Source organism: Rhinolophus sinicus, linkage group LG05, assembly GCF_036562045.2.
Source record: "Rhinolophus sinicus isolate RSC01 linkage group LG05, ASM3656204v1, whole genome shotgun sequence".
NCBI lineage: Eukaryota > Metazoa > Chordata > Mammalia > Chiroptera > Rhinolophidae > Rhinolophus > Rhinolophus sinicus.
The window spans coordinates 161,452,512-161,596,690 of record NC_133755.1 but is presented as its reverse complement, the minus strand read 5'-3'; the positions used below and the strand labels follow the sequence as shown (position 1 = coordinate 161,596,690).

The 144,179-nt window shown below is 40.0% G+C and overlaps 2 protein-coding genes across 2 annotated transcripts; one reads left to right on the top strand and one right to left on the bottom strand.

Annotated features, from left to right (window-relative positions):
- Positions 1-16,873: 16,873 nt before the first annotated feature.
- TXLNB (taxilin beta) lies at positions 16,874-59,107 on the top strand. The gene is made up of 10 exons (XM_019732783.2): positions 16,874-17,028; positions 19,310-19,762; positions 28,360-28,451; positions 34,201-34,371; positions 40,774-40,968; positions 42,743-42,862; positions 46,844-46,918; positions 51,982-52,074; positions 54,443-54,538; positions 55,779-59,107. Exons 2-10 carry the CDS (start codon positions 19,324-19,326, stop codon positions 56,565-56,567), a joined length of 2,070 nt encoding a protein of 689 aa, XP_019588342.2. The 5' UTR covers positions 16,874-17,028; positions 19,310-19,323; the 3' UTR covers positions 56,568-59,107.
- Positions 59,108-93,373: 34,266 nt separating this feature from the next.
- HECA (hdc homolog, cell cycle regulator) lies at positions 93,374-137,591 on the bottom strand. Its single transcript, XM_074333640.1, has 4 exons — positions 137,188-137,591; positions 106,122-107,162; positions 99,676-99,830; positions 93,374-96,945 (listed from the first exon to the last, which is right to left on the bottom strand). The coding sequence occupies exons 1-4, from the start codon at positions 137,456-137,458 to the stop codon at positions 96,781-96,783; spliced, it is 1,632 nt and encodes a 543-aa protein (XP_074189741.1). The 5' UTR covers positions 137,459-137,591; the 3' UTR covers positions 93,374-96,780.
- Positions 137,592-144,179: the final 6,588 nt, after the last annotated feature.

Here is a 144,179-nt window from a genome sequence, read left to right as displayed (position 1 = left end):
TAAAAAATTGTATGGCTCAAAGATAAGCTGAGCTTCTATTTTAGCAAGCAGAAATTGTTGTTACTTTTTACCGTGTTTCTCTAGCTTCCACTGATGAAGATTTCAAAAAGCATTAGGGCCACATTGTCAACCAGGAGGAAAAGAAATCACTATTTAATGTGCATCTACAAAGCCCTGTGATGTGCACTTTATGTGTTGTACTCTTCAGAGATCATGTTGCATACAATAGAAACTGATTCTGGCATACTTGAACAGAAAGGAAATTGACAGCTAGCCTACTGAATCCAAACAATATGGAGAACCAGGTTTGGGAAATGGTAAGGAATCAATGATATCTAAGCAGAAAAGTTTTGGCTCAGAAATACTCTGATTAAGATTATGCTGCTAAAACACATGCAGTAGTACTGGGACTGCTGGAAACTTTCCATCCCACTGGAAACTTATCACCTCCCCAGGAAATAACCTTTGCTCCCTGCATCACTGCATGACTCCCCAGATTCAAAGTTTCAGGTGGGAGTGTGTTTGGACAAGGCTAGGTCATGTGCTCCTAGCTGTTGAGTAAGAAATGGAATATATGCCCCCTTTACCTTAAGGGATAGGCAGAAACCCCAAAAGATAGATTCATTTGTGAATAAGGTTTGAAATGGAAAGAAGATTCAAATACTGGGCAGCCAACAAAATGAAAGCATGTACTGCAATTCATTACACACACACACACACACACACACACACACACACACACACAAACACACATACCAGGAGTGCCCAAAAAATGTATACAAGTGGAAACTTTGGTCAACGTTGCTCAAGCAGTAGTTCGCCATAATCAGAAGTGTCTGGATGCTGATGGTAACCACTTTGAGCACCTCTTGTAATTGCAGAAGTCAAACGTGACTTGTATTCATCTTTTGTTATTGGTATATATTCAGTATTACAATTTTAATACAGTTTTCCTTTCTGAAAATGTGTATACATTTTTTTGGCACCTTCCTTTATGTTAAAATAAACACTTACATGTTAAATGCTCCTGCCTAATATAATACAATGACCCATTACAGAGTAGAAAATGTACTCATCTTCCCAAAAGGGAATGATCCAAAGTCTCAATAGTTTCTGCATTCGGCTCCAAAGATCTCTTGGTGATAATTATTCCTCCTCTAGTGATGATATAACCCCATCTTTATATAATGTAACTATGGACTAAATTGTAAAGTAAACCACCAACATAATTCATACACAAAAGTGTGGTGGGAGAGAGAAAAAAATTATTAGGTTGGATACAAAAGTAATTGTGGTTTTGCAGTTTTTAACCTTTTAAACCACAATTACTTTTGCACCAAACTAATAGTTGAAATACATGGCAAAACAAAGAAGTAAATATAAATAGAGGCTACAGTAGTCATATTTGTAACTTTTCAGAAGGTCTTTATGATATGTGGTATGTATTCGTACGACTTCCATCTTCCATTACTTCCTTCATCTTCCCTTTGCTTTCAGACAGCACCTTAGTTGGTTGGTGTTAGCTTAGAGGGCCCTTCCAATACAGCAATTCAGTGGTCTTCATTAATTTTTGCAGCTAGGCAGGTGTATAACAGGTTCCATCCAGACTGTCCCCTATCCCCATTACATAATTATAAACTTATGAGCCCGATAGCCAAAATCAGTGACTCCAAACAACTTCTTAACGACCAGCCCACTCCCCCTGCATATTTGTCTCTTGTTCTATAGCATCTAAAGCTCCAAATAGCCAGGTATTGGTCTCAGCTTTAATTTTCATGGAACCATTATAGCCCTATGGTAGCCTTTCTCACTTGGATTCTAAGATCTTGAATGCAACAGAACCCAGGTGTCAATGGGTACCCCCACTTCTACTCTTGGTTCCCAGACCTATATGTTCTGTCTAATTGGGAGTAAGTTTATCTTAGAACACATGTCTGGACAAAATTAATTTATCAAAAATGTTTTTGATACATTTTTTTATACAGTTTTAACTTTATACAGTTAAAATGACATAATTATTTCTTAGGCTTAGCTAATTCCTATATTTTGAAGAATTAAAAATGTTTAAATAAATTTAATATTGCCTCTAAAAAGCCACTTGCTCAGATTCCCAAAGAATAAAAGAAGCATAATCCATTTTATTTAACCCTCTAAGAATAGAGCATGGGCACCACGGGGTGGACATTTTGAGATAGTCATCAAGATAATAAGCTAATGAAAAATATTCTTCAAATATTAGTATATCTGTATAAACTCTAGTTAAGCTAGAAATGTTTAATTTCAGTTTTTTTATACTTATCCAATACTGCTTTTTATAAAAGTTCTCTCATAATGTATACTAAGTCTTACAGCAATAGAGATTCTTGCTAAAGCTAATTATAAGAAACATAAATTACAAGACATGGTATACTAAAAGTGCTGTAAATATTGTTAAGTGCTTATGTGATTGTTACATTAATGTCCCCTAATAAATCTTACTTCCTGGTATCCACCCTTGGGTCCTCCCTTCCTGACTGACTCTGGATGTGATCACATGACTTGTTTTAACCAATGGGACATCAGCAAACATGATGTAAGCAGAGACTTCTTTCAAACTTGCACATAGGGCTTTCTCTGACTGAAATGTGGCCACTGCCATGGCAAGAAGCTTGAACTGGTCTCCCTGAAGATAAAAGATCACATGGAGGGAGAAAGCCAGACATTCAAGTTGTCATTGCTGAGCCTAGCACCCTGGTGATCCATCAGCGGCATGCAACCACATGAGTGAGTCCAACTGACTCCAGTAGGAGGCGAGCCTACCTACAGAACTGTGATAAATTGTTGTTGTCTTAGATTGCAGAGTTTGGGGGTGGTTTCTTATGCAGCATTAGATAATTGATAGAGCATACTACAAATATTGTGTGCTATTATTAAATCCTGTGTTGTACAAGAATGAATGGGAGGGGGAAAGAATGACTAGGAACAATAAGACTTTCCTGGGAAGTTTGAGAAAGACAAGAAAACTATCCCTTGGAAAAATATGCTGCATCCTTTTATGAAGAAAATTAAAAGGGCACACTCTCACCTGAGCATGGTACTAGAGATAACTACACCCTACTCATTAAATTCGTGATTTAATTCATAAATATTTGTTGAACACTAGTGGTGTGTTATGGGCTCTTCACTCAACCTGTCTTATTCAATACATTTATCCGTGACTTGGATGAAGATGTGGCAGTAGGCTTATCAAAAGTATAGGTGGCAAAAGCTTGGAGTTTGAAATATTTAATGGTAGGATCATCATTCCAAAATGTCTAAGTCAGTTGAAATAATGGTCAAACCTATCATCTTAATAGAGATCCAAGTGAAATCCTTAGATTCAAAAATAACAACTTTGTTCAAAACGTGAGTACAGAATTGGAGAATCATATTTAAAACATATCACATTAAAATATATACATATAACAAAACACAGAGACTTGAGTTAGCTGCCAGTGTGGCAGGTCAACAACATGGTAAGGCTGCCAAGCAGATGATATCTTGGCTACAAAGGATGTGCCATGTCCAGAAGAAGGGCAGCAATAATCCCCTGCTCTCTTCTTTGGTCAGACTAAAACCCACCTACTCTGCTCATTTCTGGGTTTCAAGGCAATATGTAGGAGAAACATGGGCAAACTAGCAAAGGAAAACCTGGTGGAGGAAAGATCTGGAGACTGTGTCATATGAGGAACAACTGAAGAAAGCAGGACTCGTTAGATAAAAGGGAAATGGCTTTCAGACATTTGAAGGGTTGTCATAAGGAGTGGTTTGAAACTTATTATCTAGCTCTCCTGATAATGAATGGTTAGGGTCTGAAAGGAAAAATGTCTCCGTGCCTCAGCCATGTGGCATTCAAAGCATAGTTGCTAGCCAGCAGATCCTTGTATAGCACATCTTTTCACAGAAAATGTCAAGGACTGTGTCCCTGGAGCATCCTTGAAATTTGACCCCTCCAATCTGTAAATATGCCCTGGACTAAACATCAAAACGTCAGAGGAATTCTTTCCTGTATTTCTACTACATTCTGAAATGCCTGCAGGAGGGGGCTTTCAAAATGGCAGCTCAGTAGTACTGGACTGAGACAGACTTTCCTCTGATCTCTTTGAAAACAGATAGCGCCGAGAACCAAATCTCACTACAGCCTTTAGGACCTCATTTATTCATTCATGAAAATTTATTGATCACTGACTCTGGACCACTCAGTGTGTTGAGAGTTCTGAGATAAAAGACATCACCATTGTTCCCAAGGAACTCATGGTCTAGTGGGGATATAGGCTAATAGATAATGGTAATAAAACAATGAAATGTTATAATCACAGCTATTTGCCTAGGTAGGTCTTATAGTTCCTTACTTGATACTAACGTTAACAAATCATTTTGACTCTTTTAAATTTTTCTATAGTTAATTCTAAATCTTCTGGGCATTAAAAGACACTTACTTATAAAAAAAAAAAAAAAGATAACTTGCTTCCTAATTAATTGAGGTTACTTTAGAGACAGGTGAAAAACCCGGATCCTTCCCAAGACCTGAGGATACATACAAAACTCTACTTATAGTTATTCTGTTAATAATTCCACAACTCTAATCAAAGTTATCCAGCCCACTTTCCTGGATTTACATCATACACAATATCTAATTCTTCCATCCACCTATAGAAATCTACAGTTCCTATTCACAATAATTCAAGTGATGTGTTTGGGATTTTTAAACTATGTAAATATCAATTTGACTTTAAAGACTTACAAACTGGTAACATCATAATATATATAGATGCCTTTTCTTTTCTTTTCAAAAATTATCATGTTCCATGATCAGTCCACAGATGTTATACAACTGTTTGCAAACAGTTCTTAACACAAATACTGAAAATTTTAAAATTCATGTGTTATAATCCATAGCAATTTTTCCGGTAACTTTCTGTCATAAAATTTGTAGGCAAATTGTTCTTAGAGTATCTCAAATATCAATATTATAAAATATTGATAAGCTGTCAGACCTAATTTCTCTCCAATTCAAAATTTAGTATATACACACTGCATGCTCAAAAATGTCCAATTTTCACAACACATTAATAAAGTAGTAAGGAAACTGGACACCACTACCAAAGCTATCACAGTGCTAATGGAAGAGCTAAGAACAGGAAGCAGGCATTCACGGGAACAATTCTACTTAGAAAATGGGTTTTAAAAGGTAAGTCCTTTAAAATGTTTGTCATGTGGAATGCATGATTATGACTTCAAATTGCTATTTAGTTATCATACTTCAAATTGTAGACTATTAAAACTGCCCTTTGGCAGCCTATAGGTGGCTAAGTTGATACATAAAACAGCATTCACTTTTTAAAAAAGCATTTACACTTGAAAAAAAAGACACCCACCTAAATATGTAAAAGAAGAAAAAAGAAAATGAGGGGTAGGATTTTTTTCCTTTAAAATGTCTTCCCAGAACTACCAAAATTTGAATTTATAACAGATACCTCTGGATTAGCAAGAAGAGACATACGAGAACCACTGGTGAGACTTTGTATATGACACTAATTGGACGACGTAGCTTCTTTCTCCCTTGCTTCATCAGAGGCTGGACTCCCTTCATTTTCAGTTTCTCTGGTTTCTGCAGGGGAGTCTTCTATAATTTCTTAGCTAGCCACCTCAGTTTTTTTTCTCTTTTGTTTGCATTTATTTTTGTCTGAAGCTGTGTCCGGTCATGCTGCCTTTTGTGGCTTTGTTTCAATATGCGAGGGCAGGCTTGGCTGACAGCCTTGCCCTCACCTCTTGAACTCTTGTTTTCCTGCTCCTTCACTTAAGTTGACCTCCTTTTGTGCTTTGTGAAAGTTTTTGCCTTTTCTATTTACCTTTAAAGACATTTACACATGATGCATTATTTCCCATACTTGGCATCATTTAAAAACTGGTACAACTGAATTTTCGGTACTTCCCTTGACTTTTGTCCGACTTGTAGTCACATGTTATGGAGTCTTTCAACTGACATGCCCACCTTGTGTCAGAAAATGCCTCCTAACTGATATTTTTCACATTAGCTAATTTCTGTATTCTTAATAGGCAGAATAAATGTGCCAACAACGCCAAATAAATAACAAGACTCAGCAGTAATAAGTTCCAGTCCCTTCATCTTCTTTTCAAATACTTCACGTAATTTTTTTCTTTTTGTTCATCTTTAGGGAAACACAGCTCTTTAATAGATTAAATGTGTTTCAATTGACTGCAGGGTTTATTATAATTTTTAATGTCACAACTTTGGCCAGTGGTAGCTTCTTCTAGGCAGGTTCCCATGTTTTTTTTCCCATGCTTTATTAATCTTTGAAAGCTTTCTTGCTTTCTGGCACAAAATGATCCAAGCTATCTTATATATTTCGAGGCCAAACATACATAGATTGAGATGTTTCTCTAAGAGTCCTAAATTTCTTTTAGTGAAAAAAATATGGAGACCAAGAACGAGGTAATAGGGTGTAACATCGGGTAATATTGTTCCTAGGTTAATTCAGTATCAATGCTACAAAAGTTTTCTTTTAAAGTTTACATTGATGTTTTTAATTCTGTTCTAAAATTACAATGTTCCTACTTAGTTTGAGGAATCCTATCATCGCAGCAGCACCTTTTCTCTTACACAAGCAAGCATAATTTCTTTTCTTTATTTGACTAAGAGTTCCAAGGCACCCACCCTAATATCAATACAAATAGTAAAGTACTGACCGAAGCTCAATATTTTCTATGCAGTCACTTTTGGTTTGAGAAGGGATCCCAGGAAAGGATGTGGATTCCCGCTACTTGGTTCCAGATTCATTCTTTGTGGCAATGTAAATGCTTGTTTGACAGATGGTTTGTCTCACTTGTTTCCACTGGTTTTTGAGTCTGAGGTCTTGGTCACAGCTGCCAGTTCTGCATTCTCAGAAGTGGAAGCTTTCAGTCACTACTACTTTCTTGTTGCTAATATCCAGTTTTGGAAAAGAGTCCAAGAGCTAGTCAAGTCCACTCTAAGAGAATGGAAAGAGTTTCAGTTCGAGCCCACTATTACTCACTGCACAATTAAAAGTATAAACTCATTTATCCAAGTGGATGCTGGGCAAACTGATTCTTCCCACTCCTCTTTAATTTCTATTTCACACATTCAATTAAATTTTGGCTCTCCTAAATTTTGCCTTTATCTTAAAACTCTTTAAATATATCTTGCCCCCTTTCCTAACCCAGGCACTTTCTTATATGTACCATGCAACATTTTCTCATTACTTTAGCAACCTAATATATCATAAAATGTTTTATTTGCATTTTATAAACCCAAGTAATTCTCCCTGTTAGTACCACTTCCATGCCAGAGCCAGGCCAGTTCAAAGTGTTTAATTTTCTGCAGAAAGACTATGTATGCAAATAACAGTTCATGCAAACTCAGGCTTTTGAGGTTTAGGCTGAAAGTCTTTCCTTTGATTCATGATCCAAAATTCATATATTTCAAATATATCATCTGACAAATTTTCATTTATCAAAAACATATATGTCTTTCATTGAATTACAGATGACAGCAGTATAGAACTCCAATTTTCAGGGGTCTTTGGATACATAAAAATATCCATTACTTAACATTTTATGAATTCAAACTTCCAAAAACGACTTTAGAATATCAGACAATAAACAGAATGTATCAAAATAAGACAGTTCAATAGAAACATTATGTACATTTACAGAAGGTAATTACATATTTTTACTTCAGTTTTTATGTAGAAATCTAAACTTGTGCCACTTATCTGTATAGAGAAAAATCCCATTAAATTTCCCAGTTTCATTATACAATATAGATATGGTTACCCTTTGAAATTTAATAGGTTTTTAATACAACATCATTTAATTTTGGAATACATGTTATAGAAAACCCACCAGATTAATTTTTGGTGCTGTTACTGTACTGTTCAATCCCTGTCTTACTAGAACTGAGGTTTTTGTTATTAGGACAGATTTTAAATGGCCACTTTTTCCCTCTCAGATCTTTATTCAGACCCAAGTTTCCTATCTCTTCCTTGGTCTTACTTTCTTCTTATTCACACAAAGTTAAATTTGTCTTAATGAGCTTAAATCTTTTATATAAAAAATATTCGTTTAAAACAGCTTAATTCATATAACATTTAACTTTATATATATACTTTTATATTGTCATCCTATTTTTTTAGCTAAAATATACAACAATCCATGCCAGCGAAATATTCAAATATAAGTTTTTCATATGTGCGTTTAACCAATAAAACTTCATAGTTTCAATTAAGTGTGGTTTTTAAATTGTTTGCTTGTTGCTACTTCTCCCAAAAAGACACTTATTCTTTGGATTCTAAGATCTCTGATTTTTAAATTTTGAATTTTAAAAACATGTGTTAGTAGTCTGCCAAGGGTTCTTTGTTTTGTTTTGCTTTTTTGTGTTGTTTTAAGGGAAAGGACAACCTTTTTTTGTGAATACACAGTTTTTATGATTATACATATTTAAATATGTACTCTGGGGGAAATGAGCTCATTTTTATCTACATCCAGTAACTTGAAAGTGAAGTTGAGGAAGTGGAAGCGTTCATTTCTGTGAACACAGTTCTCTGGTAAGGGCCTTGTCCCCATTCAGTATGGGACACTGCAGGACAACACTTCCTTGTCTGAGGACCAAACCCATTACCTCTAATCGTGGCGACATAGTGATCACGTCTCATAGGCTTAATTGTATTTCTAGACTATCTATAGAAGACTTCTTGGCATCACTAGAGAAGGAATATGTGGTAGTTTATGGGGACCTCATAGGAAGGTAGATTTTGGACTAAGAGCAAAAGCCAAGGTTGCAGTTACTCAGACACTCATGTCCCCAACAGCTAGGCTATTTCTACTTTCTAATAATAGTGACATTTTCCCACAACGAAGTCCTTGAAGATGTCACCTGTTGCACTTGTTGGTACTCTACAGACACCTGTGTTTTCTTTCATGTTTTTAATGATTTTGCAACCTCTCTTGGGTGTCTTTGAGGATGGCAATTAGGAATTTGTCCTTCGCACAGATGCCATGATTCCAGGTTGAGTGTAGGACCACCAAGCTACACAAAGCCGGGGGCCTCACATGTATTTTGTTTGACTGCTGACCCTTGGCATTAGGCAACAAGGCAGCTCTGCCAAGATCTAACTACAATTTGGGATCATAACTGATTAACAAGATGAACTAACAAGATCAATTTGGTACAATTCCAAACTGATACAGAATGGGGTCCATACGATGGTTGAAAGATGAATAGAAAAGGTGAGGTGCTTCCTTCACAGTCCTTGAACGTGAACTTGAATTAAGGAGAACACATGGTAAATCAATGTAGTCTAGGGACAACCTATAGATATTCAAAGAGATATTCAAAGCAGGAAAGGCTGTTCTTAAAGACCAGACAAATTCAGTTAATGGTCTCTCTTCAAACAACAAAGCCTAGGCTTCTGTGTAGAGAAGGCAGGTAAGGAGGGAACATAAGGAGGATTTAAAAAAAAAAAGATATCAGAGGTCTAAGCACTTACTCACACGATCCTAACCTGCTGACCACTTCTGTGTGCCATTCTCAGGGTCTGTGTTATTCCAGATCCTATGAAACCACATCAAATTATTGTGGAGAAAAAGACCACACATAGACTTTAAAACTAGGTCCATACTTTTTTATAAAAACTGCATTGCAAGGAAGGAAGGAAAAGAGTATTCACCAGATTATAACTAAATGACCGCCACACCCCTGTTTTTTAATACATCAAAGTGACAGGCTTTCCTTTAAATACAAGCTCGACCTTAAACCCCTTCTGAGAACTGCTTTGTGATCAGCAGGGGAAGAAGGGCCTCGTGACACTCAGGTAGGGGAAAGCAGAGCTCATGACCCTTAGGGAGAAGAATCAAAATAACTTCTGATACTAATCAGAGAAGAGAAAGGTGAACCTTGTAGTCACTGCTTAGCAAACCTCAGAAAGTCTATTTGAAAAAGATGTCTTTGTCAAACCTTTGAAAGGAAGCACAGTGCTTGTGCAGTAGAACACATGGATCTATCACTTTGGTAGACTGTCTGTAACTCTTGGCAAGTAGTGCTATCTCATCAGGAAGGGCTGATTTTGTTTTTTTCCATCAAATGTTGTCTAATTGAGGACAGGTCAGTGTGGCTCTGAACAGACCCTCTGAGATGACCTGTGAGTTCCCCCTTCCCTCACCAAGATTCTGCACCGCCCGCAGTAGCCACCAAACCCTACAACAAGGTGGAATGAGAAGAGGGGAAGGAGGGAAGAAATCTACCTGACAGGGGTCCCTGTCCAAAACCCTGGGTAGCTTGGCAACCTCAAAGTTGGGACCACCAACACTTGACATTTTAGTGGATCTGTATCATTGCCTCCTGGTTGTCATTCATTTTATTATCTTGTGACCAGAGTTCTTTCAAATGAGCGTATTTCCCAAGTTTCCTATAGTGAACATGAGCCCAAGGACATGGGACAGACCCCACAAAGGGACTGTGCCACTGCAGTCCAGGAGCTTCTGCCCCCAAGGCTGTGTTATGAGTATTCAGATGTCAGCAGTGTTTTCCTGCCAATCTGCAGCAACAAGCAGACCCTCACCCAAAGGAAAATCCTACAACTCTGCTGAGTACACCACTGATGACACAAGTTTTCGACAGGACTGAGGGAGAAACATCTCCATGCTTCAGCCATGTGGCCCTCAAGCCTAGATGCTGGCACTCAGAGGTTGGAACAGTGAAGGCTGTCCCAGCATAATGTCCCTGTGGTGGCCCATGGCAGCTATTAAAACTCCACTCTATCCTCAGCGGACATGTTCCAGATAAACAAGGCAACACACAGTCCCATGATTCTAGATCTCTGCTACACTTAGCAGTATAGTAGGAAGGGGCTTTTCAAAGATGTGGGGTCTAATATTAATACAATGTGATGCACTTTATTCTGACCTTCCTTGAACAAAATATTGACATGCATGTGGCAAAATCTTGTTAATTCAGATTAAACAGAGAATCAGGGTAAAGGAGCTTACCCTGACATTTACCTGCATTATTTAGAAGAAGAAATTCATGATTCTGTTGTTAACATGCAAAAAGTATTTACATGTAAATAAATAAGGCCACTTAAAAAGCCGAGCTCGTTTCATGCACAAGTATAGTACCCAATATTTATGTACATTTCAAATGATTTCTTGATTCGGGAAAGCTAGTTCACATTGCCCTTTACTAGAGAAAATCCTGTTTGCCCAATTCTTGCTTCAAAGGCATAAAGCCAATTTACTTTCATAGGAATGTGAATCATACTTTTTACTTCTGGAGACCAACTGTACACAACTGGTACACATTACAAAAGGTGCCACCATAGGGATCAAATATTGTAACTTGCTGCCTGGTTTTGTATTTAGACTACATTGAAAATAATCTCTGGTTGGACACAAGCCCACATTTCCTCCTATTCTAGAAACAGAGAGGTGATGTTTCCTGAGTAGGAACAGAGTATACAAAGATTGGTTCCTCACCCCAAGACACATCTAACCCGGATCAAATATATGGATACCACAACCAGGAGACGATACAATGGATTCTCAAAATTGAACTTGGTTCTAGACAGCAACAACTTCAAAAGGCTGTTAAAAAAATTAATTCCCATTTCACAGACCTCACTTAAATGCATCATTATTGGAATTAGTTAACATAGATTACGTGTCCATCATAGAGACCACATTGACTGTTAGTTTCATAACAACCATGGGAAGTAGGTAGTCCCCATTTTACAGAGTAGGAAATTGAAGCTGAAGAAATTTAACATATAGCCTAAGTAAAAGACAGACCTGGAATTCATATGGAAGTTGCCTGATTTTCAGGCATATAATCTTAATTATTATATCATTTCTGTTTCACTTAAGCCATAATAGAAAAGTATAGAATTCATAGACTCTTATATTTGAAAGAGATATTAAATGCAGCATTTAATCTAATTATTTCCCCCCTCCATCTCCCCATGAAGAAATTTCTTCTTCAGTCTCCCTGAAAGAAAGAACAGCCAGGCTCTATTGGATATTTCTGAAACTGGAGCTTCTTACTTTGGGGGGATAGTTCATTTCGTTACTGGACCACCATAGTGGTTAAACAGATCTTCTTGACTTCAAGATAGCATTTTAAAGAGCTTTCAGACCTGTTTCTCTTCTGAAATTCACTAGCAAACAAGAAGAACAGAAACAAAAATAGAAACTCTAACATCAGTGAAACCAGAAGAATTGAATCCATAAACCCCAAACCACAACGAATGAGGATTAGAATGCAAGACGTAATGGTAAATGATCCAACAGAAAAAAAATGTGCTTGACAGAAATGGGGTTGGGTGGCTGCAGGAAAGGCAGCAATTGAGAAGCTAACTAATTTAACTGGTAGCCTCTGAAAACACTAAAGAGCTTGAGGTTAATACTTGGCAAGTAGAGATAATATCAAAAGTAGTAGTAAGGCAGGGGACTCCAGTAGGATCATTTGATGGCTGTTTTTTTTGTGTGTTTTTCTTTCATTTTTTTTATTAGAAGAATGAACAGTCAGACCCAAAAATCCCTAATTCCACTCTCAAAGTCAAGTAACCTGTGTCCATTTTTTCAGGCTACCTGAAGATTGTTCTCTGGAGAAGCTTAACTAGAAAGGCTCTGGACTCAGGATGTGAGGTCCAGAGGAGGACAAGGGTGATAAACAATGATAAAGGGAGAAGGAGGTTAAAGACATGAGTCTCCAGATTAAAAACCCATTAAACATCCAACACAATAAATGAAAAAAGAATGACATCTAATTTTATCATTGTGAAACTTTAGAGTTCAGGGAAGATTCTAAACCATTCCAGCGAGAAAAAAAGAAATAGGTCATACAAAGAATCAGGAATAAGAATGATTTTGTACTTTTAAGAGAAAAAAATTGAAAACTGAAAAGTTAAGGGAATAATGCCTTAACATTTTTGATAGAAATGTTAAAATGTTAATATAAATTCTTTTTTTTTTTTTACATTTTGTAAAAATTTATATTTGGCCAAACTATCAATCAAGTAAATATAAGGACAGCAAAAAGACATTTGAGACATACAAAGTCTCCTATAAACACTCTCTCAGGAAATCAAAGGATAGTGTGTTTCATAAAAAGAAGAAGTAAACCAAGAAAGAGGAAGAATAGGAATCAGGAAACAGGAGAGAGGTAAGGGGAATTCCCAGAATGCCAGCCGAGTAAGTGCTAGGACCACAGCTGTGCAGCAGGCTGAGAAAGCCACCAAACCAGACCGGAGCAGGAAGTCAAGGCTCTGAGGGTGTTTACATGTGGGGGTGATATATTCAAAAATATACTAGAATGTGTAAATTGTCTAACAGATTTGATCTTGGGGAAAAGTGCATAGAGAGGCACTTTACAGAGCTCTTATTACTAAGCAAATGAAAAGATAATTATTAACTCCAGGAAAACCAGAAAGGTTCAAAAGAATGGAACTATAGTCGTAGTGTTCTACCTGATTTAACAGTGAATTTTATTTCAATAATGAAAACATAGAATGTGAATTTAAAAATGAGATGTAATTTCATTGAGAAATGAGGAGAGAAAAAGGGGTGTCGATAGTTTAAATCTTCAACTGTCATTTTGGGAAGACAATAGGTAATGCCAAAATTGACAAGTTGACAAATAGCAAGATGGGTGTTATATTTACAGATGAGAAAGTAAATCACAGGAGAAATACCTGCAGTAGTTTAATATTATTACCTCTGGGGAACATGACAAATTTGGAGGAAGAGGTAGTGGGCAGGACAGGGATTATTGTTTCTTGTGATAAGCTTTTTAGCATCATTTGACTTTTAAATTATTTTCTAGTAATATTTGCATAAAAATTAAAATGTTATTTTCAAAAAAGAAATTTATTCCTTTCAGTAACTCAAAGGTTGATTTTATAATACAAACTGAGCTCTATTAATTTGTGTTATTTACTTACTCCAGCTTTTTGGGCCTCTAGCAGGTCGTGATGGATTCTTGGGAGCCACAAGTTTGTGTGTTTGTATTCGTTCCACTTGTAATTAATAACATATAAGCCTATTGGGGATCATCTGGGTAGCTGTCATTTTGGTGTCATTAAGAGGTCTGACAATTAAGTTCGCAAACGCATCCTAGAAAAAGTGCTACATATCCCATTGCTGAATATCACTATGGTCACCTTTGAAGTACTCCCCTTGGGAAGCTACGCACTGACTCAGCGCCTAGTCCATCCTTCAAAGCAATTGTGGAACTCTTTTTCTGGAATTGCCAGCAGAACTGTCATCGTATTACCTTTGATGTCCTGAATGTCATCAAGATGTCTTTCTTTCCATATTTCCTTTATCTTCAGGTAAAGAAGTCACTGGGGGCCAGATCAGGTGAGTAGGGAGAGTGTTCCAATACAGTGATTTGTTTACTAGCTAAAAACTCCCTCAGAAACAGTGCCGTGTGAGCTAGTGCATTGTCGTGATGCAGTAGGCATGAATTGTTGACGAAAATTTCAGGTCGTCTAACTTTTTCATGCAGTCTTTTCAGCACTTCCAAATAGTAAACTTGGTTAACTATCCAGTTGGTACAAGTTCATAATGAATAATCCTTCTGTTATCAAAAAAGTTTAGCAACAGAGTTGCAACAAGTTCATGAACTTAATTGTCCGACCATGTATGTATATCTGTCATTTTGGTACCTTCACTATCATGTGTATACCTAATCAAGTTAGCTCCAAGTAGCACATTTTAATAATTGCATGAAAATGAGAAAGAGCAGTAAATGATGCATTTGTATCAAAGGAAGTTGAACTTAAATGATGGCAGGTCATATGACTGAAACTTATGTAATAATTTGAATGGACCGAGTGTTGAAGAAATTGAGTCATTTCACAAAGCACTTTGTAGAAGAGTACCATGAACTCAAAAGAACCAACAACAGGCAGTGCCATATTCATGTTGTAAATTGCAGCTTGGGTTCAACAAAAATATTATCTGTCACATAAAAGCAATGTTGTTCATTTGAATTGTATTTATTGCTTTTGTAGGTTTTTTTTAAATAAGATTTTTAAAAGTTTGTATTATATAACAATAAACATCAGAAGTCTATACCTATTTTTATTAGTATATATCAATACAAATAGTAATATTATTTAGTTCAACCATGGAGTGCTTTTTTCTTTAAAATAAAATTTAAGATTAAGTTATTCTGTTAAGAGTCTGTACATTACTTAAATTTGAGAATCATTAATTCATTGTTTACATTTACTGAGAGAGCTGACTGGTTCAGTTTGCTACAATCCAATATGGAATACCACCCACCTGTGGCCCGCACCAAGTACTCATTACCTTAGACAGAAGTACTTTTTCTCTCACCCATTTCATGTCACAAACTTTATTATCAAATGATACAGTACACAGCTTTGTCTACATCACTGGAATTTCTTTATCTTGACCTCTCCATGTTGGGTGTACTCATCTATATATAACTTATGCCCCCTGAACACAGAGAAAGTGGTAGGGAAAAGTTGGGGATTAGAATATTTCAGTTTTCCCTCCCTATGCTAACAATTCACCATAAATCTAGTGGCTTAAAAACAATGTAAATTAATTACAGTGCTGGAAGTCAGAAATCAAAAATGAGTTCAGAGCTAAGCCCAGGTATCAACAGAATCATATTTCTTCTGGGGGGGTCTAGAGAATAATTTGTTTCCTGCTTTTCCCAGCTTCTAAACACTTCTCTCACCCCTTGGTTTGTGGCCTCGCATTACTCTGACCTCTGCTGAGTCATCAAATCTCTTTTTATCACTCTGACTGCCCCTCCCCCCTCCCTCTTTCATTTATAAGGATCTTTGAGATTACATTGGGCCCATCCAGATAATTCTGGATCATCTCCCCATCTCAAAAATCCCTAACTTAATCACATCTGCAAAGTCCCCATTCACTGGATAAAGTAAGTAACACATTCACAGTTTCCTGGGGTTGGAATTAGGACTTCTTGGGGTGGCATTATTCTGCCTATCACAGGGGGTGTCACAATGCCCAGCCAGTAGCCAGAGCAGATGGAGGCTGCTCTGATGGAGGAGACCACTTTGGAAAAGTGTGGGAACACATTCTCCAGAAACAGACAGAAAAGGGGAATGGATGTAGGTTAAGAGAAGCATTTTATGGTGAATGAGGAGGAGGTGCTTTTTCTGAGGGATTAAGGAGCACATTGAGGGTTTGGACAGGATGGTGAAGACCTCGAAATGCTGCTGCAGAAGGTAGGAAAGCCGCCAACTAAGGAAGAAAAGGTGAAGTGCTTCCCCAGGGGCTTATCTGAAATGCGGAGGCGGTTACCCAAGTCAGACCAGGAATCTGAGGTCACGCCGATTACCATGTGCCTGAAGATGATACTAGCCCACTGCCAAGACAGCCGTCTAAATTTCTAATTCAAAATTTATAAATAAACCAAACAATGACATCAGAATTAAAGTAGTTCTCCCACCTCCTTTTTGTTATGCCATTGTTTTCCTTTTTCCATGATTCCTATAAGAAACCTGACACTGATTAAGTTAGCATAAGAAGGGAAAAAAAGCACATGAATCATAGGCCACACTGGAAATAAACCAAGAAATAAGAAAAACCAATTCTCTGCCCAAAAGAACAACAATGGTGAAAAACTGCACTAGCAAAAGGTCTACATACTGAGAGTTTAATTTTTTTTTTAAGGAATCAAGATGGAGTCTGATCCGATCTACCAGCTGCTTCCCTTTTCTAAGACACTGACCCAGGAGACAGCCACTGAAGCTTGGGTGTTATTTCTCTCTGCTGTGTCATATGATGTTCCTCCCCCCACCCCCCCCCTTGTGTGTGTGTGTGTGTGTGTGTGTGTGTGTGTGTATTTGGTTTCTCTGTCCCCTTGTAAGAACACAGCCGCCTGCCTGTCTACTGCTGTTGCTGCTGTTCTGACTAACTTTTTGCTGCCCCTTGCCTCTCCTTTCTTTCTGCTTAGCTCCTTGCCTTCTGGTAAGTTTGACAAACACTCCCCCAAGCCCTGTGAGAAGATGTGGGGTGCGGTTTGTGGTGTTCGAAATTTGCAACTTTAAGATTGCCAGCGAACTGTTGAAGAACTTCGCATTGTTTTATTTATCATTAAAATGTGTTGCTCAGGAAGGGATGTCTGTGTGATAATCCACTGGGACTGCCAGTACAAGTGATAAATTTTCTTTCAGAGGAGAGAAAAGGCAGGCAATAAAATTTATGCAAGATAAAATTTAGAAATAATTTTTGCTGTATAATTAATCTAGAAAGAGATAATTTAAAAGTAACAGAGTTCTTTGACTTTGGTGTGTTTTTTTTTTTTTCCTCTTGCTGATTTATCTTGAGGCTACTTTTAGGAATTGAGTTTTCCTGTGGTTCACAATGACTCAGTTATTCTGTTTTAAAGTAAATGTAGAATATGAGTTTAAAGGCTGTCCATGGGATTAATATAAAAACATCAATGATTATGGCCTCTGAGGAATGAAGAATAAAGCTATTACAAATAAAATGCTTGCATGTAAACTAACCACGCCAAAACTCCTATGGACAGTCAGTTTTTAAATTCATTGCTTTGAAGTTTGGTTTACTTTAGATTTTATTTCATCCTAAGAAGACTTTTTAACACTTTAAAACCCACATATGAATTTATGCCAGCACATATTTACTGTTTTCGATTTGTATTAAAAAGTACTCTCTTCCCTTGATTTTCAAGGATAAAGTGATAAATGCCATGGCTCCTTTTAGAAGAGCTTAAAATAGCTTCTGGCTGGAAGCAGGTGCCATGTGTCTTTCTCCAAGTTCAGAGGAGCATTAGTTATATATAGATGACTGTGCCCAAGAAGTAGGTAGGGGTCAGGATAAAGAAATTCCAGTGATGAAGACATGAAGCTGTTTACTGTATCATTTGATAATAAAGTTGGTGGATTACAATGAGAGGGAAAAAAATACTCCCTTCTAAGTTAATGTGTACTTGGTGAGGACCACAAGTGGGTGGCAGTGTTTCTATGTTGAATTTTCCATTCTTGTTGGTGGCCAAGCATTTGACATCTACTGCCCTGAGAACAGGAGGAGGAAACTGTGCAATGCACAGAGCAGCATGTTTGCGTTTTCGCTTTCATACCTCCACAGCAGCAAAACCTGTGCATTATGAGGAGCCTGTCATATTTTTATTCTGCTAATTAGCACCCTCACCACTAAATATCATTTACAAAGGAAATGTACCATAACTTAAAGGCCTAAGCCAAATCTCTTGCAACCCCAGGAATGGGGATAGCCAGAAATCCTGGAATCCTTGACTCAGCCAATTGCTCACCCCATATTTCCAAAGGACCCATATCACACCTGGGTAATTTCCCTAGTTCATTTCCTCCCTGTGCATTAAACATGGCTATTTCTTTAAAATTGTCAACTTATCCTAGAACTTCTTGACTGAGAAGAAAATGTTGTAATCTGTGTTTTTCCCTGAAAGAATGCCAGTTTTTATACTGGAAAAAAGAAATGTATTACAGAAATTCAAAGAATTATTATTATACGCATCACCATGTTTCCATGCCAGTTTGTATGTTAATTTATACCTTCCCTCATTCTCTGCATTATTCCAGAGAATAAGTTTACCTTAAAAAAAAAAAAAAAAAGTGTTTTCATCATTAATAATTACATGTTGCTCATCTGGGAAAAGGAAAATACCAGAAAAAGCAAGAAAACATTTCCTGTATCCAGCATAATAATTCATTTATATCAATGTACTCATATTAATCAAATCTTCATTTATAGATTAAAATAGAGTTTAGGGACATTATTATGAAGCATTTTAGTAAGTTCAGTGGCTCTTATATTAACTATTTTAACTTTGAAAAAAATAACACCATTTAAAATTTAAATATTTTAAATGCATACATCCATGTACTTCCAGTGATTATAAATCTACATAGAATTATAGAAGAAAACGGTAACACAAATTGGCTATTCTAAGCAAAATGACAGATAGGGCCATAAAAAACAATATCTTGAATTACTCTGCTAATGTCAACAATAGGAGATACTACTGGAATTTAAAGACCAAAACCAAACTATGCTAATAGTATGACTTCATTTGGAAAAATGGCGTCCCACTGTTCCTATCTACCTAATTGCAAGATCAATCGTTTGTAAAAGTACATTCATTCTATGTAAGAAACTGTAATTAGTAGGCGCCCATTTGGAGGTATCCTTACCATTTACACGTAACTAGGTTAACTGCATAAAACCTGACTGTGCTTACCACTAGGTACTGCTCCCAGGATGGAGACTAATCACTCTGCACAGCTCTCGGGAGAACCACCGTCAACACCTCTGGGGGACAGTTCATCATTACTCAGTCAAAATGGGCTGGAGAAGCCACATGATCAGGATTCCTCAACCTCTCTCCAAGCACCACTGAAAGAGGCAGATGTGCAGCCTGCAACAGGAGCTCATGACATCTCTGAAGAGTTGAATCGACAACTGGAAGACATCATTAACACGTATGGGTCTGCTGCTGGCACAGCAGGGAAGGAGAGTCCCAGCAAGGCCAAGGAGCACCCTGAGAACACAGAACCAGCCGATAACGAGGATGGGGATTGTGAGGAGGTCACTGAAGAAACTGAGAGAGAACCGGTAGCTTCCGAAGAGCCACCCACAGCCAAAGAGACTGTCAGCAATAAAGAGCAAAAATTGGAAAAGAAAATCCTAAAAGGATTAGGCAAGTAATTATGTTTTAATATATGACTTTTCTTTGAATTAATCCTAAAAAGGGCATTTCCTCCAACCTTTACTAAAACCCACATCTCATATTTGGATGACTACCAGCTTCCTTCAGGGTTCCCCATATCTTCTCTTGCCGTACGTGTTCCCAGCCCTTTCCCCTCAATAGAGCTAAAGTGAACTTTCAACATGTTACCCACCCACCTCTGTCCTCAATGGCTTCCCCTTGCTCTTAGGGCAAAGACCAGAATTCTATAATAGTTTTTCCAGCCCTAATGGTCTACCCCAAACCTGTCTTTCCAGCTTTATCTCCTATCACTCTACTCTACAACATTCCCTTCCTAGCACCACCATTCTACTACTGTCTAGTAACTAGTCATTCTGATTTTCTCTTTCAGTGTTTTACACCCGCACACTCCATCCTGCACAGGGCCTGTGCCCATCCTATTTTCTCTACCTAAAAATCTCTACCCATACCCCAGTTCAGTCACTTACCTCATCATTTAGCTCACAACTCAATGGCATTTTCTTAGCCCAATCCTAGATGAAGTCTGTTTTTTGTTTCTATTGTACTATGTATCTTATTTGGGTAATGTGTGTCTTCCCCACTAGCTCTTTTATTTCAAGGGCAGGGACTATATATGTATTTTGACATCATCAGATGCCTAGTGTCTAGGACAATGGATGGCATATGCTAGGTGCTCAATAAATATTTGTTGTAAGAATGAATGAATGAGTGAATGAGAAATTATTTAAAGCAAAGCTAATGGAATCTCGATTTAAACAGAACATAAGTGTAGGATGGTTTTGGATATTTAAATTGATTGTCTGTTAGATTACTCAGTAATATGTTCCATTACTACATAAAATGTTTTTCATTTAACAAAACTCTTTAGAAATACATCAATTTTAGAATGCCAACAACTGCAGAAAATATTCTTGCTCTCACGATTTCATTGGCTCAGCAAATATTTATTAATACCTAGATTTATGAGGCACAGTGCTAGGTGCACAAAGATAAATAAGTTGTCATGCCCCTTTAGTCAAGGAGCTTTAGGTATGGAGAGAAAAACAGACATGTAAACTAATTATTTTCTAGGATAGACTAAAACAGGTACAGGAAAATTGTGAAGAGAACATGAGGAATTGGTAACACCAAAAATGGCTGTGAAAGAAGAGTAAGAGAACTAATTTTTTAGCTACCAGGGAAAGTATGTGACTTCACATATGAAAGCCCCTCTTCCTGCCTGTCTTCATGGCTTTCACTGAAACACTCACTACAAACACCACTTCCTATGTGAAACCTTCCCTGACATGCCCAGGTAGAGTTAGCATCATCTTCCTTAGTTCTCCATTAAATTTTCTGCAGCCATCGTGTTGTTTACATAGCTGCCTCCCAAGCTGGATGGAGAATCTATTAAGGGCAGTGATCACACTATTTATTTCTGGAAGTCAATGTGGCAGAGTGAGATTATGGGCACTGGAATCAGAGCTCGGTTCAGACTCCAGTAACCGGTTACCTGTAAACTCAAATGTGTGTCTGTGCTGGCACAGGACATTACTATGCAACTTAAAACCCACTGCTGGCAATGCTTTCAAGGAGGGCTAAGAGACACATTCAAAAAGCATACTTGGGCCACCCAGCAAAAGATAAACCCAGATAATACCAAGTTCCAATGTGCAAGATTGAAATCACTGTAGTGTTTTGGAACTTTGGGAAAGAATAGAAAGTTGCTCTGCGTGACAGAGCTATTGTTCCTTCTCTATCCAAAGCATCTCAAAAAAGTCCCTTTGCAATTAGTCATTGTTAAACTTTCCATAAGACAATACAAAATCACAACTCAGAGGTGAATGACTTCAAGTGTTCCTAACCAGGAAAGTTATTTTGCTTTATTACTTTAAAAACTACTTCTACAGAGGAATGTGTATGTGTTGTATTGAGGGGATGGATATGAAGAAAGTAGGAGAAAAGTTAAAGATGACCAATTTTGGTTTCTATTCTGCCTTCCGTGAGTTATTTAAAAATATGTATTAACTTCATAATTACCAAATAATCAAAAAACATTTGAGAGAAAAAAATTCCATAACTCGAATTCTGCCACTATCTACAAGATACCAAATTTCAATTAAATGGGTTTGATGAGAGCCAGTGTTTGTGAATCAGCACATCCAGGTATGTCCACTCTCATTACATGTGTGTAAGCTGCCTACCCTTCCATTCCACTCCTCTGAACCCCATAAGCGTATTCTTTGAATCACTGTACTGTTTCAGCTACAATATAAGTTAAAACATTTTTAAGCTAATCTAAATATGTGACCACCATTTTAAACATTATTTCAGTTGCCTGCAAGTGATTTTAGCTGGCTTCTTGGCCATTTATCAAGTGGCATTCACTATCATCTAGACCAATGGTTTTCCAACTTAACTGCGCATTAGAATCAAATACAGAATTTGTAAAAATGCTCCTCATGGGCAACAGTGATTCCGAATTGGTAGGTCTGGATTGGGGCCAACGCACCCTGGGTAATTTTGACACAAATAGATTGTGGAAGCAATGGTTGTAGTGTTTCAGAAAAGTGCTTCCTCCACCCTTTGGAGAAAATATAAAGTGCCAGTTTTGGTCTTCTTTTAGAATCTATTTGGACATTTTATAGAATTTTAGTCGTCATTCTTCCTATACCTGAAGATATACCCTTAGATTTTGCTTACATATTTGATAAAAGATGAGTTTTTAATTATTGTATGTTTATCAGATAATATTTGTTTTATTGGGATTTTTGAAACACTGGAATGTTCTCACTTTTCCAACTTTGAGATATTTGAGATTTCAAACCAAGTTAAAGTTTTCCTATTGACAGAATTCTCTGACCTTTAATATATACAATAATGAAAATTTCCAATACTGATGGGCATAGTTGATAATGTTTCCTAAACTTATTAAAGCAAAATACTCTTCTCTCATAGAATACCTCTGAATATTTGGAAAATGTCTCTACAACCCAAGCACTCAGGACCTATTTTTCCTTTAGAGGCTGAGTATCCTCCCACAATCCACACACTGTGCACCAGAGCTTTTGGGGAACATTCTAAAATCTCTTTACTTGGTACACTCACTTTCTCCTTGGCATCTGAACTGAAAGAAACAAAAACAGGTTCACCATTAGAGAGAACATGACACATCCTGTTATCATCTGAAGTCTCTCTCTTACTTTCCCCACCCCATCCTTTAGGCTTAAAAGTGTCTTACTAATCATTTCTCTGTCAACATTATGTGGGCTGCACAAGCATCACAAAGTAATAAGCACAAAACAATGATAACGTACACCTTCGAATATTTAGATTGATAACTGATTGAGTAGGAAATCATAGGTTTGAAGCATAAGCCCAGTAGAGAAACAAAGCTAGCTGATTGACAGGTCCATTCTAAGTTCAGAATCCATCTAGTCAGCCCACTAATTTTATGGACAGGAATATTGAAACCTAGAGAGCTGTAAAGACTGCAAAAAAAAGAAAAAAGAAAAAAGTTACTCAACTAGTCAACTAATTGATGTGATTGTGAAATTAATCATAAAGAAAGCAAGGGGCTGGCTTTAAGTCATTAATATTGCAGAACCAAAGATATATTAAAATAATTGATCTGTTGGTTGAGGAACACCAGTTAATGGGTTTCATCTTTCTAGTTACTAGTGCCCTTCTGAGGGGCAACTTGATCAGGACACTGGTATCCTAAAATGTCATCGGTTATTTACTCACTTTGCCTTACAGTGGTCTTAGATGGTCTGTTTTATCCATTTTAGCTTGATTTCTAGTTTCACTCTGAGAGGGAAATAAACTGATGCTTTAAAACAAATGCTAAATTTGTTTTTTGGAAGAGATGGTAGGAAACTAGAGGAATTCATGAGGAAGAAGAATCAGCAGAGACTGAAAGGTTCATGAGAAGATTCATAGGGAAAATAAAACTTAGGCCAGATCTGGAAAGGAGAGGAGGGTTTAGGTAAGGAGGTAGAAGGAGAGAGAAAAATATGTCTTCAATGAAATGATTAGTGTTGTCTTCTGAACTGCACTGGGAAAGGATTTATTACTGCTCTTTCAGATATGTTTCTTTATTATTATAAGGTTTGCTTTATTTGTTTTCCCTAGAATTGTTTCCTCGTTATTAGACTCTTAAAGTTTTTTCTTAAGGAAGTTTTTTTTTCTTTTTTTAATAGTTATAGCAAAGAAATTGCTAGTAGTTTAAACACGTCATCAACTGACCTAATAAGAATGTGATATACAGATGATGTATTATAGAATTGTACACTTGAAACCTATGTAATTTTACTAACCATTGGCACCCCAATAAATTTAATTAAAAAACAACAGCAACAAAAGTTCAAGTCCATTCTCCAAATGAGTGAGAAGCCAAATTTCCAATTACATATAATAAGTTCACTAAAATACAAGAGAAATAAAATGTGAGCCAAATGGAAAATAATGTGTCTAGAAAATACAGGGAAGGTAGTATTTTTAAAACAGACATAGTCAATAAAACCAAGTAAAACAAATAAAAACCATGACTATGAGAGGTTGACAGTGAGGGTAAGATAATCTTTATAACTTTTGAGTGGACCAAAATATTGAATGAAAACAAATATGCCTTCCAAACAATGTTGTTTTTGTTGCTGTTGTTTAAATCAAGCTAAAAATAATAAAGCTATTTCAGTCATTGAATCGTCAAATCCAAAGAGGTGACAGCTCACCATGGATGCCTCTATGTGGAGGGATCTGGGGAGACACGGGTCACCTACCAATTTTATAGACAAGGGACATTGAGGCCCAGAGAGTTTTAAAGTCTGTAAAAAAGGTTACTCAACTATAGTAGATGCCAGAGTCAGTTCTAGAACCCAGGTCTCCCAACCTTAGCCCAGTGTGAATTTAACTACAGAGGGTTCCCCCAAAAATGTATACACATTTTAAGAGATAAAAACTGTATATACCAATAACAGAAGATGAATACAAGTCACCTTTGACTTCTGCAATTACAAGAGGTGCTCAAAGTGGTTACCATCAGCATCCAGACACTTCTGATTATGGCGAACTACTGATTGAGCAACGTTGACCAAAGTGTCCACTTGTATACATTTTTTGGGCACCCGCGATATACTATCCTTCCTATCTACATACTTGGAAGCTTACACTATTCTTTCTATCTGCATACATACATACATTTCCCTTAAAAGATATCTATAGATGTTCAGGAATTATTTGTATTACCCTCGTTATCTTTAAATTATGTTAGAGAGAAAACAAAATTAACACTGAAACATGATTCTGGGTCTAACATTTGAAAAGGACATTCACAGTCTTTTCCTGCTTTAAGCTTCTGCCACCACACTTGGAAATTGGGAAGGGAGGAGAGTGGTGCACATGTGTATCCAAGACCACATTTTAGCCCCAAAGTTCTAAAAGACAATTTTGGAAGAGAAAAAGTATAGTTTTGAACACTCATTAAATCTACGTAATTTGTCACTGAACTTCATATAAACAGTCATCACTATGCTAAAAGTTTAAGAAAAATCGCAGTCTACATTTTTATAAGCTGACTTCATCAAGGATCTTAGTTTCTTTGATGTGAAAATAATTCCTTCATATTCCAACACTCCCTTCAGTCTACGACGGTGCCAGTGGCCACAGCCATGTGAGACACGGTTGTTCTTGATGCACTGCAGTTCTACTTTCATATAGACTTAACCACCAATCTCAGCATGCTGCGGGATGGTGGCCATATGTCACCTCTAATGGGGACTTCAGGTCTGCCGCTGGTTTTTTTCATTACTAATCTCACAATCATGTTGCTTTACAATGACACACTGGGAGAAGGCAGACCAACCCCTCCCAATAAATTGTCCCTGAAAAAGGTTGATATTTCCTCTTCTGTCTGATACTGTCACCAGATGACCCCATTTCCATGGAACTGTAATCACAGCTTTTCTAGAACAAATCTCTGTCTATTCCTCTCCTCCATGATAAACCCACACACCACTCCAGTCCACCAACACCAATGGAATTTTAAAAACTAAGCTCTCTGATGTCATAAATTTATGAATTCTGCACATACCTGGTTTTGATTTCTTGGATTTTTTTGTTGAAGGAAAGACTAATGCTTCTGACTGTTAATCTTCTATACAAAATAACAGCATGTGAGAAGAGACCTCAATGAATGTGACAATCAAAAACAAACAAATAAACAAAAAAAACCTTCTCACAGTTAAATAAAACAAAAAAGGAGATAAGATACTTAATGATACAAAATCTGAAAAAGAGGGCCATTGGACTCACTTGAGCATCTCTGTTTCCCCAAATGAGACACGTAATGGTTTTACATGTTGGTATTCACACTGCGAGGTACCCTAGCATACACTAAATGACACTGGTGACAGTAAGACCTATCTTTTCTCTAAATCACACAGTATTCATTTGATTGACAGTCTTGTGCGCTGGTTTGCTTTGTTTTGTCCCATTATGACCAATATTTACTGAGCACTTGCCCTGAGCCAAACACTGTGCTGGGTCCTGGACCAAATCTGATCAACAGTACAGTCTCTTGCTTTTAACAGATGACCCTAACTCAGGACAGCAGACTTCATGTGGGCCCCCTCCACACAGATTGAAGACAAGGATGAAGAGATTGCCTGACCTGTACAATACAAATCATCCCAGCTGCTAGACAAATAAGTCAGAGTCTAGTCCTGGTGGGGATGGGGCAGCAGTGGTTTTCAGTTTAAAGGCAGGATGTTATGCCACAGGCCACAACTGGAGAGCTGGTGGGGCACCACGCATACCCACCTTCTCCCCGGTCTTAGGCCATGTCACTAATATGAACTGACTCACTGGGCAAAGATAGACAAAACCAGCTGTTAGGAATGAGGTCATTTCTTTCCCCCCCAAAAAAAGTTTCCTTTTATTTCTCTAGGTTTCCTTGGCATCAGAATTCCACATGGGAGTAGAGCGATTTAGAGCAAGCAGACAAACCTTGGATTCAAGCCTTGGCTCTGCTAGTATTAATCATGTAACTTTGGACTCTCTGGGCCTTGGATTCTTATCTTTAAAATTAACCAGTTGTCTGTGTACTCTTTGAAGTTCCTTCTAGACCTGAAATTCTTTGATGCCATTGGAGTTACCAGATTTAGCAAATAAAACACAGGATGCCCAGGGAAATTTGAATTTCGGATAAACAATACAATACGTAATTTTTTTTTAGAACTATGTCCCATGTTCTATATTTTATCTGGCAACCTTAATTCCATGATTTATCTGCCTGTCCAGGATGAAAGCAAAAGTTCCAGCAAAGGGGAAATGCCTTTTCTTGGGGGAGAGGTTGTCAAAATTGCTAATCTTCTTAAGCAGATTTATATCAGGATATGGGCTCTACTGTATGGCATGACTGCCCTACTCAGATTAGACAGAGTGATTCTCACCCTTTCACCTCGATAGGACTTTTGAGAAGATATGCTCAGTGGTAGAGGTAGGGCTCGGGGTCCCTCTCTTCCCTCCCAATGGCTATTTAATGACAAGATTCCCACGCACCACAGAAAGGCAGGCTGGGCAATTGCAGCAGAATTAGACAAAAGAAGAACAATGAGGAAAGAGAGGAAAAAGAATCCGAGGCTTACTGTCAAATAATCATGAACAGATGAGATTTAAAATATAGCATAAACTCCAACCGGGAACAGAAAATGAAACTGCCAACAGAGATTAAGGTCTGTGAGGGAGAAGGAAACGCACAGGCAAGTGAAACCTGGACCCAGAGAGAGACAGCCCGGCCTGTGCACAAGGCCCTCCAGGTCTTGCGTCCATTTTCTCTGTATATTGATTTCATTCTCTGCTTGATAAGAAATACGATTAGACTTATTCCCACCCAAACCCCATGGAATGGGTTCATGCACAGGAACAAGAGAATGGGGTCCCCCCAAAAAAGAGAGGGAAAGAGGTACTAAAAGAACAACAAAAAATGACAGACTAAACAGTCAAGTTTCTGTGCTTTAGGCAGGACTTCTAGCAACTCCATGTATCATGCTGGCCGTTTCACGGTAGTCAGGAATGGTGACTGCTTCTTCTTCGTCGCCTTCGTCTCCGTCTCCATGTCCTTCTCTGTCTCATTATTACTACTATTATTATTATTGTCATCACCAATTGGGGAAATGGGTAATTTATTCTTTCATGAAGTCGGTGTTTTTGATACTTTTGATATTTTCAAAATTCTTTTGAATGTTTAGAATATGGGCTGGGGGGTAGTAATGAGAATGAATTCTTGGGATGAAAATTTGGGGACTACTGTTATAGCAGACATTTACTGAGATTCTACCATCAACCTAATACTATACCACACGGTTTCACAAAGTTCTCAACTAATTCTCAGTTACTCTGTAAGGTCGGTGCTACCCCTTCTTACAGGAAATGAAATGCGTATCTGAGGCTCAGAGAGGTTAAGTGGCTTGGTCAAGGGTGGATACTACCTAGTGAGTGGACAACCTGAGATTCTAGCTCGTATCATCTGACTTTAAGTTCAACACTTACTTTTAAAAATGTCTTTATACTTTTTGTTTTCTTTTAAGGCAAAGAAGCCAACCTACTAATGCAAAATCTGAACAAGTTGCAAACTCCTGAAGAAAAGCTTGATTTTTTATTCAAGAAGTATGCTGAATTGGTAAGATTTTTGATTAACTGTTTTTCTTAGATCCAGGCTCCGGTTATAGCTGAGGGAAAGGAGGCTGCTAGTTTTCCAGGCACATCATTATAGACCATAACCAGTTACCTCAGATAAGACAAAGCTAGAATTCAAAAAAAAATTTTAAAGGAAAAAGAAACAGAAAAACTGAGGAGAAATAACAGCAGAAGGGGGAAAAGAGGATACAGTTGGAGTCTACTCCACCTTCAAGTATGTGTATAATTTGGGGGATGGAAGAGAGAATTACAGATAATTGAAAATTGTGAATATTTTAAAGTTCTTTTTGGCTTTGCAATAAAACATAAGTACACTCAACATAAAGGCAAACTTTCATTCAGTCTGTGCCACATTTCTTTGAGGGGGTTCTCCTAAAAAAGGCAGAAGTTTGAGTTAATCCCATCCCCTCAGTTTGTGACACATTCTCATTTGGTCTTGACTTTAGTCATTCATTCATTCATTCATTCATTCATTCCCTTTGATCTACATTCCCTCCCCTACAATGGCAAAGCATTTGATGTGGACTGTTTTGTGCCCAGTTCTAGGTCTTTCACATGCAGCCTCCCTCTCAGTAAGTTAGGGATACTGGGAGGAAGAGAAGCCACTCCCTGACATCAGAGAATCCATGATGTGTGTTCTGTACTCACCAGTACTCCTACAATGGGCCAGTTGGGGAAAAAGGGAGTGTTCAGTGAAGCCAATACATCTGGTATCAGTAAACCCCCACAAACACTTGCTGAAGGAGCGACATCCCAGGGGTGTGTACCACCACAGGGTGTGTGAGGCCCACCGCTGAGAAGCGGCAGCCTCTCAAGTGAAGCAAGGTTGGTGCAAAAAGTAGTTGTGGTTTAAAAGACTAAAAATAATTGCAAAAATCACAATTACTTTCTCCCTCATATCTGCTTCTTTTCTTAAAAATTTTTTTTCAGTTACTTATTTCATTTGGAAAAAACAGTGACAGGAAAATGAAACTTACATCCACACACACAGTAAATCAATTCCTCCAACGCAGGAGGTGGACCTGCTCCTGAAAGCAGATTTGCCATGCAGCCAAAGAAGCTTAAGAGTCAGGGCTTCTCACTTGCATGGGCCCCTCTGAGGCCCTGGAAGTAATTCTCTTTTCTGAATTTTGCTTTTTGGTTTTTGTTTTTAAAAAGAGGCCATCCGAAACCAAATACGCTTCAGAGCCACAAACCTCTCGGGTCCCTAGTTACATCTTATCCCTATGGATGGAGTAGAGTTTAATGAGTGACTATTTTTGCTTTTTCCAACCTCCCCCCCCACACACACACTCTAACTTTAGTCCTATAATCTCTGTTTGGTCTTTCTTTTATCTTGGCACTTCCTAATATGTTGAATTATTATGCAATAGACCCAGAGACATTCCGAAACCCTGAAGGACTTGCTGAATGCTTAACTCTGCCAGCCAACAATACTTTTTAATTCTTTTTTAATCACATAAACTACATCATGATGATATAAGAAAAATGCTGAATAGACAATACAAAAATGTTTCTAATCCTGTAATCTAGAAAAATATTTCTAATCTCACATAAGACCCGGTATTATATTATATTATATTATATTATATTATATTATATTTATTATGTTTATTATATTATATTATATACAACCCGGTCTTACATTATGGTAAAATAAGACCAGGTTTTATATTAATTTTTGCTCCAAAAGAGCTGATTGTCTGGCTAGGTCTTATTTTCGGGGCAACACGATAATAGCCTACTGTTGACCAGAACCTTACCAATAACTTAGTTGATTAACACTTATTTTGTATGTTATATGTATTATGTACTGTAGTCTTACAATAATGTAAGCTAGAGAAAAGAAAATTTTATTAAGAAAATTGTAAAGAAATACATTTATAGTATTTATTGAAAAACAACAACCTGCGTATAAGTGGACCCATGCAGTTCAAAACTGTGTTGTTCAAAGATCGGCTATAATTTGGTGTCTGGTTTTTTGGCTCATATGACAGACATTTTCTCCATGTAGTTTATAGACTTCGTAATTATATTTTGTAAAAGCTATGTCATTTTCCATTAAGTGGCCATATCTACTGATTCTCTAATTTGGGGACAGTTAGATTACTTCCACTGTTTCGTTTTACCAGATATGGCTTCAGTGAACATCATTATGCATTAGATTTGTTCTTTCCCTTTCTTATGAGCTTAGGAAAAAGTTCCAGAATTGGGATTAAACAGTATGAAAGTTTGTTTTTGTTTTTTTAATGACCATACTGCTTTCCGAAAGAATGGTAAAAACTTATAAAGCAAGGATCAGTATATCGATTTCATTGTAACTTATTTAACATTAGCTATTAGCCATCTATGAACAATTTCAATGCCACATATAATAAGTTAGGTGTCAAAAACAATCTTTTTTTAAAAAAATAAGACACTCTCATCTGTTCATCCTCTTTCTAGTATTTTCCATGTGATCTTCCTTTTGCGCCTTCAATTTGCCTACTCATCCCAACGCTATTCATGTTTAGTTTCTAGTGCACGTTCTGCACTTGGCTGGACTGGGCAGCAGTCTAGCATAACACAGGAGTCCATGTACAGTGCTGCAGCCCCAGAGCAGTACATTGGAGAAGAATTACTTCTCCGGTCTGCCCAAGAGTTTTTTCAGAAGCCGGGACTATTCCTCGGTCTCAGGGAACTCCCTCCACCTATTCACTCTCCTAGCCAAGCAGTCACCCCCACAGAAGTTATTTTTCCAGAGATCCTACTACATTCAAGTTACTATATTTTGACATTTGTATCTTGTCTTATAATATACTTTAAAAGATAATTCTAGAAAAAATAAATAGGAGATGATTGGCCAAAAAACTGTTACATTTCCTTTTCAGAAAGGAAAAATTATGAGGACTTTCAATCTTTTACTTGGAGACTAAAACCTATTTCCCTGCTCACTGATTTGGATATTACTATAGAAAGTGTCTGAAACATAAGTGTTAAATAGAATAAATAATCATATTCAAAGCTGTGCATCAAACTGCCACTCTAGATCACTCATCCTTAGAGATTCTTGATCCTGTAATATTACTGTACTATTCATTAATAATCTACTGTACTGTCCATTAATAAACAAGGATAAGCTCATTAATAAATAAGGACAGCCCATGACTAAATTAAGAAATGATCTAGGAGGAATATTTTTTGCAGATTTCCTCAATTTTAATGTAGTTACATCAACATCACTAATACTACTTTTATTTATTACTTGGCATTAATTTTACTTGTTTAACTTAATAAAAAGAGAAAGAACAAAAGAAACTGCAGACATAAATCTTACTATATGGCTGTTACAATTGTACAGAAGAACTGTGTCAAGTTATTATTAAATCACAAAGCCAGCATTTGACTGAAGTTGACTCAGTTGCAATATGTTTGTTTTCATTCATTAAGAAACCCCATATGCATTCACATAAGTCTGAAGTATTTAAACAAAATTAGCCACATTCTAAAATAAAAAACTGTCAGAGAGTTAAGCATTTTTATTTAGAACAAAGCAAGACAGACCTAGCTAAATCTCAGATGTGTACGATCTTGCAGTAAAACTGTAACATTAAATACTCAATGAGTAAGCACAGATGATCTCTTCCAACTTGTGAAACTCATGTAGGGTATCCTCCTGATGCTCAGATGAATCACACAGGGCAGTGTTCCCCCAAAAGGGACAGCTTTGCCCACAATGGGACAACAGGCAGTGTCTGTCTGGAGATATTGTGGATATCACAATTGAGGTGGGGGGCGCTACCCGCACCTAGTGGGTAGAGGTCAGGGAAACTGCCAAACAGCCTACAATGCACAGGGCAGTCCCCACAACAAAAATTACCTGGCCCAAAATGTCAATAGTGCTAAGGTTGAGAAACCCTGACATATGTTTTAATCTTCAATAAGTAAAGTCTAAACTATAATGGCAATAACACAATATATGAATTTCAATAAAGGACAATAGGTCATTTAAAGTCCAAAAAAAAGCAGGAGAAGTTTCACCCCTATCTAATAACTATGGTGCAAAATGAAAGGACCTCATCTATCCTATGAACAGAAGGTTAGCATGAGAAATATATAATACAATATCACTGATTTTCCAACTGAACCTCAAGAAGGATATCAATTCTAATCAATATTTATAGTAATATGAGCCTAGTTTTCCTGACGCTAATTCTCTAAGTAAAAATTGCCCATAAGTGTGAAGATAGAATATCATGTATGAATATTATGAATATCCCCGGCTTGATCAGGCAAGGTTTTATAACAGACATTACAGTGTGGCAGGAGGGAGGGAGGAAAGGAGTAAAATGACTTCTGAACTGAAAGAAAGTGATAGTTCTGTTCATCTAGTTCAGAGAAAACAAATGCTTTTTTAAGATGGAGAAACTGAGACATGCATCAGGGTACCATTATGCCAGGCGCCAGAACCACCTGGAGTCCTGAAGCACCCAGGGGCTCCCCAGGGCTTCTCCTCTTGATCAGCCAACAAGGTCATTATTAGGATGAGCACCTGGTTTGCTTCAGCGCACTTCAGGCACTCAGGGAACTGAGTCCAGCAGAGGAAATGGACCAAAGCCTGCTACTTGTGTGTGGCCACACTGATGTCAGTCTGAGATCTACACTTCTAGAGTATGTTAGTCTCTGATGGCTTCACAAGGTGGATCCCCAAATGCCTCCCATCACAACTAGAAGTCCATAAAAATGTTACCAAAGTTAGCAAATAAAAATACAGAATGCCCAGTTAACTTTGCATGTCAGGTAAACAAACAATAAATCTTTTTTAGTAAAAGTATGTCGCATGCATATTTTCACTAAAAAATTATTCCTTATTTATTTGAAACTCAAATTTAACTGGGTGTCCCACATTTTATCTGGCAACCCTACCCTAGAACTTTAGCATCTGAGACGACAAGTCCAAGGATACACTGGTTTCATTTTCCAGGCCATCCCCGACACTTTAGTTATGGCTACTGGAGGAGTGTGAGAAAAGGCCCCACCTGCACTTAGCAAAAACAATTGTCATGACTTATTTGCCGTAAGCACAGTGGGTATGCGGTGGGCATGTTACAGATGGTAGCCATTCATGCTGTTGACTTGAGCAGTGCCTATTTCTGAAACTTGGGTGACAAATCGTTAATACTTAGTCAAAGGTACTTTGTCTTCTCCTCCTTCCTCACAACCCACAGACTTCGTCTTCTATTTCCCAGAAGGCTGCTTTTCTCTTTCCTACTTTAAAAAATAGCTGCTATAAGCTTATTTTGAGAAAGAATATTGAGAACTAACTGTAAACCATGCAGATGCACTGCTGACCATTGCTCCGATGCAAGCCATTAATTACTATGACTTCTGGCAGTTTACAAATTCTGAGACATGCCTTTCTAATATTGACCGGCATCACTGGGGAGACTAGCTAACACTATTTCCGGACCACAAAAAAGAAGATCAAATTAAAAAGAAATCAATAATAATAGTGATGGTAAAGAAAAACCTGTAACTGCTATGCTCTAAAAGCGTATCTACAGTACTAGAAAGGTAATATTGGTGAGGTTCATTTGATTCCAGAGGAAAAGTGATAATAGAAAAAAAAAAAAAAAAAGAATTGTTGTTCCTTACCACAGAGTGATTTTTAGGTATTTCCTCTTTTACTCTTTTTTTATCAACTCAAAAGAGATTCCTGCCATTTTCTTTTATGTTTGCATGGCCATGTCTAGCTGGATGAACATCGCACTGAGCAAAAGACTTTAAAGCTTCTACAAAAGAAACAGGTACAAATCCAAAAAGAAAAGGACCAGTTACAAAGCGAACACAGCAGAGCTGTCCTCGCTCGAAGTAAACTGGAGAGTCTGTGCCGGGAGCTGCAAAGACATAACAAGACCCTGAAGGTACGTGTCACCAAGGCCTGTATAACACACACTTCCTTGCTTGCGGCACAAGCACAGACGTTTGCTCATGAAAGAGCATGAGTTTTAGAATGAGAGAGACTTGGGTTCAAGTATTAACCCTGGCACTTGCTCACGTGTGAGCTTCAATAAATTATGTTACCTCTCCAAGCCTGTTTCCTCATCCATAAAATAGGGCTTATATCAACTTCACTGTGTGGTTGGGGGGGAAATTAAATGAGGGCACATTTGTAAAGTGCCCACAGAGTGCTGACATAGAGCAGGCCCTTAGCAAAATGTGTGCCATTCCCCGTACCTTTTTCTTACGTTCAGGTTGTTCTGCTTTGTTTTTTGAGGTAGGTCTTAGTTCTACTCTTTAAAACACAAACTTGTAAAAATGCAACATTTTTTGTATGAGAATGAAATCTACATGACATGAAATAAATTGACACAAAGCTAATTGACACAGTGAAGCAAAATTGAGAGCCGAAATGCCAGTAGTCATCTGAAAAAAGAAGCTACTTGAAAAAACACTGAAGCTCTTCAGACTTGATTATTCAATCTAAGAATAATAGACTGATCACTTCGTTCAGTCTGCATGGGTTTCATTAATTAGAGCATAAGCCTCTAGCAGTGTGGTTAATTTGATTACACACGCAGACACTAGCTCCATTCAATAAATTAAGATGCAGGGCTCTCCAAGATAATACTGCATGCGTCCACAATCCCCTTTCGAGGCTGAAGATCCAAAAGCTTTTGATGAACAAGAATTAGACACCGATATTCCTATGAGAGAGTTATTATTACATGTGTGTAAGAGGAGATACTTAAAAAAAAAAAAGAGCGATTAAGATCGTTGCTGAGTTCGTACAATGAAGTTAGGGGGAAAAATAGAAGAGGATAATGGTTACTCATATTCTAACATTGTTTTTTGGTATCTGGGAAATGGAAGGCCAGTGTGATGAACTCTAACTCTCAAATTATGAGTTGTATATGGAGATGGGCTTTTGGTATCTCTTCGATCATTGCTCTAGGGACAATTGAACCCCGGATTAGATGGGGGACTGGGAATGGGAGCATCGTCTTCAACTCAAGATACATGTTCAATTAATAGTGCTCTGTGTTAACATAAATCTCCTGGCTTTCAACAGTGTTGTATAGTAAGGAAGTATATCAAATCAGATATAGTGGGAAGATTTATCAACAAGGAGTTTTAAAGAGTGAATGATGTGGCTTGTTCTGTTTGGGTAGCCTTCAAACACAGAATGATGGACGTGGCCAGAGATCCTATAGCTATACTCACATACCCTCAATAATGGCTCCAGGTACAGACAATGAAATTAAGTATCATTATTATTCCAGGACATGTTCTAAGTACTTTACATATATTATTCTATTTAATCTTTGCAACAATGCTATGAAGGTTAATATCTCCATTTTATTGAAGACACTGAGACTCATCAATCCAAATCAGTTGTCCAAGGTCACACATATTTTAAGTGTCAAAATCAAGATTCAAATTCAAAATATTTCCTAATTTCCCTTCTGATTTTTTTTTTTCCTTTCACCCAGGGATTATTTAGAAGTGTTTGTCTTTATGGCCCATCATATGTGGTCTGTCTTGATGAACATATTAAATGCACTTGGAAAGAAGGTCTGTGCAGATGTTAGGTATAATGTTCCATAAGTAACAAGTAGCTCTAGATCAGTTATATCTTTACTGAATTTTCATCTAGCTGTTCTATCAGTTGCTCAGGGATGGATGTTTAAAAATCTCCTAGTATAATTGTGGAATTGTCTACTTCTTTCAATTACGTCAATTTTTGCTTTATGTATTTTGAAGCATTTATATAATGTATATACATCGTTATGGTTGTTAGGTCTCCTTGATGACTTGACTGTTTTATCACTGTGAAATGTCCTTTAGTAATCATCTTTAGCCTGATGTTTACATTATCTGATATCAATATAGCCACTCCAGTTTTCTTACTCTCATTGCTTGTATGGCATAGCTCTTTCAACCTGAGACTTTTTATTTAAAGTGCATCTGTTATAGACAGTACGTAGTTGGACTTTGCTTCTTTTTGGTCTTATGATATCTGCCATTTAATTAGAGCACTAGTCCATTAACATATAATGTAATTGTTGGAGTGACTGGATATACATCTACCATTTTATTACTTCTTTACTGTTTTTCACCTCTGCTTTCTGTTCTTTCCTGACTTCCTTTGGATTATTTGAATATATTTTAAATTCCCTTTTAATTCATCTCTTGGATTTTTTTATTATACTTCTTTCCATTTTTAGTGGTTGCTCTATGATTACTATATACATTTTTAACTTTTCACAGTCCACCTGGAGTTAATACTGTATCACTCTACATAATATGTAGAAACGATGTAACTAAAGTCAATTTACTGGCACCCATCTTTACACTGTAATTGTTATAAGTATTACATTTACATATATTTACAAAGCCCATGACACTACTATAATTTTTACTTTAAACTTTATATATATATATATATATACACACACATATATGAAAAAACTGTATTAATTGACTTCTGCAGTTACAAGAGGTGCTCAAAGTAGTTACCATCAACATATCAATGTCCAGACACTTCTGATTATGGCAAACTACTGCTTGAGCATAGACAACATCTCTTAAAATAAATATGTATACATTTATACATTTTTTGGTACTCCCAGTATATAAATATATTTTTTTAATGTGTATATATATATATATACACACACACACACACACATATACACATATATATGTATATATATATGTGTGTGTGTGTATATATATATGTATATGTATATATATATATACATATATATACATATATATATATCTTTTAAAATTAAAGGCAAAACTATCTCTTTTTACCCAGATATTTATCTATTTATCATTCTGATGCTTTTTGTTCTTTCTGAATCTTTACATTTCTGTCTGGTATCTATTCCCTTCAGGCTGATGAACGTCTTTTAGTATTTCTTATAGTACAGAGCTGCTTGCAGTTAGTGCTCTTATTTGTTTTTTGTTTGTTTGTTTGTTTGTTTATCTTTAAAATTTATTTTGCTTTCATTACTAAAGGCTATATTCATTGGATATAGAATTTTAGGTTGATAAGGGGTTTTTTTTCTTTCTCTCAGCCTTGTATAGAATCTGCATTCTGACCCCCATAGTTTCAATAATGGAAATCAACAGTAATTTGGATTATTATCCCCCTTTATGTGATATGTCATTTACCTCTGGCTACTTCCAGGGTTTTTCTATTGGTCTTTGGTATTTAGAACTTTGACTACCTTATGCCCAGGCGTGCTTTTCTTCATATTTATCCTAGTTTGGATTTGCTGAGCTTCTTTTATCTGTAATTTAGATCGGTGGTGCCAAGAAAATGTATACAAGTGGACACTTTGGTCAACGTTGCTCAAGCAGTAGTTCACCATAATCAGAAGTGTCTGGACACTGACGGTAACAGCTTTGAGCACTTCCTTTAATTGCAGAAGTCAAACATGATTTGTATTCATCTTTCGTTATCAGTATATATTGAGTATTACAATTTTAATATAGTTTTTCCTTTCTTAAAATGTGTATACATTTTTTTGGCACTCTGTATATTTCACCAAATTTGGGGAAGTTTCAGCCATTAGTTCTCCAAACATTTTTTTCTGCCCTATTCTCTCTCTTTGTCTTCTAAGATTCTAATTCTATGTGTGTTAGACCTTTGATATTGTCCCACAGGTCCTTGAGTCACTCTTCGTGTTCTTCACCAATTGTTTTTCTCCTTTATCTTCAGATTAGATCATTTATATTGGTCTACCTTCATATTCACTGACTGTTTCTTCTCTCATGTCTATTCTGCTCTAAGTACACCCAGTGATATTTAAATTTCATATTTTGTAACTTTTCACTTCAGAATTTCCACTTGGTTCTTTCTTTTAGATTATTTTTCTTTCCTGAGATTTTCTATTTTTTCATTCATTGAGACAATATTTTCCTTTATATCAATGAGCATACTCATATGTCTATATGTAAATTAATAATTCATTGATTCATTAAATAAACATGTACAGAACACCAACGGATCACAAGCCAGGCACAGCACCAGTTCTAAGAGGTACATGACGCTTGCAAAGTTTGTTTTCTTAGGTATTTCAGAATATGTCTCTTTATCTTGTTGGCAGTATTAATTTTTACTTTGAATTATGTGCTTGCTAAAGAAAAGAAAATTTTCTCACTACCCAATGATTGCATTTTCTTTATCAATTGACTCAAATTTTGTAAGACTGTGCTAGATTTATTTTTCTCTCATTGAAAAACAACACAATATAAAATGCAAAATGTCATTTTGTGGGCCAAGAATGGGTGCTATGTTGGTTTGACATTTTTTTAACACCATCATAACATCCACCTTCTTTCTGTAGCCAGGTGCCGGTGAAAAACTCAGAGTTGCTGCATAGCATGAGATGGTTCTTTCATTTACTTATTCATTCATGGATGGGATAATCATAAATGCAAATGGCATTCAGATCATGTCTGTAATTTTATGACCAGGAACTTGTTGACTTCTAAGCTAATCAGGAGCTATGAAGAAACAATCACTATCATATGTATATTCAATTGCTCTTAACAAATGGCCATAATCATTTGCAGTGAAATTATGTATAATAAGTGTTAGCACACAATGTTCAGGGAAATAATATCTCTGATAGTTAATTTCTTCAGATTACCAAGTACCAATATCTTCTACAATATCCCTAAGATATTGTCACCCAAGAAATGTTTATACCATGAGTAAATTATGATTCTGGTATCAGGAGTCATGTTAGAGTTAGAAACTCTGTGTAAATATTGTAAAGGAAAGAGGACTCTAAATGATAAATTAAAATATTTCCAGAGCATATATGTTCAGCGTTGGTTTTTATTTTGATCACATTATTCTACTATCATAATAAAGATTTGCACAATTACTTCTGTTTATAGCATTATTCCTCTTTTCAAATCCTGTTATACAATTTGGTCATGGTCAGCAAGCAAATGCAGTATAATTTTACTTGCCAACAATGAAACAAGCTTTCATAGTAACAATTAATCATAACTGAAAGGAATCCTAAAATGTCTGTATCACTTGTCAGCAGTGTATCTTTGGTATGATGTAGCAAGATTAAATCTTTTTATTCTAAAACAATAAGAGAAATAATCACAAAGCAAACAATACTCAATATAGATATGGAGGAAATTTGGATACATTGTTAGTTAGCAATGAAGGGAGAGTTTTGATTTAGGAGAAAAGAGAACAGAAATGATACCAAAGTTAATTTCCAATTCTTGCATGTTAAGGCAAAAGAGGGGAAAATTACATGTTTCATTTTAGATTTAAAGAAGATTTGGAACTTAATATTGCTTTCAGATTCAAAATTTACATTGAACATTTCAATTACCCTACATGACATGTGGAATGATTGGTCTTCAGAAATAAAATATCCAGCATATTTTCTAAGATTTTCTTTTACATTCTTGAATTGCTGTAATTGATCTCTAGCTACTGTGTTTCCCCAAAAATAAGATCTTGCCGGACAATCCACTCTAATGAGTGTTTTGGAGCAAAAATTAAGACCTGGTCTTATTTTACTATAATATACGACCAGGTCTATAATATAATATAATATAATATAATATAATATAATATAATATAATATAATATAATATAATATAATATAATATAATACCGGGTCTTATATTAATTTTTGCTCCAAAAGATACACTAATGCTGACTGTCCAGCTAGGTCTTATTTTGGGGGAAACAGGGTATCTTAGTTTCCTTTTCAAGTTTTTTGATGAAAGATTTTTTCCTACCAAAATAGCTTATGCTGTGATCACTTATATTTACAAAACTTGGATAACACAATTACGTGGCTAATGTGCCATAATTTTTATAGAGGAATGTAGAATCTATTCTTCTTTTTTTGGTACCAAACCAAAGCAATACATGATCTGTCTCATCAATCAGTAAAACCAAGTGCCCTTTCTTCCAGGCCACAGTCAAGAAATCAAAACCGGGCGACTGCATGTTTATTAGAAATCGCTGCAGTTTATTCACTCAGCAGGAGACCCATCATCTTTAAAACAAGCTTATTCATCACCAGCTGTCAAATTCAAGACTCTCACTGCACCTGCTCCGAGTGACTGTGTGTTCACAACTGAAACCTTTGCTCATACATTTATTTTGGGGTTGAGCAAGATTAGCTCTAGAGAACTGAGAAAAAACATCCCACTTTCCCTGCACACTAATCTCCTTTTATTGATGTCACCCTGCGTTCTATAAACCTGGGGTGATATAAACGAGTAAAACGAAAGATTTTGCTTTATTTATTTTTTTGTTTCTGTAGGAAGAAACCCTACAACGGGCACGCGAGGAAGAAGAGAAAAGAAAAGAGATTACAAGTCATTTCCAGAGTACCTTGACAGATATCCAGGCCCAGATTGAGCAGCAGAGTGAGCGAAATATGAAGTTGTGTCAGGAGAACACAGAGCTCGCAGAGAAACTGAAAAGCATCATTGATCAGTATGAGCTCAGAGAGGAGGTGAGAACCACATCAGACAACTTAGAACACTGCATACAGATCCTGACCTGGGTTGAGAAGGTGGGGGATGTGGTTAATCAGAAAGTTATGGCCAGCCTTCTCAATTGATTAATATTTAGGATTGGATTTCTTCTACGAGCCAAGTAGAACCAGATGGTATTACGAAATACCTGGCTGAAAGTCACATGGAATTTCCTCAGAACTGGAATCACTGCAAAGCACAGACAATAAATAGAAAGTGGTAGGTTGTGAGCACAGTTATCCTTAAAAACAGTATTTCTCAGCCTTTTTAATTCTCTGCAGAGCCAAGAAATATCACACACAGTCCCTCTTAAGAATCGCCGTATCATTAAGGGTCTGTATTCTGTATACCCCACAAGCCAATACTAGTATTAGTAATGTAATAAATATAATTATAATGATATTATGTATTCAGAGCTTAGTGTATGCCATGTGCTAAGAACTATGCATACAATATGTCATTTAATTGTCTCAACAATCTTATGCACTGGATAATAAAATATTACCCATATTTTATAGATGGAAGCAGAGGCTACGAGACTAAATCACTTACCCATTGTTACAAAAGCCAAGAGAGCTTTGCGTTCAATAGTTTACATTAGGGAAACTATAAGGATCTTTTATTATTCAAAAATTATATTTTAATATTGGATATGTTTTTAAGACTCCAGATGTTCCTTTAGGATTTTGAGATATCATATTTCTTTCCCCATCGCACCCAAATTTTAAGTCTGTTTTAAAATGTAGCATAACATAGTCAAAGTGGTTCTGTTGGCAACATGCTAAGATTTTGTCAAGAAAACAACTGAGCCAATAGCACATGGTAACAGCACTTAAGTAAATTGAGAAACTTCTCACAGTAAGCCAAAACGCCATGCTACCCTTTCATAAAGATCACCTTGTCACAAAGATCAGCCCCCACTACACAGTGGAGATTTGGGCAAAAGCAAAACATAAGGAGCTACAAAGAAACATTGCCACATTCTTTAGAAAGATCTCAGGTTGGTAGCCTGGTAAACTGGTTGTATATTCCTGGGACTGGTTCTCGGTAACACCCAAGGATAGAATTCCTCATGTCCTCTTGCCGCTGGGAACCCCTAATGACCAAGAAACTCTCCACCCTGAGGTAGAGTTAGATAGAAGCTTCTCTTCACCACACCGGTAGAGAGAACAAAAGGTGTGGTGGCACAAAGAAGCACATTTGCATATCAATGCACCTGTGACCCTCGGCCTTGTCTTATCCACCAGAGTGACAGAGCTGAAGTCAGGGGACTGTGACCTCAGCCCCTAACCTAGGGCCACATGCTGGTATCCCAGAGCTTCCTCCCAACCCTGGAGTCAACAGTATGGAGGAGAATTCACCACGATAAATTAATGTTGCACTTAAATGTGGTTCTATATTCACAGAAAGAGCCCAAATACTGAGTGACAGTGTTGCAGCCCTTGTGAAGTACATCATTTGTAGCACTGTATCTAATAGTTACCAATTTAGAAAAATAATGGGACCTTTTGGAATTGTTTGCTGAATTCTGACACCATCACTTTTTGCCACCACGTTTGCAAAATGCAGGGGACTTCAGCAATTTATGGCTTTTATACAAAGCCATAAGTGATGCTAATGCATTTATTCCCCCCCTTTTTTTAATCTTAAAACCTGGAGAATGTGTGTTTATGTGAATATTACTTTTTAATTTACATTTTTCAGCACCAATAACAAGTCAAGCTTGATACGTGCACTTTATTTTTTCCTTAGCATCTGGACAAAATATTTAAACACAGAGAACTGCAGCAGAAGCTGGTGGACGCAAAACTTGAGCAGGCACAAGAAATGATGAAGGAAGCAGAGGAGCGACACAAACGTGAAAAGGAATATGTACCTATCATTTGCTTGTGTCAATATGCTTGTCTGGTCTGCCGCGGGGGCAGAGAACCCCCGAGGAGGTTGTTTTGGAGAAGGGTCACAGAGCCCTAGACTGCTGGAGAAAGAGCCAGAGCTTCCCTGGAGACTAACTTAGCCAGCCCAGTAGGAGGCACTATATCTAAACTACTTTCTGCATAAAATAATGATGTATCCATTCACAAATCTTTCTCAACTACCTGTCAAGCGCTAAGCACCATTCCAGGTGTTGGGGTATAGCAGTGAACAAGATGGAGAAGGCCATGACCCAGCATGGAGACTAGCATCTAACTGGGAAGAGACAGGCAATTAACAAGCAAACAAACAAGAAAGGGTAATTTTAGATAACAATACGTGCAACTAGGGCAATAGGAGAAGGGACAGAAGGAAGGCCTCCCCTAGAGGAGAGGCTTGAGCTGAGCCCTGCCTGGTGAGGAGGAGTCAGGGAGGTCTCCAGTAGCAGTGTCTGCCCCAGTTCCTGATGCTGGAACCAGCTTGCATCCTCTAGAAACGGGAGAAGGTCAGGGTAGCAAGAGCATGTTGAGCCAGTGGGAGAAAGTTCCAAAATGAAGTTGAAGAGGTAAGCAGGAACCAAGTTGTATAGCTTTGTAAGCTTGGAAAATAGTTCGGATTTTATTATAAATATAATGGGAAAGGACTGGGTAGTTTCAGCAAAGGAAGTGACATGATCTGCTTGGCATCTGTAAAAGATGAGTCTGGATCCTGAATGGAAAATGAACTAAAGAGGGACAAGAAAGCAGGACAGTTAGGAGGCTACTGCAGCAACGTGGATGTGCTATGATGACGGCTTGGATTAGAGAGCGGGCAGTGGTGAAGGAAAGCTGGCCATGGATGAAAGTTATGTGTTCAATGTAAAACCAGCAGGCAATGCTGTGAACTGAAGATGGTGACAGGGAGGAAAGGGAGGAGTCAAAGAAGACTCGTTAGTTTTTGGGTTAACAAACTCAGTGGTGTCTTTTACTGACATCTCATTAACCCCACATACTCCAAGACAGCTATCAGGCCATTCTACAGATGAGAGGCTCAGAGAAGAGGTGCAACTTGTTTAATTAAGGTCACACACCACTGGGTGACCAAGATGTGTTGCACACCCAAGTGTGTCTGCCCCCAAACCCAAACTGTGACAGGACATCACACTCAGAGGTGTGTTTCAGAGGCAAGAGTTGAAGTGTGTGTCTATTGCTGGGGAGAGAGAGAGAGATATAGGACACAGTCAACAGACCAATCATTGGAATTTGGCCATTTAACAATTGATCACAAGCTTTGACTTTGCCTAAAATCAGACCAGAATCACTTCACTTTGTTAGAATAATAATTTAAAAATAACTTTGGTTTTCAAATGTAGCAACCAAAGGATGAATTTTGAAGAACATAACCTAGTAGACATTGAATAATTCCAAATCAGAAGTCCATGTGCTCTTAAAAAAAAGATTAAATTATTAAAGCCGTCTACAACCTAGCTCTCAAATCAAAAAATAAATTTAGTTATTAATCATATCCAAGAAAATGGATGTTCCACTGTTGTCATAATTACCCACTTAGGTAAAATATGCTTCCTACAGGATATTAGTACTTTTGGTATATAATAGATGAGACATGACAGAGGAACGACTAGGCAAAGATTCATGTGAGGGAGGCTGAGGGGCAGAAGTGAGGGTGACCCAGTCTTAGCAAGAAACTACCATGCTATGTATTTTCCTACCCTGGTTCGGCAACACATAGCCAATTTTGAGTCAAAGAAAGATAGGCCCCCATCGTTCATCAAAGATGGCCAGCCACCTACCCAGTTTCTAGCTCTGATGCTTCTTTATGAAAGTGATGAAATATCACATCAGAGCTGGGAGGTTTCCTCACTCCAAGTATAACAAGTAGCCACCTGCCTCCTCTCCGTCAAGGACCACCCATCACAACAGGCCTCCTCAACCTGCTTAGGAAAGCAGGGGCCAAGTACAGGGCCACCATGCTGCTCAGATGGCCAGAGGGGGCACTGTAGGTCTTCTACCACACAGCGAGCCCAGACCTCTCCAATTATTGCACTTCTATAATAATTAATCTGCACTGCATGCTGGGAGGTATAGAGGAATGTATATTACCCATCTTACAAATGGAGAGGTCGAGCCATGGGAAAAAACATACTTGAATGAGACAAAAGATGCCTTCAAGGTTTTAAAAATAATGATTTCATTGTTTTCTTTGTTGTTGTTGTTCTGATTATCAAAGTAATACATGGACCTCATGGACACTTTTATACAGTAAAGATAAACAAAAAGAAGAAAATTGAAATCGGCTATCTTTTTTCTTTTTTAATTTATTTTTTAAATTTATTGGGGTGACAATTGTTAGCAAAATTACATAGATTTCAGGTGTACAATTCTGTATTACATCATCTATAAATCCCATTGTGTGTTCACCACCCAGAGTCAGTTCTCCTTCCATCACCATATATTTGATCCCCCTTACCATCTTCTCCTTACCCCCCACCCCCCTTACCCTCTGAAAATCGGCTATCTTCAAATACATTTGAATCTTCTTAACTGATAGCCACCTGAATGACTAACCAGATTAACCCATGATGTTCACTATTCTCTCTGTAAATGCGCTGACAGATGCCCACAGCATGTCGAATCGTGTGGCTAGTGAGTCACTCTAGACTGCCTATACATGGTTGTCACCATGAAGTAAGATGGTGCAGATCAAGAATCAATCAGCCCTTTGCTCCCAAACCTTTTCTTTCCAGTTATCCTTATTTTTGCATTATGTAAACCAACAGAATCATACATTAACTGAAGCAATACAAGTGTGAAAAGAAAGAGTTATTTCTATGAAAACTACGCTTAATGCTTTGAAAGACTAGGCGTAAGCAAATAGCAAGAAATAGTTGTCAAATGTGAGTAGCTATAAAAACTGGGAGAAAGTAGTAAAATTCTAGAGAATTAAACAATCAAGCGGCTTCACAAGTATCTTTAGGTTCCACCATGTTTGTTCAAAGAATAAACAATATTCTAAATCTTACATGGCACATCATGGATATGATTTTTGTAAAAACAAAACAAACCCCTCTGAATTCCAATCTGAAAGTCCACATCCAAAACAAACACCAGAGCCCTATATCAAAGTGGATAAACAGATGAACAGACATCTTAAAATAACGTGTTTCACGTGTGTGTCATTTTTATGCCTAAAACAATGTTTTTCAGTTTAACCCCTCAGTTCCCAGTTCTGATTAAGCATCATATGAGGGACTTTGGTTGTATTTGAAGGGCTACCTTAAGAAAAGGGATCGTATTTTGCAAACTTATACAGGACTTATTTTGTAAACCTTACACAGGATTTGAGACAATAGGTCAAATTTCTAACCTAATGTTTTTCAAACTGTAACCCATGGACCCCCCCACATCTAAACCATCTTGGGTATTTGCTTTAAGTACAGATTCCAATCACCCACGAAATAATTTCTAACTCATAGTCTCTGAGAGGGATTAGCATTTTAACATGTGCCCTAGGAGATTCTGTTGCATGCTATGGTAAACAGGGGTTTAGGAGACTAATTTTCGGTTTAACCTAAAGGAACAGTTGTCACAACAGTGCCCCAGGTGGGGATGCTCTGGACATGTTCAAGCAGAGGCTAAATGATGGTTGGGCAGAATTTCGAGAGAAGGTTCCAGAATTTGGTGGGAGGTTGAATTTTGTGTGATTAATGCTTCAGTTGAAGATGATTTCTCTTTTCTTCCCCCAATAGAACCACTAATTTTTAGTTGAGAATCTAACTTTTTAGACTAGTTGCTTTTTAGATTTCTTAGATTCTTTACAATGTTCCCCAAAAAATTACTTAAGAGGGTTAATTATTAAGTTTATACAGAGTTTATACAAATGACAGCCAAATGGTAATTTAAAAGACAAAATGACAGTCCTTCCACGCATTCTCTCTCCTCACAGTTGCTGAACCAGGCAGCAGAGTGGAAACTTCAGGCCAAAGTGCTGAAGGAACAAGAGACAGTCCTGCAGGCTCAGGTGAAGTGCGTGTGTTTGGGGTGGGGTGGGGCAGGGGGTGGAAACAATGCTTGGGATATGCTCGCCTTGCTCTACCCAAGAGGCTGTGAACCAAAGGTGGCAGGAGGCGGAGGGAAAGGAGTTAAAAATGAAGAATAACTTTATATTTATTATTTTTAAGTAAGAATAAAAGCACTATGTATGTCTAAGAAAAAGAAATGCCTTTGCACTGACAACATCCAGTCAAAAGGTTTGTTGACATGCACATGAGGGCACTAGAATGGTCACCGAGAATGAGATGGTATCCAGGTTCCCACCTATCTGTTCATATGTCTTCTCTCTCCCCTCACCCATTACCCTAACAAGGTAAGAAGAAAGCCTAAAATGTTCAGATGTGCCATCTATAACTGTCAGTACTGAAAATGTTCTGACTTGTTTGATATTATTTATAATAAAGGGCATTTAGAAAATAGAGTCAGCACCCAAGTTTTTGCACTATCTGAGGTTGGCTTGATCGGTGGCAAATGTCTAGAAATGGTCGAAAGTCAGGAACGATTTTGATTTGGCTTTCTGATGTCATATGTGTGTGTTGACTAGACTGTGGGAATTCAAAAGGCTCATGCAACAGCTGACTCTGGGGGAAAGCCAGATCTAGCCATCTTTTCTGTATCCTGAGGGCTCTGCCTCTCCTGGCAAACATTCCCTGTCAGGTTCCAGGACAGCCATCGTGCCGTAGGTCATTTGCTGGGAGAAATGCCCAAGCGCTGAAGCAACTGTGAAATCACATAAAGTAAATTCACAGAAAGTGCCCTTCCAGGCTGGGCAGCATTAATTTAAGATTTGGGCAATTCACTTGTCAATGTTTATGGGCTGACTGCTGAATACTCATTCATTATAAAGCCAAACCAAAGCAAAAAAAAAAAAAAACCCTGTTGATTGAATGAATGAAAAAGTTTAATGAATAGTTGTTCATTGTAAAATAAAAAACAAGAAAACTAAGAAAGTTAAAATCACAAATCATACCACTACACACACAGAAACACAGATAACATTTGGATCTCTAACCTTCCTAAAGCATGCTTTTCCAATGTGTTTAGCAAATGCAACAATGAATTGTTTTCCCCCAGTAACATATCAAAATCGTTTTAAAATACTAATTACGTAGACATTGGAGCCATAATGTTTTTGACTATCAATAGAATGAAAGGACCCAGAGTTAAACGACCAAACTTTAGAATTACAAACTCAAGGTCATCCTTTAGGCGGTCACGGAACCCATTATATCCTGGTGCAGGGTAGGTGGCAGGTTGTGGCAGCTCTCTAACCACAGGCAGGCAGGGGGAAAGGAGGTGTGACCTCACTGTCGTAGCAGGAGCCCAGAGAAGCAAGCCAAGGCTTCTGGCCCTGTCTCTGCCCTATTCACAGCTGAGCCTTGAGGTGCACAATAGACATACTTGAAGCTATGCTAAATAAAGATAATGAACTTGAGAAGAGTAGATTAATCATTAGACTCTGGACTAGAGAATGACTCATTCAGGATCAATGTTACATTTTTAAAACTTTTAAACCTTGAAAAACAAAGTCTATCACTGATTGTTTTGCATAGTACTCAAACGCTTCCTTTGGTTTTACAATATCTTGAAAGGGATGGGTGGTAGGAGAGGGAGTCCTTAGTCCCATTTCTACCATCTGAGCAAGGGAACTATCAAGGATGAATTATGTTTTCCTAGATGGAAGTCACTTTTCAATCATAAGACAACAGCTTGCCAGTTTGGGGCATGCTTCTCACTTAGGGAAGACATGTCTGGTTTTCAATTATACAAACCAAAGCAATAGAGTAAATGTCAGAGATGATCAATGGGATGCAATTGTCACTACAGATAGAGTGTTCATTGGATCAATAAGGATGAAGATGGTAGTTGATGTGGAAAGTCAGCAATACCTGACAACGCAGACACAAAATACTGCCCAAGGGGAAAGATCAGTGAGTAAGTTGTTAAAGACAGGCCATCATGATCTTTCAACTCAGAAGTCCTCACCTTATCAGTATAGGATGAGAGGAGATTCCTCTGCAACTGCTATCATAATTGACTTGTTCCCAAACCAAATCTCACAAGTTTGCTAAGACCATTCCTGGACACAATTCTGTTTCCTATATGCTATGAATGTTTATAATTAAAATTCGGTGCTCAGTTAAAGGAATATGTCTGTCACTCAGCCCATTTGAAAGTGAAATGTTGAGGCAATTATTATTACCAACGCTAGAATAGTTGCTTTCTATTTCTATCTCTGGCAGGAGAGGTACTGTGGATGTCCCCTCCATGCTTTCCTGAAATACCAAAGTGAGAGTAAGAACATGACACACCAAACCAAACATGCATCACGTCAGCAAACTAGTGAGAGGGAAACTACTACCAAACAAATATCCATTCAGTAAACAGGGAGTGTACATTTTTAGATAGAATAGTGGGAGAGTTAGAGTTGGTTACTTGAGACAGTTATAATCCACACAGATTTTGTGATGTATGGTCAAATAGAAAAAAAAAAGCAGAACATTAAAAACAATCACCAGAAGGGGGAAATGGGGAGCTCTTGTTTAATGGGTACAGAGTTTCAGTTTTGCAAGACAAAAAAAATTCTGGAGAATGATTGCACAACAGTGTGAATATACAATACTGAACTCTAAAATACTGAATACTAAAAATGGTTACGCAAGTCAATTTTATGTTATGTATATTTTACCAAAATTTAATGAAAGAAAAAAAATCATTAGAAAAAGGCCAGAAGAGGTGGTAATGAAGCAAGACACTATTTCTTGGCCCTCTGGGTGTGTCTGTCTTCTCAACCTGCCCAACTGATACAACAAAAAGAACACTTTGCCCGAACAAAGGGAGAGCTGGTTGGGGCGGGTGTAGCTGCTCGGCTAACACTGCCAAGTTTGTCTCTGTGAGAGGGACCGCACATTTGCTCACTCCTGCCCCCTCCTGTCTGCAGCCTGCAACTACAGGACTACAAGAGAGGCTTGGGAGGACCAGTTCAGAAGACCATAGATAGAATCTGTGGCCCTCATGTAACTCTGCTGGAATTACTGAAACGTTGGAAAAAGAAAGGGGAGGAAGTAAGACAACTAAGTTAATAGGAGTGCTTGGCCAAGAATAAAATCATCAGATTTTGTGACAGAAGGTGAAAGGATCAGCTGGGGGTAGCTGCCCCCACCTTAGGTCTCGGGATTGTGTGCAGTATTAGTAGCTAGTCCCACAGGAGCTTACACTAGGGTAGAGCCTCTCAAATTGAGAGGCCTGACCTACCCATGGGCCCTGAAATCAATTCAGTGGATCCCAGCCAGTATTTTGAATGAAACAGAATTAAATATATCGAGAATGCATAGCACATACTAAGAGCAAATAGTGTCTTATACACCATGTGTGTTCATGCACACGCGTGTAAAACCTTCCTGGCCATAAATTCCCTGAAGCCCCTTTCCCCAGTCATCTGTAATCTGTGTGCCAAGGAATCATGAGAAACACATTTTAGATCACCAGAGTTGGTTGCCCCAAACTCTGTCACATGCTCACAGTGCTAATGAATGATTTCACAATGATGGTCAGCTGTTGTCTGACTTTTCTTCGGAAAATTTGTATTTTATGAAAAGGTTTTATGGTGTCCTTTTGTTGTTCTTGTGTGCAGCAAAACCTTTACTATTCTGAATCATTTGAGAATGAACCATTTATGAGCACATTTTCTGGGTTCCAGGGGTTGTTTGATTCCCACACACACCCTCTAACTCCCACCCCAACACTAAGAACTCTCCATTCTGCTGGCTTTCATTTGGTGTGCATTTCTCTGCTTTTGCAAGGACAGGCTCACAGGTACCAGCAGCTAGTCAGCTGGTGCCTGCCTTCTGGCCAATAACCCAAGCATCCCAGCCTACCTACCAAGGGCAGCCTCAAGTTCTTGTTTGTTGCTGGATGCTGCAGGCTTGCTTCTTTACACAAAAGACGTTTCTGTGCCCATCGGAGGACTTGGGGCAGTTCCAGGCACTTATAGGCACCAAAGGCTCATTTGAAAATGCAGGCTTTACTTACCTGAACCATGCATATTAAATGTCCACTCACTCAAAACATGCTATCTTAAAATGATTTTCAAAAGCAAAATTTTATTCTTGTGTTACTGTCGCTAACAATCAAGCATTGACAACTTTCCTTTCCTATCCTACCCAATCCCCAAAGGCAAGCTTTGGAATTAAGGATGTGGAGGTACAAAAGCTCTTCTCTATCCTCCCGTGGTGAGCCGCGCACTGGCCAGTGCTAACCCATACATACGATGTTGTTTTTGTACAAATGAGAAAAAGACATTCCTTCCTCAAGACTCATTATTTCCATCTGTAGAAAATTGGTATAAGAAACTGATTTTGATGAAAAAGGACATTTAACTGCTATTGGCTAGAACACTGGATTCATAAATATACAAAACCACAATGTCTAAAATGGAAATAGTCATTGTTTAGAGTGGCACAACCTGCGTAATGGCAGCAGCCCTATTCCATGTCTTGCCCACATTTCTTGTATCACTTATTTTCATTTGTCTACATCCTCACTTCCTCCAAGACCAAGTTCAAGGCTCACCATCTCTACACAAACATGGCTCTTTCACTGACCAGGCACTGCACTTACCTGCCTTGTCACTTTGTAGTCACAGTCCTGTAGTCAAGTGGTCTTTGGGATTGTCTTCCCATCCAGAGTGCAGGTCCCTTAAAAGCAGGAGCCACACGTTAAATTCTTTTGTACATAAGAGTTCATGCATAAGTTCAGAGCTCAATAAATGTTTGTTGGTAAAAGTTATATCATGCAATGGTGATAACGTGTTTGATTATTTCATTTTTCTTTAAAGGAGTACTTCAATTATAGTCACTGACCTAGGTTGATCTGATAGTCAATAAAAGAACTGAACGTATTACTGACACTGTATTGAGAATTCCCTTAAATCATTTTTCTTCTCAAATAATGAACAATGACATGTTGTTTTGTTCTGGAAGCATTGAGAAAGCAGCCCTAAAATAGATTCACTCTTTCCCCTGCTTACAGCTCACTCTCTACTCTGGAAGGTTTGAAGAGTTCCAGAGCACACTGACAAAAAGCAATGAGGTGTTTGCCACTTTCAAACAGGAAATGGATAAAGTGAGTATTGCTTATCCCACACGAAACGTTGACATTTTCTAATTTGACAGGCAATTCTCCTTTGGGCTCATTTTTCTCTCGCTAACATATTCCAGTGCATTTCATGAAGTAATGAAACATTTATAGGTGCCAATGTGATTTGGGCTGTATTTTTTTTATTGGCAAGTATCTGGTGAATTAATCTTAAGAAGAGTCCAAAAACACTAGGATACATTTTCTTTCCAAGGAAGACTATTTTTTTCCCTAGTCCATGGATAGCTTTAAAATATATATAAAATAAACAAATAAATAAAGGCAAGAACTAGCAGTTTAACATTATGTTGTTTATATTGAAATAAAAAAAATATCTGTTCTGTAGATAAAAAAAATTTAAATGTAATGTCTGTATGCGATGTCAGAGGGGCAGTAGAGGGGGTCAGGGGGTTGTCACTGCGTGAGGGATATAAATAATAAATGTCTAACTATTTCATTGTTCTGTACACCTGAAACTAATAAAAAAAAAAGTTGAAAAAATTTTACACAAATATGCAAGACTGGAATATTAGGGTAGAAAATACCATTTCATAGGACCCTTCTTAGAAGAGAAAATATGTAGTATGATGTAACTTACAGAGCGTTTGAATGAGAATATGGAAGTCTAAATTAAATTTTGGGTGTGTTCTTACTCATCAAGTAGTATTGGACAATTCACTCAACTTCCTTCAATTTTTGTTTTTAAATCTATAAATCAAGGTACTATTTCTCTTGCTTACTTCACAAGAGTGGGAAGTTCAAATAAATGAATATATTTTAAAATGGTTTCAAACATTTTAAAAGTCTTTTACAAATATAAGGTGTTCATAGTATTGTGGGATATAATATTTAAATCCTATTCAATGTACTGTTTTCCCAAAACAAGATCAGCATCAGAATTGTGCTTCTGAACAAGCATTGGCATGAACCATTTTTAAGCACAGAAAGCCTCCTTTTCAAAACATTTTCACAAAATGAGAACTTTCATAATTCAGTGAGCAAATTTAAGTAGACCAACGTTTGTTAACAGTTACAGCTTTCCCACTCCTGGATGGATTTACCCAATTAAAAAAATGTTATTTTAATTATAGAGTTTTAAGATTGAAATAAATATTAGATCAGGAAAAATGTTTATTTAAAAATTACATAGTTTTAAGATTGGAATAAATCTTAAAGAGAAATCTTAACCTTCACGATTAAGAGCACAAGTTTTTAATCTGGAGTTTATAGACTTTCAGTAATAAATCTGAGAATAAGCAAAAAAATTTCATATTCATATTTGCATTTCTCTGAATGTGACCCCACAAATTTCATCAAATTCTGAAAAGGGCTGATGACCTTAAAAAGTTTATCAACTAACAAGTTGGGTAAAAAATAATCAAAATGAAAAACCACTCGAGGCTCACCTAGCTTCTTAGTAGAGCCCAGGAGCTGAGAGCCTGTGCCCAGCATCTGGCCTCCCCCAGCCTCAGGCAGCTTGGCACAAGGCAGCAAGTGCCCAGCTGTGGTTCACCAGGGAAACTGCACCTGATTACGTGCCTTGTCCTTTATCCAAGCAGAGAGCTCTAGCTGATCCTACAACCAGAAATGCGAGTAGTTTCAGGATTGAAAAAGACAGGCTGTGTTTCATTCACTTCTGTATCCCACGTACCCAGTCCCAGCCTGGAGACGACCAGTCATTCCGTTGCATTAAATGGAATGAAATAATTCCAGCCCCAGTCTCTGCTAACTCGCCTGACTATTACTCCACCTCTCTGAGCCTCAGCAGCCCCATTTTAAAGTGGAGGTGAAAAAAAGAACCTCCTTGGGGGACTGTTTCAAGGATGAAATGCTGTGTAACTGCATTCTGTGAACCCTACTGCACTCGACAAACGTAAAGACTGAGAAAGTAGAAAGCTGCCTTGTGTGGCTACTCCTCCGATGTACCCAGATATTATTGACACTGTAATGGCTAAAGAGCCAGGCCAGCTTTCTCACTCATAGTCTTCTACTCAGTAAAGTAAATAATCAAAATCGCAAGCTTATTTGGGGGACTAAATTAAGCTATTTTCATTTTATTGATTGATTGATTTTGCTATTTTTATTTTAAATGAAAGAAAAACCAATGACAAAACAGTGCGGCCCTAAGTTTCCTGAACTGGCTCCAGGGCCAAAAAGGTTTGTTCACCACTGACCTAGATGATTCGGGAATAAATTGTGACTTTCCCTACTCAGTCTTCATTCCTTGACCTTAAACTTGCATTGACTTCAGCGGCTGGTAACAAAAGGATTTTTCTTGATATCACATATGGAACTAATAGCTTCTTTGATATATTAACTCTTCAGGGTTAATATTAAAGCACTCTAATTTCTGTAGACAACTAAGAAAATGAAGAAGCTGGAAAAGGACACGGCCACGTGGAAAGCCCGGTTTGAGAGCTGTAACAAAGCTCTGTTGGACATGATTGAAGAGGTGAGGAAGCTTTTCCCTTAGCTTATTTTCCCCTGGCTCGTCAAAACATTCAGACGTAGAAAATTATAACTTAATAGTATAAGTGATTACCTTTGAAAAAGGCCTGCATTTTTCTGGGATGTGATAGATGAGCATATAATGAAAATAATTAGAGCAAAGTAATTTAGAATCGGGTCCAGGCTCCCAAGGAGCATTGTGACTCCCAACTCCCATGTCTACTTGTGGATCCCGAAGCTGTCCCCAAAGCAGCAGCAGGCCCGCTGGACTGTGAAGTCCTCAAAGGCCTGGCAGGTGTCTTACTTGTCTTTGATTTTCCCCAGTGCCTAGCACACGACAGGTACAGAATGAATTAGTTCACTGATTTGAACATATTGAGAGAAAACCTTAGCCCAAGCACCCAGGATATGTGCTATTTTATAGACAGATGTGGAGATGGATTAATTCCTCCAACGGTCATTTAAACATTGATACTACATCAGGCTCCAAGTAGGTTTTGAGACTATGCAGGCAACGATACTCGAACCTTGACCTGAGAGGCAGGGCTGACAGGTGAAGGTCTCTCCGTGTAAACAAGTAAAAAAAAAAAAAAAAAAAAAGTCTTAAAGGGTACAGAGCAACACAAAGATGGGCCGAAGGAGTAAGAACAATGTCATGCACAAACACATCCGTCATTTCTAGAGAAAAGAAGGAAAAGTGAACAGTTTGAGCAGCCAGCATCATGAATTAGTGTGTGGTGAATTTCTCTGGTTATAATGACTGTTCTAACAATTCATCCCAAATTGCAACCAATTCCAAAGAGATGAGCTTATTATCATCAACATCAATCAGACAGTTACTGGATTAGCATATGGCAGTTTATCTATAGGATAAATAAGGCCCTGCTGATGGCCAAGTGCCCGTCCATCTCATTCATATTGCCACAAGCTTTCACTTACATGCTGTCTCACAAGCAGAAAATTCATCTTTGATTTTAGAGGCCCTGGACTGAAGCAGAGAGAGGCTTTGCCATCTTTCTTTCCTAACCTCTGCCAGAATGACTAAAATTCTACCAGAGTCTAGCATATAATGTGAAAAAAAAGAATTGATGTCTCTGACCAAGGGTCTATCCAGCCACCAGTCTGTGGTCAGACCCGAGAGCCTGGTAGACAAATTCCTGGACCAATGATTTTGTCTCCAAAAAGCATCCTGGCAGCTTTGCTTTTCATGATGTTTTATGCATGTGTATGTTTTCAAATCACAGAAAGCACTGAGAGCAAAAGAATATGAGTGCTTCGTGATGAAAATTGGGAGGCTAGAGAATCTCTGTCGAGCTTTACAAGAAGAGAGAAATGAACTGTACAAAAAAATTAGAGAAGCGAAAATGCCTGAAAAGGATGATGAAACTCAGCACACCTCGGACGAAGAGCCAGAGCCAACTGTTTCAGGGGGTGAAGAGGCTGACACAGAGGACGCCAACAGAGTTCAAGATGCTGTGAAAAGTCTGGCCACAGCCTTAGCGGTAATTCATTATCCTGGGTCACCCCTCGACCTGTCCAAAGAACTCCAGCCAGAATTCGGCAGTCCTCCAGGGGCCAGTGATGCAGCCCTCAAAAAGCCAGAACAACCCCCTCTGAGCCCTCCATGCCATTCAGACAGTCCCCTGCCTCCCCCAATTCCCCAAGCTGAGGCAGAAGGAAGCAATGAGTCACAACAGCCCCCCAGAGCCAGTAATCCCCCTGTAGTGTTGGAAGCAGAGCTCCAAGACCAGGGTCTCCATGTTGAAGCACAGGCTGATCAGCAGCCCTGGAAGCCAGAGGCAGAAGCTTCCAGTCAGGCCCCACATTCCCCCTCCGAGGCCTCCCTGTGGGTAATGGAGGCAAATGGTCCTGCCCCACCACCCCCAGCAGGTGAGCAAGTTCCAGCTGGAGCTCCTGGCTGTGAGCCCAATAGGCAGCCTCCACCAGCAGCAGCAGAGGGCCTGCTACAAGGGGTCTCAGCCAGACCCCAGGTGCCCAAAGTGTCCGACCCCAATCTAGAGGAAGTAGACTAACCCTCATCGCGCCCTTGGAGGCTGACCTTCCTGACTTCACATCTCTGTCATAACAGATTTTCTTCTGAAAGAGGCATTAAGGACTAGGGATGTCTATTGGAAGAGACTTAATTAGAATCAAAACATTTTTAAATGTTATATAGAGCACATTCAGCCTTTGCTATTTGTTCTCAATTTATAACTGATACGGAGCTTTTCTATTTAACACTGGTTGATGGTATAATTTTCCTGGATGGCAACAAAACATACAAATAGAAAATTTATATTATTATAATTTGCCATTAACATTGGACTTAATTCAATTTGTTAATCAACAGTAATATTAGGTATTTAAAGACTTCCACTACAATATATAACTATTGAAAATGTGATGTTGTATTTATTTCCATAGTTTAATAAGTTCCATAGTAAATAACGGACGTCCAGGTTCCATTTAAACATTATATAAATAATATATGCATATGTGTGCATATATACTTATGGATTGATTTTTGAATATATACATATATGTGCTTTTGCACATATATACACATGCTTATATCATACGTATGTATATATTTACATACATTTCTCTCATCCTTTTTTGAATTTCTCTCATGCAAAATATTTAGATGCCAGTCAAAAAGATGCTCTCTTACTTGCACTTGGAACTACAGTAGACTAATGCCCTATGAAATCAGAAGTAGGTTCGGAACACAAGTATTTAGGGCAAAAATAAGTAACTCAATTATCAATCAATAAATTCAACCAATTGATCGAATGACAGAACAACAGTTGGGTTAGATTGCAAATCTGTGTAGAATGCACAGATACAAAGATGACCACAAGAGGCCATAAACAGAACAGGGGAATGCTCGGAGCTGTAAATTGCTCACTTTTTCCAGCTGTTTCTTCTACACAACTCAGACCATGCCTTGCAACTCAACCCACTCATGGCTTCCTGCAAGGAAAGGGTTGGAAGTGGGAAAGGAAGTGGGGTGAAAGTGCTAAGGCATGGAACAATTGGGGTCCTCAGACTGAGAAGAGGCTATGCTCATCCCCTGCCTCTTGTGCTACCAAAGTCTTGAGAATTTCTCAAAGCAGAGAATGAGTTTGTTTGTAAATAATAGTCTTGAGGCAGAATATTTACCTGCCCCTGTCAACTCCTCGGTTCCCTCCCTGTCACCTACCATTGTCTCCAAAGAGTTTCCCACCACCTCTTGCTGTCACTGCCTCAGTCTATATTCTGAGAACAACTGCTCCTTCTTTCTAACCCCCTCTTTTGCAGTAGGAAATTATACCCAGGCCTCATCTCAGATATTGCTAAGTAAAAACTATTATTTTTCCAAAACAGAAATCCACACAGGGTCTTAATAACAATTGGTGAGGCTTACAAACAAACACATTCTCTGCTTTGAGAAATTCTCTATAGCCAGAAGAACAAACAAAGCAAAGGACAAATGGGTCCATACTCAAAATGACTTGGAAAAATAGGTGAGGATTCAGGAGAAGGCAAAAGTTAGAAACACCTGGAGTTGTCTACGAGTACATGAGTATTATATTATCATTTCTCGACAAGAACCTCTAATAATATTGACAGTACAAACTACTCTACTTGGTGTAAAGAGAGACTACACCAAAGAAATAGGAAGGAAGAGAAGAAGGGAAGATGGAGGGAGGAAAGGAAAAAAAGATTTAACCCAGGCCTACCTTAAAAGTTGAACTCAAGTAGAAAAATGGATAAAAGCAACATTTTCTACTACTCATGCAGGAAATCATTCTTCGGTGTCACATGTGGCTGTCTGCCAAGGCACACAAAGTCTTGTAGGCAGCAACCATATGCTACAAGAATTGTAAACTGCATAAAATTTGTTTGAAGTAGACAGTGAGGGTAATAACAAAATGCTAGTCAGGAAAAAAAAAAAGCATATCGCTATTTGAGAACCCATGTATTTCTAAAGGCTTAAAATATTATAACCACAGGGTACCCAGCCAAATTCAACATTACTTGAAATCTTAGAGATTTAAACATTCATTTAATTCAGAGCCAAATATTCACCATAACAATCCAGGAGGGTCTCCTTTTTCACTATTTACAAAGGCTAGACTTCCAAGATGGAGTAAGATTAGATAATCATAGTAAAGTCTCAGTCTAAACGTTTAGCAAGAGAAACGGAAGAGAGAGCCAAAATCCAGTAAATCAAATATTCTCAGACCCAAAGTTCATTTTTTCCTCATCCAAAAAGCTTTCATAGCAACACATTACCCAGTATATATCTTGGGCAGAGTTTCAGATACAAAAATTTTCCTGAAATTTGCAAAGCTTAATAGAGGCTTTGGGAGAATTATTTTAATATTCAAAGAATGTATTTTGTGTTAAAATTGGGCCTTACTCATTGTAACAATAATTCATAAGACCTTAAAGAAGGTCTTTATCAAGTTCATGTAACTATTTCTAGAGATACCAAGTCTACTTACCAGAAACACTAGAATTGTTGGTGTTTTGCAAATGAAATAACTACAATCAATGTATCCATTAAAAAGGTACTTCTCTTCCAAAATGCTCTAGCAGTGGTTTTATTTATTTTTTATTTTCATTTATATTTATGTTTACTTTTTTATGTTTACTTTTGTTACTTCTATGCTTCAACAATGCCTAGGAAAGACTATGGTTTTATTCTATTGTTGGTTGAATTTTTGGTCTCTTGAGTAAGAAGAATGTAATGTGAATACTTTGAAAATTTTGGTGTATGTGTGTGTGTTGAGAGAAAGAGAAGGAAAGAGAAAGGGAGCAAGAGAGTGAACACAACTGCCCAGGCTAACAAGAGAGCAAGATCCATGCCCCTCTGCCTGGCTACCAGCTGATGGCAGACAGTTATCACACGGCCAATGTTTCTCTTCAGTGTCAGTCTCCTACGAGACTATGTTTCCACAAGTTTCTCTGCCATGTGTCCTCTCAGAAATACTCTGAAGTATAAGGGAGGGCGTGTAGAATGTGTCAGCTCATTTTGCCTCTACTCCGTTCTTCTAACTGCTGCAAGAATTTTCTCTAGCAAGACCCAAAGAGGCCCAACCATTCTGCCTTTTGTGTATGCTCTCTCCCCGGACCACACTGATCCAGGAGGGGCTTCTTGAACATGACATTTCCTATCACGCTTGGAGAAGAGGATTGCTTGGCTATAAGGGAAAAAAGATTCAACGCTGCCCTTAAGGCTGTTTTTGCTCCTTTTTGCCTAGTATAGATACACAGTTTTAAAATAGATCCCCCCCTTTTTTGTTTTCTTTTTGAGATAATAAAAGTATTATGTGTTCATTGCAAAACTGAGGCTACAATGAACTAAGAGATCGTTAGAGAAATTTCAGGAAAATTCCCTCAGCCCTTCCAACTCTAACCAATAGTTAAATCCAGTATTTAAGAAAAAGAAAAATAATTTGAAACATAAAGAATTTGCTAAAAGAAGATATGAAATAAAAATGATGCCTTTGGTCTCTGAAATTTGTTCCCATCATAAACTGGCAAGTAGAATTTAGGAAGCAAGTTGGGTATATGGGTTAAATTTGCACAAGATTTAATTTATTTTCTTTTTCATAATTTAGAATCAAAAATCAGTTATTAGATCAACCAGGAGGACACTCCATTAGAATAGAAACATTCATAAATGATAATAACAACAATTTTTTCTCAACCCCGGTAAATTGTGTCTTTAGTACCTAAAGTTCAGTCTTGTTGGTGCTATCTCCTGATAGAAGTTCTACAAGTGCTGGTTGCTGTTGTATGTTTGTGTGAATATACACACTCCCGCACATACACATAAACTCACATGTATAGAATTTGACCTAATTTTGCTCCTGTAGGTGAGTCTTTTACCTGTATTTTCAATGGATACTTAGTATGATCTTTACTGACAAGAACAAACTACAAAAAGGAATCATTTCCTGTGTGAATAAAGATATTTGATAGAAACACTTAATTAGCAAAACAAACCTACAAATTCATTGATCCGTGGCACAAAAAATTATTCACAGAAGCTGTTTCATTCTACCAGGAAGTAAGAAACTAGATAAATCACTTCAACAACACAATCGAGCTTGGTTAAACCCAGGTGCACGTCGTACTTCCTGCTGGAGCTTAGAGCCTCAGCTCTCTATTAACACCAATGTCAATCCCATTTTAACTTTGACTTGTTAAAAAAGTAATATATATTATAATGTTCTATTACCTCGTATCATAATTAAAACATACCTAGGTGTAAAATTCATTGTTTCAGAACTGGCAGTCAATTAATGACATGTTATGTCAAACAACACAAAACTACCATAAAAGCCAAGCAAGAAGACGTTATGTTAGGCAAGGGAAAGTAAGAAGAAAAAAGGCTTTAAATCTGATAGCTATTATACAAAAGAAAAATAAAACTTTAAGACTATTAAGAACAGTAAAAGGAAGAGACACATAAATTGGTTGACCCTAAAGTAAAAGCAGGATGGCAGCAGAAGGCAAGAGCTGTAAAATGACATTAATACACTCCATATCACAGCTTCAACCTGAGGAATTTTTAGACATGTTTATCCACATTGTTGCTGTATTGTCTTTCTTCTTGTTTGCATTTCTTTTAAAATAATAACTGCATTTTTTCAGTATAAAAACAATTAAACTACATTATAGAACATTTAGAAAATAGAGAGCAGCCCAATGGGAGATCTAATATGATGGAGTAGATAAACACTGTGCTTGCCTCATCCCATGAACACATCAAAATTACAACTAAACTATAGAGCAATCAACCTGGAGAACCATCTGAAGTCTAGGTGAACAGAGGTTTTATAACTAAGGCTACAAAGAAGCCACGTCGAGACTGGTAGGATGAGCAGAGACACAAAATGGGCTGGTCCCACACCCACATTTGGCAGTTGAAAATCAGGAGAGCTATCTCAAGCCACAGAGTTTCCTCACAAAGCAGAGAGAGACCCCAATCCCTATACGAGGCTCCCTAACCTGAAGTACTGGTGCCAGGAAGAGGAGCCCCTACAACTTGTGGCTGTGAAAAACAATGGCGATTCCAAACATTCAGGTGGGACAGAAGGCTGTGGGAAACCCAGACGTCCTCTTACAGGGCCTGTGCAGGCACTCACCCTGGACTCCAGTGGAGGGATGGTGACTCTCTGGGCATCGGAGACATATGGGGAGAGACTGAGTTGTGTAACTTCTGGGTGAGAACTGGAGGGACAGCCCCCATTTTCTCTGTATGGAGCGCTCCTCCCATACAGCTGGCAGGCGGGCACCATTTCCCCTGTTGAGCCCACACCCACAGGCCAAATCTGAATCTGATTGGCTTGGTGAGCTCTGCTCCTCCGCCCTGCTGACTCAGCTGGGACTCTGCCTCACCTAACTTGCAAACTGCAGGAGGCATTATCAGCAGCTGAACCTTATGGGAGCCGGCAGGTGGCAGCAGGCCACAGAGTGTCCTGGCTTTTGGGAGAGCTACCCCAGACCCAGTACTGGTGGCAACCCTCCTCGGTTCACAGTGTGGCCTCTCCCACACACCTCCAGGTTTAGCACAGGCAGCGACCATCTATGAATTACTTTGTAGCATCTACCGGGCACTCCCCAGCTGGTCACAGGCAGTGGCTAACTGGGGCCTGCACTAGAGCGTCTCCCAAGAGGCCCCAGAACCAACATACTTGGGGGTTGACTTTAGACCACAGCAGAACAGCACCCAATAAGCCCCACAAGCAGCACACACAAAGGGTGGTCTCAACAGTTACCAGAGCCCACTGGGGCAGATTCTGCTCTGTGGGGTAAGCCCCCTGCAAAGCAGCCTAAAAGCTGTGGACATGGCCAAACTCCACAGCCAATCAGCCTGAGGGTCAATACCACCCACTGACATGCCAACAGTAATCAAATGTGAACTATAACATGAGGACACACACAACCCATACAAGGGACACTCCTGGAGCACCCAGCCCAGGTGACTAGCAACACTGAACCACAAGGCAAGACTGGGAGACATAGTAGCCCTACTTAACACGTAGAAACAAACACAAGGAGGCAGTCAAAATGAAGAAACAAAGAAATTCATCCCAAATGAAAGAACAGAAGAAATCTCCAGAAAAAGAAGTAAACAAAATGATGGCAAGCAACCTACCAGATATAGAGTTCAAAACGATGGTTATAAGGATACTCAAGGAACTTAGTGAAAATTTCAACAAAGAGAAAGCAAGCATAAAAAACGGATATAGAAACCATAAAAAGGAACCAGTCAGAAGTGACAAATGCAATAACTGAAGTGAAGAATGCACTAGAAGGAATCACCAGCAGACTATAGGATTGAATCAGTGATTTGGAAGAGAAGATAGCAGAAAAAAAAGAAGAAAAAAAAAACAATCAGAACAGCAAAAAGAAAAAAAGAATCTATAAAAATGAGGAGAGTTTGAGACCTCTGGGACAACATCCAGAATAACAACATTTGCATCATAGGGGTGCCAGAAGGAGAAGAGAGAACGCAAGGGATTGAGAAACTATTTGAAGAAATAATGACTGAAAACTTTCCTAACCTGGTGAAAGAAATAGATATACAAGCCCAGGAAGCACAGAGTCCCAAACAAGATGAGCCCAAACAGGCCCACACCAAGACACATTATAATTAAAATGCTAAAGCTTAAAGACAAAGAGAGAATCTTAAAAGCAGCAAAAGAAAAGCAGTTTGTTACCTACAAAAGCTCTCCCATAAGACTATCTGCTGATTTGTCAACAGAAACTTTGCAGGTGAGAGGGATTGGCACAAAATATTCAAAGTGATAAAAAGCAAGGACCTACAACAAAGACTACTCTATCCAGTAAAGCTATCATTTAGAAATGAAGGACAGATAAAGAGCTTTCCAGACAAGAAAAAGCTAATGGAGTTCATCACCACCAAACCAGTATTACAAGGAATGTTAAAGGGACTTCTTCAAGATGGAAAAAAAAAAAATCAAAATTACGAATAATAAAATGGCAACAGCCACATATCTATCAACAATTACTTTCAATGTAAATGGATTAAATGCTACAATCAAAAGACACAGGAGGACTGAATGGATAAGAAAACAAAACCCTTATATACGCTGCCTATAAGAAACTCACTTCATATTGAAAGACACACACAGACTGAAAGTAAAGGGATGGGAAAAGTTGTTTCATGAAAATGGAAAAAACAAACAAAAGCTGTGGTAGCAATACTTATACCAGACAAAATAGACTTTAAAACAAAGGCTATAACAAGAGACAAAGGACCCAGTAATCCCACTTCTGGGTATTTATCCGAAGAAACCCAAAACGCTACATCGAGGGGAAGTATATATCCGTATGTTCATTGCAGCATTGTTTACAATGGCCAAGATGTGGAGGCAGCCTGGGTGGGTATCTGTCAATAGAAGAATGGATAAAAAGGAGGTGGTACATATATACAATGGGATATTGCTTGGTCATGGAAGGAATGGGTTCTTGCCATCTGTGACAGCAAGAATGGATGGACCTGGAGGGTACTGTGCTCAGCGGAGTATGTCAGACCGTGAAAGACAGATGCAATGTGATTTCACTTATATGTGGAATCTAAAAAAACAGAATAAACAAAACAGAAACAGACTCATAGATACAGAGAACATTTTGATGGCTGCCAGATGGGATGGTGGTCAGGGTGGTGTGTGAAAAGGGGGAAGGGATTAAGAAGCACAAATTGATAGCTGCAAAATAGTCATGAGGATGTAAAGTACAGCATAGGGAATATAGTCAGTAATATGGTAATAACTATGTATGTGTCAGATGGTTACCAGATTTATTGGGATGTACCTCTTAAGTTATATAAATATCTAATCACTATGTTGTACACCTGAAACTAAAATATTATATGTCAACTCTAAATGAAAAATAAAACAATTATATAAAAAGAACATGATTATGTGAATAAATTTATCACTTTTTAAAAAAAGAAAATTTGAAAGTCAGAGTTCAGATTGATAGACATAATAGTACCACAGAGATGATTTTCATTCCACCCAAAGGCATGAGGTGAAACGTGTAAGATGGAGGACTACCAGTGAGATATCGTGGACTAGATTTATTAGAATATTGCAATTGCTCTACCCAACCCAGTATGAGTCCTCACCGACTATTGTAATGCCCTGGGTAAAGAAATTCATGTTCAATGCACTTGTTTTCTTAACATTCTTACCAAGGAATTATTCCCTGGAATAAAATCAGTTAAGTCTAATCAAGGTGAAAAGTGTTGGATAGCAGTAGTCTAGCAATCAAGCTATTGAGTCCCCAGTCTCTGTTCTGCTGTCAAGCAGCTGGGTGGCTTTGGAGAAATGACTTAACATCTCTGGGCCTCAGTTTACTCATCTATAAAGTAAGAGCCTTGGACTAGATGATGTCTGAGGGTTTTGGCATCTCTGGTGAAAGCCTCAAGAGACTTACAAAATTATGTAGGGCTTTCCACTCTCTGGGGAGGATCTTCTTCTAAGAGATCTACACATTCCCTTTGGCACCACTATTAAAAAACAGGCAAGGAGAAGGAGACAGGAAATTACTCGAAAGTATTTTTTAATTGTTTTTATTTCTAAAACTTAGATAAAGGAAGCATTAAGGGAAAAATCACAAATTCTTCGATTTATTCAACAAACAATGAAGGCCTTCTCTGTGAGGTTGTGTGCTAGTCCCTGGGATGGCAGTGGTTACAAGGCTAAACACAGGATTCCAGACCACCCAGGATCAGAGCACCTGGTCATCTGACTCTGGCCTAAGGTTCCTTCCACTACCTGCACTAGGGACTCATTACCAAGGAAAGGGGCTGCGAGAGACACCGAGAGGTCCCACTTAACCACAATGTTCAGTAATTAGAAAAGCAGGAAGGTAACCTCTATAAGCATTTCATTACAAATGATACCCAGATCTCTAAGTGGAAAAGTCTGTGTTCCTAGAAGAGAAGGAGGGTTTTATGAAATGTGTGTGTGGTTATTTGTGCGTGAATATGTGTGTCAGTGCATACTGGTGTGGGAGGGTATGTATGAGTGCCAGTTTACTTGTGTAGCTTTGTGAGAGTGTGTGTATGTATGGAGCTCTATGTGAATGCTTATCATTGCATGTGACTGTATTTATGCATAATAAATTGATGCGAGCCTATGTACATGTGTGTAGTTGTGTGCGAATTCATGGCATATGCGTGATGGGGCTGGGAACTGAAAAGCTGACACACTGCAGATGTGGTTTTAGTCATGTGACTAGATTGTTTTTTAATAGGATCATGTCCTGTTGCAGACTTTTGTTTGCACAACTAATCCTCTTTTCCTTAGGGTCACAGGGCTCATTCTTTTTTGGCTGATAATCTGCCTTCTAAGCAAACAAACAGGCAGGTGGATGAGGCTGCAAGTATAGTGGCAGCTATTCATGAACTAATTGTACCTACCACCAGCCGAAGCAGACAGCCACCACTGACTCACAACTCCCATCCTCAGGCAATGGTAGGTCTTGATAAATTCTCAGTGTGATTCTTCTTCACATAGACCAGCCACAGCTTGAGCAGGGAACGCACGAAATGTTGTAAACAGTTTACCTTGATTCTGGTCTTTCTAAACGAGAGAGGAGCTCTTTACATGGCCACTATTTCTAACAAACTTGGCATCCTTGGAAGCAAAGTTATAGTCTCCTTTATCTCTGCGAAACTATCATCCCGCCGAAACCAAGCCCCTGAGTATTAATGTTTCCCTGTATTAAAAGAGAACGTGTCCAATCCATTTATGCTTGAATCAGTGATTCAGAAGATAGCAAACCAGAGTTGATTGCAGATGCGACCAGCCAATCAGTCAGGCCCACGATTCATCCTTTGCGTAGAGAGACCGTTTTTTGCTGTGATACAATTCATCGCTCCAAAATACCTACTAATGACTGTGCTGTCATAGCTGGACCATCTGGCTGCCCCTTTGCCTGTTATCAGCTAACTGATCCAGAAGTCTTCTGAGTCAGCCTGGGAGTACTTTAAAGCAATACCCAAAGGAAGGAGAGTGAGAGCTTTTTATAACAAATGAATTGTCTGCCATACAAGTTAACTGATGAGCTTCAAAAGTTAAAGGGACAGAAACAACTGAGCATCAGTAACATTAAAAGACAACAACAGAACGGAAGATGGTCACAATAAACACAACAAAGCATTCAGGTCCAGAATACAAACAGAAATCATGCAAAGCACGAAGGAAAGACAACTCAAAAGAAAGTGGGGAAGGCGGTGGCAGCAGCCCACTCACGGGCAGGCAATGGTGGGCAGAGGGCACTGTCTACAGGGAATTTAAAAACAGTAACAAAATGACTACACTACAAGCCAGTCTGCTTTTTACTCCCGCCATGCACAGCAATCCTGACTAATGTCAGTGGCAAAGCTGTCCTCCCTGCCAGACATGACCACTCTCAGTGTGTCCCATCTCCCCACTGGCACCCGATAGGATGGGCAGTCCATAGACGTTTAGCAAAGAACCAAACATATCAGGCAAATGAGAAAAACAAAACAATGAGATAATATCACTTTTGCCCATTAGACTGACCAAACTTAAATATTGATAATATCCCCTATTAGCAAGGATGAAGGCAAATGCATAACTCATAAACTGTTGGTCCATTACTGGGTGTCTGTCTTTTTCTTGTTCATTTGTAGGAATTCTTTCAAAGGGCAATTTGACAGTATTTAGTACATTTTTCTAATGTGCAAAAATACAAATGATGTAGCAAAGAGTGGATGCATGGCTTTTGCCTGCTTGCATCCTTCCTTAGAGCAAGCACTGTGCCTGAGCACATGTAGTCTGGGATGGGACTGTCAGTCACAGAGCCCGAGCCTCCTCACGCAGTCCTAGCCTCAGGGTGGGGCCTGAAGCCGCGTGAGGACACAATATCTAGTTCAGACAGTGGCAGCTCCGAGACTTCCATCGTGAAGGGGCTTCTGGACTGCAATCCGCTTCAGAGAGGGGCGAGAGGGTATTTGACTTGTCGTGGAGTTCATTTGCTTCATGGCAACCAGACTGTTTTTACTCATGTTATCTTGGGGTTTGCGGGCACTGAACCCCTCCTACCCAGTGTGCTTAAATTTACCAAGAATGGTCCAGTCTAATCTAGCTATTGGGTCTTTCTGCTGGAATTCTGCCTACCACGTGGAGATAACCCCAGTGCAGAATATAGTCAAGAGGAAGTAAAAGGAGTTGCAGAAGGAAAGGAGAAAGATAATTCGATAACCATGTTTGAGCCCCTAGATCCAGTTGGTCGTTTTAGATGAAATAGTTTCCCTTTTCGTTTGAGGGTGTAAATTGGGTTGCTGTCATTTGCATCCAAAGAGTTCTGCATAACAGAGATGGGAAGCTCAAATGACTAACGTGGGACACACCAAAGAGTTTAAAAGTATAATAACTTATATCAAAATGTTTAAGAAATCTCGTTCTCACATCATTTCTCAACTTATCTCTAAAAACTCTTTATTGAAAAAACAATGAATTAATACAAAGTGAATTCTTTCATGTAACCCACGACCCAGGTCAAGAACTAGAACATAGCCAAGCATCCTAGAAGATCCCTCATCCCTTCCCCTGCTCTCCAGAGGGAACCACTCTTCTGATGTATAACAACATGAATTTGCTCTATGTGCATGTGTGTGCATGCCAGCATACGTGTGTAGTTTCTTTGTATCCACTTAAATTTTTAAAAGACACAGCTGTTGCTCCTCTGTTGAAGGTAGACAAAAATGTGCTAACATGGCAGATATTCATCCCATAAAGTAAAACACTAGTAAAGCCCAAATCCCAATGGCTCAAGGTTCCCCCCTTATAAGGGTTTATGAGTTTGAATTAGAGAGAGGAGGCACGTTGTTTATTGTCTTAGTCCACTTGGGCTGCTGTAACAAATGTCACAGATTAGACAGATTATAAACAACAGCTATTTCTTTCTCACAGTTCTGGAGGCTGGGAAGTCCAAAATCAAAGTGCCTACAGACTCAGCAGTTGAATAAGAACCTGCTTCCTGGTTCCCACCTGGCCATCTTATTATTACTGTTGCTCACGTGGGAGAAGTGAGAAAGCTCTTGGGGGGCCTCTTTTATAAGGGCACCAACCTCAGTCATGGGAGTTCTGTCCTCATAACCTAATCACCTCCCCAAAGCCCCACCTCCTAATACCATCACATTTGGAGATTAGGGTTTCAACATAGGACTTTTGGGAGGACCAAACATTCAGTCCATAACATTGGTTGAGGCTCAGCTGTCAGGCGATGGACTGTAATTGTAATGACCCTATTTTCTGAACCCCAAGGAGTGGCACTATCTGACAAGAGCTCATGCTCTTATACCAGCGATCAGACAGAACATTAGAAATCAAGACTGACCAGGAGAAGCCAGCATATACATATGAAAAATACAATTCTGTCACCAACCCAACATAGCCTAGATTTTTCACTAACTTGGTTCCAAGATGTGGCTTTAGAGAGTTAGCTTTTTTGATGAGATTTTTCCAAACCAGAGTTCCAGGAGGGAGGGGCCGGCCTGCGGTCTGGTCCCAGCCTCCATGCTGCTGGCTCACTCCCGGATGTGTCTGCAGGGAACCAGATAACTGATTCCTAACCTGCTTGTTTTAGACCAGTGGCTTCAGTCCTTAACATCTACACTCTCGCAGTCTGATTCCAAAGGCCTTCACTCTGCAACTGCCTGCAAGGAGGGACAGCTGCCACCACACTGATAATGAGTCTGCGCTGCCGCTTGCCCCAAAAAAGCTGCTTGGAATTGATGATTTGCATTTCTGCCTGCCCAAACCCACAGCTTCCGCGCGGCCGCCAGCTTCAGCACACAGAGAACAGGAGTGCCACCTACTGAAGCACGAGAGATGTGGCCAGCCTGTCGGCCAGCCCAGGCTGCTTGTCACCCAGCAACGGGACTGAAAAGCACTTTTGTACAGCGATTAAGTAGGCCTCGGTTTCTGCCAACGTTCGTGATTGTTTATCAAGGTTAGGCTGAAAACGTCTCAAGGAAGTTTATTCTGCTCTGAACAAACGAAACCAAATTGCAGTTGAGATCCAGGCTGTATTCCACTTAAGTGAGAAGAGGGCAAGCGGGAAACACAGAGTTTAACACAAAACACAATTAAGGACTTATCCTGTACCAGACACTGGGTAAACTCTAGGGACAGAATAATGAGGGATAAACCAGAGAAACAATAGAGAAATGATAAATCTATGTCTGTGCTCCACAGTTGACAAAATACACTCGATGAACCCAGCCACAAATTATTCCACAGGAAGCATGTCTCAAAGTATAGAATTTGGGGCTCTGGAGTTTCCATCTTTCCCTCGGTTCTATCACCGCTGTCAGTAACCCTAGATGAAGCAGTCACAATGACTTTTCTTTTTTTTATTGTTCTCTTTCTTATTCTTTTTTTTTAAATTACAGTTGACATTCAGTATTATTTTATATTATTTTCAGGAGTACAGCATAGTGGTTAGACATTTCTATAATATCACATGATGACTTCTTTAATTTTTTTTTTTTTTTGCGTCGCCAATTAACAAACACCATATTTGGAATTTTGTTCTAAAAATAGGTGCTTTGCGGGTACTCTGCATCCTCTTGGTCTGCCGCTCAAAAAATAATGCCAGGACAACTCTCAGATCCTTTCCCTGCATCCACAGACTCTTCTGCACGTGCTAATAGCACATTCCTGACAGTGACCGATAAAATACATTTTTGAATATTTTTAAAATGACACCAGAAAAACCTTACAATGCGTAAATATATACTTACTACTTAGTGAGTAAACATCCTACTAAGTCAAGAACCCAACACACAGTGATTTGGTCACACATTTGCAGAACCTGGGTAGCAGAACCTGAACACCCCAGGGGGCTCCTTCCCTACAGAGAAACCCTGGTGTGCAGCCGCTGTGCTCAGCCACCAGCCCAGTATATCCTCATGAGCTGCGCAGGTGTGCTCCTCCTCCAAGAGGAGACCAGGCGAATACAGATGACAGGAAATAGGCAAAGCAGGGGCACATTGGATGCAAGATTCATAAGTTTAAGGCAGAATACAATATTCACAAACTAAACTAAAATTTCTTCAGCTACTACTACATCTGAGTAGTATTACATTTGGAGAATTACATTTGAGCCCCTGCTAATTTCTGGTATTTTCCTATGATTTTACACTTGAATACTGTCCAGGTGGGCAATAACTTAACTATCGGGTATGAAGTATTTACGTTAGCTCATATTGTCACACATAAACATACACTCATCATGTTTCCCATCCATGCCTATCTCCTTCTTTTTGCAAGAAGTAGTTTTGAAAATATATTTCCATCCAATTGTTCAGCTACTGACCTGATAGACTTTTCTTATATGCCGTATTCCCTAATTCCCTTAATTCTGTTCAAAGGGGGCGCTTAGAGCTGCTGTCAGCCGCTACAAATCCACATTTAGCCACTAGGTGAACTGCTGCGAGAACAGGCACACACCATCCGGGACATCACTCAGAACTCCTTCCACAAACTCTAAGGATACCCCAGCTCTCATTCTTGCCAGGATATCTACTCTATTTTGAGGAAAGGTCTCAGAGATTCTCTAGTCCCTTTTGGAGGTATACAAACTGGAAGTACTGGGCAGGACACAGAGGCCGAGCCTCAACTATCATTCCCCTCTCCTTCTCTCATTTCCTCTCCTTCCTGTTCCATCCTACAAGGTCAGCAACGCACTATTAACTGCTACCTGACCATGGAAAAAATGCTCAAGGCTTGGGGATAGCCTTGGTAAAAATAAACTTGAAATGAACAAAATAACCATAGATGCATATATAGGGAGGCATCTTAAAACCCCCATTCAACCTCTTACTCAAAGCTTCAGTGCCCTCTACACTCCCTGCCAAAAAGTCATCAACACATTAAACATTTCTTGTGATGGGAACCTACTAAGTCCCAAGCTGCTCATTCAATGTTTCAATGATTCTTCCTTGTATCAGCCAGAATATGACATAATAATAATGGCTAACATTTGTACATTATGTGTATATATTATATGTGTATATATAACATATGTGTATATGTTATGTTGTTTATTCTCTTCAACAATGCTGTGAGGAAGATACTAAGATTATCCTCTTCTACCGATGAGGGAACTGAGGCTGAGAGAGTTTAAGGGGCCTGCCAGGGCCCCTCAACAAGGAAGAGACCGTATGGGATGGACACAAACTCTCTAACTCCAGAACCCCTCTAAATTATTGGGTTTATGTAGCATAATGATTCCTGCTTCCTCTAGCTTCTATTAGTTGGTCCTTGGTTTATTCCTTGTGCCATGAGGACATCCAATTCCTCACCCACTGGATAGCCTTGGTACTTAGCATAGAGGAAGCGTTATCTCTTCCCCTAGCTAATCACCCAGGTCCTTCAACACTCATCATATGACATGATTTTTATTTATCTTGCTCTCCAGGCCCTCTGATCTAACATGCTCCATTTGGTCTGAAGAGGGTTACCCAGATTCTGACAAAACCATACCCTTGATGTGGGTTTACCAAGGGCAGTGTAGAAACACATGACCACTGCCTGCATTCTAGACCACTACTGTCCAATGCAACTTTCTGTGATGGTGGAATGTTCTATACTTCTGCTGTCCTACTCAGTAGCCACAAGCCACTCTTGGCTATTATTGAGTGCTTGAAATGTGGTTATGAAACTGAGGAGCTCGATTTTGATTTTAGTTAACTAATTTCATTTTGCATAGCCACATGTGTTAAATGGCTACATAACCAAGAGTATTGTTCTAGATTCTACTTTTCTACATCACATCCTGATCCACGTTGGATGGAATGTTCTCAGTAAGTATGTCACCCCATCCTATAACATGCGGTTGGCTTTCGGGAGATCTGAGCAGATTTTACATTTTTATCTTTGACAAATATCACCTGATGATCATTCCAGTCTATTAAGAGCATTCCCAATCTTGTCATTCAAAGCATTTAGGATCTCTCCCTCTTAATATGTCACCTGTAAGTTGGCTAAGTAGACTTGCTACATCTTTACCAAATACAGCTAATTATGTAATAGCAATAAACGTAGATAACATTTATGAGGGCTGACTAAATTTCAGGAGCTGTGCTACATACTCCAGTAGTCTATAGATGTCTCCTCATCTAAACCCAGGATGGTCTGGCTCCACTACCCACAATCTTGACTTCTGACTAGACTGTCTTCCACACTGAGGCAACATACATGCATATCCATGTTCACACACACACACACACACTATGAACTTTCTTCCACTTAGACATCAATTATTTAATCTACATTTTGCACACCATCACTCGGTCATAATTGCCTTGAACCCAAGACAATATTATCATGTTCACAAGAATTTCATGAGACCTTGTCAAATGTTTTGTAGAAGCACATATTCATAATGCCTGGACACACTTCCCTGAACTACCTAACAGCCTCTTCAGAAATATAATGAGATCACTGCACCCTGATTTGTTCTTGAACTCATCTTGACTCTTGGAAATATTTAATACTTATTCCTTGCTTAGTAATTCACTTGGTCAAGGGCACAGTCTCATGGCCATCAAGAAGAATGTAAAAACTAAGACATTAATGAAAGTTTTATTTCAGCAAGCTGTCTGGCTTGTCAAACAGGCTAGAGAGATGCATTTAATGTTAAGAACAAAGAACAGTTTGGAATGAAAAACAAGACTTCAAATGAGAACATTAAAAAAAGATACATATTTCTAACAGATCGTTAAATGAGATTTTTTTTCTCAGCTGCAACGACAGTCCCAAGATGGAGTATAAAGTACTCCACCCCCACATTCTAAGGAGTAAAGCTGGATGATCTTTGCAGAACTTGCTTAAAAGGTGGTCTGAGGGCCGGCCCAGTGGCTCAGGCGGTTGGAGCTCCGTGCTCCTAACTCCGAAGGCTGCCGGTTCGATTCCCACATGGGCCAGTGAGCTCTCAACCACAAGGTTGCCAGTTCGATTCTCGAGTCCCATAAGGGATGGTGGGCAACGCCCCCTGAAACTAAGATTGAACATGGCACCTTGATCTGAGCTGCCACTGAGCTCCCAGATGGCTCAGTTGATTGGAGCGCATCCTCTCAACCACAAGGTTGCTGGTTCGACTCCTGCAAGGGATGGTGGGCTGCGCCCCCTGCAACTGGCAGTGGCGACTGGACCTGGAGCTGAGCTGCGCCCTCCACAAATAAGACTGAAAGGACAACACCTTGAAGCTGAACAGCACCCTCCACAACTGGGATTGAAATGACAACAACTTGACTTGGAAAAAAAAAAAAGTCCTGGAAGTGCACACTGTACCCCAATAAAGTCCTGTTCCCCTTCCCCAATAAAATAAAATCTTTAAAAAAAAAAAAAAAAAAGGTGGCCTTAAACCACCGTCAGCAGTCTGGCAACTACCTGCAGTCTGCATTTCAGAAAATTAGAATGCTAAAGAAATGGCACACTGGTAGGTGCGGATGTCTTTGTAGCACTGTCAGACGGCTGTACAATTTCTCTCTCCTCTCCATCTGAGAGTGTGTAGTAAGAGAAGACTTAAGAGATGGGTAGAGAATGACTACAAAGCATCCAGAGAGGTAGAAAGAAAAACAGGAGAATGCATTGTCATGGAAACCAAGGAAAGGAAGTGCTTCAAGAAAAAGGGAGTGGGCAGCTTTCCCAAGTGCTGTTGAGAGGTGAAGCTAAGGGAAAAAGCGTTTATTGTATTTAGCAATAAGGGGGCATTGGCTTCATTGATTTGAGCAATTTCCTCAAAGTGGTAAGAGTAGAAATGAGATTGTATGTAGCAGGTAAGTATAATACTAAGGACAGAAAATCCAGACAATTCTTTGAATTAGTCTGTGAAAGGGGAGAAAGCCTGGTAACTGAAGGTAAATGTAAATTCCAGAGAAGCAAGTTTAAGATTTTAAATTAATAGATTAAGTGCTCAAGGAAAATCAGCCTGCAGCTTTATACGTACTACACAGAGACCATATCCTGGAGTGTAGTGAAACTCTGGGTCTTGAAGAGCTACATGTATATACACCTAAATTTTTAATAGCCTTTAAAACAAAGATCAAAGTTCAATTCTTTAAGTCCTGCTTAACCAAAATAAAAATAAAATAGAAAAGGAACCAAACGATCACTTAAAGTTTGAAATTCCTAAACTATCTACCTTATGCAATTGTGGAAGACTTCATCAAGGTTTCTGAGAAGTCCAGGACTGTTTCAGCTAAACCAGAGGTCACACAATTTGCATGACTTAAATTATCCTAAGTGAGTCCAACAAATATAGCCACATACACAAGGATCTGATCTGTGCCAGTTCAATTATTGACAAAGTCAGTGTCAAACAGGTTTCTAAACCGTGCTAATGCAACTAGATGTAACTGAGAAACTTTGAAATGGAAATTTTATATAGTGTCATTTCAATCCAGAGAAAATAATGAAGGCTCTGTATCACTGTTGGGAGAGCAATACGGTGTGGATACTACAGGAGGTGGTGGGCCATTGCACACGGAAAAGGTTGGTTTGTACCAAACTTGATTTTCTCTGGGGCTTTAAGCTCTGGGACCAGTTTTAGCCTCTCTCTAGTGTGGCTGTCCAGTGTTTATCAGTGTTTGAGTTAGCCAGTTTGAGATGGGGGTCATGCTTTCTGTTTTCTATTTCTTCTTTCACATGGTCCCCCAAAATAAATAAACCAAGTTGTGAGGAGTCAATAGAGAGGGCAATGTGGAAGAATCAGAATTCAGAAGGAAAGAGATAAAAGGTATTAACATTAGAGAGGAAAAGAGACAGCTGTTTAAAGATACGAAGGAAGGAATAAAGTTTACAGATACTGTGAAGCTTGGTATTTTGGGGGCAAGGAGTGGAAGGCTCTTTCATTTGTTGGCTTTAATGTCAACATGAAGTAAAAGGCAAGGTTGTCACTGGATAAGGAGGGGTGTGGTGGGACAGGTTTAGAGAATAGAGAGGAGATTTGTTTTCTAAAGAATGAAACCTGTCATGAAAAATGGGGAGGGAAACGGGTTTAAAAAAAAAAAAAAGAGCACAACATTAGAGACTGGTTGAGACTGGACAGAAACCAGGGATGTGAAATGCCCCCAAATACGTGGCTGTTGAGTGTCTCCAGCAGCTGCCCAGGCCACAGGAGGCACAAATAATGTAGCCTACAGTTGGCATTTTATCAACCAGGATACAAGTTATAACCAGGAGAACACTGGCAAGATGGAACTCAAAGAAGTAGGCCATGCTGTGTAGGTTCGATTGGAGGACCAGTCGCTCAATAAATCTTTGTTAACAAAGAAAGAAAACTAGAAACGTAATAGTTGACCCCCTTCCCACCAAACCTAATTACCACACCCTATTGACTTCACATTCTCAGTGTCACATTCTCTCCACTTCCACTCTCTTACCACATGGTCACCAGCGTCCCTTACCTCCTAACTCATCTCCCACATCCCCCATTGATCACAGCAACCACAACTTTTTTCTTAAATACTTCAACTTGCCTTTCAGCCAGAGCCTCCATCTTCCAGGAATTTGCCAAAATGACCAACACAAAGGGAAGGGGCAGAGGAACCGCTGTATGTTCTCTAGGCCTTTTAGAAAATATGAAGTTCCTTTGGCCATATGCAGGCAAATTTAAAAGAGAGGTGATGGAGACATGAAGAGAATAAGAACCATTCAAAAGGAATGTCCCACAAGCGTTCCCATGTCGAGTCCACAGTGTTACCCAGCATGCTGTCGGCATTACAGGCAACAAACAAGGGCGAGATTCTTGCCAAGAGAATCAATGTGCGTATAGAGCGTAGTAAGCTCTCTAAGAGCTGAGATGGCTTCCTGAAACCTGCGAAGGAAAATTATTAGCAGAAGAAGGAGGCTAAAGAGAAAAGTACTTGGATTCAACTGAAGCAGCAGGCGGCTCCACCCACTGAAGCACACTTTGTGAGAACCAATGAAAAGGAGCCTAAGTTGCTAGAAACCATTCTCTATGAATACATGGCATAATAAGTGGGGGGGGGGGGGGGGAAGATCTCTGTATTGTTTAACAAAACAAACAAACAAACTGAACTCACCTTGCTTTTTCCTGCTCAGAATCCTTCAGTCGTGTGTTAGTCAGGATCTTAGCTAAACATCGAGGTACTTCAATCACACTGTGCATATGATATGGTTTTCTATTTCAGCCTAAAAGGCCTGTGTCTGATGTGCTCCAATTAGTAAGCATCCCTCTTAAAATGTGTTGTCCAGCTCCTAAACACCAAGACAGGATAAAACATACGAGGATGTTATTAGGGGAAATGCCTATGAGAGACAATAGAGTTGTCAGACCACCACGCGGTCTGATCCCAAGGGTAGCAGTGAGGGAAGGAAGGTGAGTAAAAGTGCCTGGACCGCCATGCAGTCTAAGGAAAGCATGGCAGGCCGTGGGAAGGGGGTTCTTGAGCTGAAGACACCTTCCAGGAGTCCTGCGTCCCCCAGCAATAAGCCTGCCTTGTGTACCAGCCTGTGGTCAGCCACTGCTGGGAGCAACGTGTGCAAGCATGGCCTCAGAGCTAACACAATGGTGGATTTCGGCACATGGCAGCTGAGCCCTTGGATGATTTTGCTTCCTGTCCTTGAGGCCCTATCTGTCAAGGATCCCAGCATGAAACAGATGGCATGTTCAAAAGGGTTTACGTGGAACATAGTACAAGGCAAGGCAGACACTATTATGAGGTGTGGACAAGGTTAAGGAAACCCACAAGGGGTGGTGAAGCTCTCTAGGGTTAGCAACAGTGGGAAGCCATGCCACCCCTAGGCTGAAGGGACAGTAGAAGCGGTACTGGAGTCCATCGAGAGCTGGCCCCAGGGAGGAGGGGCAATGGGCAGAAGCCACAGCCACGGAGGAACAGTCTGCTAACTCAAGACGATTCAAGCAGGGAGGGCACAGAGAAAACCATGGTTTCCTTCTTCCACACTTCCTGCCAAGTGCTTCAACTGGCCAAACCCAACTGGAAGCAAGAGGGTAAAGGAGACTCCTAGGGCACAGATCATGGAAGAAAGCAGGGAGACTGGATCTTGGGGACAGGAAAACAACCAACACAGCAGATTCATTATAGCAAGTTCTGATATAGGTGCCTGAGGATTGAGATGACAGCTCCATGGTCCTCAGGAACCCAGGCTCCTTCTGTCTTTCTGACCCACCATCTTTAACACCTGGCTTCCTTCCTTACAGTCACGTCATGGTCTAAGATGGTTCCGAAGTTCCTGACACCCCATTCTTCTTCCAAGAAGGAAGAAGGACTATAGTTAATAATACTGTATTGCATATTTGAAAGTTGCTAAGAGAGAAATCTTAAAAGTTATCATCATAAGAAAAATAGATTATAACTATGTATAATGACAGATGTTAACTAGACTTACTGTGGTGATCATTTCAAAATATATGCAAATATCAAATCATGATGTTGTGCACCTGAAGTTAATACAATGTTATTGTCAATTATACCTCAAAAATAAATAAACAAATAAAAAGGGGGAGGGAGGAGAAAGGGGAGAATACCAAAAGGGCACCTTCTAGTTGAGTAGGCCCCCTTTGAAGAGTTCCCAGTGGCCCCACCCAGGACTTCCGCATATATCTCATTAGCCACCTATGACTGCAAGGGAGACTGAAAAACATATGTGGTATTTTGGCTGGGCATGGTGCTTCTGGAATAAAATAATGGGTTTTTAGTAAAGAAAGGGTAGGATGAAAATTAAGTAGGCCTTCCTGAAATAATGACTGAGGAAACACTGCCAGAGATGGACTTACTGAGAGATGGTGTGAGTTTTCTGAGGGGAATTTTTTTGCCTCATATGTTGATTTTATAATCTAACCTCTGTTTAGCTTCCACAGCTTCCTGTGATTTAGAACCTATCTAGACTACAGAGATCATTTGCTTCACATCTTCTTATTCACATAATTCTCAAGGTATATTTGTCAATTAATGACTATTGTCTTTCCCTGAAAGTAAGACCCAGCCAGACAATCAGCTCTAATGCATCTTTTGGAGCAAAAATTAATATAAGACCCAGTCTTATTTTACTATAAGACCAGGTATACTATACTATACTATACTACACTATACTATACTATACTATACTATAATATTATAATACAATACAATGTAATACGTGGGTCTCATATTAATTTTTGCTCCAAAAGACACATTAGAGCTTATTGTCCAGCTAGGTCTTATTTTGGGGAAACACGGTGATTTCCTTAGTTGATTTAATGAATCATCCTTTCAACTGATGAAAAGTGAAAACCCTTTATTCATTCACTCAAAAAATATTTAATGAGTGTTTACTGTGTACCAGGTACTGCTGAGATGCTGCTGGGAACAAAATAGACAAAAATCTCTCTTCATGGAGCTTGCATTCTAGTGAAGAAAACAGACTCTAAATATGATACATAAATACAATATAGAGTATTTTAGTTGGTCTTAAGTGCCCTGGAGAAAAATAAAGCTGGAAAGGGAAAATGGAGTGTTAGATAGGAGTTGTAATTTTCAACAGTCAGAAAAGATCTGAGAAGAAAACATGAGTAAGACCCTACAAGAGGGCATAATGTGCAGATAACTGGGGGTGGTGTGGGTGGGGGGGAATAGTTCAGGCAGAGAACAGCAACAACTAGAAGAGGTAGTCCCTGAAAGGGGTACGGTAAGCAGAGTAATAGCCCCCCACCAAAGATGTCCATGTCCTAATCCCCTGAACCTGAGAGTATGTCATATGGCAAAGGAGAATTAAAGTTGCAGATGGAATCAAGATTGCTAATTAGTTAACCTTAAAATAGGGAGATTATGCTAGAATATTGGGTAGGCCCAGTCTTCTCTCAAATGCTGTTATAAGTGGAAGAAGGGTACGGCATTGTTGGTATAGTGGTGAGAACAGCTGCCTTCCAAAGTGGAAGAGGGAGGCAGAAAATGATGTCAGAGTGATGCAATGTGAGGACTCAACCCACATTGTTGGCTTTGGAAATAGAGGAAGGGGGCCACGAGGAAGGAATATGGATGGCTCCTACAATCTGAAAGGGCAAAGGAAATAGATTCTTCTCCCAGAAAGGAGTGCAGCCCAGCCAAAACCTTGATTTTAGCTCAGTGAGACCTGTGTCAGAGTTAAGACCTACAGAAGTGTAGTATTATAAAGTTGGGTTGTTGAAGCCACCAGTTTGTGGTGATTTGTTAACAGCCATGATAGAAAACTAATACAAGTGATAACATGGCAGGTAAGTTAGAGGAATAGAAGGACACATCACTGAAACAGTGAGTGAGGAAAGGAGTGGTAATACACGAATTTAGAGAAGTGACTGGGAGCCAGATCACATTTTTTCTCATGGCCATTTAAAGAATTTTGACTTTAGCTCAGTTTCAGGCAGGGCTATTGTATTGAAAATACAGAGCAGTCAAGGCAGAAGCAATAAACAGTGATTAGAAGGCTATTGCAATGAGCTGAACAAGATACGGTGACGTACCAAGCAATAGCACTGAGTCGTGTGAAGTGATTGGATGCTAAAACATAGTTTGATGGCTAAGTCGAGAGGATTTTCTAAAACATTGGATATAGAACATGAAAAAGAAGAGTCTGGGATGATTCCCAGGATTTTGGTCCAAGCAACTGGACTTGCCAGTAATTGAAACGGGAGGAATGCAGGAGGAGCAGGTTTGGAGGGAAAGATCAGGAGCTCAGTGTTGGACATGTGAAGGCTGAATGTCTCATCAACATTCTGCTAGACTGTACTGCTGTTCAAAATCATCTCTCCCTTTCCTGTCCCGTTGACTTTGCTCTTGGCCACATGACTTGGTCACATCAACAGCATGTGAGCAGATATGACATATGCCATGCTTGGAGGCATCAAAAATTTCCGCCTGCCCTCTTGTTCCTGCTCTTTGCTACAAGAGAATAGCTCAGACCAGATTGAGGCAGTACATTCAGCCTGGGGTCCAAGATGGGGAAGACAGGCAGAGAAGATCCACCTATGAAACAAAGTGAAGATCTGAACCCAACCCACAGCCTGGAGCTCGGATGAAGCTGAACTGCAAACACATAAACAAGAAGTAAATGTTTGTCAGTGTACACCACTGAAATTTGGGGGTTTTTTTGTTTTGTGTTTGAACAAATACAATCTCGAGTTTAGGGGAGGAATCTAGGAGTCCTCACTGTATGGTTAGCATTTAAAGCCATGAGACAGGATGAAATCAGCAAGGCAATGAGTATAGAGAGAGCAGACAAGGGGGTCAAGAACCGAGCACTAGGATACTCATTGTTAAGCGACTGGGGAGAGGAAGAAGAACCAGTTACGGATGGATTGAGGAGGAGCTAGCCAGTAAGGTAGGAGGAAAAAGTGGAACAGGTGGTGTCCTGGAAGACGGAGCGATCACTGTATTAAATGCTAGTAATAATATAAGTACAATGAAGACTGAGAAAAGATGACGGGTTTTAACATATGAAGGTCACGAGGTGAACTTCACAATATTTTTCATGGCGTGATTAAATGAAAACACTCTGTGATCATACTCACCTATTCATTCATTCATTCATTCATTCAATAACTATTTCTGAGCACTACATGACAAGCACTATTCTAGACATCTGGTATATGTCAGTAAAAGAGACACCCTTCCCTGCCCCCAAAAAACACGAGGCTCATATTTTAGTGGAGACACACACACAATGAACAATAAGCATAATAAATCAGTCAAAAGGTGATACGTGCAATCAAAAATAGTGCAGGAAAAGGGAAATCAGAAATGCCAGAAGGGTTGCAATTTAAATAAGGTGGTCAGCATAGGCTTCATAAAGATGACATTTGATTAATAGTTTTAAAGAGCTAACTTTCTGCTCCAACACTGTACTCCTGGATGTTATTTCCCTCATTGCCTTCAGTTTATAACCCTCAGCTGACATTAAACAATCAAGTATATCTACAAGACCTGTGACTCTAAAGGCTTCCCCAAATGTTAATTAGTTGAATAAATAAACCAGGAGTAAAAACAAAGATTCAGCCTCCACTGATTTCGCTGTTACTCTTTGAGTTACCCAGTTAGCACTGTGATCTGTCAGAACCACTCAACAAAGAAAAATCAGCTTTGATTAAGTCTGATGAAGGTTCGTAAGGCATTAGCAATTCAAAAAAGTCATTAAATTAGATTATTGGTGGGATTGCAAAGTGGTGCAGTCACTATGGAAAACAGTATGGATTTTCCTCAAAAAAATTAAAAACAGAACTACCATATGACCCAGCAATTCCACTTCTGGATATTTATCTGAAGAAACCTAAAACACTAATTCAAAAAGATATATGCATCTCTATGTTCATTGCAGCATTACTTAAAAACTGAATTAAGTGAATGTTTAATACCTCATCTGTATATTGCATTGTGTGTTCACCACCCAAAGTCAAAACTCCTTCTGTCACCATATATTTGACTCCCTTTACTCTTTTCTACCTCCCCCACCCTTTTCCCTCTGGCAACCACCAAACTGTTGTCTGTGTCTATGAGTTTTTGTTTGTCTTGTTTGCTCATTTGTTGCTTTCAGTTTTATATCCCACATGAGTGAAATCACATGGTTCTTGACTTTTTCCATCTATTTTGCTTAGCATGATATTCTCAAGATCCAACAATGTTGTCACAAATGGCAGTATTTCATCTTTTCTTACGGCTGAGTAGTATTCCATTGTGTGTATGTACCATATCTTCTTTATCCAATCTTCTATCGAAGGACACTTTGGTTGTTTCCACATCATGGCCACCATGAATAATGCTGCAATGAACATCAGGGTACATATATATTTATGAATAAATGTTTTTAAATTTTGGGGGTACATACCCAGACGAGGGATTCTGGATATGGTAATTCTATTCTTAAATTTTTGAGGAATCTCCGTAGTGTTTTCCATAGTGGCTGTACCGGTTTACATTCCCATCAGCAGTATATGAGAGTTCCTTTTTCTCCACAGCCTCTCCAACGTTTGTTATTACTGTCTTGTTGATAATAGCCATTTGTGGGGACAGAGCCCCAGAGAGCAGTTTCCAGGCTCTCGGCCTCACGTGGAAAGGTGCTGCCGCGGGTAGTAGATGGCCATCAGCTATAGCTGGTTAGCCAATTGGCCACTGATATAACTGCCGCGGCTGCGCTGGTTGGTGAGTCCAGTCGAGTGGAGTCAGTCAGTTGGCAGAAAAGCGAACAGCAGGTCACACGTTGTGTGAATCCAGACTCCAGTGAGACTATAGTGGTATGACTCCCCTACCTATGGCTCCGTGGGTGCTCCTTTTTGGCCTCACCATGTCCTGTGTTCTTATGTGGGGAGCCGGACCAGAGACCTCGCGTGAGTCCCTGCACGACACCATTCTAACAGGTGTGAGGTGGTAGCTCATTATGGTTTTGATTTGCATTCCCTTTATAGCTAATAGTAAAGTTGAGCATCTTTTCATATATCTGTTGACCATTTGTATATCTTCTTGGAAGAAGTGTCTGTTCAGGTCCTCTGCCCATATTTTAATTGCGTTGTTTTTTGTTAAGATGTATGAGTTCTTTATATATTTTGGATATTAGCCCTTATTGGAGGCATTGTTTGCGAATATCTTCTCCCATTCAGTTGGTTGCCTTTTTGTTTTGTTGATGGTTTCTTTTGCTGTGCAGCTTTTTAGTTTGATACAGTCCCATTCGTTCATTTTTGGTCTTACTTCCTTGCCATTGAGGTCAAATTCATAAAATCCTCTCTAAAGCCAAGGTCCATAAGTTTAGTATGTATGTTTTCTTCTATGTATTTTATTGTTTCAGGTCTTATATTTAGGTCTTTGATCCATGTTTAATTTTTGTGGATGGTTGACAAATATCAGTCTGCTTTCATTCTTTTGCATGTGACTTTCACATTTTCCCAGCACCATTTATTAAAGAGGCTTTCTTTTTTCCACTGCATGTGTTGGGCTCCTTCATCAAAGATTATTTGTCCATAAATATGTAGGTTTATTTCTGGGTTCTCAATTCTAGTACATTGGTCTCTGTGTCTGCCAATACCACGTTGTTTTGATGATTGTTGTTCTGTAGTATAATTTGAAGGAAGGAAGTGTGATACCTCTGGCTTTGTTTTGTTCCCCCCCCCCCCCCCTCAGGATTGCTTTGGCTATTTCAGGTCTTTTGTGGTGCCATAAAAACCTGATATTTTTTTGTTCTATTTTCAAAATGACATTGGGATTTTGATAAGCATTGCATTAAAGGTCTGTATTGCTTGGGGTAATATGGCCATTTTAACTATGTTGATTCTTCCAATCATGAATATGGAATATATTTCCATTTCTTTGTGTCTTCAATTTGTTTTAATAATGTCTTGCAGTTTTCAGTGTAAAGATCCTTCACAACCTTTAAGTTTATTCCTAGGTAGTTTATTCTTTTAGTTGCAGTTGCAAAAGGATTTTTTTTTTTTTTTCATTTCCTTTTCTGAAATTTCATTGTTAGTACATCTAGGAACACAATGGATTTCCATACACTGATTTTGTATCCTCCAACTTTACTGTATTTATTTTTTCTAATAGTTTTTTTGTTGTTGTTTTTGGTAGAGTCTAGGATTTTCTATATAAAGAATCATGTCATCTGCAAAGTGAGTATTACTTCTTCATTCCCAATTCGGATGCCTTTTATTTATTTCTCTTGTCTGATTGCCCTGGCTAGGACTTCTAATACTATGTTGATCAACAAACAAGCCCTTTCCCACTCTATCTCAGGAACATGGCTCTGTGATTGCTCACTTCAAGCTGTTCATCAACATGCACTGAATGAACCCTACACCCTCCATGAGTTTCCTGGGTACACCTCCATCCTAGAATAACCAAAAATAGTAAGCAACAAACTCATTTCACACACTGTTTCCAATTTTAAATCATTTATTGAAACATATGGCACAGTGTTAGGGATCAATCATCAGGCACCCATTCATTAAGGTTTCCACAGGGGAGAGGAAAGAGCTTTGGTGAAAAAGTCTAGTCCAGCACAGTCCAGTAGAACTTTCTCTAATGATGGAATTGTTTTAGAATTGGCACTGTCCTATGTGAGCCACGTGCAGCTATTGAAAACTAGAAATGTGGCTTTTAATTTAAATGTTTAAAAATTTAATTTGAACAGCCGCATGTGGCTAGTGGCTGCTGTACCTGATGGCACAGCTCTAGGTGCCTCAAGGCCCAGCAATCCTTGTATCTGTTTTCTTTCTATACAGTAAGGGGATTAAGAAAGAGGATTTCTAAGGCAACTTCTGTTTCTGACATTTTCTAATTCTAGTTTTTATTCTTAAGCACTTAAATAATCTGAAACACGATCACATTTACTCTAAACATGTGAAAGATAAAGTGATTTTTACCAATGGCCCAGAATAGAGGTCAGTTCTTATAACCCAGGTATTTTCTTTCCGTATTTTGAAAGTTGATTTCCTGAAAGGAATCCCCAAAGGAGCATGCATCAGCAAGCAAACCAGAAAGCACAGTACAATGTGTACTATAGCACAAAAGATGAAAAGATAAATGAACTGAATCCTCCCACAACTAGCTCCTTTGTCTCTCTGGTATGCATAGCTGCCAGCACGTTCACTGAATGGACTGCCAATGGACAAGGTCCTACCAGGTATTACGAACCCAAGATGTCAAAAATATCATCCCTGCCCTCGAGGAGGGAATAAGCAGCATGGTATCTACATGGAGTCCCATCGCATAACCTCCAGAGCACAGCAGCCTAGCAATTTCTCTGTACCTCAAGTCTGGGCAACTTCATGCCCCACAAGTTCACCCTTCCTAAATGCTGACACTGCAATCCTATAAACCTCTGTTTTCATCTGGCTCTGCCCTCCACCCACCCGTACCCAACCCCCTAATTGCAAAGACAGTATTGTGTTGGAAGAGTTGAAAGCTTACTTCTTTGGACCGTATTAGAAATCCGATTCAGAAGTGTATACTTGCAAAATGAGTACATCTCCACAGCAAAGAACTCCATTTACTTCAAGACCTGATTTCCTTTCTTTGGGGTTTAATAATAAATGTTGAAATCTTTAGACTCATAATATCTTATTAATTTAAATTAGGTGTAAACCAAGTGCCAAAGTCTTTGTTCCAACCTTAAAAGAGAGGCAGTTCTAGTAAAAAAAAAAAAAAAAAAAAAAAAGCCTTCAACTTGACTATTTTAAACAATATCCTTCTTAGATAAAATCATCTCTTTTGGATTTTAGAACTTAGCAGTTATGAATAAGCTTTCTCACATAGATGATTTGCTAGATATTTTCTTAAAACTTTCAACTAATGCAAATCTAAATATGCACATCAGCTTTAAGAGAAATCATAAAGGTTTTAGCAACAGAAACAGAATATGCTTGTCACCTCCTTTACAATGTTTTCACCCCAAAAGCTATAATAAAACATTAGTACTTTTTACACTAAGCATCATTTAAGTGCTTAATATCAAAATCCCAATTTCAAAAGAATAAGAACCACAGCCCATATCCCGCCTACAGAGACACCAGATTAAAGACATCTGGAAAATGACTGAGAGTCAAACTCAGTTCTTCAAAAACCCCTGCTTCTTTGCACACAAAGTGCCACACGTGTATTAATAAACCTGATAAAAATGTACATGAGAGCCAGGCCAGGAGTGAAATTTCTCTCAGAATTTTTTGAACCTAATGAAATTCTTCTTACTCTAAAAATACAAACCTTATAAAGTTAAATGCTGTGTTAGAATTTCCATTTGTTCTTTTTAAAAAGATCTAAGATTAAAATTTCATTTCGGTGTTAGGGTAGGCAATCACAGCTGAGCACAGTCATTCTCAGCAAGAACTATTTTAGGTGTTTATACCTCAAGGCGCTGTGTCACCTCTCATGGAATGCCGACACTTCAAAAGGAGAATGTGGCGAAGTTTTAAAAAGATGTTCACAGCTTTGAAGATGATCAGCCTCCCGAACAGCCTCCTGTTAGCTCCTACCCCCTGAACATAGTATGTGCTCAGGAAATGCTAAATTGAATAGCATTTAGCCCATCGATCATGACCTGGGAAAGACTAATTTTAGTGAGACAGTCATCATTGTTTAACACCAAAGATCAAAGGCATTTGGGATAGATGCTCTTTTTTTTTTTTAAGTACCAATAAATGGAATCATCGCAGACTCGCTCACTTTAATAACTTCTCCTATTTCTCATTGAAGGGTTTACAAATTCATTGAGTTTATTAATTCAGTTAATCTCAAGAATATTAGAAAGTAGATGTTTGTGTTTTCATGCTGTAACAGAAAGCATGATCTGAAAGGTTATGTGATTTGCCTGAGTGTGTACGAGGCACAATTGAAACCCAGGCCCCTGACCTCAGAGACCAGCACGTTGCCAGGCACTGGCCAGGGGTTCACGACCCGTCCAGAACGATGTGCAACCTAGATCCCCCGAGCTGCATAGGGCCCGGAGAAGCAAACACCAACACTGCAGGCATCAGCAGAGCCAGCAGAGTGGCCGTGATGTTTCCATCACATCCCAAGTGTTATCAATTGTGACATTCACTGCACTAAGTCAGGAGTGTGGATGCCATGCTTCACGGGCATACTTCAGATGAAGAAAACAATCACTACAACGCAACTGTTTTCCTCACCAAGGGGAAGAAGTGGAGTATTTTCCAGCCCGAGAAGAAATAGGATTTTTTAATGTAGGTCTGTTTGCAGTTAAACCCAAATGGGAAAAAATCAAATAGGGCTTTGCCAAAATTTCTAACCTGCCTTACTAAGTCACATTTCATCTATTTATTAGTCCCACAACCTTTTCATCCTTTTTTTTTTTTTTTTTAATTGGGGAAGGGGAACAGGACTTTAGTGGGGAACAGGGTGTACTTCCAGGCCTTTTCTCCAAGTCAAGTTGTTGTCCTTTCCATCTTAGTTGTGGAGGGTGCCGTTCAGCTTCAAGTTGTTGTCTTGTCAGTCTTAGTTGTGGAGGGTGCAGCTCAGCTCCAGGTCCAGGTGCCGTTTTCTAGTTGCAGGGGGCACAGTCCACCATCCCTTGTGGGACTCGAGGAATTGAACTGGCAACCTTGTGGTTGAGAGACCACTGGTCCATGTGGGAATCCAACCAGCAGCCTTCAGAGTTAGGAGCATGGAGCTCTAACCGCCTGAGCCACCGGGCTGGCCCTTCATCCCCTTCTTAATTCACTGTCTCACTGAGGCCTGGTTTTCCCTTGCTTCACACACCCACTGATTGGAGCTATGTGAAGGAATACTGACAATTCAGAAAGTATTATTCAGCAAACATTTTTAAAAGATGTTCATAGCTATTAGATGGTCAGCCTTCTGAAAAGGCTGCTCCCAAAAGAAGCTCTTGCATGCGTTTGACATAAGGTCTGTAATCCCTCCCCTAGTATCAGATAACTCTCCAGGTTTTCAGGAGCCTCCTGGTAAGAAGCCCCCTAGGGAATTTCCTTAGGGTTACCGCCTTGTTGGTGAGGCTCAAGGCCTCCAGCCCTCCATGCTGATGGGTGTTGCTGAGCCACTTTCCCCATCTGTCAAACAAGTTGAGTCAGACAGCACCTAAGGTCCTTCCTGCCCTAACTTTGAGAGCTTTCTAAAATCAATGATCCTAATTAGGCCCATTTTCAGCACTTCACTTACATTACTTCACTTATACTTCAGTGATACCCATACCCACAAGTAGATACTCTTAATATTTACAGATGAGGAAAGTGCGCATTAGACAGCTTGGGCAGTAGAATCTCCCTTAACTGACCTTTACTCAGCCAATCCAGCAAATGTGCTGATTCTAATTCATTTTGTCATACGGCACAGTGATGAATGGCCTCAGTCTGTGAATGCTGGTGGCTGGTGGACCAACTATTAGGCAGGGTCTGCCTTCGGTTTCCCCCAACAGTTTGTGTGCTTACCAAAATTTAATCGTGTTTGTTTCCAAACTTGTTTATGTCAGTTACACTTGTCACTGTAACAATGAAATTTAATAAAAACAGTATACAAGCCAATGAAATAGAATTATAAAAAGAAAATACCATTTCAATAACTCAGAAGGAAGTTTTGGAACGACAAATTACACACACATTAAAAATATTGAGTTAAATGTAGAAGATAAAACATTAAGAGATTAGGGAACAAAAACCCCAAAAGTCTACAGAGTTTTTATATGTACATTGTGTCCTTTAAGTTCTTACTCCATTTTAAAGACAACCAAATGCAAAGTATGATTAGAGAATGCATCACAAAAGGTTTTGCAAGAAAGGCAGCATGGTCCTACAACTGCAGGAATCACATATTAAAACAAACTGAAGAACTGAATCTGTCAAATGACTGTATTCCTGATTTAAATTTAAATAAAATGTTTATGGTATATAAGTCATCCCTCGGGGGAGGTGTCACTATAGATTCATTTACATTTTCTGAAGTGTTATATAAATGGAATCAGTGTGTACTTTTTTTCCCTCTGGCTTCTTTCACAGCAGTGTGATTATTTTGAGATTCATCCATGCTGTTGCATGTATCAATAGCTTGTTGTTTTTTGTTGCCGAGTAGTATTCTACTGTATATACTCCACATTTCCTTCATCCATTATCCTGTTGAGGGACGTTTGTTTCCATTTTGGGCTATTACAAAGTAAAGCTGCTATAAACATTCATGAACAAGTCTGAGACATGCTTTCATTTTTCTTGGGTAAATACATAGAAGTGGCACGGCTGGGTCATAGGACAGGCATGTGTTTAACCTTTTGTGAAACTGCCAAACTGTTTCCTATTGGCAGTGTATGAGTTTGTTACTTCACATCTTTGCCAGCTATTGGTATTGGTGTTTTTTTTGTCATTCCAATAGGTGTTAGTGGTATTGTATTGTGGTTTTAACTTACATTTCCCTAATGACTAATAATGTTGAGTATCTTATCATGTGTTAATCTTATCATTAGTCTTTTTCTTTTTAGGTGAAGTGTCTGTTCAAATATTTTATCCCCCTTTTTTAAGTGAGTGGTTTTTTTATTAGTACGTTAGTTCTTTATATGTTCTGGATACAGTCTGTGGTTTGTCTTTTTATTCTCTTAACAATGTCTTTTGAGAAGTTCTTAATTTTAATAAAATCCAATGTATCCATTTTTAGATTTTACATTTAGACCTATGTCCACTTTGAGTTCTTTTAAATATGGTGTGAATATGAATCCAAGTTTGGTTGATCATTTTGGTTTTTGCATATGGACATCAAATTGTTCCAGTTCCATTTGTTACATTATCCTTTCTTCACTGAATTCTCTTTATATCTTTGTCAAAAATCAGTTGACCATATATGTAAGTGCGGATCTATTTCTGGAGACTCTATCCTTCCATTGATCAACTTGTCTAGTTCTATGCCAATCTATTTTTTTAAACTAACTTTTCTGATTTACTGACAAGTTCATGTCTGGGTTTGTCAGGAGACTTTTACCTTATTCTAATGGTTAATAAATTTGATGCAATAGGAAAGCCAGGGGAAAGGATAAGGTAGAAAAGAGAGATGGGCAGGTACAGAAAAGATAAGGCAAAAGTATCACACAGGCAGAAGGATTAGAAAAAGTAGGCACTTTTTAAAAATAACATTTTCCCAACTCTGCCATCACCAAAGACCAAAGACCTGCCCCCCACCTAATATGACCCTATCCTGTCTTAAAGGTTATGTCTATAAAATAAACAGTATTTATTAGGTAATAATTCATTTGTGTTCTCATATATTATTCATCAAAGGCATATGCTACTGCTAGTGTTTCTGAGTATGAGATAACCAAGGTTGCTACAACTCCTGTCAAAAATAAACTGATCTTTTAGATATCCTGTGCAGTGTTGTGGTAGGCAAGGTTATCATTTCCATTAAGCTGTTTGAAATATTCACAGTAGCCCCCCCCCAGGACTCAAACCATCTGCTCCTTGCCCAAACCACTCTTTTTAGAGCCGTGAGTTTCTATAGCCTCAGACAAATCCTAGCCTAGGGGTTTCACCTGGCTTTACTTCCTTCATCAACCACTTGCTGTGTCATCAGAACTTCAGAAAAATATGTGATTTGTTAATGTGATGAAAATAACAAGAAAGTGTAAAGCACCGATTGCCAACCCACGTTTTCCCAATAACTCAGAATATCACTACTTACCAGCTCAAAAGACCCTAAAAACCAAGAAAAATTTTAACTTTCTGAAAGAAACCTGTAACCAGGACTTTTTTCCCCCTAAGGTTGTATGGAATTGAAATAACATTAGGTTTAACAACTCAAAAAAGTCTGTGATACCAGAGCTTCAGACAAGATAGTAAAAAACTGAAAATCAAATACACCAAGAGAAACTGTTTGAAGTTACTCAAAAAAGGAAAACCCTGCCCAAATTAGATAGATCAATGTTACCTCATCTGACAGCTTGACACATTGGAATCCAAAAACATCTCTCAGTCAGATCCCAAAGTGAATAAAATGATGGATTCCTAGTGTAGACTGTTAAAATGTCATCTTATACCCAGACACAGTTCTCGTCAAGCAACGATGTATCTTAACAATAGGGAACAGATGTCAACAAATGAATGCGTGAAAAATGAGGTAGAGGACACAATTACTGATTGCAAGTATTATTTTTCTCTTTTAGAAAATTGTTCCTGTTGTTTTGTTATTTTTTCCTAATATTGGGGGATACCTTCAAATGTGTTCATCGCCCTCATGGCGGAACCCCAGCAAGACCTCTCAGAATTATTTCCATTTTAGCACCTGTGCTGCTGAAACCAGGGCTACTACAACTTTTAAATCTACTGCCTCGTCAAAACAGGCCCAACGTTATCTCTCCACTGCAAACAATGTACTGCCCCACTGATCTCATTTTGAGGACTAGGCGAGGGCATCCAGACTTCATTCCCAGATAGCCATTATCTACGTGAACTTATTATTTAGATTTAAGCTCTCTGGGCCTCACTTTATCTCTAAAATAAGTACACTATTCAATGTAATTTAACAAACACATATTATTATGAATACAACAAAAATACATAGCCCTGGCTCCAAATTCTGGCATCTCTAAATTCTGTGACTATGACTTTTCCCCTTTTAGGGTTATGGAATGTAATTAGATGATTCTAAACTTGTTTTGAAGATATGATCTAAATTTCCAATCACATGTGTCAGACGGCACTTAGCCAGGGTCCATCACCAGGAAGTGGTACTCTGGGCCAAAACCATCTGAACGCTGACAAATGTCGTTAGTGTTGTCCTGCTGAGTTCTGAAAGACAAAGTGTTTTGTTATTTTCATTTCTGTTGTCCCTAAGGCCTAGCAATACCAGATCAAGCTTCTATAAAGTAATTATCACAGTGCTAAAGGCCATCGTTAGAAAAAATATGCCTTAAAAATACATTATTTCAAATAGTACTACTGTATCATACTTTACTATCTTCAAAGATATTTCACATTCATTAGATAAGGTTTATCCTAGGTGCGGAGAGCTGGGAGAATATGAAGAGAAAAAGCTCAAGACAAAGCTTTTTTCTTCCAAAATTTAACTCTTTACTAGATAAATAGTCTACGTAATTAGCAATCTAATTGCTGCCAAGTTTAAGTCAAAATAATATAAGCAAGATTTAAAGAAATGGAAACCAGTAAGAACAAATAAGATTTTTCTTCCATTAAACTTAATTCTTTACAATCACTGTTTAACTTTGGGTTTTTTTTTTTCTTTCTACTACAGTAAGAACTGTACTTTCCTTACAATTGCAAAGGAATTTTACTGACATAAATTACACTAGTAGAAATCACAATATCCCAAGTCTTTGAGCTTTTAAATAAAATGTATGCTTCAGATGTCTGCAGTAAATAAGTGGTAAAACAGGCTTTAATCCACTAGCAGACTGGACTCTTTCCTCACCCACGTTTCCACATTTTATCCTGCGTTCTAATGACTCTGTGGATTGGAATCCAATGGCTGAGAGTGACATTTGAAATGAAGCACAACAACATGGATGGACCTTGATGGTATTGCAGAAGTGAAGTAAGTCAGCCAGAGAAAGCCAAATAACGTGTGATTTCACTTATATGTGGAATCTAAAAACAAAACAAAAACAAAACAAATGAACAAACATAACAGAAACAGACCATAGATACAGAGAACAAACTGATGATTGTCAAAGGGGCTGGTGTGGAGGGATGGGTGAAAAGGAAAACAAACAAACAAATAAAAAAACTAATTGAGTATATACCTAGGCTTTGAAACGTAAATGTTTCAGTAACAGATCAGAGCTCGGAAAAAAAAAAAAACACACACACACACACACAAAAAAAAAAAACCCCAGAAATGAAGGGGACAAGGAGATTTGAAAGATTATAAACTATACTTGATCATAGTGCATAAAGTCAGAAAGAAGTTTAATTACAACTCCGTTTTCGTTTTCTTATAATGAAGAAGCATGTGATCAAATATTTTCATTATGAAAAATGTTACAGGCCTACGGACCAAAGAAAACATTCGCAGAACAGGATTATCTATCTTTTCAATAGAATTCCCTATAACCAGAACAAAAATTTGGATTATTCATATGGAATCAACTTGTTATACAGAATGCTTATTTTTGTTGCAAAGGGAGTTTACACGTGACAAACCACTTTCAAACGGCATAAAAAGTTCATAGTTTTATTAGCTGCAGCAGTGACTTTGAAATGGTTACCTGAAGAGTGATCAAAACCTCAGATCTTCTCTACTGTCTTTTCTGTCAACAATTCCAAGCTCAAAGACCTTGAACCCCAGCAAAAAAATAAAGTGACACACTGAAGAGACAGTACAATGTTAGTTTCTGAAATTTTATTATTTTTAATACATATATTTCACAAACAGAAACCTTCTAACACCACACAATTCCGTAACCAAATGTTTCAATTTTATCAACATTCTTTAACTATTTACACTGTCTTCCCTCAACAAAAGTGCAATCCAAGACATCTTGACAAGAAATCTTTACTGACAAGAATATATTTTTGAGCTGGTTTTAAAGATGCCCATCCATTATAGTTTCTTCCAATTACCTGGAATAATAATAAAGTCAACAGGACATGGAGATGAGCTGAGTTAGGCAGCATCCGATTACAGGAACCAAAACACTGAACAAGAGCACTTTCTCCACACGGCCTCCCGAACCTCCAACTAAAATTACTCAACAGCTGCTACCATGAGACTAAAGAGAAAAGCAAACTGGAGTTACTGACCTGGGCACAGGACAAAAGACTGTATGTTAAGTATTGGTCTTACAGGACAAAATGAAAGATTTCAGCAAGTTAGTTTTGTTGGTCTAATAAGTTATGTATCAGTATATCTGTTAGTTTTAGAGTTTAAACACCTAATAATGATCTTTCCTGGTAAGTTAACTTCCCCCAGATATGAAAATACTTTTTACTCTGAAAATGAACTTTTTTTTACAAAAACTGTAAGATAAATACTTTGGGGAAAGCTCTTTTTTAATTAGAATGGGATAACTGACCCTGCAGCCCATTTTCATGGCCAATGTCTTTTAAGGTATAAACCCAGTATATCAACTGCTTCAGATGCAACCAGAAGAAAGTGCAGAACTGAGTTGGCCTGAAGAAAAAATGATGAGACCATCAGAAAGTCTTCCCACTAAACTAAAGTAAATAATTTTATTTGTTCAAGATATATAATTCTTAACAATAAATGATAAAAGTTAGAGTAGATGAAAAATAGCTTTGAAATTATAAGTCACTTATGAGTGGTTCGTATTACTGAACACTATTCATCAGGAAAACAGAAAATGGATTTCTTAGGTGACTAATATCCTCTAATATCCAAACCACACAAAAAAAATCAACTTTTTTGACATATTCCAATTTCCATCAAGGTACACAGAGCAAAGTACTTTGAGAAAGCATGGGGAAACATTACGGTCAGCAGATTTCCAAAATAAGATTTATTCTTTACATTATTGGATAGTCAATTATATTTTATTCTCAAATCAACCAGATTTTCCATTTTAGACACGAATGCAATGCTTTGAAGGCAAAAGATGTGATCCTCTCAGATGTGATACCTATGCCTCTTCTTTTACAAAATTGAAGTATCCACAGAATTCCTAACTTCACCATCAAAATAAAAGCAAAAAGCCAATTTACCTAATTACAGTGACACCTCCTCATACTTATTTTTTAGGAATAGAAAACAATATAAGGAGAAAATACTGACTGCATCAGGCACTATCCTCACAGCAGTTTTAGACTGAGGAGCTTGCTGAATGTGATCTATACGTAAACTTTAAGCTTCAGAACAACAATGTAAGCAGGTTTCTTTACAAAAATTTAGGTGGGTTAAAGAACAGCATTACAAATATTTTACTACTCATTTTAAATTCCGAAGTAAAATCCAAACGGTACTCTGAAGACAAGAGAAACTTTTGTACTTGGGTACATGAGAGAATCAATAGGGAACAGTTAACTCACAATTACAGCTTTGCGTATTAAAGATAAATTTGCAAGGGTTATGTCCTATAGACCTCTTTAAGTTGCATCAAATACTGTCACACCAATAACGATTTTCTGCTTCTTACTGGCATTGAGCATTTCCTTCCACTGTGAAATATTTTTCAGATCATCAGACAGCAAACTAGATATGGTAAACCAAATTACAATCATCCAAACTGAAAGATGAAGAACATTAACATATTGGTTCTTTAAGGCTGTGCTGTTTCAAACAAAACATCAAATATTTCATGTAGTAGAACTGAAGCTCACTTGCAATAATATCTAAACACCTCTGAGAAGAAAAACAACTGTTTTTCTGAGGGAAAAAAAACATGGTATAAACCAAGTGAGTAACATAAAATGCTCACAGAACCCCAAACTTGGCTACTCATAAAATAAGTGTATTTTTAGCATTCTTTTAGCATATATGCATGTCATATTTGACATTATCAAATTCATTTGTGAGAAATCATAGTCCAGTTCTATAATGGTACAGGGCATATGTCTATTTAAATCACCAAGGTCTAAAGAACCGCAAGATGTATTTTGCTCTGACAAATTAAGTATATAAATGATCTTTTTTCACCAATGACAAGGTATCATGGAGAACTTCAGAATGATCTATTTCCAAACATATTGTTGTACATTACGATCAGTGATATTCCAAAATGAAACACACTTTGAACAGAAATATTACAATTACTCTTTTTCTCATAACCTCACAAATAATTTTTTGCCTTTTCTTCCTAGGGTCAAACCTTTGATTTTAGAAACTCAGCATTAAATGGGTAAGACATCGCTGTAAGCAATTCTGTGGAAGATAAGTGTGGCGATGACTGCTTCTCAAACTCACCAGTTAGGTCTGCGGCTAAGGTTTACCTGTGAGAAGGATCTGACATCAAATGGCACTTCAACAGTGAGTGCAAGTTCTATACATCGGTGCCGCCCAAATCACGTTATTCCTGGATTCTCCTTAAGAGCCATGTGACCAACTTCAAATCACCATTTTCTGCCTTTTGGCCTCTTGCGTCAGTGTGCGTCATTTCCAGATTCTCAGTTAGTATATTCTCTGTTACAGGTCTGCTTACTTGCAAATATCTGCAATACCAATGGCTTTTATATGTCTTATAAGTGGGATGTTATGTTCAGTATGAAAACTGACTGTTAAATTACAACAGTGATGGAAAGAGCACTCGTGTTCACTTTCACGTAATCTGTCAGTGAGGGTAAACTGCAGGGCAGTGAGCCTGCACAACGCTAAACCGAGACAGACTGAAACCCTCTTGGCTCTGCAGGCACAGACTTACATTCACTCGTCACACGTTCTTCCCCAGGCCCAAAGCAGATCAAAAAGGAGGTCTTTAGATGGCTAACATTTTATTATAGTAAGCGCTTCTTCCCAACTCCTAGTTTAGAACCGCATGATCCCTTTCCTACATTCACCCCATCCTCCCCACCACCCTCAAAGCTGCAAGAGAGGCTCTGAGTGACAGGGAGCCAATACCCCACACTCACAAGATTACCCATTAGGGCTCAGGTCATGACCACAGACTAACACTCGGAGTCAAGAGAGGGCAAGGGGCAGCCCCCATTTTAGTGGCACACATACACAAAGGAACTCTCCTTTAAATTAGAAAAGAAATTACCGTCACAGAATGTTTTCCTAGAAAAGATATGTAACAAAGTAATAATATCAATAAAATAGCTATTACCAAAGCAAAGCTTTCATCAATAAGCTTCGAGAACTTTGAAGGAGGAAAATGGCTTCACAAAATGGTAGTCCAGGTTCCCACAGTGTGGACACTGCTGGACGTTGCTGTACTCGGAGAAGTACTGCATCCCGATGCGCACGTCGATCACGGGCTTGCCACAGTGCTTACAGTTCAGGCGGGCCTGCGGGGAAGCACAGGGGCTGTGAGCACCGTACCTGCCGCCCCCAACACTGCCAGTCATCTGAACCCAAACGCCAGATAGCTGTGTCTGGGAAACGGATCCCGAGTTGAGTAAAGCGTAAACCAAAAACAGGGCAGGCAAAGCATAAGGTAAGCATGAGGGGTATGCTCAAATACTTATCATCAGTTTTAAAGATTAACAGCTAATTTCTCGGCCAATACGTAGCATCACTACTGATTTCTCCTACCCGTAGAAGAAAGTATAAATGTGTACTGCCCTGAAGTTCTGCACTAAAGTCCCCCTAACATTAGGACATGTGTTCCCCCTGGATTTTAAAGAGTGGCTGAAGCTGACTTCCCCCAACCCAAACCTGCATAAAACTTCTTTGAAGATTCTGAGTTTATTTTAAAAATTCATATACATTTCTCATTCTTACTATACTTGTGTTTTCTTTGATGTAAAAATAAAATTTCCCTAAAACACTCAAGTAAAACTAACAACCTAGGAAGAAGTGCTATGTTTCTCCGGAGGCTTCTGGAACCCACTAGCGCAGTATATCTTCATTCATGCCCAGTCTTCTGTCTAATGGCATAATACTAAGGCTTTCACCAACAGGCCTTAAGTGAATCACCAGAAATAATAAATACAACAGACTCTCAATTTAGATTCATTCTATAAACATAAAACAATAACCTCATTTTGTCTTCAAAACACTACTGTGAGGTAGGTAGTATTATGTGAATTTTTAGATTATGAAACGGAGGCACGTAATGATAAAGTAACATGCCCAAGACCACACAGTTAGGAGGTAGACAGGCTGAGGTTCGAACCAAAGTAGAGCCCACGCTCCTAGCCATTATATGGACTACGTTTTGTAACCTGAGATAACCTCCCTTTTAACTCACTAATCTCTCTGAACAACATTAAGAGTGAGAATCCCAGCAAACCTTTCTCTTTAACCACTCTCTTTAACTTGTTATTCTTTTCTAATAACTAATCATTGCTTATTTTTGGCTCAAAGTTGTATTGGAAGACTTTCTTTGATTTCTTAGTCATGTCCAACACTTGTCACAGGGAATATAGTTAATTGATTTTTTTTTTTTTTAAGCCAAACAGTAATCAAACATGTTTTCCATTTCAGTAGGGGGCCAGAAAATAAAGGTCTGGGCTTACTCAGTTTTAAGGAAGACAGACACTGAGTACCAGTAGGCTGGGTGTGGCTGGATGCCCTTCTGCTTTTCTCCCTAAAGGTAAGGAAATAAAGCCATTGTTTTCAGTGTTGTAGTAGAAAGAACACGGGCCTGGGAGTTGATAGGTTTCATAGGTTTTAGTAGAGGCTGTAACACACTTGTGAAAAACATTCTAATTTTTTAGGCCTCCACTACATGTGGAAAAGGAGGAGGCTGGACCAGACCTCCCAGGTTCTTTCTAACACTAATAGTGTATGTGTCACAGGCCCAACATTCTTTTCCCTCCTTGCTTCTCGAAAAGATAACCCTCTCAGGTGTATGTGTGAGGACGTAGGACCCACTTCCTTTTGTTTCTCTAACCTCAAGAGGTGGCATTAAGGCACAGTGAGTACTATAAAATGCTACAATGGAAAAGACTGTGGCTAACTTTTAAAATGGAAATGTGGGCCATGCATTAGCATAGTGTAAAAGTAGTCAGCCCTATCTGGAATCAAATGGCAGGCTATGGGGGGCCATTTAGGTCTCTCCCAATCATATTTCTCTTCTAAGAGCAGTGGCATAGACAAAGTATAGCTAAAATCTCGACACTGCCAACCTTTTAATTTATATTCTGAATAAACTGCTAATAGTAAGGCTATTCTCCTTACAAAAATCAAACCATAATGATAAAGATACAAAACTATGTAGTAATCTAATAAAGTGTTTCTTGGGCACTTACATAGAAAGCCAGGCTTGGCCACTGAAGAGCAAATGAAATATCACTCCTACCGGTGAAGATCAAGAACTTACAAACCAAGGGCTTGCTTTTTCCAGCACTTGGAAATAAAGCAAGGCATTTCCAAGACTCTGTCTTGTCTCCTGTGTTCCCTATGGACTTGTTTTCACATGTTCATACTTCCCTCTTTTCCTGATGATGGCTAAATTTCAGATGTTCTCTTAGCAGTGTGAAACGCCTCCTCTTAGCAGCCCTTTAAGGATTACAAATCTTTCAGGGCAACTGCCAACACCTGACAAGACAGGTGGTTCCTGGGTAATTGTAACGTCCCACAGAAAGGACACGAAAAGAAAATCTGATCTACTAAAGAAAGTGAAACGTTCTACTTCCTTTTGAAAAATAACTTTTTCTTACTAGAAACTTAGGATATGCTAATCATACAAAATATCAGAAAATAGAAGCAAGCAAAAAGAAAACTAAAGGAACAACCTAGCATCCCACAACCCAGAAACCTCCGGGTAACTAATTAGCAGGTCCCCTCTGCGTGTGCACTTTTTACAAATGGAAGCATTCTATGATGCCATTTATAATCTCTTTTAACTTCAAATACTGAATCTACTCCCCACACAGTGACACATTGTTCTACAACAGCCCTGTTCCTGACTGCACAGTAGTCCAGTGACGGCTGCCCCACTCACTGCCGGGCTTCGGGGGTCCATGGCTGCTCACGACCGAAGCCCCTTCACCACGCCCGCCCGCCGCCTCCCGCTTGGAGCTCCTGCGCATTCACAAAGGGCCGGCTGGCGCTGCGGGGTCCATACCAACCTGACAGCACGGAGAGGCGGCCAGGATGTCGTAGGTGTACATGGTGCCCAGCTGGTGCCAGCTGCCGTCCCAGCGCGACTTGCACTTGATGCAGATGATCTTGTGCACGCCTTCCAGGCAGTCCACGCACAGCGCGTACAGGTGCATGAGTCTCCCTGCGCACAGAACACAGTGCTCAGCGTGGCCGTCAACCACACCGCCTCTCGTCTACCAAGGGGAGTAAAAAGGGGTCATCTATCCATTATAGGCAAACATGTTATGTGGATGACGACAAAAAGCAAAATAGACGGCATTTATCACATACCCGCAAGTTGTCCTTTTAGAGTAACGATTACTCCTATTGTCAATGGAACATGTACTTTAGGTTCCATCTTAAGTACCTGCTTCAATGCACTTTTCCAAGAAGTGCTGCCCGGTTTACAACACGGACATCCAAACTCAAATCACCAAGGCACAGATGCTCAAAACCAGCCCTGCCCGTGTAGGCCTCCCTGCTCGGAAGCCTGCACGTGGCCTAGAGACTGAACTAGCAACACTGGTCTGCGGTCATGAGCTCTCGTCCAGTGACAGGTCCCATCACAAAGTCAAACGTCTGCCCTGGTAACGGGAGCGCAGAAGTGTACCACAGCCCAAATTACTATGTTAACTGCCCTTGTCTCCAACTGCTCAACCATCACCACATCTAATTTAGGAACCAGAATTACATCCTACTTGTAAGTGCTTTTTAAAAAGGAGATCAGTGTCTTGTTATTTACTGGGCTCTTAAAAGTCACATCCCCATCCCTCCATTATTTATCAACATCTAAGGCTTGTAAAGGAAAGAGGCCACCCGGTTTCTATAGAAGGGGAAAGTCAGAATGTGCAGGCTCTGCCTGGGCAGTGTGTGACAGGAACGTCGCTGCTTTCCATGTGGGGCCAGGAAGCTCCACGGTGCCCAAAGCTACCATCAGGAGAACACACACTGCTCAGGGGCTTTCTACTCCCACCGTGCTGCTCTCGGCCGTCAGCCAGAGCCTGAGTCTTCACCTGTTGTGCTAAGGCCCAGCCTGCTCCTGACACGGACTGCAGAGGGCTACACAGTGCTCAGATACTTTTCACTGCATTTGCTTACAAGACTCTCTCCCTCTTGAGGGCAGGAATATGCCTTCTTCATCCTTGTAGGCTCATGTCTAGCCCAGTGTCTGAAATGTCGAAAGTACCCCATAATTGTCTGTTGGATGAATGAAGGGGCATGTTAATAGCCAAAGACAATCTAACCTTGAGGGCATGTATGTCGAAAATGGAAAGGGTGACAAGAGCTTCTTGCAATACAGCCCACCTCTGCTCTAGGGCACTGAAAATAAAATGGGCTCACATGCCATCCCCACTCAGAGTGGCTGGGGGCATTTCGGGACGTGCTTCATTTCCAGTCTGTGCCCTAGACGTACTCACTGCAATTCTCAAATATTCAGACACCATGGAAGCTGCCAGGAAGGGTGGGGGCAGGGACAGACAGAGGTCAGGCGTTGGTAGCAGTGACCGGGAACGCTTCCTGAGTTCTTACCAGGGTCTGGCTGAGGCTGTGCTGCAAAGCTACATGAATTGTTTCACTTCACCCCACAGCAACACTACAGAGCAGGCATTATTGTCAGCCCACTGCAGACAGCAGGAACTGAAGTTTAGACACTCTGAGTAGCTTGCCCAGGTTCACAAAGACAATTAAGTATAAAAGACTAGGCTTAAATTCCTATCTGTCAAACTCATGGGAATGCCTGGGCTGAGTCTCTAGATTTGTTTCAGTTACTATTACACATTGTCCTAAATACAGAGAATTTTAAATTTCTAAACTTTAGGGTTGTGAGTTCAAACAAAAAGCAGATTCCTGACAGAACCGTCACCTGTGGTTCTAAGTGGGAAACAAGCATAATTAGATCAGTCTTACTAAATTATTAAAATCAAACAAAAACATCTTATGAGAGGAAGAGTCCGAGAGCAGAAGCTGGAACCGGAGGCCGGGAGGGCAGTGAAGGGCAAGGGGCACGGCAAGAGAGTGCAATGCACAGGGGCCAGCCCTGGAAATAACAAGGTATTTCAGCTGCAAGTATATGATCAACTGCAGCCTGCAATCCTGTGGCCTGGAACGGGGCCTTTCTACTGGGGTTGAAAACGCTTTAAGGAATCCATGGCTGGGACTCTGTGATGGAAGAAATGATTTACATACACTAGCTTGCTATCAAAAAGAATGCATGGACTTCTTGGAGATGTGGCAATAAAAACACTGGCACGCGTCAAGGCCCCACCTGTGGCACTGACTTGTCTGGTACTGATAAAACACCCTGAGCTTCAGATTTTATCTTCAACACAATTTTCAAGACCTACACCTCCATTATCTATTTGTGGATGCATATGTACTTAGGTGTATACACACACACACACACACACACACACACACACACGTTCTCAGGCGCAATTTTCACCTTCCTCCATCCACTCACTCCCTGATGGGTACCCTCAAGCTTGGGTCTTCGGCTCTGTCATATACTCTTCTTTCTCTTTTCTCCCCATTCAAGAGCACTTCCGCTCTGAAGATTTTTAAGCACCATTCTAAGCTCCCCAATTCATCTCAAATGTTTATTATTAGTAGTGCTCGCTAGACACCTCCTCACAAAGTCCCAACACCTTTTCAAACCCAATACGTACACCAGTGCCCTCGTCTTTCCCCCAAGATCAGGTCCCTTTCCCAACATTCTCCACTCCGGTCTGTGACAGCATCATTGTATCTGATCTAGAACCAAAGTGAGCCAATGAGGACGCATCTTCATCCTCTACAGGCAAGTTGTCCCTGAAGTAATTTTTCCTTTAAAATAATCTCTTGCAGACAGTCCCACTATCAGCACCCAGCTCTTTCTTATCTCCTTCCATCTACATTAGAGATATAAGTTCCAACTCTCTGCATCTAAGTTCCATCCCCTTCAAACAACTTTTCCTCTAAGCAATCATCTGCTTTAAAAAAAATTTTTTTAACCCTTCAATTCATAAAGAACACTGCCATCAACACTCTTTATTATGGCCTGAAAGAGCGTCCACAACCTGTTCTTTATCTGCCATACTTAGTTTCCACTCTAGAGTCTCTGCTCAACCAAACGGTTCTCTCCAGTTCTGTCTCTCGGCTTTTTTAAAAGCCCTGTTCCTTTGCTCACATTGCTCCCTCTCCTTATCCAAAAACACATGGGATGGCTGGAACCTCTGTTTATCAAAATCCAGCCTACCTTTTGATATATGCTTTCACATTGCCTCTGGCTACCAGGGCCAAAGTGGCCCCTTTCTCCTTAGGAATTACAGGATGCTTAATGCACACAATAGCCCGGTATTACTAGTTCCACTGGTGGTACTAGGGCCTTAGGCCTAGTAGCTAGTCACATTTTCATAAAAAGCATCTACATCCTATGACTGTAAGTCAATGAACAGCAAGCACTGACAGTAACCAGCACATGTATGAAATTCATGTTTGATTGGTTGGTGAACGGATTCAATTAAAAGAATGTGTCCATCACGAATGGAAAAGAACAACACTATTCTTGTGTACCGTTTACCCTTGTACCCTCATTCATCTTCATAAAGAGTATCTCTAGCCTAAAAATGGTAAAGGTATTCCTACTTACTTTCCTCTAAAATTATCCCCCAAACAGTATAAAGAACAAGGAACAAAGCACAACCTCTATCTTCCATGAAACTGTGCAGTACCTCAACCCTGGAACAGAATGTGAGGTCAGAAACTGGGAGGGAGGAATGGTAAGTGTTTTAGCTCTGAAATTGGCCCACAAGCATGGAGAAGAGTGGGAATAGGTGCTGAAAGGGAAATAGTGGGGTACACAAGTGACCATACATTACGTGCAACTTTTTCCATTAAGAAGCAGAGTCTATTTAATCATCCCCTGAATCTGGGCTAGTCTTACAACCTATTTTGAAGAACAGAATGTGACAGAAGTGATGTTACTCAGTTTCAAGCTTAAGTTTCTAGCGAGACGGGGTAGCTCCACTGTCACCCGGCTGAGGATGCCGTGTGAAAAGCCCGGGCTAGCCTGTTGGGAGATGAGAGGCCACACAGAACAGGGACGAGCCATTCTAGCTGAGGCTCTGGAGGCATCTACTCTGCCAACTGCTAGGTGTGTGTGCGAGGCCATCCTAGCCAGACAATCCATACAACTGTAAGACATTATAAATCATCACTGTTTTATACCACTACGTTTCGGAGTGGTGTGCCTTATCACAATGGCTAAAAGACAGGGGATTAGAAAACTCTAGAAAATAAATGAGACCACTCCCTGCTGAGAAAATGACAAGAAATTGCATCCCTGAAACTAGGACACTATTAAAAAGAGCTCTTGGGAATTAGAAATGTGAGAACAGAAAATCTTTAAACTCAGTAAAAAGACTAGAATATAAAGTCAAGGAAATCTTCCAGAATGCAGAATTAAAGAGATGAACAACAGGACCAAAAACTATATAATAAAGGTAAATCAAAAGAAAATTTCCCCAAACTTAAAAAACGTAAGTTTACCAAGTCAAAAAGCCACGAAAGCACCCTGCACATCGAATGAAAAAAAAGACCCACATCAGGGTGAAACTTCAGGCTATAAGGGATAAAGAGAAAATCTTAAAACTCTTGGAGGAATGGGGGGATAAGGGGACAGGAATAAAAACAGTATTAGGTTTCTCAATAGAGACACTGGAAGACAGGAGACAGTAATGAAATGCCTTCAAAATTCTAAGGAGAAAATATTTATAACCTGGAAGACAATACCCAACAAACGAGCAATCAAGCATGAAGATAGCAGCAAGACATTATCACACTTTCAAAGTCTTAAAACATCTCTTCCTGCTCCCTTTTTCAGAAAGCTGCTAGGGTACGTTTCTTAAGAAATTGAGGAAATAAACCAAGAAAAAGAAAATAGAGGATCTAGGAAACAGAAGACAAAAAATGGGAAAGAACTGAAGGAATTCCTAGAAGGACAGCTATGCAGTATAGCGGGTACCGAGTGCACCGGGACAGACAGGAGAAGGAAGATGCAAGTCTCCACAAGTGAAATTTCTAGAAGAAAAAATCCATAAAATGTCTGACAAATATGTGGAAATGTTTTTGAAATGTTCCTTGTCACCTTCAAGGTACTGTATCGCTGCTGGAGAGTGAGAATATCCAGCCAAAGATCAAAAAAGGCTAAGCAAACGAAAACGTGAATTATTAACTTCAATAAAAACAAAAGGTACCCTAGAATGTACTACACTCTATATAGAAAATACACCTATACTTCTTGGCTCAACACTAAATACCGGGGGTGCCAAAAAACAATGTGTACACATGACTTGTATTTATCTTTTGTTATCGGTATATATTATTACAATTTTAATACAGTTTTTTCCTTTCTTAAAATGTGTATACATTTTTTGGGCACCTTTTGTACTTACATTCTCAAAATAGTAAAAAAATAAAATTAAGGATTATCCAAGAATTGTGATATATTATCCTGAGAGAAAGAGGAAGATATAAGAGCGCATAGTCATCAACCTTAAAATTTTGTCAATAGGTATATCTAAAATTGGAGAATAAAGATAGCAGTTTTAAAATTATGATGGTAAAAACCTGAAGAATCAGTTAATATTTTAAAGTGTTTGTCTCTGGGAAATGAGACAGCAGGAGTTGATGTGAAGATAGGTGGGATATATCATTTTTACTACAGGCTTTTTTAGACACTTATAAACATATTTATTACATGACATGTATCCCATCTTTATAAAAATGCAATAGTTTTACATGAATTGACAGATTTCTCACTTACACTGACCAAGCCTGTCATTTACCTTATGGCTGAAATGTCACCAAGTCCTTGTATGTTATCAACAGCGCTAATAAGCTCCCAACCCTCACCCCCAGGGGAATGTCTGAGCTTTCAATATCCATTTTCCTTTCGCTGCTATCAAGAAAGTCTCATCTTTCATACATGTCAAGATTAATTCAACTAATCTAAAAACACTTGGCCCTCTGTGACCCCTCCTTTCCCTCACTCTGTATGTTTCCAAGAATCAAAGAGAATACACAGCTTCCTGCGCTCATTAACACAGGTTTCAAAGGTAACTATTTGACAGTGAGTGTCATTTTTATGCAATTCTTCTCTAAATTTCCTCCCAGTTATGAGAAATTATACACCAGGAATCCTCTCTTCAAATTACAGTACAACAAAAACATAAAGTTACCCACCAGGGCAAACTGTACTCTTGGCACAGTGACATCAGAGTAAAACAAACCACCACCTCCCTAGACGAGCTGAAATATTCAGCTGTTACCCAGCACCTGACTAGAACAAAAAAGTACCATCAGTTAAAATTAAGCCTGAACAGAGAAGTCCTGTCTTGTTTGCTGTCCAGCTTTTAAGGAACAGAAAGCAGGCAAGGTGAATTAACACCTGTACCTTGAAGGTGACAAGGAACATCATACTCGATCTCATCATGTCTCGATGGGCTTAAGAACAGAGTTCCGTCCACCAGTGGGAACTGTTCGAACACTGGGAGCGCCCGGTGGCACAGGGCACAGTTTACAACATTTCTGTGGCTGGCACTGAGGGCCGCAAGAATGAACTTGCGCAGATCCTCGCCCTGGCCCATTTGGGCATCGTCTTCCATCCGCACGTGGAAAGTGTTCAGTTTATGCCTGGGGATGTGAGTGAGCAGCTCGGAGAGGTCCAGCCGCCGCAGGAACTGCACGGGCGCATCGAAGTGGCTGCCCCTGTGAACCGATAACCCAGCGGGGCTGTAATCAAAGTGGGCGTTTCGGAACACGTGGCCCCCGGCCATGGCCTTTTTGTGAGGCTCAAGATGGATGGCGTTCTTTAAGAATTCCCCAAGGTATCTGGAGGAGCGGGGGCCGCTGAAGTGGGCAGGGGAGAGGATGGAGTAGCCGCTGGGCGGGGACTGGCCCGGGGAGCCACAGGGGGAGCGGGCTGCGTAGGCCCCGGCGCTGAGGGCTTTCTCCTGGGAGTTCTGCCGGTCCATGGAATGGCGGCGGGGGAGGTCGTGGTTCAGGCCTTTCTGGGGCTTGTTCGGGGGCCTGCACTTTTTTGCCTCCTCCCCCGCCTCGCCAGGGGGCCTCCCCGTGTTTTTCTCTGACCCAGACTTCTTCTTCTTCTCATCCTGCATCCGCTTCACCTGGTACCAGTCTGTGTCCTTCTTTAAGTGGCCCTGTCCACAACGGCAGGAGCAGAAGCGGAAGGCCAGGTCGTAGCCCTTCTTGGTCCACATGTTCTGGCGGCACTGCTTCTCGTTCCAGCTGCGGGCCCGGCCGATGCAGTTAAACTGGACCAGGATGCTGCTCTCCCACTCGTAGAAGCACTGCAGGTGCATCCAGGTGCTGTGGGGACAGTGCTCGTTGTTGCACACCACCTTCTGGTAGTCGTCCTTCTCCAGGTCAACCGGCCTCCCGAAGCTGCAGATCAGGGGCGTGGCACAAGGGGCTTCTGGGGAGAAACAAAAGGACAGCGAGTCAGCATGGGGGACGTGGGACTCCAGCTGCCACCAAGTCAGAGATCAAAGCGACCATCCTAAATGAGCCCATTCATGCCAAAGGTACTTTTCTGGTGCCAAGATTCCCACCACTGGAATAACACCAGACAGGGTTAGAAAACATTTACCATTTTCTCTGGTATGGTGTGGTGCCAAGGGAATTTATTTTCTCATATTTGTTATCTGCTGGAAAACATACCAATAACCTTCAAAAAGTCCAAATCCTTCACAGAGCAATTAGCTGTATGTCAGTACTTGCAATAGTGTAGTATAAGGTTTTTCCAAGACATGGGTGTAATGACAGGCAGTCCCAGGGTTGTCCTGAAAATGAATCACTCCAATGAACTAGGAAATAATATGATGAAGCTACTTTACCAACCAGTTCGTGTGGTAGCTCCAAAATGGCCCTCAAAGCCCTTACCAGGGTTAGGTTATTATCCTGAATGCCATAAAAAACAGACGAGAAAACAGACTGGCCCCTCCCCCATTCTCTTCTAGAATGGTCTGACACCTCATGACAAGGATGTTTGATCAAACTAATTGCTGGTCTACACAGAATTACACTGCCAGGTCATGAAGGAAAAACAGAATTCCCCTAAAGCTAACAGGATAGAAAGGGGTAACACCAAGATTTTTCTACCCCATTTAACCACATGCCCCACAGGGCGTCCAAAAGGCCAAGTACGTTTCCAGAAAGGAGGAAAAACTTGGTGACACAAGTAGAACCCACTTCTTAAGAAGTAAACAGGATTTATGGCGATTGGAACTCCACTGAATTCCCGTTACTTCAATGTCCATAACATTTTCAAAAGGCCCCTTTGTAGGATAAAGGAAAGTTCCATACACCGTGCTCAGTTTAGACTTTACCCGTTGTAGCTGAGAAGCTAAATGAGGACTAACCCAGAGAACCCCTCAGTCAGAGTTCTGCTTTAGAAATCTCACCCTGGGGGCAGTGTGGGACATGAGTCTGGAGGCAGGGAGGCCGGAGTGGGCTGTGGGGGTGCCCCGTAGTCCAGGTGAGAAATGACCAGTGCCTGGGCTACAGCAGCAGAGTAACACGGCTCCCGTGTTGGGGGTGGTCAGACGCAGTGGACAGCGAACATGGGAGGGGCAGGTCTGGGCAGAAGACGACTCTGGGCTGGCCTTGTTTTTGGACCTGCCGAATTGGGAGTGCCTGTGCACCACCAACATGAAGAAAGATGTGACTGGAGCTCGAGAGGCTTGGAGCTGTGAATACAGATGTGGAGGAACGTATCCAGATATGGAGGTTAAACCGCTGGAGTGATGAGCTGGGCCAAGAAGAACGTGAAGAGAGGAAAAGAATCCTGGGAAGCAATGTTAAAAGGCAGGAGGAGAAGAGTCCTCCACAGAGATTGGTAAGGAATGAATCAAGAATTCACTGGAAGACAAGTCAGGAGAGAACTCTATCAAGGCAGTCAGAAAAGCTGTAAGATGGAGGGCTCGAAACGTCCTGGAGGGCCAGGTGAGATCAGTGAGTCTCAGCGTCTGCACAACTGACACTTGGGGCTGGGCAAGTCTGCTGGGGGGCTGTCCTATGCACTGCTGATGTTCAGCCACAGCCCTCCTGCTAGATGCCAGCAGGGACACCCCAAATGTCTCCGCTCACTGCCAGATAGCTGGGGGCAAAATCACCCCTGGGTGGGAACTACTCAGTAAGACGCAGACTGAGAAGTCCTCACCAAAATGGGCAGAAAGTCAGGCACTGACACCTCCATAAGACAGTTCCAGTGGGATGGCGGGGGACAGGTCACAGGCACATGGTAAGGAATGGAGGTGAGGTAAAAAAGTAGAAGCAGTACACATGACCCTCCAGAAAACTCTTTCCAGAAGTACAACTGTAGAGGGGAGCACACAGAATGGGCAGAGGACGCAAAGGCGGAGTCCTGAGTATGTTCACGAACCGGGGGAATGAATGCCAAAAACTCAGGACAGCTTGAAGATGCAGGAGAGGGAACAAGCTACTCAGAAACCTTCACAACCTCACCTCTGCCCACAGAACTACAAACTCGACTTTCCAGCAAATGGAACAGCACAGTGATAGGACCTGTAAAGCCCACGACTCTTGTGTGTTACAATCATCCCCGTCGGTGTGGGATCCCAGGACCTCAGCAAGGCAGCCCTAACCAACTGGTCTAGCTGAGCGCCTTTGATCACTGCAGCCTCCTCATCTACCTCCTGGGAGTCCGCAATCCTTAATCTTCATGTGTCTGAATCCCAGCCTCCTACTGTCACAATCCAGAGCATGGACTCTGCAGCCAGACTACCTGAGCTGGAATCCCAGCAGCACCATTGATGAGCTATGTGCTCTTGGGCAAGTTACTTAACTTCTCTTTGAGTCAGTTTCCTGTGTAAGATGCAGGTAACAACTGAATGTACCTTAGATGGTTGTCGTAAGAATGAAATCTACGGATACACAGGTGGCGCCCAGCGCAGGACCTGGCACACAGTAAACTTCCTCCCCTGCCCCCACCCTTCAAGGCCCAGTGATGGGACCAGTAAAGGACTCCTCCCTTCCCTGTACCCTGGACCCCTTCCAGCACAGTCTGCTCTGAACCGGACTTGAATCCCCACTGTGGTCCCACCAGGCGATGACGCAGGAGAGGCTGGCTGCCTCTTACTCAACTTTGTGATCCTGGAATCACTGGGCCCTTGCACACATCCACTGCTGAATAAACTTGCATTAAAAAGACACCGGCACCCGAAATCCACATATAACAAGCAGAGCAGAAGGAAGAGAGAGAGCTGTAACCCTAGAGAAAGAGAAAAGACCTGACTGTATCGAAAAGAGGTAGAAGAGTGGTTTGTATATGGAGTAAATTAACTGCAGCCACCTGGGTTGTGACCTTCAGTGTCCTTTAACACGTTAGTGACAAGTTCAGTGGCTTTTATCTTCAATCCTTCAAGGAACAGCCTTAAGGAAATGTCTCTGAAATGTGATGGCAGTAACCCAAGTGATATGACCCCAGCTCTAACGAAATTAAAGAATGGCCTAACTATCCCTGTGCATTCACAATATCCCAATTTTAAAAATTTAAATACTGAGATTGACTTGATATTTCTTTTAAAAGTATTTTCACATTAAAGAAAGACAGACTAACAGAGAAGAAATCCTATTTATATATTTTCAAAAGAGCTGCAAGTGTACCACTTAACCAATACTGAGCACTTCCTGCCTTGGGAGCTGGGAAGACTGGCAAATGCCTGCTGAGCGCTCTCACAGAAGCTGGAGCACAGAGGAGGCACTGGCTGCAACCCCGTCCCTGTAACCTTGCCTGCAATCACAGCCATTCAACCTGCTTTCTACCCTCCAAGACTCAACAACCAAGAGCCCCCACCCCAACTTGCCAGCCTGCTTGTTTACAGCTCAGTCACTTGGATGTGGCCTTGCGGTTAGGCCTCAAAAATACAAAGCCAAGGGCTTGTTTAACACCAAACATAATGTGCAACAGACTCCTGTCCCTGTTACCCCACGCCGGCCTGAGGGCGAGGCCCCAGGGATACCATGAGTAACAGGGTGAGCCTTGGCAACAGTCAGGACCTCTGACAAGGCTTCTGCGTCTCACAGCCTGCTGAGGAAGCTGCAGTAGGCAACCTGTACATGATTTCCTTCAAAGCTTGGTTCAAACATATCTCCCTGCCAGGTCCCCTCTTCCCCCCAATTCCCACTGACTAACTGGAAAGGCAGCTGGAAATGAGAGGAGTTTGGGTACCAGTGCTGCAACTGACGAGCTTTGACATGGAGCGGTTTCCTCAGTTTCCTCACCTGCAAAGTGAGGATGAAAACGCTTGCTCTCACCTCAAATATATGTAGAAGTACTTTGCAAACTGTAAAGTTCAAAAACAAAACCTTTTCTATGCTTCCACTACCATAACTTTATACCTGTGAATTTAGCTCCCCATCAAAATGCAGACTGCTCTAATAAACCTCCTACTTTTTCTACCTAAGGTTTTGGACACACAACAGGTGTTTAAAAAGTAGGTAAATAAATGGATAATGCCGTGCCTGTTTTTCGATTTCCCAAGTCTTACAATTCACCAAGATACACAGGAAAAGATTTTGTAACTCTAAGAAACAGCACTGGTGGCATTCAAATATATACCTGTAAGAAATTAGCAGTATTATAGAAACATATTTTACTGCTTCCTGAAAGCTGTGTCTAAATTTACAAAACCCCTAGCTCTCAACAACAGCTGTGCCACAAAGGTATAAATGGAATACAGATTGATGTGACACAACTATACCTTTAACTGAAGAAAGGAGAGAATGGAATCCCACATTCACCAAGAGCTTGTGTCATACATCCTTTGGGACATTCCTCTGAGCTGTGATAGCTGGACTAACAAGCAATATGTGCAAATGTTACTTTACGCTGAGTCAGTATTGTATTAAAGAATGTATGTAAGCTCTCCAGTGCCTGTTTTTATAGCTTCACCATCAAATATTCAGTACTCAGCTTCTATTTCTCTCTGCCCAAGTGAAAATAATCAGGGCTCACCTCACTGGGCAACAATCTCAAATAGTTTCAATTCTGGACAACAGGATAACTAGGCTGAGGTCACCTGGGCAAAGACTGTCCCTCTCCCCAGCCTTCTCATTCTGTATCCCTCGCCCCCACTCAGGTCTCCATGATCTGCTACCCATTAAGAGGAAGGATCTGACAATAGTCATTTACACTGGCTGCCCAACAAACCCAAACCCCTTGACAAATTCATGCACACTAACAGGAGACCCTTAAACCAGGCATTGCCATCTTCAGCTTTGTACCTGTGGAATTAAATGTTTTCATTAAATAATTGTAAGCATCACAATCAGGAGGGGAGTTCTGCAGGGCAGAGTGGTGAGGGGGCTCTGCTGAAGTCATCTGAGGCTTTCTGGGCAAAACCTAATGTAGGGACTTGGTCCTCTTCATCCTTGTAAACCCACTACGATGAAAATCGTATTAGCGTTTAACAAATGTCTCGTTGAAGGACAGTATGGCCCAGTCAGATTCTGTACTCCCCAGTGACTGGGAAGGGTGGAGAGGGAAGACGGCGACTCCTGGGGAGCACAGCCTGCTGCCCGGCTCCACATGCGCCCTCAGCAGATCTTCCAGACTCAGCTCGGGACTTGTCTTCCAGGGCAGAGCCTGGCCCTCCCTCACCACCTTAAACTTACTACAACATATGCCATCCTCCTTCAGTATCCAGTTACCAAATGTAAATATTAGGGTTTCTGAACAACTATTTTATTATACAGCTCTTTTCTACACAGTAATTCCCCTTACACAGAACACATCCCCTCATGCTGAGCAAGTTTCCTTCAGGGTAGGAGGTTTTGACAAAAGACTCCTCATCTCCAGCTTCCTGAGAGGCCAGAGGTTGAGAACACAGACTTAGGAACCAACCAGCCTGGATTTGACTCTCAGCTCTGCAATTTATTAGTCTTTAGCTTTTGGCAAGTCACTTAACCTCCTGTGCTTCTGTTGTCTTCCCTATAAACTGGCAAAAACAATAGTACCTACCTCAAAGGGTTGCTGTGGGGATTAAAGGAGTTATTAAGGCTGCTTGGAACAGTGCCTGGCATATAATAAGCACCATTAAAACACAAGCAATTATTATTGAAAGTCCTGTATTACTTGATGTATTGCTTGATGCTTTGAATGCATTTAGAGCAAAGCTAGAACCAGGAAGTGACCATCTTCCTATCTCCATACATAAATAAGGACAAGAAGTGTGGATTTCTTTCCCACAACAAACAAAGCAGGGTGGAATGCACCACATAATTTGCTAAATATTCACTTAGAAGTTTTAAAGAAATAGAACCAAAATTCGTTTCTCCTAACCCCTTAAAGATGTTCTACTCAGTGTCAAATAAGTACGTTGCTATATATTTTTCAACCGAAGTGATTTTTTTCCAAGTCTAGGTACCAGGAATTCATAAAGTATGGCTGTGTCTGATCCATGGGATGTGTTCCTGAAGAACTTACATAATTCAAAATTGATTATCTCACAGTCTGAGGACAGAGTGTGGGGAAGGCATCCTCAGAACACATAAATCTGCAGCCATTGTGTTGTATTGTTGCTATACTGATGCCTTTTATTATCAGCATTATTTCTAATATTTCTCAGTTGCATCTCATAAATTGACAGCATGGCATATCATACCGTGTTTAATCACATTTTTGTTCCAAAGTTACTGATTTTTCAGGATTTTTTTCAGCACCAGTATTAGCACACTTGGATATTTTTAAAGCTATAATAAAGATCTAAATTACAACAGTTAATTTTAATATAACACAAATTTCACCAAAATCCTTGAAGAAATTCTATAAACAATAAGAGCTTACATAATAGTGACAAGGGTAAGTTTTTCTCTTTATAAGAAAAGGTGATGCCACTGGGTAACAAAGCATTTTTACAATTCAGCTGACCTGCTAGCTTTGAAAATATGAGATGGCTCAATGCATAATTTGAGGGAATGTATCCAATGAAATTTTGCACATAATGTGAAGCTTCTATTAATATTATTTATGTGTCATTAGTTGAGATTTGTACAATTCAATTTGCATATAATGGAATCACACTGTACTAGGAAATAAATTAGCAGGCTGCATTTCCGCTTGCCCGGGCATGACCTTGAGGGCACTGGATCATGGAGAACTACAGCTCCCTAGCATTACATATACTACATGCACATACCCTGAAGGGAAGGTGGGTCCAAGAGCTCTCAGAACCAAATCACAACCTGTTAAGATGGGGAACAGAACCCCAGGTTAAAGTGTATGTTACATGCATGAGTGTGTGCACACATGTGCATATAGATAACGGCAGGGAAACTGTCCAGTTGTTAAACTGTCCCATTTTTAAAGACTCCAGGAAAGACTTCCTGTCACCCTTCAGTACTATATTCCAATTTTAAAGCATTTTCCTTGCCTCTTCTGAAACACTACAGAACTTGATTTATTACCCTGTCAACACCCTCCCCTTGGCCAGCACAGATATTCAAAGTGTGGCCATAATTAAAACTCCTAAATCCTATTTTTACATGCGATCCCTACTGACCAGCTGAGTTACAGCATGGCACCCCCAAAACGCTGGCCTGCTTCTCTCTCTTGGTGGGCCCCAAATGGTGCCTGGAGACCAAATTCCATAGTGGAGCTGGCCCCCTCCCCTTACCTACGGTTCCCAACGGCCTCAGCTGAAAAGACGAATGACTCTGTTCCTCCCCAGTCTGTCCAACAGGAACATATGGGTGCATGATTAACTGGCAACATGGGTCATGTGCAGACCAGGTATCTGTCAGAGAACACAGCCTATAACTCACTGCTTGCTGTGCAGTATCTTCCAAAAGCTCAACTGAGAGAAACAATTTTTAAGAAAGACTGCACAGATGATGTCACACACCGCTCTACAGCAGAGTTCCAGTGGGCTGGTTTGGCCTGACGTGTGTCTTATTAGACCAGTACGAGGCTTTTTGTTGTTGCTATGACGTGTAAATCTGAATGCCTTTTGGGCAGCATGGCAGGCTCTCCCATCATCCGGGCCTCCACCCCCGTCCCGTTCATATACTTATTCATGTGCCAGGACCCTGGAGGTGTTTGAGGGTGACTCCTGTGCTAGATAAAATCTGTCCCTCAGTTAAGCCAGGTATCAGAGCTGCTTCCCTGGGCCACACTGTTTCATTCCCTGGGACAGACTGATTTTAATGATGTGAGCAGACCTAATAAAATTTGTTTTACTTATGAAATGGTATATACTGTCATTGACACTGCTCAGTATGTTAAATGTCTTATAAATGGCTAAGTGACTTTTTAAAAAATGTGATGGATACTGCAGAGCACACCACTACTTTTGTTTGTCTCTTGCCTCTGTGTGCAAGAAATGTGAAAACCCAGTTTGTGACTTACCTCTTGTAATGACTCAAGACATCCATTACTTTTCCTAATAGTATTGTCCCTACTACTAATATTCTCACATTTATTATTCCTTACAGTATTACGTATATTTTTGTAAGCCACTTTATTTTTGGAAGAAGGGTACAAATGATCAAAACAAAAAAACCACTCTTCTCATAACTTTCCAATCAGTTGCGCCTAATACGTATAAAACCTGCGCCTGCCAGGTGCCGAGGGGCTCCCCGCCCTCTTCACTTTGCAGAGCTGGCCAGAGAAGGGTGAGAAGGGAGGCCAGTGCGGACCCACTGGTCCCAGGAGCCCCACAAACACAGTACCTTTGCTGAAGGGCCACCCTCTCTGCCACACGCGGTGCTGGCCCCTCAGAGAAGCAGCTGGTGCCACAGGCACAAGAGCGGGCAGTCCTGACGCGCTCACCTCACCCATCCCACACCTCTCATCCACCTCCCCTTAGCTCAGCTCCCTCAGCTTCAGACGCCATTCCTTCCTGAGCCTGTTCCTGTCCCCAGCTCACCTGCTTTCTCTCTCAGCTCTTCTCTCAGGTACTTCTTAGGCTGGCTCCTGTCGCTCAGTCCTTCTGGCCCCACCTGGTCCATGGAGCTTCCCCCCACCCTCACTTGCTCCCAGCCTCACTGGTGAAACCAAGACAGTGAAGTGGGTCTGGATCCCTCCCAACTCTCTGCTGCCTTGTCTTTTCCGAGAGGTCCCCTCCTTGGCTCTAGACTCCTCGGGGTGATGTGCTCCTCATGTGGGCCCAGTGCTGTCTCCACTTAACGCTGAGCAGCACCCACTTTACTTCCTCTTCTCCCCTCCTCCTTCCCACACATCAAACCTGGGAATTAATTTCTGGCAAATATGAAGAGTCCCGTATCTACCTCAGAGGCTACATCTATGGGGAGAGGCAGAGAAAAAAGAGCAACGAATTGAGAAATGACACGTGATACAGATGTGACCACATCATCTTAACCTGCTGCTGGATCACACCACATCCCTGGCAACTACAGGCCAACGAGACCCCTCTCCTTAGAAGGGCTACTTAAGGAACGTCAGTGTAACAACTCAATAGGGAGACTAACAGACTAGTGTACTTTTCTAGGCTTTATTAATGGCATTAGCAATTATAATGGCATCTTGTTTTAATAATAAGAAAAACTCACTCATTGGTAAACTAATCCAATTAATATACTCACATATAAAAATTATAAGAAAATAATATAAGATATTGTGTTATATTCTTAAATATAACAATTATAAGAAAAAATACGTATGTACTGATATATCAGAATTATAAGAAAAATAAGCTTATAACAGGTGCCAATTGAAGTAAGGCACACACACTCAATTATGTACATGAGCTTATCTATGAATAAAGATATAACCATATCCGTGTAATTTTATACACATGCACATATCTACTCTAGATGCAATATTATTTCCACAAAGAACAAAGAAAACCCCTGCATATTACTTTCACTTGCTCTAGTGCAAAAAATCCAAAATGCTCTTTCATAGAATTGCTTATGTTCTTATGCTTTCTGCAAACAAAAAACTATAAAACAAAAAGTAGAGAAGATGAGGGCCTTCAATTTATCTGAACCCAAACTAGTCTTCAAAAAGGAGTTAATGGTTTTGTTAACCAAGTTCCTTCACAGTTAAATTTTAACCACGTGACCCATTGTGAACCCCCGTCTTGGCCTTGCTTACAACTGCCACTAAACAACTGTCCTTTATAGGATGCCCTTTCTCATGTCACTCTGAATGTTGGCCAGTTGAATCTGCCACCACCATTTGGAACTCTGACCCCCTTCTCTAAGACCTAAGATCAGGCCCAGTAATCAGCCCTGCCCCTGCTCGGCGTCGATGCATGCATCTTCTGCTGAAAGTGACACAGGATTTTTGAAGCTTACCAGTCTAGCAGGACTTTATTTTTCAGACACTGGAGTAAACAAAATGATGAAAAATATAGAAAATTATACACAAATGAGTATTTGGAAACACAAAATATTGGTAACACTCTGTGCACAGGTGTGATGACAGCAGGCTTTCCAGTTTCTTCTTTTCTGCTCCTGGACTGAATCAGGGAATATCAATACAGTACATTACGACCCTGAATTTCTTCCATCATCACAACTGATCATGAAAATGGTAAAAGTTTGTCATCTGCAAATATTATAGATTTGAGCCAGATTTTTAAAATCAGTACGTGCTGATTAGATTTAACACCAATTTACTAGGTATGACACACCAAAATCCTCTGAATTATAATAAAAATGTCACATATAGGATAATGTGAGTACTTGACTATAGGTCACTAGAGATCTGGACTTCTGCAACATGTATATAGTTATATTCTCAAAACACTTTAACAACCTATGAAGACAAACTTCATCTAGGAAACATTTCAAGGTGATCTGGTCTGTGACTAAGTCAGTTTTCTTAGCAGGTTTATTGTATATAAAGAAAGAGCCTTCAAATTTTCCAGGATACTAATAAACACTCATTTGGACAAATTAATGGCTTTCTTAAATAGCTGTCATTTAATAAGGACCCTGTTCTAGAAGACATAATAAAAACACCAGGGTTAAACACTTACTATAGAAGAAAGAAAATACATGGGATCGGAAAATCAGCTAATTACGACCAGGGACTGATCAACGCGAGTCACATCAAATGACGTTTTGAACCCCTGATATGTGGCCAGGGCAGAGGTTAGCACAGGGGATGCAAATGGTAAGATCGTAAGCCCCGCTGCATTCCTCTTTCTTTGACTACCTTATATTTTTTCTTGTTGAAAACGAGACCCTTTAAATAACATAAGGTGCCAATTCTAAAAATCTGATTCCCTCTCCTCCCAGGAAATGCTATTGCTGCTGCTGTCTATATTTGGTAACTTCCCTGAACTAATTCTGTCAAGTCTATATTTTTTTGGCATGGGCAGCCACTTAAGTTTCTGTTCAGTTAGCTCAGTGGTCAGCTAATAACTGGACAGAGCAAGAACTTGAGGGTGCTGGATCAGAGAACTACACAGCACTCACCCTGAAGGGAAGGAGGGTCCAAGAGCTCTCAGAACCAAATCACAACCTGTTAAGATGGGAACAGAACCCCAGGTTAAAGTGTATGAGTGTATGTTACATGCATGAGTGTGTGCACACATGTGCATATAGATAACGGCAGGGAAACTGTCCAGTTGTTAAACTGTCCCATTTTTAAAGACTCCAGGAAAGACTTCCTGTCACCCTTCAGTACTATATTCCAATTTTAAAGCATTTTCCTTGCCTCTTCTGAAACACTACAGAACTTGATTTATTACCCTGTCAACACCCTCCCCTTGGCCAGCACAAATATTTAAAGTGTGGCCATAATCAAAACTCCTAAATCCTATTTTTACATGCGATCCCTACTGACCAGCTGAGTTACAGCATGGCACCCCCAAAACGCTGGCCTGCTTCTCTCTCTTGGTGGGCCCCAAATGGTGCCTGGAGACCAAATTCCATAGTGGAGCTGGCCCCCTCCCCTTACCTACGGTTCCCAACGGCCTCAGCTGAAAAGACGAATGACTCTGTTCCTCCCCAGTCTGTCCAACAGGAACATATGGGTGCATGATTAACTGGCAACATGGGTCATGTGCAGACCAGGTATCTGTCAGAGAACACAGCCTATAACTCACTGCTTGCTGTGCAGTATCTTCCAAAAGCTCAACTGAGAGAAACAATTTTTAAGAAAGACTGCACAGATGATGTCACACACCGCTCTACAGCAGAGTTCCAGTGGGCTGGTTTGGCCTGACGTGTGTCTTATTAGACCAGTACGAGGTTTTTTGTTGTTGCTGTGACGTGTAAATCTGAATGCCTTTCGGGTGCATCATGTGTTCTCTGATCACCCAGGCCTCCACCCCAGTAAGGCTCCCACCCCGAACTCACCAAAGGGCTGTGTGTGTGTGTGTGTGTGTTAGGGCACAACTTCAATGTTTCGACTGTTTACACCTCTGATTTAGGCTTTACTTTCTGCTTCTGCAGAGCCCCAAGGTCTCTCCTGGGTATGCACACAGCCCTGCCCCTGCATGGTCTTCTCAAGCACCGGGAATATATCAGAGTTTTTCAAAGCCCCCTGTGGACATCTCATTCCCACAATATCCTATTCTGTTTGGCCCACTTCTTGTTTGTCCCAACTGGTATCACTGCTGCAGGCAACTGCCATGTTACGCACCTGCTGCAAGTTGTTTTCAACGGACACCCAAGAAGGGGCTGTCACCACTGGATGGTCTCTAGATCAGCTCAAGGAAAGACAAGCTCTTTGAATGAGGCTTTATCAGGGAGCTTCCAAACAAGTCAAATGGTGACAATTCTCTGGGTCTAGGGCTTTCGGGGGAGCTTCCCCCTCTAATGACTGGTAGGCTGCTTGTTTTAAAGTGACCACAAAGGGAGAGAAAGAGGGCGCGGCAACAGAGGAAGCTCAAATCAAACAAAATTCATTGTTCTTACTGCAAGTCAGCCATTTCCCTTAAATAAACACTCCTAAGATTATTGGAAGCCTTTGGTTAATTTCTAGATTTCTGAAAAAGTTGATTTTGGTCATTTTGCCAGTGTTTTCATTACCTTTATGGAGAAGCAGACTTCTAGAGGTCCTTACCCTGCCATTCCAGAAGAGCTTCTTAATATAAATGTAAGTTTACATACATTTTTTATAGAAAAGTGATAGGATGATCAATAAAAGCCTTTCAAGAAAGTAATACTCTTAGGATAAAATTCTGGGTAAGAACTGAATAGAAATAAAGAAAAAATGTAAAATATCTGACTTATTTTTAAATGGTCCACAATGGTTATCAAGCTAATATATTTGGACTGTTTAAATACATTTAAATGAAAATGTTTACAATAAACTAGAAACTGTATCCTCTGCGTTTATGTAAACCTTTAAAAAAACAACGATGTGACAACATTAAATGTTTCAAGAAGGACTTCTTTTTTCAAATTCTTCTAGGGGACACACAAGCAAAAAAGTTTGACTACCACCTTCAAATCAGCCTTCTGAAAATTACACTATGATTATGCTGTATACACATTCAGGAACCTCAAAACCCCCAGACTGAAGCCCCAAGTTATTTGGATTTGTTCAGGGAGCTCCACACTTAGGCCTCCTTCAGACTTTCCACCTGATCACCCACCGGCCCACAAGCAAAGCCTCTGCCTCTGCCTCTGCGTCAGCTGTGACCCCCTGGTGGCTGCGTGGCAGAAAGCAGATTAGACGGGGAAGGAGGGGACCCGGACAGTTAGAAGGTTAATTGCAGGCCGCTCGTGCCCCACATCACACCTCAAATTCACTAAGTGTCTGAAAATCATTTCTGGATTAACTGGTGAGTATTATTTTTAACTGAAAACTAAAAAGGTTTTTAAATAATTTTTCTCAACTATTTTGGGACCTTTTTTCTACTAAAAATTTCTAAAAGACACTAGTCCAATACATAAAGTATTTTCTCATTTTGTTTCAATTAGTATAGGAGCTACACTAAGCTCACTTAAGTATATCTATCTGGTTTAGTTTATCCTCCCTTATGTTATTTTAGTGTGTGAGACTGTTCCAAAGTGGGTAGCAAGTTGAGTACATGGTTATTATATTCAGTTAAACGGTTTTTATGCTTAGAGTAGGGTTTAAACACAAGGCTTTTACTCAAACCACTCTATCCAAATAAACATGGAAGCTTCACATGCCCCCCCAAAAAAACAATGAACCCTTAAACTATAACAACTTGGGTTTCTAACATTCTGTCAGTACATTCAGTTTATTCTCCTAGACCCACTCATTTCAGGTGTACAAAACAATGTACTAGACATTTATCATTTATACACTTCACAAAGTGATAATCCCCTCCCCCAATCTACTACCCCTCTGACATCGTATATGGCTGTTACATTTCCACTGTCTCTATTCCTAATGCTGTACTCCACTTCTTGTGACTATTTTATATATATATATGTGTGTGTGTGTGTGTGTATATATATATATATACACACACACACACACACGTAATTATAGTTGACATTCATTATTGTTCAGCTTCAGCTTCAGGTGTACAGTGCAGTGATCAGGCATCTATATCATCCCTGAGGTGATCTCCCTAATGAGACAAGTGTCCATCGGTACCCTACAAAATCTTTACATTATTGATCATATTCCCCAAACTGTTTTTCGTATCCCCGTGGTAATCTTGTGGTTACTGACTGTGCTTTCTAACCCCCTCACCTTTCCCGTTATCCCCACCCCCCATCTAGCAACCCTGTTTTTCCTCTATGTCTGAGACTGTTTCTGATTAGTTCATTCATTTATTCTTTTCTTTAGATTCCACATATAAGTGAGATCATATGGTATTTGTCTTTGTCTGACTTATTTCACTTAACATAATGTTCTCTAGGTCCATCTATATTGTTGCAAATGGTAAGATTTCTTTCTTCTTTATGGCTGCGTAATACTCCATTGTATAAATGTACCAATTTCTTAATCCAGTCGCCTACTGATGGGCATTTCGGTTGTTTCCATGTCTTGTCTATCGTGTATAGCGCTGCAATAAACATAAGGGCGCATAAATTTTTTCAAATTAGAGTTTTGGATTTCTCTCGATAGATAGATACCTAGGAGTGGAATTGCTGGGTCATAAGGTAGTTCCATTTTCAGATTTTTGAGATACCTCCATACTGTTTTCCATAGCGGCTGCACCAATCTGCAATCCCACCAACAGTGCACAAGGGATCCCTTTCCTCCACAGCCTCGCCAGCACTAGACACACTGATTTCTTACATTCGATTAAAACCCACCAGCCTACCCAGCCTCAAGCTCAAACTAAACAGAAAGCAACAGACTTCTATTTTACCTATTTTTTATTTCCATGCTGACTCCAACACTCTGATGTTATATCAATATGGACTATAAAGTAGAAAATTTGTATTTTCCTTGTCTAACAGAGGCCATGTCAATATCCAAAAGGACATGGACCCCAAATAAGCCTGGTTTAGGCTGAATATCAGGATGAAGATAATGGTTTCATAGTTTTTCCTGAATGTTTCTTAAAAATACCAAAGTTCCACAGAACAGAAATAAGGTAATCCCTTGGTTCATATTCTACAAACACTTCCTGAGCCCACTTCCAGGTGATCCGCCCAAGGTCACTTAACTAGTGAATGGACTTCTCTCTTCCCTTCTCACCCAGGACCACAGACCAGTCAAAGAGCATAGATCCAGTTTATAAGGAGAGGCAGTGACCAACGGCATTGTGTAACCAGATCATAATAAGTGGTTCTATGCTTTGGAATAGCATCTTACTCAAAATTATACAACTACTTACTATGATCTGGTTATACAAAAGTTTATTCAAAATGTTCAATACTCATATTAATCCTCAGAATTACTTAAAAACTAGGTATAAGGAAAACCAAATTAAAGACACAAGGGCCTAAACCGAATTACAATATAAAGGTTTCCTGACCCCAATCTTTGCACTCCTTAAAAACAAAGATAGACAATGAAGTAAATCTACTCTAGCGAACAGAACTGCAAAACTAAAAAGGAAAAAAGTATGTCATAAGCAAAGGCTTACTTGTCATTCAATGAGAATAAGCAATTTCCCTTGGAAAGAATGTAAAGAAAAACTATGCTGTCAGTATGGAGACTACCAAATTGAGCAGCAGAAAAGGCACTGACATTGAGAAACAGAGCTCAACGTGGCTTGCTTGAATCCCATTTGGGTCAAGGGACTGGGTCAACATGCCACCTCCCAGGACCATTTTGAAGACCACCGTTTTTAAAACCCCAGCACAATGTGGCTAACTTCGTTTCCTCACCTTTGTTTTCCACGTACCTTTTCTGACCTGCTGATCTCCCTGAAAAATACACTCTTTCTGCTCCCCTGCCTTCCCTTCAAAATAAACGTGGGAAAACGCTTTCCACCGATCCCCCCACCCACCCACCCCACCCACCCCCCGGCAGTCACTCTGCTGGGATGTAGGGAGAAAAGACAAGGCCTTTGCCTGGGGGCCACACTATTGGCAGATGCTGTCAGCAACCAACAAGCAAGTTACAGGATCTGTTGCAACAAGGAAAGACTTGTCAAAGGAGAGGCGCGTCGACGTCTTATATAAACCTCAGTAAAAATGAAAACTAGACAAGAATCAGTCACGTGTACTTGGCCCAGCAGTTCAACACCTAAGTACACTCAGCACAGTTTGTTTTATGACTTGTTTTCAAGAGTGTATTTCATAAAATTTCCTACTGCAAAGGAAACTCAAAGTTTAGACCCCACTGATATATTAAACCAGTGATGTCATTATAACTAAACATTCACTCCTTTCCCCATTGCTAACTTGTGAAACACAGATACAAGTTTATAGTATGACCACTCTCAAAGACCCAAAACTGTTCATTTCTAAACTAGAAGGAAAAAATAATATACCATTTATAAAAGAGTTACCAAAAATACTAGAAATTTCTTTTTGCCATAAGAGAATTTGTCATATTACATATAACTCTATTAAAATATGTAAATATAGACAAATGTATATATGATTATATTCCAAATGAATTCTAAATATTAGGTTGGTGCAAAAGTAACTGCAGTTTAAAAGGTTAAAAATAACTACAAAAGCCGCAATTACTTTTGCACCAACCTAACTGGAGTTCCAAATCTGGAGAAAAACATTCCAAATTAATTCTTTAAAAATTCTTCCACGTAATCTTTACATCACATATCTCACAGAATGTTAAAAAATAAGTTATGAAGAAAACTGATTCATTCCAAAGTAAAAAATTCCAAATCTGAACAGCTCAAAGATGAAGTTTACAAATTGTTTTTAATCAACAAAATCCCAAGAAAAGCAATGATTCAATATAAGCATATTGACGCATTTACATACATACACTAATACACATACATACCAAATATCGCATGCCTATAGAAGTTATTCTGAAAAAAAATCCATAGTACAATTTGGTTTACTCACAATTCTTTTTTTAAACAATTTTTTGAGGTAACATTGGTTTATAACATTATGCAAGTTTCAGGTGTGCAACATTATAAATCGATGTCTGCATCTATTATATCATGTTCACCACCAAAAGTCTAGTTTCCATCCCTCACCATACAACTGACCCCCTTTACTTGTTTCACCCTCCCTTTACTCCCCCGTCACCCCACTTCCCCACTGGTAACCACTAATCTGTTTGTTTTTGTTTTGTTTTCTTTGTTCTTTGTTTTCTTTTTCTTTAACCTAAAATAAAATGCAAAATCTAAAAGGGAGGTAGGGAAACAAATTAAAATCATATGTAAGCATTTCAATGCTTTTATGACACTTTAAACTCCCATTTCACTGGACCCTAGAGGAAGGTAAAGAGCAGAAAGCAGAAAGGCCTGAAGTGAATCAAGATACAAACTATGTGAGGCCTGATTACAAGTACAGGCACATACCTGCAAATCATGCAATCTAACAGGCCAAAAGCAAGGCTCTGTTGATCAAATAGTTAAAATCACAGTGGAATCTGCTGTTACGGTGAAACCTGGGGACAGGATGATTCACAGATCACAGCAAAACAATCCTCAAGTCAGCTATACTCACACTGGTGAAAGAACCCTCCCCAAGGCTTCCGCGGTCACAGTGCTTCCCCACTCGGGGTCAGAAAGGCCTTTGCAGAAACTGCAGAAGGGCTCAACTCACTTAAGGAGCTGACTTGCCCTGAGACCAGCAGGCAAGCACAGCAGTCTCTGGGAAAATCCACACAGCAAATGCTCCCAGATCTGCACTGGAAGAGAAACTAAAGGCTCCCTAAAGGAGGCAGAATAAGGATTTTAGGAGAGTTACATTGCTGCAAACTCCCATGGGGGAAAGCAAAGGTCTGCCCTGAGTTCTTCCAACAAATCACAGAGTGCATTTCATCACAAGTTGGGAAGCAGCCACACTACCACATGACAAACTGAAAACCAAAAACCCAGCTAGAAAACACTGAAGCGCTAAATCGTGACACAACTATTTGCTTTTTCCAACAGCTTTACAGTTTGTTTGAAAGGCAGTCACAAACAATATCATGTTATCCTCCCTTTCTACAGATAAGAAAACATTTGGGCTCAGAAAGGTTCACTGGCCTTGCAAAATGGCAGCTCCCAAGCTATTAACCAAATCTCAAATCTCACACTCTTTAGAACAAGCAATGAGTTTGGGAACCTTTTCCAAGTCTCAGACATCTGAGAAGGCACAATGGCTGACCGATCAGCATGATGTACGGGGTGTGAATAAACTCGTGTTTCAGTTGAGTGCTATGTTCTCATTTTATTAACATACAAATGTAATTTCAATCCAAGTGCCAGAATGAGAAAAATGAGAACTTTCTTATGATTCAGCATTTAAGTTTCTTATCACAAGGAGGTTTATGGGCAATTTAGCCTATAAGAGGCCTCAGTTTGCAGCTTGGTTGTTGAGAAGAGGCGATAAGAAAATAATGGGCCTTTATCTATAAGTTTCAAAGTCCTTGGAACTGGCTGGAATAAAACCTGCACGGGATTTAGAAACGTGCAAGAAGCGGAGGATGTTGAGCCCTGGAGCTCAGCTGTCAACTGGACATAGTGGTCAGGGAAGTGAAGGCTCAGGGAGGGTGGCAGGACTTGCACACAGAGTCTCCAAAAGTAAATACCAAAAGGAAACAGAGCTCCACAAGTGTAACAGTGTTATCGTGCACTGATACCCAAACGAACCCAGTCACTAACCTTACGTCACGCCCAAACCACTTACTTTTCCTGCGAACTGTTTCATGCAGCTTTCCTCATTCTCCCCGTCTTCCCCTTCAGGTTCTACTCTATGAGGATGTTGTGTGATCATACAAAACTGTAACATTTTGAACCAATGAGAACATCTTAAACAGAGCAAAAACACAAACCATAAGCCTGGGAAAACGTACATCAGGAAGTATCCTGAATATACAGACTGTGCAAATCACTAAGAACCCAAATATCCCATTAGTAAAATGGGCATAAAGAACAAACAGGAAAATAATACAAATGAGCAATACATATAGTAAAAGACACTCACTCACTGATAAGCCCACAAATGCAAATAAAAATAACAAGGGACTGTGCGTTTTTTCATCTGTCTGACTGGCAAAGGTGAAAATGGTCATCAAACTCCATGCTGAGGAATGTAAACAAAGCAGCCCTCCATGCAGGGCCAGCGTTAGCGTAAAAAGGCTGTAACAGACGCTTTGTGGAGCGTGGTTTGGCAACATGAATCAAAGTCTGAAACCCCAGAGGCCTTGTGACCAGTCATCCCACTTCTAGGACTTTAGCCTGAAGAAGATAATCAGTTCCTAGTTGTGAACTGTGATCCATTAAGAACAGCAAGTGTCCACTCAAATGTGCACAATCTCCACAATTTCAAGAGCAGGAAGTCCTATCAAGAGAAGGAATCAGGTCACCCTGAGTGTACAATGTGTGAGCAAGGTGCCTCCTCGCTCTAGCGTTGTTTTACAAATTTAACTTCTATTCAAGTGCCAGAATGATAAGCATGAGGCCTTCTAAAAGTAATTTAAATGGCTCTATTGCTTCCTTGATGATTTTATACTGAATTTAAGTCCTCTTCATGCACACGTGTGTCACTCAAGATGAATCCAACATCAGTCAGGTAGGATCCAGCTGTGGCGTCGAGTCGGGTATGCCTCCCCGCCCGACACGTACCTTCTCTGTAGGAGGGGAGGTGGCCTTCTGTGGAGCTCACTGTCCTTGTCCTCAAATGCACACTGCAGACTGCTGGGTGTCACTCCTGGTTTTAGGAAGCTCTCAATAAAGAGCACTAGTATCATCATCATTCCTATCGTCAGGAACGGCCACGTCTTTCTGTGGATTCTATGGGTTCTGCAGCCCCAACACACCTACCACCCAGGAATCTAACCTCATTTGCTTCTATATTGCAAACCATCACCCGCACCTCCAAACCAAAGGCCTATTATAGTGGAACCGTACCACTACAGGGCTACCGTTCCTGCCACGTGTAAGCACTACGCAGTAAGAAGAGACCTGAGGAGCTGAAACCATTTGGAAGAATTCTTGGACCTGCTCCACGTTAGATATGCACATTTTTGCCTCCACTACTGGAGGACACTTCCTATTCTCAATGCCAGGCTCTCCACATGGCTCTGGCAGCACTGTCTGTTCAGTAACAAACCATCCCAGGCTCAGTCTCTCAGATTACAGACTGCACCTGCTGCCAATCAAAAATAGCCAGAACTTGCTTCTGTCCATTCCCCAGTTTCCACTTCTGCCCAGACACTGAGTTTGTGTTATAACAAAGTTCTACTAAATATTATACGCAAATCATCATCACATTCAGGAGTGCTCATTTAAAAACCTAAAATAGTTTGTGATTCAGTTTCAACATTAATGTTGAAAGACACTCTTGAGATGCTTTAACTTAAAGGGACATAATCTAAAGTATCATCAAAGTGAAGCTTACCCCTAGGGAAAAATATGCATTTTATATTTAGCAAATATCTCCCTTGCTTACATAAGCAATTTGATATCCTGCTAATTTTTGCCTCGAGTCATCCCCTTTACAAGCTCTATAAAGGCATATGCCTTAAGGCTATCTATTTCTAATAAACTTCCAATAAAATGAAAAATAGAAATACTGCGTTATGACACTGTCTTTTGTTATCTGACTATCTGTAATTGCTATTATTGGGGATAATGTGATTTGAGCTGCAATATATTTTGAAGGGGTCCAGAATATGCCACTACGGCCTAAAAATTATTTTGAGCTGAAGGCACTGGAGTTCCTGAAATCTCTCATTTGCCTTAAACAGGACCTCTCAAAATAACTCAATTGTCATAAATCCCCTCCCTAGGAGCAACCAGGCAGGATTGAGTTGTATCACCAGAGATGAGTCTCCACACTACATCTAAACAGACATTGTCACAAAACTATCATAGCTGTCATGTGTTCTCTAAGGACTCATTTATAATATCTTTCCAAAGAGTTATTTGTTTGCCTATAGGTACCCTTCCCCTCCCCTTCTATTAAGAAGTCATTTGTTTTCCCATAAGTCACCCTTCTCCTATTAAGATGATATATAAGCCACAAATTCTAACCCGTGGTGCCTCTGAGTCACATTTTTCTGTGATTAAGTCTGTCTTCCTAATCTATCTTTGGTCAGTTTAATTTGCAGGCCCCCAAATACTGAACCTAAGAGGGTAGATGGAAAGCTTTTCCTCCCTGACAATTTAAATCTATGAAATACACTGTATTATGAGTGTATGTGAGAACCATACTAACTTTCTTATTAATTGCAGTGTAAATAATTATGATTAATGAATAACACTTCCTCTTTAAGTCTTCCTCTTCCCTCACTTTTCTTTAAACTTCCTCTTAATCTTTATTTCTAACTCTTCAATTTTTTTCAAGTATTATCGTCATAAGTATAATTTAGCAGAAATAATTTGTTTTCCCTTTCTACTTCTAATAAATCAGTACAAATAATTATTAAGTATTAAAAATGCTGCCCACTTTTTGCCAGTTTGTAAAAACCTCTCAAGTACAATCAAGCTAAAACATCATGTTGATTAAATAAATCAAGTTGCTATTTCACCAACCACTGAGAACTGGAAGCTCTCTGAAATATACAGAATTAAAACACACACAGTCACTTTGTACAAAACCATGATATTCCCCTCACCAGAGTTTATTGTTTTAAAACTGATTTGATGATAAAAATAAAATGACAAACCAAGATAATTAGTCCAAGCTGGCACAGAGATATACACTTTGTACCAAAGCATGAAAAATAAACCATAGGGACACTCCCCTCCCTCCAGAGAAAAGCCTTTCTGCTCAGATGGGCCCAATCCCTCCTTGGCGTTCGGTTCTCTGAAGTTAACTTCAATTAGCTAGCCCCCCATGGCTCAGAAGCACAGGAATGCTGGTGCCCACAATTAAGACAGACTGCTCACAGCAGCCGTGGGTGCCGGGACGCTATCAGCCTGCTGTGCAGACTGTCCATTCACTGCTTTGCTGAAAAGTCACAATCAAGGATCTGAGGACTGGTTGGACCACAAATCCCTGACTAGCTGTATCAAAAGCAACATTGCCAAAATACCCATTCTGTTAAAATGTACAGTAACTTTACAAGTTTGTCAACCACCTACGATTATTCCCTTCCACAGGTTCAGCTGACCATGCCCCTGCTGACAAACCGCAGGTATGGTTCTGCACTGGCTACAAAGCATCCGTATCTGACTGTCTGGGTCCGCCTGCTGCACCAGTGGTTACCTCACATCAGATACAGACTCCTGGCAGCAACCAGAACCAAGGCTCTTGCCTACCTCCCTCTGCTTGAAACATCCTTCCGCTGTTTTCAGAGCTAACTGCTTCTCTTCCTGCAAGACTCAGCTCAACTGTCCCCTCCTCCAGGAAACAAACTATTTTTTCCACTGAGTATACACAGCACATTACCATGGTTCCCAGTGTTTACATACATGTCTCTGTCCCAGCTTCACCAAGAGCCCATGGGGCTGTACATTCTAACACCTCCAATATAATTCAACATTATGCTTCCAGTCTTAGAAGACAGTAAGCACATACCGTGTTTCCCCGAAAATAAGACCGAGCCGGACCATCAGCTCTAATGCGTCTCTTGGAGGAAAAATTAATATAAGACCCGGTCCTATATTATATTATATTATATTTATTATATTATATTATATTATACCATACCCGGTCTTATATTATAGTAAAATAAGACCGGGTCTTATATTAATTTTTGCTCCAAGAGACGCATTAGAGCTGATGGTCCGGCTCGGTCTTATTTGCGGGGAAACACGGTGACCAATGTTTAGTACATGGATGAGTGCGTAGATGAACAAAACAATGACTAAGCAAACAAATGAACAATGAACTAACAAATGGACTTGCTGCTGGTTGTTTGGAGATGGGAGGGCCTCCATGTAATTCCCCTAACGTCCACCCTGGCTGACCCCTGAAGAACACCCTGAGCTCCTTACCTCCTCTTGGGGACTCTTCAACTCCACATGCTCCTTTCATTTCTCTGTATCTTCACATCCAATCCCCATATTTAATCTAATATTTTACCATCTCAGAAGCTCCTGCTCTTTATTTTATAGCTGCCCTGGGGCAGTACATGTAATAACTTGACTTGCACTTGTTTCTATAAAGTCTCCCAACTAGACCAAAATCCCTGTGGGCCCAATTCTTCTGTCCCTGTGATCCCTAATTCCAGAGCCTAATATACTACCTGGCAAACAATACACACTCACATGTATGAGATGGATAAGTGAATGAATGAAGAAAGGAAGATGTAACAGTTTTCACACTTTGCTTTCTACTTTCTCTCTTTTTTTCTTACTAAATCATCTGATTTTTCCAGGTAAACCATGATTAGAGAGAGGTAATGAGGGAAGAAGATCATTTACAGTTAAATCAAAGCTTATATTAAAAACTTGTATACCGGTCTTTTTCTATAGCAATATTCACAGACCCTTCACCACCGTCTTACTGTCTCTCAGTATCTGTTCTCAACAGCATAATAGTTTGACAAGTTTTGTTATTGGATAAGGTTGAACAAATCACGCAACTTATATAGGCTATTGTTGACAGTGCCCACATCTGTCGGGTCCTGTGCCAAGATTTTTCATATATATTTGTGCTAATCTTTGAAAACACTCCAAAGAGTTGCATTTGGAAAATAGAGGTGAAAAAAGGTTAAATAATTCGCCCCAAAGTCACTTTGCTAGTAAGTTGTGGCACCTCAGTTTACACACAGATCTACTCAAAACACATACTTTTTGACCAGAACTTTAAAAATCCTAGGCCTTACTTAAGCTTAGAATAATGGTACAGACTGAATTTCAAAAGCCTATGCTCTTACCTCTACTCACTATTACTGCTAAAATATCAGTCATCATTATTAGATATTTTGTTGCATTCTTGTTGGCACCAAATCACCAAAGAGCACAGAAGTCCCCAGCAGGGATTCCCCAAAGTATGGCAGCAGCTGCTCCAGGTACTCAACCAAACGAGGCCCTCCTATTGCTGAGACATTATGGGGCACCAGTAATTCTCCAGCATGCCTTTAAAACAACAAGAACTAGGCCATAGGGAAGGGGCACTCTGACTACAGCACGGTCAAACTGGTACAACCTTTTTATAAGACAATCTGTCAGCATGCATTAAAAGTCATATGCATATCCTTTGACATAGCAAGTCCACAGGTAAGAATTCATCCTAAGGAAGTAATTGGATAATGCCCAGAGATGTATGAATAAGAACTGAAATATCAAACAATAGCAGAATGATCAAATTATCCAAGATGCAGACATATGATGGCGTATTATGCAATCATTAAAAATGGTGATGTCGATGAATTGTATTTTGCATTTTTGGGTAAAAGGAGCAAAGCGAGGACCTGGAGATATACGCTGGAGCAATCTCCTCGAAGGGATTCAGCACGAGTAGATGGTAAACATTTCAAGGGGAAAGGGAGGGTTTGTTTAAAATAGTAAATCAGTAAGTTATTTCTAAATTTAAAGAAAACAAAATTGGAGTTGAAGAATAAGTAGGTTCCCTATTGGCTGTTGTCATTTTTCTTTGAAAAAAAATAGAAAGTGACATACCTGTTCATTTACTGCTCTGCTAAAATGTCCGCAAAATATTCTACGTGTAAACAGCAGATTATAAAACACATGACCCTCTCTTTTAAAAAACTGTATGTAGTTTTAAAAGTCTGTAAGACAAAAATTTGAAGGCTACAAGAATATATATCAAAATGTTAACAATGGTGATCTAACTAGTGGGATTATGTGCTTGACTAGAGAGCCAAAAAGAACTTTGCCTGTCTTCTTTCATTATTATTTTTTTCATTTTTTCCACAATGCCCATTTTATGACTGGTAAAATAATGAAATGACGAAGTATTTTTAATTAAATCAATCCCTTAAAAATGCCAAAGAGCTGGGGATCATAATCAATCGGGACATTTTTTCCCCCCAAAGTCTTAAAGTCTTCCTTCAAGTTCTTTAAATTGTTCATTGCTAAAAGCCTGGAGTAAATTCATAGAAGGCTTAAGCTACAAGAGATTTCCTAGTTTTATCTCCTGTTTTCAATTCTTTACAGAATGACACATATTTTTGGACTTACAAGAAAGCTGACAATGAAGGTTTAGTTTCTAGAATTTAACCTCAGGTCCTGTAACAAGTAAGAGAGAAAGAGTAAGGGCTGTGCATAAAACACCATTAGCAGGCACAGAGTAGTTCTTACTGTAACAGACAAAGCACACAAGATGAAGCTTTGATGGATGAGGCAATATTTTCTACCAATGCCCATTACAAAGGTGGATTTCTAAAAGATAAAGTCCAAAAGTAGCAGATATTTTTAAAAACCTGACAAAAGTAATTTCTAGATAAGACAAGAAGAAAATGTCTTCCAAGATCACAATGGTGCTTTACGTACCTTACTCCCTCAATAAATATTCCTGGATTTGAAAATAAACAGCTGGCAAACACTCTTATTTTCCTTCCAATGGATATAACTAATTTAAAATGTAATAAGAATTCAAGTAAACCTAAAAAGAGAACCGATTTAAAATATACTACAAACCTGGGGTTATAAAAAGTGTGTTCAGTGGCTTACGTATGCAGAAAACTACAAATTTTGTTTATAGGGAACAGATGGTGCGCCAATATTTGTACACAGGTGTATGGCATTCTGAACACATTTTGCCATCAAAACAATGTTATAATGGTGGTTAACTCGCAGCCTGGACCACCAAGCCTATTTAGTCGTAGTGAGAACTATTATCCCACACCTGCATTTTTGGGTGAATGGCACTAGAGGTCTAAGTGAAGAAACCCATAATGCTAGGAGCGTAAGAGCTGCTCTCCTACACTGGAAGCCAAAGGCTCCCAGCAAAGAGATGCCAGCCCCAGGTCATACCCTCTTCCTGGGGGCAGCCCATGTCCAAACGACTAGTCAGTGGGGGAGGGGAGGTTTACAGGGTCTGCCCCCATTCCCCCAGGTGAGATAACTCTGCAGGGCCATCCCAGCTCCAGAGCTCAGTTATAACTTCATCACGGTTTAACTCCTCCCTCTGCCCAAGCCTCCTTCCCTCACTACCCCAACTACTAATCATGTCAAGAGCAACCCCAGTAAACCTTCTACAAATAAATCTCCATCACAGAGACTATTTCCAGGATTTAAGACAAATGGTAACACTCAATAAGCTCATTTTATAAGTCAGGCATTGTTTACATATACTGGCGGTGCCAAAAAAATGTATGCAAGTGGACACTTTGGTCAACGTTGTTCAAGCAGTAGTTCCCTGTAATCCGAAGTGTCTGGATGCTGATGGTAACCACTTTGAGCACCTCTTGTAATTGCAGAAGTCAACGTGACTTGTATTTATCTTTTGCTATCAGTATATAATGAATATTACAATTTTAATAGTCTTTTCCTTTCTTAAAATGTGTATACATTTTTTGGGCACCATCTTTATATACATCTATATATAATATGCATGAAATATATATTACATATATAACAGAGATAGAAATCTTACTATATATATATGGGTAGGTACTATAATCCCATTTTAAATATGCAGAAACTGAGGCTCAAAGAAGTCAAATGACTTGCCCAAGATCATATGGCAAGCAATTTGAGGAGGCAGGATGTGAATCTAGGTCTACCGTTGCAAAGCCAATCACTATGTAAACTAAGTCCGACTCCTAGAAAGAGCTGTTGAATGAGTTAAGCAGACTCAGCAGCCGAGGGGTTATGGTGGCAGTCAGGAATAAATGGAGTGGTGAACCATCGTCATCCAGAAAACAGGAATTTATAAAAGGACTTGGGATCCAGGCCCACTGAAAACTAGATACAATGATCAAGGGTTTATATACTTTTAGGCCTAAAGCAAAAAAAGAAAAAAAAAAATGTGGAGGTCTAATGGAACCAGAATTCCAGAATGAAACTACACAGTTATAATCTCCTGCATGACTAAATCCTAAAAATAATAATTGGCAAATCTTGTCCACCTACATAGAGGGGGTGGCCAGTTAGCTCAGTTGATTAGAGCGTGGTGCTGATAACACCAAGGTTGCCAGTTTGATCCCCACATGGGCCACTGTGAGCTGCACTTTCCTGGAAAAAAAAAAAAGTACTACATACAATATATGCATACAGATGTTTACTACGTAGGAGGAAAATTGTGATTCATCATCTTTTACTCCAATCCCTGCAAAATGCTTCATGACTGGCAAAATAGCAGAAAAAATGGTAAAAACATATACAGACAGTATCTAAAAATACTATTAAATTTCTTATTGGGGTACAAAGTCTTTACAATTAATATTCAAGTTACCCAAGATGCACAACTGTAACTGGTTCAACTTCTTCACCTACAACCACACCATAGCTTCCCCAAGCTTTCCCTAGCTAGCAATCCTCTTTTATAGAATAAGTAGATATCTATGTCTACTGACAAACAGTGAAAAAATAAGAATTAATATTACCCTGCCCTGGTGACCACACTGCCCAGGAACTACAAGACATAAAAACCATTCTATAAACTCCAAATAACTACAAATAAAAATTATTAGCTTCAAGTGAAGTCATTAAGTTTCATTCTTGCAGATGTAGATCACAACTGACTCAAACAGTGAGAACAAACCACTTAAAAGTTCAACAGAACGCAGGTCTACTACATCCTTGGAAGAATTGTTTGATTTGTAATATTCATAATCACAAAGTCTAATGTCACAGTTAAGTAAAAAACCGAAATCTACTTAGAAATACTATAATAGTCCCATTAATATCATTTTAAAAATCAAAAACTGGGCCTTATCAGTTGATTGAGAGTTTGCACATATCTGTTGCCCCTGCCTTTAAAAATTCAGCAATGTCAATCCTCCCACCCCATATTATAATGCACAGCTTTAAATGGTAAAACAAAATGCATTTGTAATTTCTTTATCAATTTTGCACACAGCATCCATCTTCAGTTCTCATCAACTGCAGTGAGAGGGTCTTCAAATTAAGGTGGAGCATTCACTGAGACTGCACACCACGTCAGAATCAAGAGATGGGCATCATAAACCTCAGTTGGTACCTTCTCTAATCCTGATTATGGCAATGTTTGGCCCATTTCTTCCCTCTTTCCCCTGTTCAATTAATAAAACAAGCTCCAAATCAGAAATACATAGCTTTACACAGATATATACATAACTACTAAATATACCTGACTCTGCCACTTCCAAGGAGAGTAATACTAGCAACACCATAACCAGATCAACGTTTACAAATGAGGAGACACCACCAGCCTAAGAAAAAAATTTCCTCACACCACCTTAAAACAGTCCAGTCTTCTGAAGAAAGAAGGAAAGAGCCAACTTGACACTTCCATACAGACAAAACATAACAGGATAAGCCACAACCACCGTCAGAACAGGAATGCAAGCTCCACGGGGACCAGGATGTCCTCTCTCGCAATTACCACTGTATCCTTGAATACTTAACACAGTATTTGTAACACTGCAAGTGCTTAATTTTTGGATGAACAAGAGCGATCATTGTCGATCACTTATTTTTCTTGAGGAACTTTACTAAACTCCCCTCTGACTGAGCCTTACAATAACGCTATGAGGGGGCCTATATAATAAATACATTTCTTTTTTTGAATTCTACAGGCGAGGAAATTGAGGCTCAGAAAGACTGACCTTCCCAAGATGCTATCAAGTTGTAAATGCCTGAGCCAGGAGTCTGTCTTCCTTCCCCTCAATCACATCAATACCAAAATGAAGTTTAGAGTTAAGAAAACAAAGAACATGGAGAAGGTAGTGTGGCCAAAAATTGTATTACCAAACATTCACCAATGTGGTAAGTTTGGGAAACTTCCTATTTCCCTGTTACTGACACAGCCAAAGGGCTTAAGGTTCTATTTCTAATAGGCAACACTTCACTGTGGTGTTAAGTGCAGGTGCTCTGTTTAAAAAGTGACATATCTACATAAAGTATTGCCTCAAAAGCTTAAAGCTACAAGTTAAAAGCCAGAAATAAAGATCTCAATCTCCTTCCATTATAACCTATCTGTACTCCCTTCCCTGAAAAATTGCCTGACCAGAGGATTTCAAAGGAACTGTCCAAGTAAGTAAAAAGTGTTTGCACCCTGTAAGGAAAACTATTATCTTTGCAGTGACAAGAGCAATCCTGTCACATTTTCACTATTTCAGTAAGTGCCCCCTCAAAAGGTGCATTCGGGCACTACCTACGACTATTAGGCTTCCTTCTAAAAATGTGAAACAGAATTAAATAGAGGATGATTTTTTTTTTTTTTTAAACTCCAGGCTGAGAACGGAAGTCAAATTCAGATTCTCTTCCTTCCTCAAGCGAGCAAGAGAACAGAAGAACGAACACACACACACACACACTCACATACACACACACGCCCTACAGTGAAAAATGTCTCGGGGCCTCTTCACCTGTGGCAATCGACACAGCAAGCCCGGATTTGCTGGGATTGAAGGCTATTCGCCGTGGAGGTGGAGGGGGGGAGAAGTAAGGAGGGTGGGTGAAGGAAGCACAGGGAAGAATGAACTGGTTGCCTAAGTTTTCAATCGGATCATTCTTCTCAACTTGGGCAGCTCCTTCCTCCCTTCCTCCCTTCCTTCCTTCCTTCCTCTCTCCCTCCCTCCCTCCCGGCCCGGAGCACACACTGGGCTTTGCCAGCGCGGGCACCACCAGCAGGGCCCGAGGGTAGCGCTGCCGCAGCCGGGCACCCGGGCGCCCCTCGGAGTCTGGGGCGCAGGCTGCCCAGGGCGCGCGACCTGTGCGCGGCGCGAACACTGGGCAGGGGCTGCAGATCTATCGTCGCCGTCAGGCGTGGGGACCGGGAAGGGGCAGCCACGGCGGGGCGGAGGGGCGGGGTGAGCACTTCCTGACTCGCATTGTCCACGCATCGCCCGCGCCACCCAGGGCCCAGCCACCGCGACGACCCCGTCGAGGAGGAAGTTGGCGCTCGCCCCGCCAGCCCCGTCTTACCGTTCTTGGCGTCGCCCGCGGCTGCAGCCCCCGCGGCGGCCGCGGCGTTGGCGGCACCAGTCCCCGCGCCTCCGGTGCCCGTCGCGCCCCCGGTGCCCGGCGCGCCCGCTGCCGCCGCTCCGCAGCCGGCCGCCGCCGCCAGGGCCCCCCCGGCCGACGCGCCCGCCGCGCCCGCCGCTGCCAGGGCCCCGGCTCCATTTTCCTGCTCGTCCCCGCTGCTGTTGGCGCGCTTGTTTTTGCGGCCGCCTTTACTGTTTTTGGGGTTGGGCATCTCGGGAGCGTCCAGGTGTCCGGCGTCAGCGAAGGCGGCTCCCCACGGCGCGGCCGCTCCCGGCAGCCGGCTCCGGGACGGGGAGAATGGAGGGAGTGGGCCGGGGTCTCCTTCAGCGCCCGTCTAGCCGCGCGGCCCGCGCCGCGCCATCCCGGCCGCCGCGCCCTACCCGGCTTCCTGGAGCCGGCGCGCGGCCACCCGAGGCTCGCAGCCGCGCGGGCGCCACGGGCTCGGGGCGCGAGCGAGACGCTCCCGAGCAGGAGGGAAAAGGCGGGTCTCCCGCTTGTTTTGATTCGGCTTCGCTGACACGCTCTGGCCCCGCCCCCCGTCCGTGACGGTACTGGGGATTCGGCCTGGCCGCGCCCACCAGGTGACCTCACAGCGGACGGGCCCTCCCGCGTGACGTCACGCCCGCGCTGAGTCGGCCACCTTCGAGTGACGTCATCCGGGCGCCCTAGTCTCAGGCCTCGGGAGCTCCCGGCGTCTGCGAACCGTCCTTTCTGAAATGGCCCCGAAGGCCAATCCGATGGCATCTGAAGTTATTCAGTGGCCTCCTGACCGACATGTAATTTGAGGATTGACACAATATGGTCAGGAAAAATAGGTGAGTAGAGCAGGAATGTAAAACAAAGGATTTCAAATTTCGGACTAATAATCCATTAAAAAGCTTTGCCATTCAGGAACAGTCCTAGTGGTGACAGTTCATTGGACAGGACCCACCATCCAGGGATGTAACTGAATGTTGCCTGTGACCAAGAAGCAGTCACTGCCTGGGGGAAACCAGCAATCCCTGTGGATAGGACTGAGTTGTCCTGAAAGATGGGTGGCCACTTGTGACCTACAGAGATTAGAAGGTGACATGAGTGATGAGAGGCAATGATCTAAGGGCAGGGGACCCCCGGGAAGAGTTTCATATGGTCCTTTATTGCAACTCTTTTCTGCCTTTCCACATATCAGTTTCTTCCCCTCCCTCAGGTCCCAGCGCAAACACACCACTTCCTTCAGGATGAGGCACCTTCCCAGAAGAGCTATCAGAAGTATCACCCTGTTTATTTCCCCTATCCATCTCTAATTATTTTGTCAGTGTATATGTTTACTTGTTTCCTTCTCTCTCAAATGAAAGCTCCATAGGATAGATTTTTTTTTCTGTCTTGGACACCTCAGGAAACAGCTAGCATATATTTGTTGATTCTTTGCCCATGAACAGTGAAGGGAAAGCTATGTTAGCTGACAGTTTACAGTTTTCCCCTCCTATAGTGTGATCTTTAATTAACCCAGCTCTTCAGTAAGACTCTGTGGCTGTGTTACTGAGCATGTAGAGACAGGCAAGGAAGTACAGGGAAAAGTACCCACCACTGCTCACCTAAGGAGGGGATTCTAATTGGGAACTCGAGGCATTCATTGCAGTCCATAGCAGAGCCTGGAGCTGCAGGAAGGAGTCCAACTAGAAATGCTGGTTGGACTTTTCAGTAGGAAAATAATGCACCTTTTAATTCCCTAATTTTTATTAGAGAAAAATTACTTTAGAGGGCCATATTCATAGTTATAGTAGATAGATAGCTGTGTGCCTATATTTACAAGTCTGTTTCTCCCATGCCCTGACATCCTCTCAGCACTAAGAGAGCCAGGATTGTGTCTTTCTAACTGCAGATTCTAGAATAAAGTCTGACCCACAGTAAGTGTTCGATAAAATTTTGTTGAATGGAGGATGCTTAAAGCACTCTTCTTATGGCTATATTTTTCTGAACCTTAAAGCCTCAGCTAAATCAGCAATTCTCTAGGAAGATCTCTGACAACCAAAGCTAGATTCGTCCCCATTTGCTCCCTGTACCTTCCCCACCACACCAGCTTGCACACAAATAGGTATTGAAATTGCCTATTGTCTCTTGTCTGGGCTCCCACTGGACTATAAGTTCTGTGATGACAGAAACTGTCCCAGGCGTCATTGTATCCTTGGTGCCTAGTACCGTTCATGGGACACAGTAGGTATTTAATAAATGCATGACAAGTACATGAATAAATGAATGGGAAAATGCTTTGAAGGTAGATGCAGCAAGATTTGGTGACCACTTGGCCGTGAGAGGTGAAGGAGAGAGTGAAGTCAAGAAATTCTGAAAACTGGAGGAAATAATGATGGTTAATTAAATGGAGACATCTGGGAGAAGACAGTGGAGCTGCAGATAAAGATAATACGTTAAAGTGGCCCATTCAGACTTAGCCTAATTTCATTACTGGTATTCCTCATTAGAGGTGGCTGAGAGATCTCAAAATCTTTGGCCTTTCTTTTTTCTTTTGTTTTAAGTGGTGAGGATGAAGTAGCTTAGGTTAGAGTACAAGAAAATTGAGATAATTATTTTCTTGAATAACAACATCGCGGGCAGCTGGTTGGCTCAGTTGGTTAGAGCGCAGTGCTCATAACACCAACATCACCGGTTCAATTCCCACATGGGCCAGTGAGCTGCGCCCTCCACAGCTAGAGTGAAAACAATGGCTTGACTTGAGCTGATGGGTCCTGGAAAAACACACTGTTCCCCAATATTCCCCAATAAAAATTAAAAAAACAAAAAAACAAATAACAACATCGCTGTCATGCCATATTGGATCAGAGTAATTGTGCATGTACCCTGCAGACAGACATTCACACCAGCTGCCTCCCACCTCTACATAACTGAGATTCAAGAATTGGAAACTTTCCCACAAAAATATCATAATTGGCTCAAAGCACACAGACAGCCAGTTGCTGTTCTCTTTCATTGTGTGAGCCACCTACTTCTCATTCAAACCGAAACAAAATGAAAAGAAGGAAGGAGAAGCTGGGCCACCTCTTTCATGCTCAACTTGCTAATCTATTTTCAGCCTTAGTCAAAAGTCCTGATTTATTGTTACAAAAAAAGAAAATGTGCTAAAATCAAGATGTTAGATGTTAAAGGATTTCAGTTCCTACTTCCATACATGTGGAATTTAACAGGAATCCTGTTGTTCTAACCCTTTTATCTTTTGTCCCACCATTTCTGAAGGGGGGAGAGATAGAGATAGAGATAGAGAGAGAGAGAGAGAGAGAGAGAGACCTACCTGAAGAGAAAACATGGCAAATGGTGACAGAAAGCCGTCCCCTCAGATGCTTCCATAAGAAAATATAATGAGCTCTAGGAATCCGAGGAATCCATTGTGCTCTTTGTATCCACACTTGGCTTCTCTTTCTATAATTTCCCTGATCAATTCATATGCTCTGAAATAAACTTCAAAAAAATTGCATCTCTACCCAAGGTTTCCTTCCCCCAAACTTCATCACCCACTCCATCACCCGGGTCTTTGCAAAATTAAACAAAACAGCAGCAAAGCAAGATCATGAAAGATACACAACTTATCCTTGAGAAGAGGAACAAGCTAATCACGGGCTGCATGGGAATAAGTGATCATTGTTTCAATGTTCTTGCTCTGTTTGTTTGTGTTTGTTGTTGTTTTGTTTTGTTTTTTGCTTGACATTTGTACCTGTCTTCTGAATTCTTGGGGTCAACTAAGTCATCTGGGCTAGAATTTAGCCTGATCTGCTAAAGTCACTGCAAGTAAACATAGTTTGAACCATGTATGTTATCTCTATGCACCATTTTCTTCTTCTGGAAGTAGCCTCTCCTATGCCTACAGGTTTACTTTGAAAAATAATGATAATTGTGATTATAAAGAACTTTGACAAAAATGGAATACTAATGCAAATAATAATATGGATTATTAAATGTCATAGATCTGCTCTCCCTTTAGACTATTCCAAAGTATCAGTATTTTTCTCAAAATCTCAAAACCTCAAAATCTCTTTTCAGGCCTTTAGTTTGACGATTACATTTTTTCCATAATCTATAATACAAAAGCAGTCATACGAAAGGTCAGAATTCCATTCTCAGCAAACCCTGAACTTGCTGCTTCCTCCAACCTCGGTGCCTTCTTTGCTTGTCCTGTTGTCCCACTCAACGTCAACACTGTCCTGGACCCCAGTAATCTAAGCAAGATGCTCCTTTTGAGAGCTAGGTCAAGTATAATTTTTCCCAAGATAGACTTCCCTGAATTCATACTACGCAGTACTCTCTCTTTGTTATACTACTTCACACCTCCGTGTGCTTACCACCTGGCTACACCAATGTTTTCCCAACTGTGGGTCATACATATTCCCTTTGCAGGTTGTGAAATCAATTCAGAGGGTTTCTATCAGCATTTTTTGAAAACTGGAACACAGTAGAAGATATCAGAATGCACTGCATATAGAAAATAAGTATTGTTTTGTAAAACATACATATTATTTTGTAAAATTCAATTTATACACTCAAATATATTATATATATATATATATATATATATATATATATATATATATATATATAGAGAGAGAGAGAGAGAGAGAGAGAGAGAGAGGATGTATAAAGTATAAAGTTCATTTCTGATGGGTGCAAGTCAAAAAAAAAAAGAAAAAGTCTGAAAGCTATTTGCTATACCATGCCATGAAGTATTTGATTGATACAGGCTGTCTTTCCATGGTCTTCTTACCTCAGAAGGAGCATTTTATCTCTCCAAGTACATTTTTAAATTCTCCGAAGACAGGCATCAGATCTTTCACCTTTTATATTTCTTCCAGTGAACTTACTACCATCAAGAGTGCTTTCCTTGCAAGTTCCATGCATACGCAAAAGCAAACCAAACTCAAAAACCTGAAATTCTAATGGGGTAGAGGGCAACACAACAACAAACACATATGAAATAAAAATTAATCAACTATTAACTTAAAATAAAGAAAACAAGAAAGGTAGGTCGTATTTTGTTTCGTTTTGTTACCTTTTGTTTTAGAGGCAGAGTGGTCCCCTCAGATACTCAGAAGATAGAGGGGTTACTGGAGGCTAGAATGTCAAAGAAGGCTTCTTGGGGAGGTGTAGAGACTCTGGTGTTTGTTGGGTAGAGTTGAGAAACAGATCACGATGGGCCCAAAGCAGCAGTGGACACACAGTAGGTTACAGTCCAGACCCTGATAACTGGTAAGGAAGCTCACCCTCCCTCTCTCCCTTCCTTGCTTTCTTTTTCCCAATAGTACTTAATTACTGTACTATATATTTTTTATCATTATATTTATTTACTTTGTTTACTCTGTCTTGCCTCTCTAGAATGTAAGTTTCAAGAGGATGAGGATTTCTCTGTTGAATCCTCAGTGCCTAAAACAGTGCCTAAAACAGTGCCTAGCATACAGTAAGTGTTCAGTACGTATTTGTGGAATAAAGGAATGTATAGGACAACACCTAAAAGGAATAATCTAAACTAGATCTCAAAGGAAAAATAATAGGAACCTCTAAAACCACATTACTGTGTTCTCAGTAGATATAACATCCTTCCCCTGTAGCTCGCATACCATTTAAACCAAAAGGGGTGGTTCCAGTCAAAGGCTAGTTTGGTGTAACAAGGTGGCCACCCACAGTACAGAAGTATCTTCTTCAGCAATTGCAGTGGTCATGCAGTTATCCATTTCTACAACTTGTATTTCTGATACCTCCTCTAGAACCGGCACTGAAAATTCAAAGGTTTTCATCACCTAGATTTCATCTTCCATACCCTCTGTTTCTTCCCGATTAAATCAGTATTTTCCTATGCTGTCATTCTAAGGCATGATTTAGCCACAGTGCTTTGTTCTTCCTTCTACTGTCTGCAAGGTTTGATTTAGAGAGCACAGCATTGGCCTACTCCAAATATCTCTCTTAATTTTGTACTAGTTATCTATGGCTGCCTAACAAATTACCTCCCAATTGAGCCGCTCAGAACAAACGCACATTATCTCTCAGTTCTGTGTCAGGAATCGGGCATGGCCTAGCTGGGTCTGCAGGCTCAGGACCTCTCACATGGCGGCAGTTGAGGTGTCAGGAAGGCTGCAGTCATGTCATGTCAAAGCTCAGCTGGGGGAGGAGCCGTTTCCAAATGCACTCCTGAGGTTGCTGGCAGGAGTCAGTTCCTAAGGGCTGCTGGCTTGAGGCTTCCTTCATGTGAGCCTCTGCATGGGCAGCTGGCTTCATCCAGATGAGCAAGTGAGAGAGCAGGAGAGGGTAAGCCGGGCAGAAACCAGTCTTTTTTGTAACCTAATCTCAGAAGTAACATCATCACTTTGCTGCACTCTGTTCCATAGAAGCAAGTCTCTAGGATCAGACCACAATTAAAGGAAGAGAATTATACACAGGTATGAATACCAGGGAATCAGGATCATTTGAAAACCATCTGAGAAGTTGCCTACCTACAAGGATGTTAATATATTGCTTGCAATCCAAATTCTTAATTCCGAAGGCCCTCAAGTTTTTAAGAAAGGAAGAGTGGATTGTGATAATGATTTCACAGTGTATACATATATCAAAACATCCATCTTCGTACGCCGTACATAGATGCAATTTTTATTTGTCAATAAGACAAGAACAGTGAGAAAAGATAAGAACTTGTTCTGCTTCTTCCTTTCTAACTGTTTTAACTAGTCAATTTTTTATGATCTTGGCTGATTAAATTTCATAAATTTAAAATCACTTTTGCAAAATGACCTTTTTTAAAAACTGTTTCAAAAATCTGAAAGCCACTTGCTATACCATGCCATGAAGTATTTGATTTCTATAGGTTTGGCTTTCTCTGAGGACTCTCTCACTGGCTTGCAGATGGCTGCCTTCTTGCTGTGTCCTCCTGGTCTGTGTTTTCTGTGTCCTAATTGCTTTTT

What these genes read in the sequence shown, in the direction of transcription:
- TXLNB (XM_019732783.2), top strand. Translation starts at nt 19,324, where the DNA reads ATGGAGACTAATCACTCTGCACAGCTCTCGGGAGAACCACCGTCAACA. An exon ending in AGTATGAGCTCAGAGAGGAG is followed by an intron (nt 40,969 to 42,742) that starts GTGAGAACCACA and finishes TTTTTTCCTTAG; the next exon opens with CATCTGGACAAAATATTTAA. An exon ending in AGACAGTCCTGCAGGCTCAG is followed by an intron (nt 46,919 to 51,981) that starts GTGAAGTGCGTG and finishes CCCTGCTTACAG; the next exon opens with CTCACTCTCTACTCTGGAAG.
- HECA (XM_074333640.1), bottom strand. Translation starts at nt 137,458, where the DNA reads ATGCCCAACCCCAAAAACAGTAAAGGCGGCCGCAAAAACAAGCGCGCC. An exon ending in CGCGGGCGACGCCAAGAACG is followed by an intron (nt 107,163 to 137,187) that starts GTAAGACGGGGC and finishes GTTTCTCCCCAG; the next exon opens with AAGCCCCTTGTGCCACGCCC. An exon ending in TGTTCCTTGTCACCTTCAAG is followed by an intron (nt 99,831 to 106,121) that starts GTACAGGTGTTA and finishes TTCTGTGCGCAG; the next exon opens with GGAGACTCATGCACCTGTAC.